This window comes from Paramormyrops kingsleyae, chromosome 9, assembly GCF_048594095.1.
Source record: "Paramormyrops kingsleyae isolate MSU_618 chromosome 9, PKINGS_0.4, whole genome shotgun sequence".
Taxonomy (NCBI): domain Eukaryota; kingdom Metazoa; phylum Chordata; class Actinopteri; order Osteoglossiformes; family Mormyridae; genus Paramormyrops; species Paramormyrops kingsleyae.
In genome coordinates, this window is record NC_132805.1 from 37,466,926 (window position 1) to 37,590,252 (window position 123,327).

General features: G+C 44.3%; 3 protein-coding genes and 1 long non-coding RNA gene across 12 annotated transcripts; 3 read left to right on the plus strand and 1 right to left on the minus strand.

The window, feature by feature from the left end:
* The first annotated feature begins 5,775 nt into the window (after nt 1–5,775).
* Nucleotides 5,776–76,702, plus strand: itga9 (integrin, alpha 9). 3 transcript variants are annotated; one of them, XM_023825727.2, is made up of 28 exons: nt 5,776–6,235; nt 11,151–11,278; nt 16,335–16,438; nt 18,801–18,924; nt 19,477–19,544; nt 20,983–21,112; nt 21,769–21,854; nt 24,953–25,015; nt 25,497–25,634; nt 26,143–26,248; nt 26,920–27,014; nt 27,606–27,696; nt 28,276–28,321; nt 28,934–29,088; nt 30,610–30,770; nt 38,864–39,013; nt 42,574–42,650; nt 48,086–48,233; nt 52,916–53,002; nt 53,834–53,913; nt 54,300–54,389; nt 58,249–58,357; nt 59,354–59,461; nt 60,748–60,873; nt 61,304–61,423; nt 61,621–61,716; nt 63,364–63,483; nt 73,481–76,702. In XM_023825727.2, exons 1-28 carry the CDS (start codon nt 6,045–6,047, stop codon nt 73,577–73,579), a joined length of 3,096 nt encoding a protein of 1,031 aa, XP_023681495.2. In that variant the 5' UTR covers nt 5,776–6,044; the 3' UTR covers nt 73,580–76,702. The 3 variants fall into 3 exon arrangements, with proteins under 3 accessions (XP_023681495.2, XP_023681496.1, XP_023681497.2); XM_023825729.2 differs by having other exon boundaries at nt 5,792–5,901; XM_023825728.2 differs by lacking the exons at nt 18,801–18,924; nt 19,477–19,544.
* Nucleotides 76,703–77,726: 1,024 nt separating this feature from the next.
* On the plus strand, nt 77,727–81,091 carry fignl1 (fidgetin-like 1). Of its 3 annotated transcripts, none has more exons than XM_072717012.1 (2): nt 77,727–77,934; nt 78,867–81,091. In XM_072717012.1, the coding sequence occupies exon 2, from the start codon at nt 78,875–78,877 to the stop codon at nt 80,792–80,794; it is 1,920 nt and encodes a 639-aa protein (XP_072573113.1). In that variant the 5' UTR covers nt 77,727–77,934; nt 78,867–78,874; the 3' UTR covers nt 80,795–81,091. The 3 variants fall into 3 exon arrangements, with proteins under 3 accessions (XP_072573113.1, XP_072573114.1, XP_072573112.1); XM_072717013.1 differs by lacking the exon at nt 77,727–77,934 and adding an exon at nt 77,954–78,132; XM_072717011.1 differs by lacking the exon at nt 77,727–77,934 and adding an exon at nt 77,954–78,089.
* Nucleotides 81,092–90,786: 9,695 nt separating this feature from the next.
* On the minus strand, nt 90,787–115,756 carry ikzf1 (IKAROS family zinc finger 1 (Ikaros)). Of its 5 annotated transcripts, none has more exons than XM_023825732.2 (8): nt 115,555–115,756; nt 110,557–110,610; nt 109,617–109,736; nt 97,370–97,636; nt 95,156–95,323; nt 94,098–94,223; nt 93,289–93,420; nt 90,787–92,457 (listed from the first exon to the last, which is right to left on the minus strand). In XM_023825732.2, exons 1-8 carry the CDS (start codon nt 115,697–115,699, stop codon nt 91,751–91,753), a joined length of 1,719 nt encoding a protein of 572 aa, XP_023681500.1. In that variant the 5' UTR covers nt 115,700–115,756; the 3' UTR covers nt 90,787–91,750. The 5 variants fall into 5 exon arrangements, with proteins under 5 accessions (XP_023681500.1, XP_023681501.2, XP_023681502.1 ...); XM_023825733.2 differs by having other exon boundaries at nt 93,289–93,423; nt 115,555–115,755; XM_023825734.2 differs by lacking the exon at nt 93,289–93,420.
* On the plus strand, nt 114,336–122,213 carry LOC140592728 (uncharacterized). Its single transcript, XR_011993178.1, has 2 exons — nt 114,336–114,612; nt 120,434–122,213. It is a non-coding gene; the product is annotated as an uncharacterized lncRNA (long non-coding RNA).
* The last annotated feature ends 1,114 nt before the right edge of the window (nt 122,214–123,327 follow it).

Here is a 123,327-nt window from a genome sequence, read left to right on the forward strand (position 1 = left end):
CAGGCCAAGACTGCTGATTACGTGGTTTGTGGAAGGTTGTGGAACAGAACTTGCTCTTCACACCCATTCCCTCATAAAACTTCATGTCTCTTTGCAAAATATGCCACTCTTCTCCTGTCATGATTGTTGGATCCAAAATCTTTATTCATCTTTATTGAACAGTTTTAAATTGTCGATGGGATTTAATTGTCTTAAAATCTCTTTATATGAAGCCGTTGTTAGTATATTATGCTCCATGATTTAATTTTATCCATGCACAATGGTTAATAAAACTGAAAAGCAAACTATGCAAATACAGATTTATTGAGTGAAAGAATTGCTATTTTGTTTATTGAAATTTGATTAAACTTCTGTAAATGCTGTAATTGATGGTGCAGGCCACTATACTAGTCTAGAACATTTTAGAATCATCCTGGATATTTTAGGGTCCAAGGCTCATCCTTTGTGAAATAGAGAACAGATTTAGCTTTGCATAAATTAGCTATTGTAAGGCAGCTAGGCAGCTCTGCATCATCTTTTGATGTTTCACACAAACTCCTCCAGGCTTGGAAGCGGAGGTCTGTGCCTTTGATGAATGATTCAGTGTTCATGCCTGACTTCAGGTGTCTGCAGGTCTACCTGTAGGGGTTGGACAATGAAACACCACAATAATTTATTAGTATAGTGTAAGGCCTCCTTTTGCAGCCATTACAGCATCGGTTTATCTTAGGAAGGATAGATACAAATCCTGCACAGTGGCCAGAGGGATTTGAGCCATTGCTCTTGCAGAACATTGGCCAGGTCACTACGAGATGCTGCTGGAGGAAAACGTTTCCTGACTCGTTCCTCCAAAACACCCTAAAGTGGCTCACTAATATTTAGATCTGGTGACTGTGCAGGTTATGGGAGATGTTCAACTTCACTTTCATGTTCTTCAAACCACTCTGTCACCAGTCTTGCTTTGTGTATTGGTGCATTATCTTCCTGATACACGGCATTACCTTCAAGGTATAGTGTTTGAACCATTGGGTGAACATGGTCCTCCGGAACGGCTTGGTAGTTCTTGGCAGTAACACGCCCATCTAGAACAGGTAGTGGGCCTAAGGAATGCCATGATATTGTAGCCCAAACCACCACTGATCCACCCCCGTGCCGCACTCTGGGTACCCCACAGTACAGGTGGGGCTTCTCCACACTGCATCTCTCCTGGATGTGGGTAAGTCAGTGAAGGTGGACTCATCATGTTTCACATTGTCCACAGCCCAAGATCTGCGCTGCTGGCACCATTGAAACTGACGCTTGGCATTGGCTCGAGTGACCAAAGGTTTGGCTACGGCAGACTGACCATGAATACTGACCTCTGAAGCACCTGATGAGCAGATTTAGTGGAAACAGGAGAGTCGAGGTGCGGATTTGATTTTGCACTGAGTTTGGCGGCTGCGGTTTTATGTTTTTTGGATACAATCTGGGTTAGTGCCCAAACATGCCTTCAGACAGCTTCCTCTTGCATCCACAGTTGCTCCTGCTGGATGTGGTGCGTCCTTCATGGTGGTATGCTGACATTACCTTGGGTACCGTGGCTCTCAGTACATCACAAAGACTTCCTGTCCTGGTCATAGATGTGCCAGTCAGACACGAACCAACAATTTGTCCTCTTTTAAACTCCGCTATGTCTCCCATTATGTTGTGTGGTTTGCAATATTTTATGTACAACTGTGCTGTTGCTATCCTGCTAATTCAACCTTCATACTCTGCTCTTACTGATGGAATGTGCAATCAGTGAAGATTGGCCAGCAGGCTGCACATATATAGACGTGAAACCTCAAAGACTATTTTGGCCAGTGTTTCAATTTCAACATCTGAAAGTGCTCTATCAAAATTCACAGTGTGTCCATCACTGATAATGAAGTCAAACTAGTTCAGGAGTCCTACAGCAATACTGACTTTTGAACTCTATTAGGAATTAGACTCTAGGTTTGAGCTGAAATGTATTTGCTCCACATGCTAAGTAACACCCTGGAACTTAGGCAGCTTGACACCTGCACAAATAAAAAAAAGATAACTAAAAATAAAGAGTGCTCAGTGACTTTTTTTTTGTACCACTACACAGGACCTGCTAAGACTATCTTTTATTTCCAAAACCATGTAAAGGATTGAGCATTTCTATGTTTACTGAAGCCTTTCTGCACACCAATGTTGATTTGAGCTGTTACACTTGTGGCCTTCCTGTTAGTTTTAACAAGTCTGGCAATTTTCCTGTGACCGCGATCATTAGTAAGGTGTTTCCACCCACAGAATTGCCAGTCACTGGTTGTTTTTGCTCATCACACAACTCGCTGTAAACCTTAGACACTTTAGTATATGAAAATCCCAGGAGTGCCGCTGTTTCTGGGATGCTGGACTCACCACATCTGGCACCACCCATCATGCTACATTTAAAATCATTTAACAAGTCTTATCCATTCTAATGCTTAGCTGCCTGACAACTGTTGCAGACACGATATTTCCTGTTTGGAAGCTGAGCGGTATGATGCCTCATAGGAGAATCACACTACCTGGAGTGTGGTACGAATGGCCAGTACACAAGACAAATCAGTGTTCATCACTAATAAGAACTGCCATATGAAGGAAACGTCGATAAATGCTACACATTCTAAATATGACTTTCATAACACTAATTTAAATAAATGTCCTCAATGAACCATATTTGGGCATACAACTTCCACACAACACCCTGACTGGACACGTCCTGCAGAAATGGGAACCATGAAGACACATACCCCAATTGTTCCTTTTTGTAGCATATTTTGCACTATATTCCTCTATTGCTGTTTTGTAACTATTTTGCTGTTAAGGAACAGTTTTAAATTAAAAAACGGGAGACAACATGGAATTTCACCTAAGAATGAGGTGGAAGTTTTGCTGGATGTAATAGGAAAACTGAAACAAATAGGTAGTGTGTGGCAACTTTACCAGCGGCCTGTCAAAGAGAAGGACCCAGTATGGGGACCGATGACATGCAGTTTATGTTGTGTCACCTGCAATGAGAACAGCAGGAGAGGTGAGGAAGACGTGGTTCGATCTGAAAATCACCACCAAGAAAAGGATTGCAGCCCACAGATGTCCTGTCTATTCCAGAGGGCAGCTTAAGCACCATGTCAATGTCACCTCTGGATTGCAAAGTTGCTGCCATCAAAAGCAAAACATCCCTAACAGGAAGCACTCCAGATGGTGACACTGACAGTGAACCTCCATCACCCATGGAAGAGGCTGGGTTACCTAAAATAAGATACTTTGTGGTTGGATTTAAATGACTGTAGCAAGTACAAATGTCGCACCCCACAGTACACAAACAAGAGAATGCTGCCTAAAGTGAATTGTGGCAGACATCAGTCATTTTGTAAAGCATATTTAGTGACACCAATGCATTATTTCTTTGGGCAAGGCCCTCATATGACTTTGGAACGATTCTCTCACAATTCTGACTTGCTGCTTTCTGTTTGAAACATTAACCTTCATAAAACAAGATTCATGACAAGCTGCTGAAGCTGGGCCATCCATCCATCCATCCATCCAGCCAGGTATTCTGCCCCCTGAAACCAACAGTCCAAACACTACTGAAAACAGGGATCCAGGATGACTTGGGCCACTGACTGGATGCAGAGCTCCAGGATAGGGTAAACCAGAAGGTAGATTCAAGTGCAGAGGACTGGAAATCCCAGACCACAAATTAGGGAACCTAAAACAGGCAAATTCAGAAACTGTACCAAAAACTGGCTAATCAAAGGCCTATAGCAAGAACCCAGCCAGCAAGAACCATGACCTGCCAAACCACCCAAAACACGAAGCCAGTACCTGCTGGCATCTGGCCGGCACCCAGAAAACCAGGCTGCACCATATAGCCCCATAAAACAGACCTCCAACAAAGCCCTATGCTCCAAAAGCAATAAGCTAAAGGATTACTCACTGCTCTCCTTAATAAGGCTGAGCACTAAGTGCCACCAGCCCAGAGCATTTCAGTTAATAAATCAAGGACAGGTGTGACAGATTCCTTGTCATTAGCACATACTTTGCATGAACATAACTAGATCATTTTATTTGTCTATCAAGCTTTCTAATTAAGAGTCTGTACATATATTATTGCTGAAGAAATAGCTAAATACCGCTCTATGTGTAAAAATGTGCGTACTCATGGTCTGCGCACAAAACTGTTTGCCAGTCCACAGGTTCTTTACCCACCACTGAAGAGACATGTCAGCCACATCACCCAACAACTTCCAGGGCTTTCAACAACTCCCAATAGATTGCTGCTACCCCTGCAGACCACTGCAACTGTGAAACTGTGTTTGGCCTGAACTGATGCCTCTTCACCAGTTGGTCTCAGCATAGAAAAGCATGTTGGCCACCATAGGCTGATAAAACATTCTCCGCAGCTTTTTACACACATCAAAAGACTGGAGTCTCCTCAGAAACGAGAGTCCGCTCTGGTCTTTTTGACCAGCGTCTCTCGCTCGTCCGTCCAGTCAAATCTGCTGCACCACCTCTACTTCCTCCCCCTACATGGCGACCAGTCTCAGGGGCTCCCTGGTACGCTGGATGTCCACCACCAACACCTTTGTCCCCCTTGTCTTTCTTGGTAGGGGGACATCCCAAGTAAAGCTTTCCCTATGGTTCCTGAAAAGGCAAATCCGGCCCTCCATATCGGCATGTATAACCTAATTTTTCTTACAACTTCGTATAAAAACGTGCGATTACAGAAAATAATATTGGGAAGCGAATTCACACTTGACAGTGAAGTGATCAAAGTCATTTGTATTAAAAACGGAGCTTGGTACCTTGCAACAATGTTTCATAACCCTGCATCGGATAAATGGATGGATGGCATGGAGTACAAAGCTAGCATATCACTTTAAATGGTTTTTTCTAGGGTGGCATGGTGGTGCAGTGGTTAGCACTGTTGCCTTGCACCTCTGGGACCTGGGTTCAAGTCTCCGCTTGGGTCACGTGTGTGGAGTTTGCATGTTCTAATTCACGTTGCTAAATTGCCAATAGGTGTGCTGGTGTGAGTGTGCCCTGCGATGGGCTGGCCTCTCATCCAGGGCTGTTCCCTGCCTCGTGCCCATTGCTTCTGGGATAGGCTCCGGACCCCCCTGTGACCCAGTAGGATAAGCAGGTTGGACAATGGATGGATGGTTTTCTCTATTGTGCTAAGTTTCTGTTTATTTTGCATCTGCCAGTTTAAATGAGAAGCTGCCAACCAGGCGCACAACTCCAACGTAATAAATTGAACATTTTTCTTACGAAATCAGAATCCAAACTCAAAGGTGTTTATCATTGTTTACAACAGCATCTGCTATGCCTGCTAGAATAGCCTACATATAGGGGTCCTCCTTCAGCCTCTTAGTAGCAAGTTAGTAAATTAATATTACTTATTATCTTATCTACATGTAAAAATTGTGCCTCATTTATTCTCGGTCTTGTTCCGTTGCACATATAAATAAAAACAATGTGATTTATATAGTATCAACCCCCATTTACAACATTATATAAATGTACTGTGATTTAAAATTGGTAGGATCAGTTTTACAATATAATTTGTTTTCGTCAGTTTGACTAATTTTTCGGTCACTAGACGACATATAAGCTGTCGTGTCCCAGCTTTCAACAAAAAAGCTCAGAAAAAGGTAGAGACACCGACAGCACCGAGCTCTCGCGAAATGCTAACCGAGAGGCTCCGCTAGGGGGCAGTGTCTTTCGCACCCCGGCCGCCTGCTTTCGCGGCATGAAATGCGATGCCCGACTGTGACAGCACACGCCTTACTATCGCCGCACATACTGCCTACAGCGCTGGCCAGTGATTAGTTCAACGCTCCGAGGAGCGAGAGCTTGGACCGTTATTTTTTCGACCTCCCCACCTCTGAGGTAATTTTTCCACTGAACATTTTCCATTTTATTTGTTGCTTTGAACTGCTTACTCGGATCTTTCTTGTTAGTGGTCTATGCAACTATTTAAACAATTTGCCGCCAGCATTTCACACCTATTTTCTTATACTTGAGTATCAAGGATGCACCCCGGGAAGGTTCAGACTGTCTCCCCAAGTAAGAGAGGAGTTTTGGATGTAATTTTCGTACTTCTGTCGGTTTCTGCGGTTCACTCTTATAACATCGACACCGAGCACCCGTTAGTGTTCCGCGGACCAGAAGGGGCGTTCTTCGGGTTTTCCGTCCTACAGCACCACTACGACAATAGCCGCTGGTAAGTAATGCAAGTTTAACTTTAAATATTAATTCAAACAGTCGGGAAATGCACTTCTATAGGGATCTGAACCATACCAGTCCGGGACCTAAATATTTCAATTCTCTCGTGTTCAGTCATCTGATTTTTGTGCAATTGAATTAGTCACAACCGGGCTGCTTTAGGCCATAGTAAGGTTTTTAAAAAGGATAACGCATATATCTCCATAAGTCCACAATAAGATCAGTAGTGAATGCACGGGGATTGGGGGTTTAAGCTGTGGGTCACCCACCCCTGTGGCCCGTGGTCATCGTAAACTTTGCGTGAAATTCAGAGCCGCATCAGCGCTTTATCCTGCATCACAGATCATTTGCAACTTGCCCCGTACAAGCTCTTTTTGATTGATTTCCCCCATAAAAGTTTAATCACGATCACATTTAGGGAAAACCAGTGAAAAGTGTTAGGTGAAGAATTATCATCAGTTTAACAGTTTGGAGCGCGGATTTTTTTGCTTTTTGCACACATATTTATTCACTGAGGTTTCTTAATGGGGGAGGAGAGACGGGTTTTGGCCCAGTGCATTTAAATGAGCGCACTGCAGTTAAATAGACTATCCTTCACTTCGGTGAGCTCATAGTTTACATCACCGAGGGAAGTTCAAATGCTCCCATCAAAACTTGCCGTGCCAGGATTTCATGAAAGCGACGCGCCTAGCAGGCGGCGTAGGAATGGCTCTGCCGATCATTTCTGTCCGGCACCCCGCCTCTGAGTTTAGTTGTACGCAGGTCTTTCTGCAGATCCCTGTAACACTTTAAAATTGATCCCACACGCTGTTAGTGCCAAGAAAAAAAAAGCGCTTTCAGAGTTGGTGTTCAAACGTGCTTGGAGATGGCTTACACAGTAGGTATAGAAAAGAATCACCAGCTTTGAAATATTCCCATTTTTTTTATTTACAGCCTTTACTGAAAAAACACAAAACAATATTTTTCCCAGCTTACTGCAATCTATAACATCCAAGTGAAAGATATCACAGCTGCAGTTCCATAGAATTGTAAAAAAAAACCCCAAGAAATACTGAGATTAATAAAGGATCACCCCCTCCTAAATAATATTTGTAAACTCAATTAGGTGTAAGTAACCACCATTTCCATTGCAGACCATGGTTACTGGCTTCCACCTGTGATCAACTGTAATCAGTGTGATTAGTGAAGCATAAAAACAGCAGTTCCTGGAACTGTTTTTGCTGTAGTGCAACTGACAGCAAACAGCTGACTATGGGTGGCAGGTCACTGTCAAAAGATCTCAGGGACAGAGTTGTGTACAGACAAAAGGCAGGAGATGGATACAAAAAAACCTCAAAGGCTTTATCAATCCCAAGGAGCACAGTAAAGTCCTTAATAAAGAAGTAGCAGGTGTTTGGTACTACCGGGACCCTCCCTGGATCCGGCCGTCCCTCCAAACTGGATGGAAGAGCAAGGAGGAAACTGGTAAGAGAGGCTACCAAGAGGCCAATGGCCAATTTGAAGGAGTTACAGGATTTTATGGCAAAGAGTCATCATTGTGTGCATGTGACAACAATTTCACAAGCGCTCCACAATTGTGGCTTGTTTGGGAGGGTCGCAAGGAAAAAGCCACTTCTGAAGAAAGGCCACATTAAGGCTCGTTTGAGCTTTGCCAGAATGCACCTTGAAGATTCTGATGCCAAGTGGAAAAAGGTCTTATGGTCAGATGAGACCAAAATCGAACTATTTGGCCTGAATACCAAACAGTACACCTGGCGAAAATCAAATGCAGCTCACCATCCACAACACACCATACCTACAGTAAAGCTGGAGGTGGCAGCATCCTGTTGTGGGGGTGTTTCTCTGCCGCAGGGCCTGGGGCTCTCGTTAGGGTAGAAGGAAAAATGGAGGGGGCAAAACAGGGGCGCCGTAAGGGGGAGGAAAGCTAGGACGATTCCAAGGGCCCCTGAGTGACAGGGGCCCTAAAAAATTAGGAAAATAACTGGATTGGTTTGGACTGGGGGGCCTAATATGATATGCTTTCATGGGGCCCAAAATCTCTAGCGGCGCCCCTGGGGCAAAATACCATCAAATTCTTAAGGAAAACCTGCTACCCTCTGCCAGAAAGTTGAAGATGGGCAGAATGTTCACCTTTCAGCACGACCACGACCCGAAGCACACAGCAAAATTGCCCACACGGTGGCTGAAGGAGAAAAAAGTGATTGTCCTCGTGTGGCCCTGTCAGAGCCCAGACCTAAAGCCCATTGAGAATCTCTGGAAATATTTGAAGATAGCATTCCACCAACGCTTACCATCCAATTTGACCGAACTTGAACAGTTCTATACAGAACAGCGGGCAAATATCGCTCAATCTAGATGTGCAAAGTTGATAGAGAACTATCCCCACAGACTCAAGGCTGCCATTAAAGCAAAAGGTGGTTCAACAAAATATCGACATTGGGGGGGGATCCTTTATTAATCTCAGTACGTCTTGTTTTTGATTTTTTATAGTTTTTCTGAACTGTAGCTGTGAGATCTTGGATGTTATAGATTGGATTAAGTAAAGCTGGGAAGAAATATTTTTTGTGTGTTGTAAAGCAAAAAAATGGGAATATTTGGGGGTGATTCTTTTCTACACCCACTGTAGGTAGTAAAATGCACCGGGCAGCAGTCATGTCTGCTGTTTTAAATATCGACAGTTTAAGACATGATTTCTGAGTAAACAGGATCAAATTTGAATGTGAAGTGTCCAAGTGTTTATCATCACATGGAAAACAATGTGTTTTGTAAATATCAGAAGATAAGCAGTGTGTAATGCATTACGATCACTGTCTTAATGCTCTCAATTTAATGTGTAAACCCTGTTACATGGCTTTCCAAATCCAGGCCTTGTTTTCAGTTCTCCCAGGTAGTTAGTTTAACAATGACTGATTCTGATTGGTCAGAGGCTTCACACCTGGCTCACAGGTAAAGGAAGGCTGGAAAATCTGCAGGGCTTAGCCCTTGAAGATCGTGAGTTGAATAGCCCTCCCCTAATTGGTCAGCATGTCCTTGTATGGTAAACAGTTATTTCATGTGCAAGGGAATGAGTCGCAATTAAACTGATGGAAATTTAATTTAATTTAAAAAGGAAAATGTGTGAGATTTAAGTTATGACACATTTACATTTAGCTGGCACTTTTATCCAAAGTGACTTACAGTAGACGGAAAGGCTGCCATTTATGTCGTGCTGATACCGTGCTGAGTCTGTACTACTAAAGCCTCACCTGAGTTACTTTGTATAGCCCAGATTACTCCATATGCAGGACATAATCAAATGTTTCTCACCACTTCATACCTGGATATGGGTGGTAAGTTGGTATCTTGACTTGCCTTGATTTCAAATTTCATATTAGGACTATATAAGCATTTACCAAACATTTTGCTCTTATACAGTATTTGTGTTTTGGTTTTGGAAATGTATCCGAAATGTCATAGCTTACTTCTGTATTCAGTGATCTCAGTGGAAAGTGCGCAAAATAGACAGTATTTTGAGTAGAATGCTGATTATGTGGGCTCAGTGTACCATTATTTAAACTCAGTATACAGTAAACTCAGTGTGCCATTGTTTATGGGGGCTCAGTATACAGTATATTCAGTGTGCCATTGTTTATGGGGGTTCAGTATACAGTATACTCAGAGTACCATTGTTTATGGGGGCTCAGTATACAGTATACTCAGTGTGCCATTTTTTATGGGGGCTCAGTATACAGTATACTCAGTGTGCCATTGTTTATGGGGGCTCAGTATACAGTATACTCAATGTGCCATTGTTTATGGGGGCTCAGTATACAGTATACTCAGTGTGCCATTGTTTATGGGGGTTCAGTATACAGTATACTCAGTGTGCCATTGTTTATGGGGGCTCAGTATACAGTATACTCAATGTGCCATTGTTTATGGGGGCTCAGTATACAGTATACTCAGTGTGCCATTGTTTATGGGGGCTCAGTATACAGTAAACTCAGTGTGCCATTGTTTATGGGGGCTCAGTATACAGTATACTCAGTGTGCCATTGTTTATGGGGGTTCAGTATACAGTATACTCAATGTGCCATTGTTTATGGGGGCTCAGTATACAGTATACTTAGTGTGCCATTGTTTATGGGGGCTCAGTATACAGTAAACTCAGTGTGTCATTGTTTATGGGGGCTCAGTATACAGTATACTCAGTGTGCCATTGTTTATAGGGGCTCAGTATACAGTATACTCAGTGTGCCATTGTTTATGGGGGCTCAGTATACAGTATACTCAATGTGCCATTGTTTATGGGGGCTCAGTATACAGTATACTCAGTGTACCATTGTTTATGGGGACTCAGTATACAGTAAACTCAGTGTGCCATTGTTTATGGGGGCTCAGTATACAGTATACTCAGTGTGCCATTGTTTATGGGGGCTCAGTATACAGTATACTCAAAAGTTGATTATTTGAACTCATGGAATTGGATACTGAACTTAAGATTCTAAGATTAGAACTTAGATTCAGGGGAACAATTATAGCTATTGTATTCAGCTGCTTTTGGTACTCTTTAAGGATTAGCTGGCACTGTAGAACCATGACAAAAGGTTGAAGAGTCAGTTATGTGGTTCTCTTTCATGAGAAGTACAAGGTGGACCTTTCAATAAACTGCACTCCAACCAAATCGCTAGGGCTGCCAGAAACCAAAGGTCTGCTGTGGCACGGCTCAGTATGAAAGAGGAAGTAACAGTAATTTGCAGAAAATGCTACTGTTGGCTCTGAATTGTTAGTTAGGCACTTTTAGGTAAATAGAAAGATACGAAATAGGAAGAAGCAGCAGTAAAGAGGTCGGCTGCGGATTTCAGCAGAAGGGGAGTCGGACCGTAACATTTTTGGAGGGCGTCACTGATTCTGCATCCCGTCCACCTCTGCAGGGTGCTGGTGGGTGCCCCCAAGGCTAACTCAACCTTCAGTGGCTCTGTGCGGAGCCCGGGAGCCGTCTACAAATGCCGAATACACAGCAACCCCGACCGCCGCTGCACAGAGATGGACCTGGGCAGAGGTGAGTGAGGTGCAGGGTGGGGTTTGGGCTGAACATGTGGCAGGACCTGGCCTGCATGTGAAGAGGCCACACCGCCTTTTTATAACAAGCAACCTGTAAATCTGCATTCTGTGTATTTACTATCAACATGTTTTTAATTATACTTTAAGACATTGGGGCTGGGCGGTATAGTATATGCACAAAATTAATGTCCAAATAGTCGACTTTATATACACATTCTGGCACACAGTAAGAAAAACTTTGCTTACATGTTAAGTATTGCTATAGTTTTACTGTCCTCTGACCCAAACAGATTGAATTTATGATGGACTTTTGGCATTTGTTTTATTATTTTTTAAAACATTCGCTCTTACATAGTGACACACAATCTCACAAACATGCATTCATACACACCCATGAAAGAATATATCTGTCACGTCTAAACTGGATTGGATCTGCAATGAAACTCTGTGTATCTGTATATTTATAGACATCATTTTAGAAGTGAAAAGAGGATGCATTAGGAATGAGTGTATGTGGACTGTCAGAACTTTCTGGAACCATTGCTTGGATCTCACATATCAATGGATTGCATTTTACATTTCACGTACTGTTGCCAAGTGAAACTATCTACCAGTCATACAGTCTAATTATATAAAAAAAATAGCGCTTTACAGTTTTCTAACATTGGATTCAGATTTGCAGTAACACAATGGTACATCCTTGTGCAAAAAATCCTTGTAGTAATTTTGATATAAATGTATAATGTTTTTGCTAATATTTTCCAAGGAATGGTGCCAAAGAACAGTCATCCTCCATTCCTTGCAACATACTGCAGCCTTTTATAACGTTAGAGAATGAAGGGAAAGAGAAGCTGATGTTTATATGACTTTAGTGCACGTCCCTGCTAACTGTGTGTTATCAGCACAACAGACACTGTTAACCGTCTTTAATACAGGGCTCAGCCTTTCCTTTACTAGAGCTGCACTAGATCACTGCCCAAGCTCACTTATCCCAATAGCTGGTCTGTATTAGAGTAGATTGAAAGGACTCCATCATACCAAGAATTAAAGCGTAAGGCTATGATATGTTTATAGATTTTGTACAGTTAAGCGATGGCTTGATTGTTTAGTCTTTTTAGTTGAGGTAAAAAGCAAGAGATAATAATTTTAATGTTGTTAATGATGAAGGATTACTTTTAGTAACTTAGCTGTCTTTCAATACAGTTAAAGGTGATGGCTTGATACAGTTTGAAAGGGTTTCATTGTGTCTGCAGTTTTAGTACCGCTGAAGGTGAAGGTGGCATTATGCCTGTAATTGTGTAGTGTTATTGAGGTTAAAGTTGAGCGTTCTCGTTCTCGTTATAGTTTTTCATGCAGTTAAGGGTAACAGATTGATTCGATTTCCATTACATGAGATCTATGATCTTTAGACAAGGAAGTCTTGATACTAAAGTATAATCCCAGTGAGTCACATAAACCCCAAAGATTTGGGTAAATGTCTTATTGGACAATAAAGTGATGGAGAGGCCTGTCTTACCCAATGTCTGCTCTGGAGAGGGGATCCTGAGGTGAAGCTCCACCAAGTCACCAAAGAGGCGCCGTCGCATGTGCAGCAGCCTGTTTGTGGAATGGGTCTGGAGCATCGGTGGCTGGGGGTCTGTAGCTACTGCTGGTACCTTAGTTAGAGGAGAAGGAAAATGAAAGTCTAATGGCTAATATTGTCAGAATTCACAGTTAATATTGCTTATTTAATTTTTTAAATAGTAAATCTGTGATTAGAAGATGGATGATGCATGGATGGATGGATGGATGGATGGATGGATGGAAGGAAGTTTTATAGCTTGGAATGCATACAGAGACAAGCACGTAGCAGCTTTGTGGCTGTTCTAGGCAGGAGTCGTCTACCTGACAGTGAAAAGGGGTTTTTGTTTCAACAATAACTAAAAAGACACAATGATCCTACATAGATTCATGTAAGTGAATCTGGAACCAGCATTTTGCTTACATAATTAGATCAGGTAACTAGTAGACAGTTTTACTTGGCCACTGTAGGTGAAAGGTTAAGTGAAAGCCACTATGAATAGCATATCCATGGAAGATATTTAACACTCTATAAAAGAAATAATTATGATGTCTGTAAAACTGATAAATTAAACTAACTCAGTCTTTGTGGTGGTTTTCTCTGTACTGCTACCAAAATAATCCCAGAAGTAAGTCTTTGGTTCTGAAAGACACACAAAATGTCTGCGAGATGTCCGGACAAAAGTTCCAAAGAGTTTTTGAAGGAATCGCAGCGCACAGCAAGTTCACTTTCACTCCAAGGAGTTGCCCTCCTTTTTGAGACTCATTTCCTCCTTGACATGCCAGGCAGTACACGCTCCCTCAATGCCTGTGCCCTTATCCACCAGTAGATACCGTCCAGTGCCAGAATAAATTCCCCTCTAAAACCTTGTCATTTGTTGACTCCACAGATGGTGAGAGCATCAAGTTTCACTGATCAAAAGAAAACAGGACCTAACATAAGCATGGCCCAGTTCAGATAAACACTGAATACTTCCTGTGGCATGGGCTAGAGAACAGGCAGACCTTGATGTTTCCACAAGGGTGGTAAATGCTGGAAAGGCCATGAGGGACCTCTTTGTGAGGTATAGGGACTCCTTGTAGGGTTGTATGTATCCATGATTGTGTCTGTTAGTGCATGTGTCATTGTGTATAATCTGGTGTATATACATCCATCTACATGTATGACTGTGTATGTGTGCGACTCCTTGTAGGGTTGTATGTATCCATGATTGTGTCTGTTAGTGCATGTGTCATTGTGTATAAGCTGGTGTATATACATACATCTACATGTATGATTGTGGATGAGCATGTGTGTTTATATGTCAGTATAAAAGTCCACACTAGTTCCACGGAATGGTTCAGTTATTTATTTTACATTTGGTAATATCCTTTGACATATACAGTTTCTCCCTCTGGGTTCGTGAGCTCCGCCCCCCCACGTGCCAGTCGTCAGCTGAAGCCTGAAGAACACACGAGCTGAGTTCACAAGCACCACACGAGTGCTGACCATCTCATTCTCAATGCTTTTCCATGGGGACATACTTGGCTGTCGGCCACATCCTACATGTTTGACGACCAGCCATCTGACATATTCTCAAAAGGCAAACTAGCCATGGAGATGAGCTTGCCAAGCCTCCGGGGGGGCGGTATGATTCCCACCTCTCAGCTGAGGAAGTCCTTCCTGAGCGGAACTGATTATTTGTGTGAATGGAAGGAATTAAGCATTTTTGCTGATCCAGGATGACTTAGACCAAAATGGACCTCAGAGAATATAAAAGAACCCTTTTAGTTGGAGCCTGTTCATGGTTCTTTTGTGGAATGATCAAGAAATGTGAAAAACATGCTGATGAGAATAAGTGCACATTAAGTGTGGGCAGAACAGAGACAGTAGCCGTTAGAGGAAGTTGACTGCAGCAGTTAAAGTAATTACCATTTAGAAGAGAAAAGAGAAGATCTCAGCCCTCTGCTCTTTACACTAGTCACCCATGAATGCTCAGCAAAGTTCAGCTCCAACCGCATCATCAAATTTGCAGACGACACGACAGCGGTGGGCCTGACTGAAGAAAGTGGCAAGACTTTCTGCCAGGTGTAAGTGCAATAATCTCTCTCTTAATGTCGATAAGACAAAAGAGGTGATAATTGACTTCAGGAAAACAAACACTGTCCATCCGCCTCTCAGCACTGACAGCACTGCTGTAGAGAGCATCAAAAGCACCAGTTTCCTGGGCGTCCACATCACGGACAGCCTCACTTGGTCCCTAAATACAGCCTCCCCTGCCCAAGAGATTGCAGCAGCATCTGCACTTTTTAAAGAAACTAAGGAGTGCAAGGCTCCCCCTTCCGATCTACAGGGGAACTTTTGAAAACCTGCTGTCCAGCTGCATCATTGTCTGGTACAGGAACTGCAAGGTTTCACACTGCAACACACTGCAGTGGATAGTGAGAATGTCACTGGGGTGCCTCTACCTCCCCTGAGTCCCATTTACCACAAGCGCTGCCTTCGCAGAGGTAGCAGCACCGTGGAGGACCAATTCCACCCACTACATGGACTGCTGCTGTTTATTAGGCTGCTGTTTGTTGACTACAGGAGCACCTTCAACACCATAGTCCCCCCTAGGTTGGTCACCAAGCTCGAAGACCTGGGACTGAGCTCGTCCCATGGTATTGCAGTACAGGTCAAAGTACAGGCATGCATTGCTTAACAACGCGGATTCATTCTGAGAAATGCCTCGTTTTATTGTCGTTGTCACGGACATCATAAAGTGTACTTACACAACCCTATATGGTATAACCTACTACACACCTAGGCTACATGGTATAGCATAAATAACAATAAAAATTACAGTATAGTAAATGCATAAATCAGTAACATAGTTATGAGGGGTGGGAATAGGCAATGGCCGCCTGAATCGAAATTATTTCGATATATGATTAGTATCACAATTTTTACACGATAAAAATAAGTAAAGACACGGGATCTAAAGGTACATATTCGCCGTGTGCCTTTCGGTCACAGCATCTTCAGTTTGGAACATGGACTGAAAGAAATTAATACATTTCTTTTTTGGAATTGCATGTGCTATACTTTCAAATGATTGCCAGAGCAGTAGGTTTGTTTACACCAGCATCACCACCAACACGTGAGTAATGCGTTGCGCAACGATGTTGCGACAGCTATGACATCACTAGTCAATAAGAAATTTTCAACTCCATTACAATCATATGGGGTTGCCGCCATATATGTGGTCTATCGTCAACCAAAAATCTAGTTAAAATCTAGTCTGTAATGCAGTACTACAGTTAATTATAAAAACTGACAAGTTTTTTCACATCATTGTAGCGAAGACCATTAAAGAGAGACCTCTGGAGAAACAGTTTGGCTACAAAGTTAGGCTGCAGTTCCTGTCCAGGTGTTCAGTTCTTACCCCCTGAGATGTGAGCGCCTAAACACTTTGGAAATGAAATCCGGAATGCTATTCTGTGTAAGCTAATGCTCATTCCTTGATCCGTAGGGAACAAAAGGGAAGCCTGTGGGAAGACTTGCCAAGAGGACCGGGAGGATGAGTGGATGGGAATTAGCTTGGCCCGGCAGGACAAACCCAATGGAAGAGTGCTGGTGAGCTACAGCCCTCTACCCCGGTGAATATGTCTGTATTAATGTGGATGGGCCTCTTCCACAGCACAGCCCTCCTTGGAGTGTCACAATGTGACTGCTGGAAAGGCACCCTACCTTTGGTCTTTCCACGTAGACGCAGAATGATGGACGTGAATGTCAATACACACTAGCATTTTTTTCAGTGAGAGCGACCAGTCTGGGCAGACCCCTTGTTATTTTTCAGGGAGCTTTTCATGGTCTGTTTTAGGTGCAGCTGAGTGTTACACTAGTGGTCAAAACTGTGGAACCACCTAGCATTACACTTTAAAAATCATTACACGAATATTGGCGGTGATGTTTATAAATAAAAAATGTTGCAAAAATCATACATTGGACAAGTAAATAAGTAACTGGAGCAGTTACTTTCGAACTGTTGAATAAAGTTCTTCAGTCTCTAAAAATTGTAAGTTTTTCCACAATTTTGGTCACAAGTGTACATTCCACCTGATTTTAAACAATAAACCTTTTCGCTCCGCTTTGTTGGTCTTTACTTGTTAGCCGTTAGGTTGCTGGAGTGTGGCTGATGGCATGATTAGGGGTCTGTGCTAACTCTTCTGATTGCTGGTGGAGAGCAGACAGCTATGTTCCCATGTGGTTTACAGGAAGCGAGCTTGGAGCCCTGGAGCAGTGACTGGGTCCAGCACGTCTTCCTTAATGGCTGCAGCTCTAGCCAGAGCATTAAGTTGGTCTCATTGTTCAGTTCAGCTAATTGCACAAACCATGCTCAGTCAGATTATAATCATGAATTTCTGTCTGGCAGAAATACCAGGTTTTTAGGTTTCCTTTTTAACTTGCTAGTGATGAGCTACACAGAGGTTGGAGCAGATTCTGGATCAGCCAATATCCTTTTTGTGCTACTTTCAGGCATCTGGCACCCTGTGCTTTGGACATCCTGTGGACTCCGCCTCTTCAGTCTTAGCATTTGACGCACAGACCTGGGAAATTAAACATTCTTTTTATCCTTGGCCAGATGGGTCTGCAGGATTCCTGGAGGAAAGACGAGGAATCTGGTCCATGATGCTTATGGTCAAGCAAGAAGTTGTAACCCACGTCTCATCTATACATGACTATTCATAGTTTATCATTGGCTTCATGACAATGCTGTAGAATGACCAGTGGTGTTATGCTGTTGTTGCGAAAACATTAGCAAAATGTTCTCTATTGTCTGTTTTAATACTAATTACTTTCTGGCCAATATGTAATCTACCTTGTTCCCACAATTCCCACCTTATCTGGTTCTTGGTTGAGCTGTATGGCGATGTGTTGGATTTGTTTCTTTTTCTTGTGATTCTGTATCATTCGGCAAACATTTGTGACAGGATTGTCTCTAGTTGAGTGGATGTGAGCCAGCTGTATTTTACCTCTATGTTGTTTCCATACCACAGCTCATTCAGTCTGGGGACTCAGTCTGCTACTATAGACAAGAGCAGTTTTGCTTCAGGCAGTTTTGGAAATGGTCTCATGCAGATTCTCTTACTAAAAGAGTAGCAGACCTCATTTTTATATCAGTCATGACACGGATCTGCTAGAAGAGAATAGTATTCTGAAGGATGATTGTCCGTGTGGGGCAGCATGGTGGTGCAGTGGTTAATACTGTTGCCCTACTCCTCTGGGACCTGGGTTCGAGTTTCTGCCAGGGTTCCATGTCTGTGGAGTTTGCATGTTTTCCCTGTGTCATCATGGGGTTTCCTGTAGGTGCTCTGGTTTCCCCCACATTCCAAAAACATGCTGAAGCTGATTGGAGTTGTCCATAGATGTGAATGGTGCGTGACTGTGCCCTGTGATAGGTTGGTGCCCCATCCTGGGTTGTTCCCTGCCTTGTGCCCTGTGATGGGTTGGTGCCCCATCCTGGGTTGTTCCCTGCCTTGTGCCCTGTGATGGGTTGGTGCCCCATCCTGGGTTGTTCCCTGCCTTGTGCCCTGTGATGGGTTGGTGCCCCATCCTGGGTTGTTCCCTGCCTTGTGCCCTGTGATGGGTTGGTGCCCCATCCTGGGTTGTTCCCTGCCTTTGTGTCCATAGGCTCTGGGCCCCCTGCAACCCTGAATAGGACAAGCAGTTACAGGAAGTGGATGGATTATCTGTATGGTGTTCATATTTGTTTTATTCCTGAAGATTTTAATTTTGAGCACATTTGAGAACTTCGTTCTTTGAATGCTGTACTTCCAGTGTCCACCTGAGTACCCACTTTTTGTGTGCCTGTATTGGGGTGTTTTGTATGAATGTTTGTGAGTTTATGGGCAATGTGTGTCTTTGTGGAAGCCGTGCGGATGTGCTCTTATGAAAGACGCTTTCCCCCCCTTCTTTCCCATGTGTTTAACTACAGGCCTGTGCACACCGTTGGAAGAATGTCTTTTATGAGTCCGAGCATATCATGCCCCATGGCTATTGCTCAATTATCTCTCCCACACTTCAGGGCAACACACGTTCACTCATCCCCTGCTATGAGGGTAGGTACCTTCACTGACTTAGTAATTATCCGCTGCTATAAGGATAAGTAATTCCATTAATCTAGTACTCATCTCCTTAATACTGAAAGACTTAAGGATGCACAAATAACTTAGTTACTCAAATTATACTAACATAGTTCCTTTATGAAATATATGAACCATCATGATTGTTTAATGATGAACATGTGATCAGTATGTAACTAACACTTAGTTCCTGGTTAATTAATGCATTACATAAGAGTGTACTACTACATATTTGTGCCCCCTCAAGTAAAGTGTTACTCGAGTACCTCTTGCTAGTGGCTGAAAAGTGGTTTGCAGCTTTGCTGGTAAATTTATTTTGTAAAGTGATGAATCTGGGAAAACGTTGGTATTTATCTGGCCCCTTGTGTTGCTGTGGAATACCCCCTGGCAGCCTCGTGCTCTATGAGGGTACATTCTTTACGATGGGACCCTGTGTCACCCATCTTCCGGGTCCTTCCCAGCAGTAGTAGAGTGGCAATGGCCTTTATCCTGCGAGACAGTGTGGGATTGTTGGATTTTCCCCCTCAGACTATAAGAAGACATACGGGGAGGAGCACGGCTCTTGTCAGGCTGGGATTGCTGGTGTCTTTACAGAGGTCAGTACCCTCTCATTCTGCACAAACAAACATTCTTGAGTCTGAGATTATGGTCCTGAATGACTTAAATACAGATTCAGTTGGATACTCAGTGGCCAGGTGCACATGCTTGTTAATGCAAACAGACTGCTTCCTCCAAACAGCCAATGATGTAGCTGCAACCGAATATATACAGCACACAGTGTCAAGAGGTTCGCTTACTGCTTGGCTAAGCTTCTGTGATCTAACAGTTAAGATGTGTGATCTAACAGATTTTGAATGCGGTGTGTTGGAAACAGCCACTCTCCTGGGATCTTCACATACTACTGTGTGCAAAGTTTACTGAGAAAGCTGCAATAAACGAAAAACAACCAGTTAGTGGTAATTCTGTGGTTGAAAACACCTTGTAAATGAGAGGGGTCAGAGGAGAATGGCCAGACTTGTTAATGCTAACATGAAGCTTGCTAGTGCGAGAATAACAGTTCAGTACGACAGTGCTGCCCAATGAAGCTTCTTTGAAAACTTGCTTATGTTACCTTGGAGTGGTTATAGAAACAAAATGAGGTCCTACTTGGTGCTCGCTAGGTGGACCTACTAAAGCAGCTACTGAGTGTTTGTATATGCAAATATAGTTTATATCAAGAATATTGCAAGCTGGATAAAGATTCCCCCATGACCTTGACTTGAAAAAGAGGGTGGAATTTGGATGGATAGATGGAAAAAGATCCATTAAAACAGTATGTTTTACTGAAATAGAGATTACAACCTCAGTGTAACATGGAAACTGGGAGCCAAAGCTGTCTCACTGGCCTCATGTTGAGAGTATCCAAATGCATACTTTATGGAGCAGTGTTATAATGACAGTGCAGTGTAAATATCCTGGAGATGTAACCCTGTATGGCTGCAGCAGGATGGAAGTCTGTCTGCAAACACATTATAGACGCCTACTACTCATGCTCAGAGATCAAAGGTAACCCTAAGAGCCGCCTCTAATTCCTGTGGTATAATTGTTAGATAGTGCTGGGTGGTTTGTGGCCACCAGCTAACCAGAGCTGAACCAGAGCTGAACCAAAACCCCATGTTTTCCTTCCATCACGTCGTTGCATGAGAAGCCAGTGATTTAAGTTTCACAAAGCCGCTCCTGGCTTGGAGAACAGTTCAGACAGTCTGCTTCGTTCCCTGTAGTCTGGCATGTGCTGCACTTGTGTTCCATTGCTGAGATATTTCACTGGTTGAACGGCGTTGAAGATACCCAGAACCACACAGGGCATGGCTGCCTCTCACACATGTCAGGTTTCAATCACATCCCTGTTCTGAACATCCCAGCATGTTTTTTTATGAATGTTTGGCATTTTGAACCTTTTAGTTGGTAAAGTATAAACAGTTAATTTGAAATTGTGATTGATTCAATGAAAACAATGTTAACAAAGCTTAATAACATTTTGTGGTTGTGTTTCAGGAGTTGCTAGTGATGGGTGCTCCGGGGTCGTATTACTGGACTGGAACAGTAAAGGCACTCAACTTGACTTCAGATTCTTACTACTCTATCAGTAAAGACGCAGCCAGCTCTGAGCGATACAGCTACCTCGGTAAGACCCCCTCCGATCGGTGGGTTTTCATAAATTAATTGATAATGTAAATCGAGGGAAAGCTGCTTTTATTCCCTACCAATTTCTATGTGAAGTTCAGCCTTCTGAAAAATTCTTCTGTTACATGGAATGGAGACCCGGACAATGGGTGAAGAGACCACTGCTTCTGGCATAGGAGGGTCACAGCATGAATAAAAAGGCCACACAAAAGCCTGTAATTCATTACTGCATTGATTCCAGACCAATTTCAATTTTGCTCCAAAAAGAATTTAACTTTGTGCCAATTTTATTGAAACAGAAACAATGAATAATGAGTACAGGTTATTGACAGGCACTGGAATCCCTTTCTGATTTCACATTTTCTGTGGTTAGCTAGTCTGCTGTTGTCCTTTCCCCTCACCCTGGGCCCCACCCTCCATACTTGCTCCGTACTCCCCCCAGGGAGACTGGAACAGGCACACCCCTGGATGGAAAAACAGCTACCCCATTTCCCATTTCATTTCTTTTTCCACTGGAGTTTTTACTGCAGTCCCAGTTCCCAGACTGGCTAGGTTTGAAGGATAAGGGGTCTCTTCCTGTTGGTGATTTTGAGGGGAACCATAGCCCTAATAGGACAGAAATATACTTCTTCCTTTTCTTCTCTACCCCTCTTCTAGGATACGCTGTCACAGCTGGACACTTCTCCTCGGCTACGGCCACTGATGTCGTTGCTGGGGCCCCTAGGGATGGAAACCAGGGAAAGGTGGGTGTGGCTTTCTGCTCATGTGATGATGTCACTCTACAAACTGTGTGTTTTAAACATCCAGCCACAACTCTGTACTATATTGTCTACTGATTTCAATGTCACTGTACAAAGTGACACTTTTATGGTAGCCCATGAAGGGGCCACACGCAAATACCAACCACACTCCCATTGCATATAATGGAGAAACTGACGCTGACGCTGAACTGTAAGGTACACGCATGATCATTACTTACAGAAAACATGGAAACACGCGAGTATCTGGCGCAGATTGGGGCACACCCAGGTAAACACACTTACATAAACCGAGGACACAGCCCAAGTAGTTACAACACGGAAAACAAACAGGGCTATGTACGTGGCTCAGAGCATGCCGGACATGCTAATAGGTGCTGCTGTGCGGAGCCATTTCACCAGCGCTGCGATATTATTATACATACAAAAACCCCTTGGATGTGCAAAGCATGCAAAATGTATCTTTGCCTTCAGCCAGACAGAAACTGCTTTGAAGCTCGGCATCCTGATCAGGAATGACAATTGATTTTTCTATTATTCATTTATTGTTTTGAATTATTTGAGTAATATAATGTGATTGCACTAATTTTCTTAAAATTCACACTGCCTTTCCAAAGTGGTGGGTTGGGGGGGCAGTGACAATGACATTCCAGACTGATGGGCCATTGACAGTATGCAAGCTATTTCAGGTGTGGTGACATCTATCTCATCAATATTCGTTGTGAAGGTCAATGATAAAAATAGTGTCACTCTTTAGTATTCAAACCACATGAAATTTCTGATACCCCTTTCACACCAAGCCCTGGCTGGAACCGGTGCTGGTGTCAGTGTGTTCACACCAAGCCTTGGCTGGAACCGGTGCTGGTGTCAGTGTGTTCACACCAAGCCTTGGCTGGAACCGGTGCTGGTGTCAGTGTGTTCACACCAAGCCCTGGCTGGAACCGGTGCTGGTGTCAGTGTGTTCACACCAAGCCCTGGCTGGAAACAGTGCTGGTGTCAGTGTGTTCACACCAAGCCCTGGCTGGAACCGGTGCTGGTGTCAGTGTGTTCACACCAAGCCTTGGCTGGAACCGGTGCTGGTGTCAGTGTGTTCACACCAAGCCCTGGCTGGAACCGGTGCTGGTGTCAGTGTGTTCACACCAAGCCTTGGCTGGAACCGGTGCTGGTGTCAGTGTGTTCACACCAAGCCCTCGCTGGAACCGGTGCTGGTGTCAGTGTGTTCACACCAAGCCTTGGCTGGAACCGGTGCTGGTGTCAGTGTGTTCACACCAAGCCCTCGCTGGAACCGGTGCTGGTGTCAATGTGTGCATGTTGCTGTGGGAGGGGTACCGTTTCGGAAGTGAAGACAAAAATGTAGGACCTTGTGAGATGCGATGAACGCAAGACTTTTTAGAAAGTACTGCAAATGCTTACAATATTTTTAGCTTTATTTGTTACTGTTCCTGGGTTTAATATAGTTTTTGTGTTCCGCGATTCATCTGTCATCAGTATTGCTGCTGACAACTTATTCCTACACTTTAGCGGTAGAACACAAACTACCATTTGTGTGTTCCAGTTAAAAAGTGGGTTGTAATTGGTGATGTATTCATGGATGAATTATGAGTCGTATTTGCAGAGATGCACATATATGCATGTATGCATTCATCTTTAAAAGCGATACGTGTGGCAATCAATTGTTGTAAGCGCAAATGCGTATTTATATTACCTCGTATATGTATTTGCACTGCTATGACAAATAATTGTGATGAAATGAAGTACGAATTAGCATATTAAGGTTAAAATGCATAGTAATTTCTTGTCAAATCAGCACAAATGCACATAAAAAAGTATGGGACGCTGAAGGAACTGCTGCACTATATGTATTAATGGGCTACTTTCGTAGGGAGAGTGGAGACAAGAAAAGGACGAAACATTTTGGTAAACTTTTAATTTACAAATATACAAATAATCAAGATATGTGTAAATCTTTCATGTGGAATTTATAAATATAAGATGTGATGCTCCTGTTCATCTGTATTCCCTTCACCTGTGTTAAAACAAGGGGCCAGAAAAATTAGCTCTGGCCCGGATAAATCGGCCTCGCATAGCTGTTATTTTTGGTGTGAATGCAACATTCGAGCCGGAACTTAGGCTGGCCCGGGCACTGGCCCTGGTGTGAAAGGGCTGTGAAGGTCTCATTCACCTGTGTGTAGCTCCACAGCTCAAAAGTCTTTGCTAAAAATCTGAATAATGTGATTTTTTACTAATTCTCAGCACCTCTGAAAATAGGTTTTTGAAAAGTGTATGTTTAAAGTTGATTTTAACAAAAAATAGAATAATGACATTCTAAATGGTCTCAGATTGTGCTGAATTTGTGCTGAATAAAAGCATTTGTAGCATTTTGGGATACATGTTTTTTAGATAGGTGAAATATTTTAAAATGTCAAGGCATGTCAGACTACCTCAAAAGTGGCTGAGGTGCCTCAGACTCCAGAAGGTTAAACATCAACATCCTGATGTCAGTACAGAATGTTCACACATATTGGTACCTTCTCAAGGTGCAGTACACTCTCTAGCCAACAGTATTTGGACTTGTTCAGCATCTCATTCTGAAACCAATGGTATTAATTTGCAATTGGTCAGTGCTTTGTTTCTATAATAACCCTTACTCTTCTGGGAAGGCTTTCCATTAAGTGCTGGAACATTGCTGGTGGGATTTGGTACCAGTCAGGCTGGGTGTTGTTGATGGGTGATTAGGGTCCTATTGGTGAGTTTGTGGTGCTGTCCACTTTCCAGCTGATCGTGATCCCAGATGTTTCCACTTCACGCTCCATTCAGTTGCAGCTGACCAGGGCAGCTCTAGCAGGGCTGGTCCTGTGATGGTTCCAGGTGGAGACTCAGTGATCTCTTCTGTATGGATACCCATTTGGTTACCTATGTTAATTGTTGGAGACTATGTGCTTCATTGCTGAAGAATGTATGCTTAATTATACACCTGTGTCAACAATGGGTATGGCTTAATCAACCAATTTCTGGTTAAGTACTTTTAGCTATAAAATGTCTCATGGTTCTGGTGTTAAATCCTCTCCTTTTCATTGTTTCAGGTTTACATTTTCAAAATTGATGGGTTATCTCTGGTGAAGATTTTTCAAGCTTCAGGGAAAATGGTGGGTACTAGATGTGTTGCATTGAAATTGCGCTTAGTCCTATCTATCCATGCAGCTAAACTGGACTAACCCTGGTCACAAACCACTTATGAACCATTTAATTTTCAGACCAAAGGTCTTGTCCTTCTCTTTCTGTTGATCTTTACATTACATTTATTTATCCAGCTTGACATGCAATACCTCTTGTTCAGTGACGGGGTTGTTGTGATGGGGTTCATTTTTATGAAATTTGTAAAAAAATTGATAAATTCTAGCTATTGCTTTAAGCCTAGATTGAATTCAGTCCTGATTCTTACCAGTAGGGGTGCACCATTTAACTTATTATAACCTATAATTGTAACAATGCTACTGATACACTGTAAATATCTGCTATACGTATCTAGCAGATAACAGGTGGGTCCCTAGTTGGGCATGGAGTTGGGGGGGGCATGTCCGGAGTGTAACTGACTGAATGCTCTGTTGTGACTTGACTTGGTTGCAGATGGGCTCTTACTTTGGCTCCTCATTGTGTGCAGTTGACCTGAACCAGGACGGCCTGTCGGACCTGCTGGTGGGGGCGCCCATGCACAGTGAGGTCAGGGACGAGGGCCAGGTGGCCGTCTACCTGAACAGGGGCAACGTGAGTCCATTCTGCTGCTGTCACCTCCTCACACTGTACAGTCAGTGCCATCTCCTCATGATACCTGCTTATGCCCCAGACTCAGCCATCCATCTATCCATCCATCCATCTCAAATCCGTAATACAGTAGTCCCTCGTATTCGCAGGTCATACATTCCAAGACCTACTGCAGTTTCTGAAGTTTTAATCAAATTCTCAAGAGATGATAGAGCAATGAAAAAAATCATGTATCAAGGGATGATGGAATAATGAAAACTGCATTTTATATTTCAAAGGACGAAGGAACAATGGAAAAACATACTAATACACATTGTGTCATTTTTTGGCCCACTGTAAACCGCAGATAACTGAAATTGCTTTTACTGAAACTCCGGATACAGGGGGACTCCTGTACTTATCCAGTTTGAGGTTACAGTGAACCTGGAGGAAACATCCCAGGAAACGCCAGGCACAAGGCTGTGCTCAAGTGAAGCCTTGTCTTAACATATTCTCAACTCTGTGTTATCAGGGGTACATGGAGGAGACTGGGGTCCTAACAGGGGACAGAGCTTACAACGGCCACTTTGGAGAGTGCATCGCCCTGCTGGGTGACATCGATGATGACGGTTATCAAGGTAATGCTTTTATGCAAGCCCTTAATGTGCAAAATTATGCGTGGATCCAGTACAGCAACATTTACAACCAGCAATTAGATTTTACATTGATAAGTACCTTGCTTATCGTTTTGATGACTGATTATAGCTCAATAGGAGGTTGCACCTACCATTTGACTTAGTGTCTTCAGGTAATTGTTGCCTTGGATTTTAAGGAATCAAACACAGGAATCTCAAATGAGACTCAGCTCTTAAGATTTTGAAATGAATGGTAATTATGTCCTCAACTTAGGAGATGTGACCTGTCCAGCCCATTTCTCGGAACCATTAGCCTTGTAAGTGTGGGACTACCCATGTTTTGTATTTTTAGGCTGCCTTAGTCCAACAGCACTACTAACAGGCCCTATCTTTAGGGCTGGTGATGGTGGCGTTGGACTGTGTTTCGGGCCAGTGACGGTGGCATTGGACTGTGTTTCGGGGCGCTGGTGGTGGCGTTGGACTGTGTTTTGGGGCGCTGGTGGTGGCGTTGGACTGTGTTTTGAGGCGCTGGTGGTGGCGTTGGACTGTGTTTTGTGGCGCTGGTGGTGGCATTGGACTGTGTTTTGGGCCGGTGATGGTGGGGCTTCAGGGGTCGTGTTGGTAGTGTGGGACTGGTTTTATGAGTCTTTCCTAACTGCTCTTTTACTCACTAGACGTAGCAGTTGGAGCTCCCAAGCAGGATGACTACACTGGAGTAGTATATATTTATCATGGTGACAAGAATGGGATTATCAGCACTTACTCCATGGTAACCTATCCTCTGCCTTCCACACGACATAACCATAAATAACATCAGTTTATTCAATGAAACGTCATATGTTCTACTACTCCTGTACTCCTGTACACTGCACTCTGTGCTCTTTCACTCCTTCTCCCTGTGCTGTCCTTGGCTCCTGTTCTATGCTTTTTTCACTCCTCCTCCTTCTGCTTTTTTCTCTTCTTCTCCCTGTGCCTTTCATTCCTCTTCAGTGCATTTGTCTTTTATTGCTGCAGTCTGTGTTCTTTTACTCCTTGCTGTGCTCTTTCCCTGCTGTTCTCTCTGCTGTCTTTCACTCATGTTGTCTGTGCCGTCTTTCACTGCCATTCTCTGTGCTCGTTTACTCCTGTTTATGTCCTTTATTGCTGCTGTCTATGCCATTTCACTCTTCTCTGTGTTTTTTGTTTTACTTCTGTTCCCTGTACTTTTTTCACTGTTATTCTCTGTGCTCTTACCCTGATATTACTTGTCTTCCACTCCTGTTCTCTGTGCTGTTCATTTCTGTTTTTTACTGCTGCTGTCTGTGCTGTTTCATTCTTGGCTGTGCTGTCTTTCACTGCCATTCTCTGTGGTGTCTTCCAGAAACTGACCGGTCGCAGCATCCACCCTACCCTACGCATGTTTGGTCAGGCGATCTCTGGTGGTGTGGACATGGACCAGAACGGTTACCCAGGTGGGAGGGCCAGGCCCCCTTAAGTGGGCTTGTGGGCCAGGGTGCCTCTTTCTCATTCTAATGGCCAGATTGATCACAGCAGAATTTTAGACTCCCCATTAAACAACAGACTCCCAGTCTCCCAGTGGTCTTAGTGACCTTCTCATGGTGATCAGCCTTTAAGGATTAAAGATGTTACAGGAGACATGTGAGAAAGACCTCTTATGGACCTTTAACATGGAAACACATGGAAGGTGGTATTCTGATAAAAAATTTGGAATACCTGTATTTAGCATAAAAATCCCTTGTCTTCTTTGCCAAGACAATGCGCTCACACATAATGAGTGAGATTTAGACTGTAACAGTTAACTTTGAATAAAAGGAGCCAATGTCAGAAGACAGGAGACAACACTTCTATCTCAAGATTTCAGACATCGTGAGATGTCTGTAGAAAGCGGCTTGATACACGACTCTGGCATTTTGTTTACTACATTCCACATGACCCCAAGACTGGTGACGGAACAGTTTGAACCAGAACAGTTAGCTGTGCTGACATTGTTGAATTGTTGAGCTCATTGGCTTGTGCTTTCTGTGTTGCAGATGTGACGGTTGGAGCCTTCATGTCTGACAGTGTGGTGTTGCTGAGGTGAATGGAGACCTGTCTCTCGTCGGCTTACACACTGCATGTTGCTGCACACAATCACGCTGACAGCCTTAATACCTTCATGCGGGGGCCATAGCTATACTTTCGGCATATTGTGTCCTTTTCATCCCTGGTTCACCCTCCCCAGGTAACTTGAATACTAGTTATGGATCGTTATGGGCCTCACATATAATGAGTGAGATTTTGAGGAAAAGGAATATTCTAGTCAAACTATTCCTGTATTGTTCTCTGGGTAAATGAATCCCGGAAGTTTAAGGAAGGATTCGCCCACAGTCTCATAGTCTGCAGATCTATTCAGGGCTCATACTGAACACCCATCTGAGAGTGGAGTGTCAATTTTAGTTTGGGCATGGATTGAATATGTTCTGTCACTGTCCTGTCACAGTTTGTGTGCCCCAGTATAACCTCCTGGTCCTTGGGGCGGAGTGGTTTAATCACTGGAACCTGAAAGTCACATCATAATTTCTAATTGCTCTAGTTTTTTTATTTCAGTGCTGCAGGAGTATGTATAGAATACAGTGTGATTCCATTCTGTTAGACAATGTGAGGGAGACTGTAGTGGGTTTGGCTGCAACACACTGTCGCCTCCTGCAGGTCGAGGCCTGTTATTACTGTGGATGTGTCCATACTTCTGCCCCCGTCCATCAACATCACAGCACCGTCGTGCCATGATGGCCCTCAGCACCTGAATTGCCTCAACGTCACCCTGTGCCTGAGTTTCCAAGGGCGGCAGGTACCAGGCCAGATTGGTGAGTGTATATATAAGTGCCTGTCAGTGTTTCATGCACTTCTTTTTATGTATGCGTGTTTATTTGTGTGCATGTGGATCTGTTTCTGTTTTCTGTGTTTCTCTTTCACGTGTATACCATACTTCAGTCTGTGGCATGTGGCGGAAGGCATGTAATGAACACGTATGTGCTGTCGGGGGCCTTGCAGTAACACAGGCAGCATGAAGCAGGGCGTGTTATGTGAAAGGAAAGTGGGAATAAGGGCTCTCTGTCTGTGGCATCCTGGGTTTGGCTCTGCCTCTGGAAAGAAAGCACCTTATGCTGAGAGACCCACCCTTCCTCCAGCGGGGGGGGGGGCTGCTGAGGTCATAGCTACCTTCCACAGACAGGGTCCATCTGGTGAATGCAGCCCCATCCTGTTTTATACACTGTTGTTGAACTTATTGAGATTGTTTGGCGAATGTAAATGCTGGTTCAAGGAATGAAGTAATATGCCCCTATTGGTGGAGCAAAAGCCAGCCAGCCGCAGGTGCTCCAGCACTGTTGCTGAGATTAGGTGCATGCTATTGCAGCGTAGCACTGGACATGAACAAGGATGCTGCATCAGCACAAACACTAAAACACACATATACAGTCTAATGGAATGATTCACAAACTGTGCTACAAAGTCACAGCAACATGCTATGTTTCAGAATGATTCCAAGTGATAGATCATAGACTGTAAGGTCATATTGTGTAGCAAAATTATAAATTGTGTTACAGTACAAGTCAAAATTACAGACTAACAGAATCACAGTGATGTACTGTGTAACAGAATGACTCACAGTGATAATCACTTAGGGATACACCGTGTAACAATTCCAGTGATGCACTGTGTAACAAAGGCTTTCAGTGACAGTGTAATGTAATAATTCCCAGTCACACGCAGAATGATGAACACACATTGGTAAATTCATTGTCCAAACTTGGACAAAAGCCAAGTTCCACATGTCCCCAACAGCGAGGGCTCAACCTTTCATCTGTCAGCTGTAAATTTGCAGTGGGGGCAGGCTTAGAAAGCAGAGCCACACTTCACCTCCTGATTGAGCTCTCATCCTTTGCATGGAGCACCTAAACCTTGTCTCCCAGCTCTGTACCTCTTTTTAGAAGATGGCTTGTTTCCTGAAAAGAAGCACTCACAATATTTGGGGCTGTCCTACTCTGGGTATTAATATTTAGTTTAGTCATGTTATTTTATGAGGGGGAGGATGTCAAAAAGAAAGTGAAAATGACCTTTCACCTTTAAAATCTCCCCAGGCTTAATTTATATCTGACTTGTGGTGCCCTGGGGAACTGGGAGTCACATTCCATGAGTGCCTGACTCCCATGAAGAAGGCCTCCCTTCAGTGAGGAGACATGGGCCTGCAGTGTCCGGGCTTATGAGCCGTTGTGAGCAGGGAACGTTCCTCTTTGGAAGCCAGTTCCATTCGTTCTGCCTGAAAGCCTCTCAGGGGAGCCTACACTGCTGATGCACGGGTCTTCTCTCTGTCCCACACGATGCAGAGTTGCTGTACAATTTGACGGCCGATGTGGAGAAGCGGAGGAGAAGTCAGCCCACGAGAGTGTTGTTCGCACTTAATGGGGAGCTGATTGGAGCTGTGAGTGAGACGGTCCACCTGAGCATCAGGCGCGAGGTGTGTCAGCCTTACGTGGCCTACGTCAAGGTGGGTCCCTCCTGCCGTCCATAACGGCCCAGCCATTCTCAGCTAATGCTTCTTTCATTGTGTTCTGCTGTTCCACTGAAGTAATCCTGCGCAATGCCCGTGAAGAATCCATAAAACATTAAGAGAGTATCAGTTCTTCTTTTGATGTTCATCCCAGTAATGTTTTTGTAGTGCAAAAAAACAGTAGCTTTGACAGGGCTTTTTCAGTTACATATTTGCTAATTCACTTTTTATATGTGCTTAAACATGTAGTTCACGCACAGACATGGCGAATGGCCATCACAAAGACGGTTTCATCTCAGACGCTGCTGGTTCCTGAAGTAGAGCAGTATGCCTGGGATTAGGAGTATTAGAATCCTGCATTTTCATGTGTAGCTAACTGATCCCTACTGAGGTTCTATAACACAGTTAGTATTTGCCACTGTGTTCGAAAGAGGGAGTCTCACATAACCCAAGCGGCGCTTAGGGGACCTCAGACCGCCCATTTTGACTGGCTTTTGGCCCACAGTTAGTGGTATAGGGCTGACTGCTTTTTGCTTTGCTTGTCTGTGGGACACAGCTTTTGATACCTTCACCTCAGGCTTAAGATGAGTTTCCAGAATGCTGACACACTCATAGTTTAGTACTGTTACAGAACTCGGCTTCAGTAACATTTTTAAATGTTTTGCATTTGGGTTTTTTTTTAGTGAACAAAGTTTTGTTTAACAGGGTTATTTCCACAGATCGTTAACAAGCATTTTTGTCATGCTGTACTTGCTGTGTCTGTGTACATCCAAGGTCCTGTGCAGTGTCTGCTGTCTTTGTTCATAATCGCTTTTGTCTGTGTCATACTCCACAGACATGTTCTATGATTGTTTTTTGAGTCATCTAGCTCTCACACTGACCTTGCCTGAACATTGTCGGATTTTTTTGCTGCCTAGTTTGAGGTCCTGCTCAGCAAGCCCAGACCTGATCATTAGCCGGTCGTTCTTTAAATTAGATGTTTGTGGTGCTGCATGTCTGGGTGGAAAATTGTAGAGGGGGCATCAGGAGTGGTGTGGCCTTTCAGCTGCTTCGACAGGCTGCAGGCCCACACCGCGATGTTCTGTGATCTACCACAGGACACGGAGCTACAAGGATGCGCCGACATCGTGACCCTGGTGCTGAGGATCCCATTTCAGGCACAGTGACTAAACCAGCTACTAAATCTCAAGTGCCAGGAATATTCTAATATTCAAGATTAAAATTTCAGGATGGCTTTCAGTTATCCTGAGAACATGGGATGGGAAATTAGGTGTATCCCTAAGTGATTACGTACTGAGGTCCCATGAACTTGTAAGAAAAAAAAGTACAGAATTATTACAAGAACACTATTTTCTTATTTTTCAAACTCTGCACGAAAGTAATGGAAATTCACAATGAGTGGATTGTGTGTTTAAACCCTGGTTGGCGTGTGACTGGTGCATTATGGGAATGATTGAGAGCAGAGGCCAAAGGGCCAGATTCAGGCATTAGGGCATGGCTGCTCTCTCTCTGTCTGTATGTGTGGAGCTGAGCCTGCAGGCAGGGTAACAGGAAACAGCTGTGCTCCCAACTACCACCTCCCCACCACACACACACACACACACACACACACACACACACACACACACACACACACACACAGATGCAGAACCATGAACCATGAGTTCATTTTATCAGATATATCTCTCTAATGGCAAAGGTTAATGCACGTCTCACATTTTTAGAAACTATAACATATTCATAATAATGCAATTTATGTATAGAGCCGTAGAACTTTATTGATCATTATCCTTGGATTATGTGTCTCCAGAGGAAACCAATGAAAACTCCCCGCATATAAGTAGAAACAAAAGCCACATCCCTATCAGCATGAGCCCGCAGCGCTTTCCGTCGCGCCGCCGTGCCCCTTCTCCATTTTCACTGTCTGAGGGCCAGCGATCCCTAAACATAGCCGGAAAAATTGTTAAAGAAATGTAGCATTTGTCCTTGCAGTGGTGTGCCAGTGCTTTGGCAATTTTATCCATGTTAGGACAAATGCTTTCGCCTGTGTACATTTACACATACCAGAGCATGGGGACTGAGTATTTATACAGTATGGGTCCCCTCTTATTTCATATACATTATGAAGTGCCTGTATTCTTAACACATTTTTAATTCATAATGGAACATTTCTTGGGCAGTTATGTGCAGTGTACCGTGATCACTACGGACAGGCACTTCCTCTCCAGGGAAGTGAGAACCTCGTTTCTGATTGGCTGCCCTGGGCTACAGGTCTGGTAATTGATGACTGACAGCAAACAGGCAATTTCCTAGTATTACATCTAGTGAAGGTGATTCCAGGATAAAGTTCTCCTTTGTGTGAGAGTCTGAGCCCAGTGTGATCGTGAGGCACCCTCTGGAAGCTGATCCAGCCTGTTAACCCCCAGCAGCTGGTCTGTATCACAGGGGATTTGAAACTGAGGCCAGTCCCATGCTGGTCTTCCTGTTTACTCTTAAGGGACACTGACTTTTATTCCTATTATAAACACAGGTTGTTTTTCTTTTTTAATCTTCATTTTGTGAATGAACAGTTATCCTTGTGTTTTCTTATTGGATTTGGGAATTTAGTAATGAAACTCCCTTAAAGTAGTGAAATGCTAGTGGATGAGAAGTCAGAGAGCTGCCAGCTTGAATCTGCAAGCACAGAAATGCTATCTGCACTGATATGTACAGGGATTTATAGGGATATCAGGCCCCAGTAGTCTTTGTGAAGCACTGATGGTGGCCTTAGTAAAATGTTTCAATGCCAAGGCAACAGGGCTAAGAACATTTAACATTATGACTTCATTTATAGGAGAATAGCACATATATTTGGAGCTCCAAATGAGCTTAGACTGCTCGGCACTGTTTAAGCTATCAAAAGCTCTGCATTGTGCTGAATCGTCAGTGATACGGGATTGGGGGGCATGGCTGTACTGGATGGAGAGCCAGGTGAGCAGGCTTTTGTGCCGATGAGTTCCACCTGTTCCACTGGCGTTCTGTGCTTTGTTTCAGCCAGTGACCTGGCCTCCAGTTATAGTGCCATTTTGGGAATTCACTGTTTAAATGTGTGCTTTATCTGTCTTCTTGTGTTCGATTTCGAGTTGGTGTTCTGCTATGCGCTCATAAGGTTTTATCCCACACTGTGATGGAAAGGCTAGTATATGGCTGGCTTAACCCATGTGTTGAATAGAATATGACCACTGAGTGGTTAAAGGCCGTGGGTTTGACACTGTGGGTGGGATGTGTGTCTCTTAATTGTTCAGATTTCAGTCTGTTTTTGTAATAATTCTGCAATATTATAATATTCCTGCCATTTGTGATTTAGAAGCTGGTTCAGTCACCATGTGGAAAATGGGATCTGGAGCTCCGGGCCCTGGGTGTCAGTGTATCACACTGAGCTCCTCATCTCACGGCAGATCTCAGAACATCGCGGTGCGGCTCTGCAGCCTGTTTAAGGCACTGAAAGGCCACATCACTCGGGCCGCCTCCACCAGCTGTCCTGTGGTCTGTGGTGATGATTCTGCCCTGTGCCTTCGCGTGTGACGGTCAAATACTACTGATACTACTGATGGTCAAATACTACTAACATATATTATTAGACTAGACTGAATGCATTTAGCGAAGTATTAACACCTTCACAGAAGAGTGGAAGAGCTTACGGCAGGTTATGTATTTAGCTGAAGTTTACTATGTAATGGATTCTGCAGAGAGGTACTTTGGTATTGGCAGGCAAACAGCCTGATGTCTGGAATGTGGATTGTTAGGCGAATGAACTGAATGAACTGACTAGTCGATCAGTTCAGCAGACGTCTCCTAACTGGGCATGCTTTCTTCTTGTGGAAGTGGCCATGTATTGTGACTCTTAAGGTGATAGTTTAGCAGTCACTGCATATCCTTAAATTTAAAAGGTCACTGTAAGGGATTTGGCTGTTCACGAAAACTGGACAGTTTATTTGATCATGTCCTGGAACAAGCTCCTTGAAGTTCCTCCTTGTCTGCTGAGGGTGATGGGCAAGCTGCTGCAGGAAGTTCGTCAAAATGACAGAGGAGGCTATAAAACTCTCCTGGCAGGGCTAGACAACATCAACGAAAGCAGAGTCACTGTACAGTCCTGGCTGTACAGAAGTAAACAAAAACAAAACTGCAAATCCATTCTTATCTGATGGCTTCCTGTGCCCACGAACTGGCACCTAAACTGGTGAGGTCCATTTTAACTCCGATGAAACGGCCCTGGTGAGCTTTAAACCCATACCTCTATACTTGTGACTAAAGTATAACTGCCAGATAAGGCTGTATGGCTGTTTTAACACACATTTTCAACTATGTTCTTTTGGTTGGTGCTAAATGTATAGATAAATAGTCCTCACCTGGGTTACCTGAAATCTCTGTACAATGGCTGACTGACCAGAGTACCCAAGATGACCCTTGGATTAACTGATTGAATCCATGTGACCCTCCCTCACTTAGATGAACCTGCTTCTAAAGAGGGATGTGAGCCTCCTGTGAGCAGGACACTCCTGGTTTGTCGGAGTTTGGTGCTGGGCTGGGAGTAGAGCTTTGTCCTCAGTGTGAACTGGGGCTCTTGAGTAACACAGCGCAGCTGGATCGTGTGACGGCCTGGAACGCGACTGGGAGCGGGAATGTCTGGAATGGAGCGATCTACCTCCCCTCTGCACCCTGCGGTTCTCAAAATGTCCTTTTCTGACGCTGACCTCTCCGTCACACATGGAATTCGTCATTCTCACCGTTTCGGACACCGTTGAAAATGGAACAGATTCGGCTGTGCAGTAGTTTTGAGTCAGTCTTTCATCCCTACCCCACAATCTCAATTCTTTCTACCTGGCTGCCAGATGAATTCAGTGTTGAGTCCGTCTGCCCCTTCATCTGTTCCCTGTATATTAATTAGCATTTGTGGTCTCAGGTCGTGTTCCACCATTCTGCGCATACCTTTGTGTCCTCCACTCTGCCCTTTATGAAGTATCTGTGAAAATTTTGTAACTTGCCACCAGTGTTACTACAAAGGTACTTGATTTTTTCTGGGCAGAATTCCCCAGTAAAACAGCAGGATCCCTACTTGTCCCTACTCGTCACCAGTCACCAGCGGGATCTGTGAGCAGATTCCATTTGTTGTTGCGGTATTCCTGTGACTGCACGGGTACCATGACTGAACCGCAGTGTTTCTGCTGTGTTTGTGTAAGAGGCGGTTATTTCTCACTTCCCGCCTGGCTGCATTGCCTGCGATCCTCTGAGTGAACCCACCGTGGAACAGAATCGTCACATCTGCCGATGTGCCAGCCAGTGTTTTCCGGTATGTTCTGAGAGTGCAGCCCTCTTTTGCCTTTCCCAGTTTATGATTGGCATTAACAGATTGGTACGTTCTGAGAGGCAGGTGAAAGACCTACTCGGTGTATTGGTCACCAGTGGGCAGATACCTGGGCACTTTGGGTTTTGTTGTGGGGACGTTGCACTGGCCACCATGGGAGGCAGCAACTGGGAAATGGAGCAAGAAAAACGAGAAGAGAAAAGCAAGAAGCCTCCGGGTGCTTTGCAGTGGATATTTCTTCATTCCAGGTCTAACGTCTTACACTAAGCCAAAGATTATGTGGGGGTACAAGGGCAACCGTAGTGGGCTGGATCTAAACGTTAAACATTTGCTGAATGCAGTGGTGCTTCTAGATTTAGAACGGCAGCACTGGACAGAATTCAAAGTTGAAGTAAAATACAGCCAGTGCAGAGTGAGGTCTGCATCTTCCCATCCGTTTTCATAATTAGGTCCCAGTCTAAAAGTTTGACTTAAAATAAACACTTTTGAAAACCCAGGGGATCCTTTTCCCCAAACATGTTCCAATATTAAACCCTGTAAGTTATGAGCAAGACCTGGTGAATCATGCTGGGCTTATGTGTGCGTGTGCAGATGTGCCGCCATCGGGAAAGGAGGCCTGGGGATGTAGCTTATGCCACGCTAACAGGAAGACTATTCCATACTCTGCTTGGCTGTTCCCAGAGCAGAAAAGGGGCGATTTGTGTGCATTTGTATTGATTTGCTAAATCAGGATTCATGGATGTTGTGAGTAAGATTTGAATCCATGAAAGCTTAACAAGCCCCAGATAGCAGATGCATTATGGGTAATTGGGTTGAAAATTCCACACATTTCTATAATTCTCCTGCTCATTGTTATGATACAAATCTGCTCTGTCATAGAGCGTTTAGGGAATGTCACTGCTAGCTGATAAGCCCATTGCTGACTTGCTTCTATCCATAGGCCTCCTTATCTGGGGTCTTGCCTACTGATCCTGCTAGCTTACTTTCCCCCATGTTTAGCTTTTGTTTTGCCTGTTGGGGAGCAAACTGCTCATACTGTTGAGATGTTTGTATTTACTAGCATGGAGACCTGGAGATAAGCTGACTTCTGTGGGGAGGGGGGTTCCCTGCCAAGTTCCGGACAGCTGAGCTTGGTATCCTGGTCTCAGAAAGCTGAGCCCAGGGTGTGTCGGACCAACATGAGGCAAGAACTTGCCATCAGCACCATCTGTATCAGATTATAGACGGCCCTCTGTGTTGTGTGCCTGAGAGGGTGGTCAGTTGGCCCCCTTTGGCTGGTGACCCCCACTTCTGAAGGATTAACTTTTCACACAGAGCACAGCAGAGTGTAACTATAGTGGAGTACAGTAACAGAAGGGGATTGTATTTCCTGCTGTGTTTTTAAGTTCTGCAGGGGCAGGTTTGTTGATGGAGTGGTGAGAAGGTGAGAAATAGAAATGTCAATCATATGCTGTGTGTTTATATAGTCACCAATCAGACGGCCCAGCAGGCTCATGTGCAGTCAGTATTGTTGCCTATATTTGTGTGAGGTATGCACAGCGCAGTTGCTGATATCCTTTTTATGTGGCTCTTAAAACAGACAGCTATTCATCAGCAGCCAGTCTGGGGCATATCGGGGCTTTGGAAATGGAAAGTTTCCTAAAATACAGTAGGTGGCGGCAGCAGAGCTTAATGGAACTGTTAATGCTGTGATAATAAAATCCTGGCTCAGCTAAAGCAGGAGCACCTGAGACGATGACGTATGACCTCATATCCTGACATAGCTCTGCTCATGGGAGGCGCCGCTGCTGCGATCGCAGGATCAGCGTTGTTTTCTTACCTGTCCAGTACATGTATTTCTTTAGCTTTGACTATGGCAGTGTCTCCTGTCACTTTGTCCAGTAGCTTTCCTTTCCTTTCCTTTGCTTTCCTTTCCTTTCCTTTCCTTTCCTTTCCTTTGCTTTCCTTTGCTTTCCTTTCCTTTCCTTTGCTTTCCTTTCCTTTCCTTTCCTTTCCTAACCCCCACACAGTCCATGTTTTTGCTCCATCCCAGCTCCTGGTAGGGAGCGAGCTAAAATATGACCTGTCGGGCAAAAAGATCTGGGGGTCCCCTAGGACAAAGGAGCTTGGAGGGAATGAGGACTGTGTGGGGGGGCTGAAGACCAGGTTGCCTTTCTTATTTCTCCTCCTATCCTTGTGGATCAGTGAAAGTCCAGGTCATAACGTTGCACATACAGACAGGATGAGAGGGAAAAAAAAAGGTTATTCTATGATGATATGTCCTTGTCAGACTAACTGTACCTTCACTTCAGTCTTACACCACATTTTTTGGAAAATGACTTAAATTAATTAATGCTGTGGAGCATGGAACTTTGTTTGAGACATGCGCACCTGTGTGTACCTGGGCTGTGCTCACATACTCACATACACAGCTGGGCTGTGCTCACATACTCACATACACAGCTGGGCTGTGCTCACATACTCACATACACAGCTGGGCTGTGCTCACATACTCACATACACAGCTGGGCTGTGCTCACATACTCCATTAATGACTCAGTACTGTTCTGTGCAGATGCCTGCTAAATCAAGTTGCTTCTACCTGGTTAGGGAAACCTCACCCTGGCATGAATTGCCCTTTTGGCTGTGAGATAGGAGCAGTAGTGTTTGTGAGTTCATACCTGTGACTTTGCTCCACGTCTGCCATCGTTTTGGGGCAGCGGAGTGGTTTGTAATGCTGCAGTTCTGTGTGTCTGTGTTTCCACAGAAAGAGGTGAAGGATGTCTTTTCGCCCATCGTGTTCGAAGCAGCCTACAGCCTCGGCCAGCACTTGCTGGGGGGGTCTGAGAGAGAGCTGCCCCCACTGACCCCAGTGCTTCGCTGGAAGAAGGGCCACCGCATTGCCCAGACCAACATGGTGAGGGTCCTCCTACCTGCGCTGCAGCTTACATCGCTGCCCACAGAATGTTGAATGAATGAATGTTTACATTTATAAAGTGCTTTTCAAGACACCCAAAGCACTTTATATAACCAATGGGGAGCCACTTAAACCACCCCCACCTGGATGATGCGACAACAGCCATTCTGGGCCAGTCAGCAGTCTGCTGTTGTGTTTCACCCGGCAGAATACTGAGTGTATCTGCAGCATGTCCTCCAAGTTAAGGGCATGTCCGCTGTAATATTCTTGGAACGTTCCCATGACCGAAAGCCATCAGCCGGTTGATAACTTTATCAGTACCATTGTCTTTAGGGTGCAACAGTTGTTTCCGTACTTGGTGTCATTTTGCAGTCTTTGGTCACTAACTGGTTTCTTTAGATGTAACAGTGTGTTACTTATAGATTTAGGGAATTCTGATTTAAGAATAGTAACATCTATAGCATCAGCCTGAGCCTCCTTCTCTGGGAGCAGAAAGTGAAATGAGCAGGATGCTGTGTGTTTGCCTTCCTGGGGGCAGAGAGCAGTAAGGATCTTCCTGTGATTACTGTGAATGTCTGGTGGAGTTGTTGCAATGATCAGGGTAGCTTCTGGACACCACAAAGCCATAGGGTGTACATCACACTAGGACCTGATGGTGAGGAGGTGAGGTGTCACATGTCCGCTCTTTCAGATGTGTGATAGATGAAGGATTATGCTGATGTACTATTGCATGACTTTTTTGGAGTTTTGCGAAAGCCTCAGACAACACAAAAAAGCTTAGTGATTCATAAATGAGATCTGAGCCAGAAGCTACCGCTACCTTGAGCCCTGTGCTGTCTGATATAAGCACCACTGCTCCCTGACTAGGATAAGCTTCAAGATGATGGGAACATGGATGGATGGATGGACGTATCTGCCATGCTCACCAAAAGTAAACTCGTGGGAATAACTAATTTCTCAAAAGTCCTAGAAACAATGTAAAGCAAAGCTACAAACAAGGGCACAGGAGAGATTTTGATATTAGGGGGGGATAACTTGAGTTAATTTCAATGGTCTATTGTTTGTGGTGGCATGAATTAAATAAAATGAAATATGGGGGGGGGGGGGGGTTCCAACGCTCCTGGGTAGGAAATGAAATATTGTAAATCCCTTGTGTCTCTTAATTGGTGTGGAGTTTTGCAGATACATCAAAAGTGTGGAAGGTGAAAAAGGGCTCTGCACCTCAGAGATACGCCATCACTGGAAGTGATGCCCAATGCAGTCTGTGTGTAATTTCTTCCCTGCCAAGAATTCTGTTGCTCCCTGTCAACAAGTCTGCAAATGGAGAAATCATTGAAGATTTAGGGTACTTTGAACACTTTTCTTAAATCATAATTAAGTCTTAAACACTGCTTTACCCAGTAACTCCTCTGAACTTTTATATGTGTTAATGATGGTGTGACATTCCACATTCTGCAATTTATGTCTTCCATGCGCAAATAGTCTATCTTTTGTTTTTATAAACTCCCTAGAGAGTCACAGTGCTGACTTCATGATACACAAACCATGTAAAAATAAATTCATCCATAAATTATTATGGCACCTATTCCAAAAAGCCCAGGGCACAAGGCAGGATATGTTCCCAACAGCTTGCAATTCAGTCACAGGGCACACAGTCACACAGTAAAGGGTCATTTTGAGACACCAAGCCACCTACATCGCATATCTGTGGGCTGTGGCAGGAAACCCACACAAATATGGGGAGAACAAGTAATACCCACACACATAGCCGGGGTAAGAATCTGGCCAGCAATCTTGGAGGTGTTTGCATGTTCATTTGAATTTCTGTTGCACATTAAGAAGAACAGAAGAGTTTGACAGATTGTGACTATGAGAAGAACCTCTCTGACACAGACTCAGGTTCCCACATTCCTGTTCTGGGAGATTTATACCCTGCAGAATGGGGGGCTTCATTCCTGTGTAGAGGACCCTCAGTGATGTATCATCGCATGCCCTGGTAGGAGGGTCTTTCCAGCTATTGAGGTTCTTTATAAACCTATAAAACACGTCCAGCTGATGGCTGCACTCATGGTCCTGGAGCTCAGTATGGAAGACTGTGTGAACAGGACTTTTATGACGCTGTGCAGGGGAGCGGCGTCCTCTCCAGGGAAAAAAGGCAGTATTCTTGAAATGTGCTGCATGTGTAGCGTGAACATAGGTCAAAGTGATTGAGCACAGATCCTGTCTGATGGAGACCCCCTCCGAGGGCCGAGAGTCAGGCCTCTCCGCGCTGCGATCGGTGCTGCTCTGGGATCAGAGCCAGGGCTTAAATCCCGAAGGACGGGTGCAGGAATGTGCAGAAACCACCTGATCCTGGAACAGGAAGGATGATGGTGTCGGTTTCCCGCTCGGTTAGCGGCTGTGTTTTCTTTTCATCTGTGGAATTCTGCATGGCCTCTAGTCCCTTCTTCCCTTTGCACTCTGATTTCACCCCTGGGGGGGACGGAGGGCAGCTTGCTGGCAAAGTCTGCTCCATTTACATGGGTATTAACAATTGGTGCTAACAAACACACCGTATTGGGTTTATGCACTGTGTTCCGGTCTTTTCAATGTGTGTCTTATTAAAATCCAGCATGGTCACGCCCTACCAATAAATGCCCATAATTAAACTGTCATACAGCTGTACTTTTGAGGGCATGTTTCCGTCTTTCAGGGAAAAGCCTGCGGAGCATGTTACTGTGGAAATCCCTTGATGTGTTGTAATAGGTGCAGGCATGCTGAGAGCCTGTGCCGCATGACACAATGTGAGGAATTCCCCGTGCAAATTCATATATTACATACTGGTGAAAAGATGAAATATTCACAGCTATGGGCACAGGTGGTTTCCTGAAAATCCAGAAGCATATATTATTTGGATGAAGCAGATTTATACACATCATGTGCAATGTCACAGAGTAACACCAATGGAGTGTTTTTTTTTACACTGTGTAGCCTTAGTAACATTACAGTGCAATGCATAGGGAGTGGAAAGCCCTGCAGTCCAGTTCAAGCTGTGGATACATTGTTTATTTGTCTGTGATAATTCTGTAAGTAAAGGTGTCCTCTTCCTGTCCATGCCTCTCCCATCCCTGTACCATACCCTTACTCTCCCTGTCTATACCTCTCCCATCCCTGTACCATACCCTTACTCTCCTTGTCTATACCTCTCCCATCCCTGTACCATACCCTTACTCTCACTGTCTATACCTCTCCCATCACTGTACCATGCCCTTATTCTCCCTGTCTATACCTCTCCCATCCCTGTACCATACCCTTACTGTCCCTGTCTATACCTCTCCCATCACTGTACCATACCCTTACTGTCCCTGTCTATACTTCCTCCTTCCCTGTACCATACCCTTACTCTACCGGTCTATACCTCTCCCTTCCCTGTATCATACGCTTACTGTCCCTGTCCATAGCTCTCCCATCCCTGTATCATACCTTTACTCACTCTGTCTATACGTCTCCCATCCCTGTATCATACCCTGCATGGACCATACCTGTAAAGACAGTAATAAGACTTTTCTACCTCTTTCCAGACTTGGTTTGAGAAAAACTGCCTATCTGAGGATTGTGCTGCAGATCTCAGACTACAAGGTGAACTGCTGGTACTTGGGTAAGCCAACACTTCTTTTTGGTTTGCTTTTTTTTGATATAGAGCGAAGCAGTAGATATTTAGATGTAGAGTGGAAGGAATGGTGTGTGTGGTCTAACAAGGGAAAAGGAGAAATGGAGACCTGGAACCAACTATGCAAACCCCTGCAAAATAGATAGATACATAGAGAGAGAGAAAGTGAGAGAGATTTATTTTTGTTTACTGCACATACAGTGGAATCCGCTTATAGTGGTCATGGTTATAATGATCAACCGCTTATATGGATCAAAAAGCTTAGGACAGAATCGTTCGTGTTAGGGATGCAAATTATCGAGTAATTCATTAATCAATAGTTGTTTCATCTTATCGATCGATGATCGATTAATTGCTAAGCGGCAATTTTTCTGAGAAGCTGAATTTCCCTCTGAATAGGTTCCATCTACTGTATACGTAACATAGAATGCTATCTTCTATATGATATGAAGAAAAAATGCAAATCATATTCCTTAATCAAAGGTTTATTCTGAGCTCACTTGAGGGCAGGGAATAACATTTGGTAGCATTTCAAACATATTTTGAATAGAAAATATCAAAATATAAGAAAGACTACTTAAAACGAAAACAAATTCTCGCTGCTCATCTGCGACATTGGAAACATAAATAGCAGCACCATAAAATATACATTCCTGAATAGAAAAAACTTCCACATATTGTGCATTTGGCGTCGTTGTCGTCATTGACCAACTTGAAGTGGCTCCATACTGCACTCCGTTTTGCCCTCTTCATCCTCTGTGTACCGTTTCTCTTTTATCTGTTGTTTTATCTGTTGTTTGCTTGTGTTCCCGCGTGTGCGTCAAGTACGTCTGGCGTCAAGTGCGCCCCACGAGGACTGGCAAGGAATTATGGGTTCAAAATACAATTAATTGCAATTAATTAATTTTAATCGAGTAATTTCTTATCGACAATTAATTGATAATCGATTAATTGCTTACATCCCTAGTTCCTGTACAAATACTGTTTACATAATTTGCCTATAGTAATCAAGTAGTCTGCTTACTGTGTTCATTTTGGGTGTTCTTATACATGACAACATACAGAAAAAATGAAAACTACGTTAATTCTTTTTTTTTTTTTACCTTTACTTTGATAAGTCTGCTTTCCCTTGCGGTATCCCGTCTGCTTTTGGCGAGCTACCTGAGGCTAATGCTGCGCGCACAGAAAACATGATGGGAAAAAGAAAATCAATCTCATCGAAGCTTATGATAAACTGCCAAAAACTAGGCACCAAGATGCAACAGCGAAACTACAATGGGCGATATTTTTTGTACAATTTTGCACTGTATTGAAGCGTCGAGCAGGCCGAGGAATCGTGGCGGCGGCGAATGAAAATGACAAGAGGCAGACTGGCGAAGTTGTTGTTTATGTTACTCCTTAAAGGGACCCCACAACTAGCAACAATAGCACGAAAGGCATGAATGACAGGGAAACACGGGGAAGTTACACTAAGGATGGTAAAGTACACACACGACACGTGAGGATCAGGCAAGAACCGAGTACAATTACAGTTAGTGGCACACGTGACAACCGGATACACAGCACAAGAAGTATCTACACTAACAAATACAAACAGGGGCTATATACAAGACATACATGGGGCTATATACAAGACATACATGGGGCTATATACAAGACATATATGGGGCTATATACAAGACATACATGGGGCTATATACAAGACATACATGGGGCTATATACAAGACATATATGGGGCTATATACATGCGCTTGCGAGGCATGCGGGACATGCAGATGCCGCCGACGCTACAGTATTATAGCGTATATGAATTATACATAGTTCAGTAATTCAATTTGTACATTTCTGTAATTTTGAAAAGCGTTTGAAACAGCTGTACAGTATTTTTAAAGAGTCAAACATTACATTGTCTCAATAATACACGTGGTCAGTACTCCACTCAGGAATAATACACGTGGTCAGTTCCTGACTAGAGGGTGATACGTGACTTTAGTCAGATGTGTCCCATCTGTTTCGCACTAAATTACTGCAGTCCTCTGAACTGGATGCTTGATTTGCTGCTGCCTTTCCTGAATTCTTACGAGTGCCAAGGCTGTGTAATCCCCAAAAAAACTTGGCACTGTGGTGATTAACTGCATTTATCTGGTCTACGTCCTTCGTGTGAAAAGCATTATGGGGATGTTCTGAGATGGGCTAACAGTCCTGTGTCTCTGTACCAGGTTGTGGTCCCCACACAAATTGAAGGGAATTTGTGGAATTTTTTCTTTTTTGAAGAGAAGTGATTTATAGACCTAGGTTTGGCATTGTGCAGGTGAGGCTGACAGACTACAGGACCAATGAATAGTGTCAGTTGTCAAGAGCTGATTTTCTTGTTGTAAAAATTGTTTTAAAAATTGCAAATATTGCAATGCTTTGCATTGATAAGGCATATTTTTCTGAACTGATTTTATTTCCTATAGAAATCATTTCTATTCTATTTCTGATTTTCATGTAGAGCGCAATTTATTTTATTCAGATCACAATAGTGTGTTTCTACCCAAGCAATTATAGCCTTCATAGATAAATAGGCGAATAGAACTCATTATTGTATTCAAGGTTTACCTAGGCTGCCCATTCATTATGCATGCACTCAGTATGTTTACATGCACACTAAGAAAATCGAATTATTGTGTTAGTCTGACTAATACCAGATTTTTAAAATATATTTAGACATGTTAGTACACTTGGAGCATAGCAGAGGACGTACAAAACGAAATGTACAGCACTGTAAAACCAGGGCACTATAGTGCATCTCTACAGTGCTGGAAAGGATCCTGACATTATGCCCTACTCTGCTGGAGTAGGCTTTCTGGATATCAGTCTATCACAGGGCTCTTCAAATCTGCACCTTGATTCCAAATCCAGGCCTTGTTTTCAGTTCTCCCAGGTAGTTATTTTAATAATTACTGATTTTGATTGGCCACAGAGGCTTCACATCCGGTTCACGGGTAAAAGAAACCTGGAAAATCAGCAGGGCTTGGATGTAATCCTATCCATGTCCACTGCCTCATCGTGCAGACCTTCCTTATTATCCTTGATGTAATCCTATCCAGGTTCGCTGCCTCGATCGTACAGACCTTCCTTATTATCCTTGATGTAATCATATCCATGTCCACTGCCTCATTGTACAGACCTTCCTTATTATCCTTGATGTAATCATATCCATGTCCACTGCCTCATTGTGCAGACCTTCCTTATTATCCTTGATGTAATCATATCCAGGTCCGCTGCCTCGATCGTACAGACCTTCCTTATTATCCTTGATGTAATCATATCCAGGTCCGCTGCCTCATCGTGCAGACCTTCCTTATTATCCTTGATGTAATCCTATCCAGGTTCGCTGCCTCGATCGTACAGACCTTCCTTATTATCCTTGATGTAATCATATCCATGTCCGCTGCCTCATCGTGCAGACCTTCCTTATTATCCTTGATGTAATCATATCCAGGTCCGCTGCCTCGATTGTACAGACCTTCCTTATTATCCTTGATGTAATCATATCCAGGTCCGCTGCCTCGATTGTACAGACCTTCCTTATTATCCTTGATGTAATCATATCCAGGTCCGCTGCCTCATCGTGCAGACCTTCCTTATTATCCTTGATGTAATCATATCCAGGTCCGCTGCCTCGATCGTACAGACCTTCCTTATTATCCTTGATGTAATCCTATCCAGGTTCGCTGCCTCGATCGTGCAGACCTTCCTTATTATCCTCGATGTAATCATATCCAGGTCCGCTGCCTCATCGTGCAGACCTTCCTTATTATCCTCGATGTAATCATATCCAGGTCCGCTGCCTCGATCGTACAGACCTTCCTTATTATCCTTGATGTAATCCTATCCAGGTTCGCTGCCTCGATCGTGCAGACCTTCCTTATTATCCTTGATGTAATCCTATCCAGGTTCGCTGCCTCGATCGTGCAGACCTTCATTATTATCCTTGATGTAATCATATCCAGGTCCGCTGCCTCATCGTGCAGACCTTCATTATTATCCTTGATGTAATCCTATCCAGGTCCGCTGCCTCGATCGTACAGACCTTCCTTATTATCCTTGATGTAATCCTATCCAGGTTCGCTGCCTCGATCGTGCAGACCTTCCTTATTATCCTTGATGTAATCCTATCCAGGTTCGCTGCCTCGATCGTGCAGACCTTCCTTATTATCCTTGATGTAATCCTATCCAGGTTCGCTGCCTCGATCGTGCAGACCTTCATTATTATCCTTGATGTAATCCTATCCAGGATCCTACATGTAGAGCGCAAATTAACGTATTTTGGTATGTAACTCATTTTAATTAAGCGGCTGACAGATCTTTTAAAATGGAAGTTGCTCTCTTTATTATTAATGGCCACTCTTGGTTTAATATTAGCAGTTGCACAGACAGGGTAGCAAACAATGTACACGACACTCACAATTACATGCTAACAAAACACATGTGTTCCACAGCAAACATTACACAATTTGGACATTTACTATTTACAACATAATTACATGAAAACTCCCATTAATTTACACTATTTACAGATACACATAGTGCAGTGCAAAGCATACTGGTATCTGCCTGCTTTTATCACCAAAACAGTGATCATTACAGCTTATACAATGTCGTATTGCTGAAACAATGTCAATTCTGTTTGATGTATGTGGCTGCCTTAAATGTCGGAATGCCATCCATTATCTATACTGCTTAATCCATCTGGGTCATGGGGAAGCTGGAGCCAATCCTGCCATCTTTGGGCAAGAGGCAGGGTACACCCTGGGCAGGCCACCACAGGGCCAACACAGACAAACAGCCACACACACGGGCAATTTAGAGTAGCCAGTTGACCTAATCTGCATGTCTTTGGACTGCGGGAGGAAACCAGAGCACCCAGAGGAAACCCACACATGCACGGGGAGAACATGCAAACTCCACACAGAAAGGCACCCTGAGATCAAACCCAGGACCTTCTTGCTGTGAAGCAACAGTGCAAACCACTGCACCACCGTGCCACAGACCTGAATGCCTTCTCCTTTTTCTTCAGAAGTTTCTTCAGGTTTTTCGTGGTTTGTTGTTAATTTAGTTGGTTTTGTAATGTCCACACAGAAATTGATATGATCTGAGATACAGTGGTTGAGTGCCTCAGTGTCCTTGACGTATGTCTCACATAATTAACATAAGCTGTCTCTCAAAGCTTCCTTTGTCCACTCCCTCACAGTTTTAGTTGGGGCAGGCAGCTGCTGGGTGACTGGCTTGTATATCTATACATATTCTCAGCTACTCTGTGTATCGTATTTGGTTTCTGAATGTGTGTAAGATGGTAATTTATCTTTACAAAATATTGCATGCTCCCTGTTCTGAACATCTTTTACTGAGTCTGGCAGTCTGTCTTTCCTCACAGAGTCCACAGATGGCCCTACCTGGCCCTCGGAGGAGTCAAGAACATCTCCCTTAACCTGTCCATCTCCAATGCTGGTGATGACGCCTATGACACCAACATCTTCTTCAATTTTTCTAGGGAACTCTATTTCATCAAGATGTGGCAGAAGGTAGGAGTGAAGGAGGGCAGAGTTAGTGTTGTAATTATATTGATGACATGCCTACAGTAGAAGGACGTAGATGGTAGTGCTGTGTCATTACTTTGAAATCATTTCAGTGAGATTGCTGCTTTTAGTCTTGATCTAAGCCCCTGACCTTCGGAAAGCAGGCTGTGAGCGGCAATTACCTGGAGTCAGCTAACTGTACTTATTCAATTTGGGGTCTGAGAGGGTGGTCAATGGAGAGGAGGAGATATGAACCTTCTAAGGGGTTTTGTTTGTATGGATTTAAAGGGCCAGATAACCTCAAGGGGTAGGTAAGGTTCCGGTTTAAATTACGTCATGTTATAGACTTTTTATAGCCTGTTTATAACCCAGGAAATAGTATAGTGGTGAACTGTTTCACCGAATAACGTACAGCAGATGTTGTGTGTGAAGGAAGACAGTAATGCTAAGTGTGCACATATGAGAGATAAACAGCTATCATAGCCAAAAAACACCATAACCTTTACAAACAAACTTGCTGAGCTTTTTAGAAGAAATTTATTTTTTCTCACAGTTTCTATGGCCAGCTGTGCACATTTTTATTTTATACTCTGCCTCATGTCCGTCCTCTATCTGCTTGTCCTGTATTGGGTTATTGAGGGGGGGGGGGGGGGCTGGGAAATTGTGTTGTGCCCAAAAAAGTGGATATTTCATATCTGCAACACATGTCCAGCAAATCAGTTCAGAACCTCTTGGTCATGATGTTGCTTTAAACAGACGTGCTTCTTGAAAGCCTGGTGGAGCAGGTGGTGATGTTTACCCTCCCCCTGCATAACCTGATACGATTCTGCAAGGTTAAACTTGAGTCTGTTATTTGTGATTTATTTGCATTGGGGAAACATTTCAATGGGGATATTACACAGGGTCTTAGTCTTCAATCTGGATAATTTAGTGCCTGGACGGGAAAAATTCAGGAGAAATGGCACGTATTTCATAGAGACCACATGGAAAACAAGTGTGTGCGTGTGTGTGTGTGCGCGCGTGTGTGTGTGTGTGTAGGGGTGGATGGGGGTGTTCAGAGACCTTAGAGAAATGCAGGAACACCGTCAGTCCAATCGAGGCTTCCAGTACACCCTGAGAAGGAATCTTAATATATTTCAGTTACATAAGCTATTCTGCATTTAATACATTAGCATCACAGTATTAACCTCTTTTAAAAGGTTGGGGAATTCAGTCTGTTATTACTGGTAATTAGATTTAAATTTTGATACATCTGACAGTTCTTTGAAAATAAATATTGATGCATGTGGTTCAGTTGTCATAATAGGTATTCCTTTTTTTGTAATGAATCGAATAAACCTAAGACCATTGTTGGATGATCACTGCGACCCTGTATCTAACAATCACATTGGGACAAGACTTTCAATTTAGGGTAAGCAGTATGGGGTGATTGGGCGATCAGGCCTGAGAGACAGAAAGACAGAAAGACAGACAAATCAGTGATAGGGTTTTGTGACCTTACAAAAAACAGGTTGGATATTTGGTCACTCAGTCAAACCTTGATTCAATGGCCTTTCTCCTGTCCGAGATATATGAACATGTTGTGTGTGTATGTGGTTAGAGCTCAAGGTTCATATTCAGACCCACTGCTCCTGTAGTGAAGGTCAGCAGCTGGGGGACAGGAGATATGGCAGAGACCAGAGAGATATGAGTACAGAGAGAGCCTGCTGCAATGAAATGACAAGCAAGCAGCTTCAGCTCCTCGCAGCTAAAACACCTAGAGTTCCTCTATATGTGCATCGAGTTATTAGTACACCATGAAGTCACAGTGAAGCAGTACAGTCTCCAAGTACCAACCTCTGAATGGAACCTTGGCTTGGCTCAGTGGACTGAGGAGTTTCAGGACTAATAAAAACGTTTATAAATTCTGCTGCTACAGTGAACAAAAAACAGGAGATGTGTCAGAGGATGCAGTGAGCTGCTTCCCTTATCAAGGAGCATGAAGTAATACTATAAACAGTCCACGGTGAACGGGAGGCATGGTCTGCCTTCAGCACTATCTCACGGCAACTGTCTTAAACAGACCATTAATCCTTACTTCTCTGCTATCTCTTGCCAAGGGAATGTTAATCCAGACCCACTCCAGGTATTAATTATGTAATGAAACTGCCACACACTAGGTATTCACTGTAATCTATGGTAGTGATAATTAGCTTTGATTAGAAGCTTGGTAAACCCTAATTTCCTGTAATTATCTTTATATCTTTATATATTTAATTTGTAGTTAACAGTGATACTCAGTCATTGATTGTCATGGGCTGCAGAATCAGCCCGCAGTTTCTAAAGCATTCCCATTCTGGTTTTTAGCCATTCCCACTGCGAATTTTGTGATTACTGTTGTGCCATCACTCATTCAGCCATTCTGTCAGTGCTTTAGCATTACTGTCAGCCAAAAAAATGTAGTCTGAGCAGAGAATGGACACAGTAAGGAGTGGAATCCGTGCAGTGACTTGGAGGCCTATTACTGTGGAATAAACCAGCCTGCGTGGGATAGTGTTGCTGAGTCAGTAGCATGAAGTTAAGCGCAGCAAGTGGCCCCTTTTTCCAGATGACAAGAGCCTGAAAGACACCCCTGAAAGTAGAGCCAGTCACGGCCAAGAGTCATAGCAGGGGGTCAGGGTCTATCACAGCTAAGCACAATGCTAACAAATGTAGCCACTTCATAGACACTGTCTGGGTGTGCATCACTGATGCATCCGGGGCAGTGCGGGGCACGTGTAGAGCAGGCAGCCCAGAGATTAAAGCATTGTGTAGCAAGGATCTGCTCTCTCTCAGAGCTGTCAGCCAGGTAAACACTATGGAGGCCGTTGGCGTCTGCAGTGTGCTGTAACAGGGAAGGAGAGAATTCCTTCATGCCGTAAGGGATAAGCATTATCAAGGGCTCCATCCAGACCAGATGTCAGTGTTTCTGGAAGATAGAATCTACTACTGAAGAGGGATCTCAGCTCTCTAAATCCACAGTGCTACAGTTTCACTGTGCCCTTGTTCTTCTAAACGGACTGGAAAAGGGAAACTTCTACAGTGTCTCAGCTCACAGAGCAGTTGCAGAGCTATCAGGCTGAGCTGGCTGGCTACTCTGGCTAATGAAAACTGACCGGTAGAAATCTTTGCAAATGGAACAACTTCTCTAGTTTAAAAAATGCCACCGTAATGTGAGTGTATGGGCTGTAATCAGTGTTATCTGCATATCCCATGAGTGTGGCTTTTCTCAGTTCCAGGCCACAAATCTGTTATTCTGCTGATCCAAAGTAGCAGTAAGATGAGCTTTATAACACAATTTATTGCGCCACACTCTGAGCCGAAGAGGTCAGAGCAAGTGTGTTGTACTTGCTTAGTGGGAGTAGCATATACAGTATGTTTGCACCTAAGCAGAGACCCTGAAGTTAATGTAGGAGTCTTTATCTACTCAAACACGGCTTACTGTACGGGACATTGAGAATCCTCTTCCTGAGAGTCACACTCTGCTGGCAGTTGGGTGTGGCCACTTTTCATAGGCTGACAAATGCACAGAGACCCCCCATGAAGGAAGAGAGGAAAGCCGGTCCTTAGGGGTTTTAGCAAACTCAATTCTCAGACAACGTTAATCACAGGACACTGATGCCAGGTGCTTTGTACTCCATCAGAATATTGCACTGCCTTCACACTCCACTCCTGTTGCTGTGTGAATTTTACTGGATTGCATTGAACGGACCAGCTTGTAGATTATATGAACTGTGGTGACTGTGAGACGACATTGAGTGATGAATATCATGCTGAGAAGAGCAGGAGCCAGGGGGATCGGCGGTAACAGACGGAGCAGGAGTCAGGGGTCAGGTCCCAGCTGTTTACATAGCCCAGCTGCTAAGGGGAGCCATGTTTGGATTTTCTGACAGCTTTGCTTTCTCTTAATACTAACAGCAAGGTGTCCTGCCATGTGTGAGAGACCAAGTGTATGAATGTATATGTTACTGTGCACTGTGTGTGTGTGTTAGAGTATGTATGTGTATCTGCCTGTGTGTGTGTTTTTGGGGTGGGGTGGGGTGGGGTGGGGGGGGGGTATGTATTTATAGTGGGTATTTTTTTGGCCATGCAAGGGGAGACTGAATTTTATGAAAATTCTGAGACTGCACTCAAATAACTAAAAATGTCAAAAGTCCCATATTTTGTTTGGTTATTTACGGTTAAGGTTAGGGCTGAATAGGGGTTATGTTTGTCATTACTTGGATTTGGGGTTTTTCTATAGAAATGAAGGGACAGTCCCCACAAAGATATGAATACAAATGTGTGTGTGTGTGCGGGTATACCTTACCCTATGGGGACACAATGTCCCCACAATGTGATGAATGCCCATTTTTATCCCTTATGGGGACCAGTTTCCTGGTTCCCATAAGGTGAAACTCAATTTAATAAAAATATGTGACTGCAATGAAAAAACTAAAAATGCAAAAACTCTTCTATTTTGCTTGGTTAATTATGGTTATGGTTAGGGCTGGGTAGGGGGTTAAGGTTGTCATATGAATGAGCAGTCCCCAAAAAGATATGATTACACAACTGTGTGTGTGTGTGTGTGTGTGTGTGCATTTGTCTGTTCCCACCCGGTCTCAGAAGCCATTGTTCAACACTGTGCCCTCTAATAAATTTCTCATCATTATCTCTTTCGCCTCCTGTAGGAGGACAAGGGCATTTCCTGTGAGCTGCTGGAACTGGATTTCCTGAAGTGCAGTGTGGGATTTCCCTTCATGAGAGCACAGACCAAGGTGGGTCTCAGAATGCTGCACATGTGTAGAAACACGCGAAACCTGCCTGTGGACCCTTGCTCCACACAGATACCGGTAACACCTTACTTGAAGCTCCCATGCATAATGCACTATAGATACCTTCATAATGCATTATAATGGCCAGTATAAGAATTAATAAAGCATTACAGCATCTTCTACTGACAGTCATAAGGCATTATACCCCCCCCCCCTATTGAAATCTGGCCCTTGATTTCAAATCCAGGCCTTGTTTTCAAGTCTCCCAGGTAGTTAGCTTAATAATTTCTGGCTCTAATTGGCCAGAGGCTTCACAACTGGCTCTCGGGTAAAGGACAGCTGGAAAACCAGCAGTGCTCGGCCCTTGAGGACCGTGATTTGAATAGTCCTGCATTATAGTGTTGATTATAATACATAACCTCCAATGAAGCTCTCATCTGTAGTACACTATAGATTCTTTCATTATGCATAATAATGGTTGGTATAAGAATTAAGGATGCTTTGTACTGCATTAACTTCATAAAGCATTCATAATGCATAATAAACATGGCTATAATGTGTTATGCCTTTTTATAAATATTTATAGCTGTATTTCTAATGCTTTATGAATGCATTATAATGTGTCATGAATGTGTTCATAGATTCTTATAGACATGACATTCATAGAAAGTGTTACCCAGATACTTTCTGACCATGTGTACGTGTGTTATATATTATCATGTTTGCGCCAGTTTTCCATGTCCCAGGGTGGTGAACCCTGGTCTGCTCATCATGCTGATGTTTTTCCAGTGTGGTTCTTGTGTTTTTCTTCCCACCTCTCTGCTCTGCCTTCAGTACCATTTGGCTGTGATCTTTGACACCAGCCATCTTTCTGGAGAAAATGACACCTTAGAGTTTCAAGTTACTGCAAAGAGGTGAGTTTTATTGATATTTATCATTCTGAACATTGGTGATATGAAGCAACCCATTGGGAGTAAAATCACTATTGATTTATACCCTGAAAAAATTACTTTTAAGTGAAACATTTGATCTGATTGTAAATGTTATCATTGTTCAGTGGAATTTCTGTGAGGTCAGGCCTGAGGAACAAATATTCACTAAGCTTACATTCTGAGCACAGGGAAAGGGGGAGAGATGTTCAGTAAGCATCCTGCCTGAGCATGGGGATGTTCAGTACACTTCCAGCCTTATTCGCCAGCATTGATATTACGTGACTTGTGAATGAGGTTGACACATGGAGTGTCTGTGGTTTTATGTGCCAGATCTCTCTGGGTGATCCCAGTGATTCCCTGTTTCACAGCGCAAACCCAGAAGATGACAGCAAGCTTGCAGACAACACGTTGGAGCTGTCTATTGATCTAGTCCATGAAGTGGACACAACCATCACCGGGTGAGTAGATCTGCTGGAGAATGAGACAAGCAGCTCATCATATCCGCTGCACCCAAAGGATCCTTAGTCTTTATATTTCCCTGTCCCCAAAATTCATTTGGAAGATAACGTCATGGTAACAGCATCTCAGCAAACCTGGCGTCCTGCTAAAACTGGTCATACTGAGGAACGACGAAAAGCTTTAACTTGTAAGCAAAGTATAGTACAGGAAAAGGACAGATCTTTGGTAAGCTTGACATGGGTATTTAAACATAATCGTTCCAGTTAAATGAGAAACATATATAAACAATGTGGCAGAAATATAAATCTGTACACATGAAAGCACTTAGAAGCTAAACAGTGCTTATAATTAAATGAAAGCACCTTATATGGTAAGTTAACCACAGAAGTTTGCATCACCGTGGATGTCTGACCTTTGATGCCAAACCTGTGAGATCAGCTGATGTGAGCTACAGTAAACGACGTCTTTACCAGCCTTAAGAACAGGGCTGATGGGACTCAGGGCACCAACCAGGCACGGGTCCAGAACCAAAAGCTAACAAGCCTTCTGTTCTGTCGTCTTGTTACCTGCCAGTTTTCAGCATTTCGACTTGTCTTCCTTCTCGGCACAGAAAAACCACAGGATAGCTCTGTAAACCATTAAACTGCTCGCCGCCTGCACACTTTATGAAGCCAAAGGTGGAATCTCAAGCTCTGTGTTCACCAAGGTTCTGTGACGACCAAACACACAATATTGTCGCTCAATTTGCAGTTTTCTTTAAAATGCAAAGCTGCTGTGTGGATTACAGGATGTTCTGTCTGTGCACCTACATTAGCATATAGCATATAGTTTGATATACATACTTTTATATACAGGCCAACACACAGGGACTCAAGACATGGACAAAGTGTGTTTTCTCTGTATTTTTATTTCTGTTTGTGGAATTCGGGGGCATCTGAGTATTTATTTATTTTCAGAGGTGATGCTGCTGTTTCTGTTAGGTAGAAAATGTAAATCTATCTTCCGAACATTGCAGGGTGATGTGGGGGGTATGGGGCTTATACCAGGCAGGGTATGGAGCTTATACCAGGCAGGGTATGGAGCTTATACCAGGCAGGGTATGGAGCTTATACCAGGCAGGGTATGGAGCTTATACCAGGCAGCAAAATGGCACGAGGCTGGGGAACAGTCTGCAGAGAATGCTGGTGCACCACAAGACACACGCACACAGTACACAGTCACACCCTGCGGACAGCTTCCAGATGCCAGTTTGCCCTTCCTGCATGTCCCATGTCATTCAAGGAGAATGTGCAGATTCCACACGCAGAGCAGGGGCGCGTGAGGTAATCGTGTTCCCCACTGGGCCTTCCAAAACTATCGAATAACACACTGTAATTCATTTTAAAATCAGTCCTGTGAATTGCCTTATTTTGGTACAGTATACTGTAGTACTTAGACAGGAGACTGAGATGACAGAATGCTTCCTACTTATCTTACCACTGATTTCTGTTGATTGCTAAGCAAATGTCCATAAAGAAATGGTTTCTGATTCATATGAAGTGATCACGATGGCATTTAAATTCCTTAGGAAAAGAGATTATCTAGTAATGGGCTAGCAATCCTTATTCATTTGTATAACTATATACTAAAATACATTTTTATAACTATATAGAAACAAATGTTTCTGTATGTTTGTAAAACTATATAATACCTATATAATAATGATTTTATTAAAGATATGATAAAATGAATCCATAATATAATCCAATAATTTAATATAAACTATGCCGTTTGTGTTTGACCATGATTAAAAATCTAATAGCTGTTCAATTGCACAGCATTTATCATTTATATGGAGACAGCCAGTTTATGATACTCTGCAAGGACTGGAGTAGAATGAGCCTGGCCTCAATTCTTTGATTAAATGTTTACTGCCAACAAGCTTTGTTCCACTGAGAGCAGAAGCTTCTCTGACCTCTGATTAAATCTCATTACGCTCATCTCTGTGGAGCTTTGGTGTCTGAAGCCTAATTTATGACACTGATGAATTCTTACCGGCCAAATGGTCACAAATGGTCAAGCTTTATTTGCTTAGTCATTGACCCACTGTGCGTTATGCTAATGAGGGAAGAGTGGCAGCATTCCGGCTTTAGCCTATTAAGGACCATATAAGCCTGATTAAGGTAGGGTTGGAATGAAAACATTCTGGCAGGTGGGGCACCAGGAGCAGGACTGAGAACCACTGCTTTAGTTGAATGCAGAGTTGTGCATCACTCTCCTCTGAATGTGTGCCTGCAGCCTGCAGGGAGAGTAGAAGCATCTGACAGGCAGGAACTTCGAGGGAGGAGGCCTTGGCCCAAGCTGAGTTGGCATGACTCTTGTGTATTTAAAGGGATGCCTCTCCTGAAATTAATTAGCTATCTCGGGTTGGGAGAAAACGGGAATTATAAACAAAGTAACTGGGCATCTCTTTCTTCATGATTTTGGGTGCAGAAACACTCCCCTGAAACAGTGGACAGGACATTTGCAGCAGAAACTCAAGTCTTACATCATGCCAACATGATGTTGTGTTGTTTTGTTTGGGTTTTTTTTTACTGTCTAATTCCATGTTGCTGACTGGATGGCATGAGTGACAATTCCTGTGTACTGATATACAAACACTGTAATACTGTTTCCATGCTGTGTCCTCCCCCCATTTCAATTAGGGTGTTCCCATGCTGTGTGTCCCCCACCCCTCCCCCCAAGACCCTGTACTGGATAAGTAGTAGTAAGATGAATGGATGGATGAATGACTCTTTATGTGCAGAGTGAAATTTTCAGGTCTCAGACTGCCCCTTTAAAACTCAAGGAGCCCATGTCAGGATTCTTCAATGGCTTTTCTGATCAGAGCCTCCAGATGTTGCCTGGAAGGCCTACATGTAGAAGTCTGTGGAACAGATAAGGACCCATGAAGAAAAAAAGCAGCCCTTTTTCATTATCCCTACCAGCAACCCTGAGGGGACATTTGCAAAAGAACACAAATCACAATCAGGGGACCACAGTCACTGTTTCATATGAAATGTGTGCAGTAAGGTTCAGACTATATGGAAATTGAACCTTGGGCTTCAAAGAACCCGAAGGGAAGGTACCTGCAGGCATTTTGTGTTTCCCTTGGGAATAGATTGTGGACTGGTGACATGTTCCCAGTGGTCAAGGTCAAGGACATAATGGAGGAGGGCCATCATGAAGAGTGGTGGTGTCTGGAAGCATGTCAGACAATAGCTGTTACTGGATCAGCAGAATATCTTAATTCTGCAGAGTGACTGAGGGGGCAGTAAATTCTGTGGTTAGGTGGTGTAGGTACTGCTCAGGCAGGTCGGTCAGGTGTCTCTCTCAGCCAGCTGCTGTGAAAGGAGTGAGTTTCATGTCGTTTCCATTCTATCACACAGCTTTTTCTGAAGCTGGTTCTCCTAAATCAACAGGCTTGTAAGATAGTTCAAAGTAAAGCTTACATTTTAAAACATTGAATTGAATTGAGTTAATCTATCAGATTTGTTGCAGAGCACTACAGATTTTTTTATCCAGGCAGAGAACAGAGAAACCAAATACATAAAATATAAATAAACAAAAATGCCAATATTGGTAATGAGATTTCCTCATTTTCTCAAAGTTAGCCTGCTGTCCCAGCGCGAGTGATGTAATCCTAGTTGGAGGGATTGGGACGTTACGCTGCTGAATGGGCTCATTATCGTATGTACTAGATGACATTAGCACTAGAATGTCCTGGAGGCCTGCTGATGTTGGCCAGTCAGGTTTATGGCCTGGTCCTGAATACCACCTCTATGGTCTGAGATCAGAACACTCATGACTAATATATAAATTGTCTTTTTCTGCCTGCAGGATGGTGACACCAGCTTCATTCGTTTATGGGAACTCAGTCGACGGCACTAACTTCGTACAGCTGGATGACATGGAATGTGACTTTCAGCCTTTCAACCTCACCTTTCAGGTGTGTTGCTTTTCTTCCAATAATTGACAGCCCTCCTGTCTCTGACCTCATTTCCTGTACTTGCTTGTTTTTTGTTTTTTTTTTGGTGACATCATATCCCAACTCGTTTTTATTCAGGATTCACAGAATTCACAAATTTGTCCAGCTGAAATATTTCCCTATTTCTGTTCCTCACACTGCAAGTATTCTGTGTTTTTGTTTCTAGTTTTTTTTTTCAATAAGAGAAAATAGTTTCCAGCTGCCATATTACTGAAGTATTTTTTCTTGAGCCAAATGTGTGATGAAGCGATATGTCTGGCACAATGCGATTCCTGTGTGAAATAGACCATGTGATCTTAAGCAGATAAGACGCATGCCACCTTTCCCACCTTTATTAACGTTTCCACTTTTGCTGGCTGTGCTTACTGTCTTGGTTACTAATGTATTAAGTGTGTATGTTCAGGTGATTATTGAAAAGAGAAGAATCGTAGCACTGTGCCCAGAGCCTCCTCGGGCAATGGGCAGTTTAACAAGCCAGGCTTTCATTTACAAAATCACATACCAGATGTCCTTATCAAGCAGGGAAAAGTGGGTTTGAATCAATCAGAGACTCCTGTATGTAGTTTGTGTTCTAAAGGCAAACAGCTAAATAATTACAGTGCACTTATATAAGTGGGCATTCCAGAAACTCCCTGCTCACTCTGCTTAGCTCGCTGCTGTCATTACAGAGACCTCGACTAAGTGTAATTGCACAAACCTCTGGCCGGGTAGCTTCATTAGCTAGGTGCCACACGGTAGTTACACAGAAGTGTTTGTGCTGGTTCACTGGATGTATTTGCCTCTTTGCACAGTGTCTTAGCAAGTGGGTTTTGTGGCCTAACTCTAAATAAGATTTGGCTGACAAATGACAGGGTTTTGTGCTTTGTGCCTGGGGGGTTGGCCCTTAGCATTTTGCTCCATGTTTGAGTTGGGTGGGAGCTGAGCTTAACATGCTTGATATCACCCTCGACTTCATAGGTGATCAACAATGGACCCAGTCGTCTTCCTGGGGCTCTGGTGGACATCCGGATCCCCAACCGCCTGGCAGGCAATGGAGCTGATATGTTCCATATTCTTGACAGTCAGGTGAGTTGAGTTCTGTACCCAAAATGTTGCTGTGTGTGGTCCTTACATTCATCCAGACTCAAACCTTTTTAATCAAGTACGTAAATCTATGTGGAAAAAAAAACATTTAAACTCAACACGGTTCCAAAGATTTGGAGTCTAAATGAATATCAGAAAAAAAATCAGCATTAACGATCAGCATTAAAAAATGTAACAGTTTGAAGCCTTTTTTATATATTTACATATTATATTTTTAGGATTGCACGTTTCAGTGATACAATCCTCAGTATTAGTCCTGTCACTAATGGCTGGTGTGTCCATGAGATCTTCAGTGTTAAAGCACTTCCATTTGCATAAAGCATTTAAAAGGCACTACATGAATACCTGATGTGAGTGTTCATTTCATTAATTTTCTGTGTTGGCTTCTGGCTGAGCTTGTAGTTCTCAGTGGGTAATAACCCACGCTGTTTTAGTAAACCCACCTGAAGCCATGGCAACAGATTTACTTGCAACCCACTTTTCCACTTGTTTTCCGTACTTAAGTAAAGCAACTGAAGACGCCAATGGGAAGTGTTCTTTTGAAACCCCTGCACTGCAAGGCGGCAGACCAACCCAGTGGCTGGAATCCTGTTACTCTGCCCCAGACTGGGCAGTGTAGTGGTACCGTGTGACCACCAGATGAGGCAAAGAACAGTGTCTGCTTTTTCAGTTTATCACTTTAGTTTTCTGGTGATTACACCACATTTACTTGCATTATTACATTTGTAGAGCTGGGTCATGTGAAAAACATGATACATAACCGCACTACGGCAAAAGTACCATTTAGAGAAAACATGTTCATCTGTAGTTCAGTTATGGTTCTGCAGTAATTGTGCTCTGAGTTGCGCAGTGGGTTCGAATGCTGTGCCCTTGATTGGAGGGCTACCAGTTCAAATCCAGTGATGCGTGAGAGGTTTCACTATTGGACCGTTAACCTCCAGTTGGCCCTGGGACTGGAGCAATTGACCCTGTTTTTATACTAACAATGTTTTTCACTCTGCTTTCTCTGAATGTTTGTTGATGTTGGTGAAAGTGTCTGCTAAATAGTATGTAATGTAAGAGGAGAATCTAAACCGTTGATTTTAGCACAAGTACATCTAAATACATAAGTACATCTATCAAGTATTTTTTCCAGGAGAGAACCAACGCCTTTTTGACCTTCGTAGAGAGTCTAGAGAACTCTGAGAAGTTCACAGCCTCCAGGCTAATATGTGATATCCATGCCCCCTTCGCTCGGCCTTCCCTCACTCTGCTGCATTCTCTTATAGGTCGCAGGGCACCAAGGTAACTGCACCCCTCACCATAACCCCACGCCTTGCAGCATACCCCAGGAGCGAGATAGCATCTTCCATACAATCTTCGCCTTCTTCATCAAGTCTGGTCGGCGTGTGCTGGTGAGCTGATTAGCTGGTAACATCTGCACACCATTCAGATTTTATGGCTGCCTCCACAGAGTCAGAACAGAGCTGTGTCGTCATGGGTGACATACCTAAAGACTACCAGTAACGGGCATCAGCAGCAATAAAACTCAGCTGCAGAGCGTGCTGCTAATTGGAGCAAAAACAGATATTCTGTAACTAAAGGTCTGCCAGTAGCAATGTCAGTACATGTAAGGGTCATTAGCTACTGGCTTGGTCACTGAGACAGTGATTATGGGTATGTGAGTAGGTCACCTTGACTGTGATTAGAATTATGACAGTAACAATGACTTGTTGTGTTTGTCCGTTTTCGCATTTGTAACCATGTGACTCATTGTGATCCTGTTCATGGCCGTGGCTGCTGCAGACCTCCATGCTTACGATTCACTTTCTGGTCATATTGCAGGATTGTGACCGCCCAGGCCGTGCCTGCCTCGTGATAACCTGTGCTGTTGGCTTACTGGCCAAAGAGGAGTCTGTGAATGTGGACCTGCGAATCCTGCTTAACACAGAGATCCTGAAGAGGGTGAGTTATCCTGTGCACAGTCTTTCTTTTTTTCATTAACCTTGCAGTAGAATGTTCATACGTATCTGCAGATTCATTGTTAACTATTTTAATATTTTAACAGCATTAAAACAGCCTGTACAAATACAAATGGGTATTTAGGGTGTCTGTTCCAGTGGCTTTGCAGCAAGGGAATCAGCGTGATGTTTCCCCTGCAGGACAGCTCCTCGGTGATCCAGCTGGTGTCCAGGGCTGGTGTCCGGGTGGACAACAGGGCGGTGGAAGTGCTGGATGGCCAGCCAGAGGATGTATCTGTGAGTTGACTTTCCTCCAGTGCAGATGACCCCCAATAGCTTCAAGTAAACTATTAAAAAAACAGCTTGAAAACAGATTCTGCGACAATGCTGAGCAAGACTAAAGTTAATTCCTCTAAGCACTCCTCCAATGAATTTAGTTCCCTGCTGATTAAATTAGCTGACCTTCCATATCCTCCGTCACTGACGCGACCTCTGACCCCATCACATCCCTGTGTCGACCGTGACCTTTAACCCACATTACTTTATTTTATTCGGCTTATCAACTAATTGCTGAGTCCTCAAGTCGCTGTGTTTTTTTGGATAACTGTTACAACTGCACTGTTGGATTTAAAATCAGAAAGATAGAAGCTTTACTCATGTGATTTTCTGTTTTTAAAATAGTACTTCACAATTCGTGTAAGTGTCAAATGATGAATATACACTCATTAACATATGTACCCATGTATGAGACCAGATACACAGGGATTCTTTTTGGTTTCATTGCACAGGGTAGGCTGTTGATCTGGCACCCTGGTGCAGTTCTAGGGTTATGGCCAATGTCTGTGATATGACTCAAGCCGTAGAATTTCTGGACCTTCCCCCCACGAATAACTTTGTACAGTACAGAAAATTAAGCTAAAAATTTCACATATGCAACATAGATTCCACCACTGGTGTTTTCTACCAGCCTTTTCCTGTCGCTGTTCCACGATCTGCCTGTCCAGTTAAGTGACAGCTGTGTTTTTGGGTGCAGCTGCTTCTCTCACTGCAGCCTCGCTGCCGCCTGGCTGTATTCAGGCTGCGGTCATGCTGTGGTCACAATGCGGTCACTCACATGGCCCTCTGGGTTCCACAGGGGAGTAGATGTGTGGGAAACCTCAGCTTCTGTCAGGGTTCCCTTCGAGTCACCTTCGGCTGCCTTTCACAGCACGTTTGTATATGGAACTAACAGTGCTGGTGTGTTTTATGTAGCGTGTTACAGTTTATAGAGGTCACATTCTTCCATATCGAAGTTCAGTGGGGCCTTGGGCCATGTTTTATCCTCCACAAACAGGGTATGTTGAAGAACTTGCTTTGGAAATGTATGTCTGTTGAATTAGGCAGTCTCTGTCACCTTGAACGAAAGAGCTTGGCGTTGGAAGTTAGGAAAATGTCAGGCGCACGTGTGTGTTTTCCACAAGCTTATTCTTTTGGTCTGTTAGCCTTTACGGTAATGGTTTCATCTTTCTCTTGCATCATATTTCATTCTAATGCTGTTTTAGTTTTGTTTTGGGTAGTAATTAGATATAGCGTTAATGTCCCAGGACGAGTAACAATGATGTAGTGATCACTGAACAGTGTGTCTCGAGCACCTTTATCAGGCTGAGTGTTTGTCACTCTGAGATCTAGTTTAGCTGTGAAATAGCTGGTTTAGAGCCCTCAGTATATTACAGCAAGCTGATGTTGTTGTGGCTGAGATTGAGATTCATTTGCATGTAACCTTGTTGGCTTTTCACAACCACACGTCTTGAGTTCTGTCTTTGAAATCTTACTTTCTGTGTTCTTACGTGGTGTTTGTCTCCCAAGTGTCAGATACCCAGATCTTTCTTCACAACAGTTAAAACCAACTTAAAGTTAAAAGTTATGTTCTTAGTGGTGTCTGAAACTCAGCTTCCCATGTTCCAGGTGGTTTTTGAAGCACTGCACAACCAGGAGCCGCGGGGATATGTAGTGGGCTGGATTATCGCCATCAGTCTCTTAGTGGGAATCCTTATCTTCTTGCTACTGGCCGTGTTGCTGTGGAAGGTAAGATGGACTAACGGTCAGGGGGCTGTTCGCTTCACCACAATCACTCATGGTGTCCATATAGATCAAATCTCAGTATCACATGCCTGCATCAGCTGAAGGTACCAGCTCCCCACATCCAGTTACCGGTATGTGCCCTCAGTTCCTCAAATTCAGGTACCGGTGTGTGGCCTCAGCTCCCCACATCCAGTTACCGGTGTGTGGGCTCAGCTCCCCACATCCAGTTACCGGTGTGTGCCCTCAGCTCCCCACATCCAGTTACCGGTGTGTGCCCTCTGCTCCCCACATCCAGTTACCGGTATGTGCCCTCAGTTCCTCAAATTCAGGTACCGGTGTGTGGCCTCAGCTCCCCACATCCAGTTACCGGTGTGTGCCCTCAGCTCCCCACATCCAGTTACCGGTGTGTGCCCTCAGCTCCCCACATCCAGTTACCAGTGTTTACCCATAGCTCCCCACATTCGTTTACCGGTGTGTGGCCTCAGTTCCTCACATCCGGTTACCGGTGTGCCCTCAAATCCCTGCATCTGGTTACCAGTGTTTACCCTTAGCTCCCCACATTCGTTTACCGGTGTGTGGCCTCAGTTCCTCACATCCGGTTACCGGTGTGCCCTCAAATCCCTGCATCTGGTTACCGATGTGTGCCCTCAGTTCCTCACATCCGGTTACCGGTGTGTGCCCTCAGTTCCCCACATCCGGTTACCGGTGTGTACCCTCATCTCCCCACATCCAGTTACCGGTGTGTGGCCTCAGCTCCCCACATCCAGTGACTGGTATGTGCCCTCAGTTCCTCAAATTCAGGTACCGGTGTGTGGCCTCAGCTCCCCACATCCAGTTACCGGTGTGTGGGCTCAGCTCCCCACATCCAGTTACCGGTGTGTGCCCTCAGCTCCCCACATCCAGTTACCGGTGTGTGCCCTCTGCTCCCCACATCCAGTTACCGGTATGTGCCCTCAGTTCCTCAAATTCAGGTACCGGTGTGTGGCCTCAGCTCCCCACATCCAGTTACCGGTGTGTGCCCTCAGCTCCCCACATCCAGTTACCGGTGTGTGCCCTCAGCTCCCCACATCCAGTTATCAGTGTTTACCCATAGCTCCCCACATTCGTTTACCGGTGTGTGGCCTCAGTTCCTCACATCCGGTTACCGGTGTGCCCTCAAATCCCTGCATCTGGTTACCAGTGTTTACCCTTAGCTCCCCACATTCGTTTACCGGTGTGTGGCCTCAGTTCCTCACATCCGGTTACCGGTGTGCCCTCAAATCCCTGCATCTGGTTACCGATGTGTGCCCTCAGTTCCTCACATCCGGTTACCGGTGTGTGGCCTCAGTTCCTCACATCCGGTTACCGGTGTGTGCCCTCAGTTCCCCACATCCGGTTACCGGTGTGTACCCTCATCTCCCCACATCCAGTTACCGGTGTGTGGCCTCAGCTCCCCACATCCAGTGACTGGTGTTTGGCCTCATCTCCCCACATCCAGTTACCGGTGTGTGGCCTCAGCTCCCCACAGCCAGTTACCGGTATGTGCCCTCAGCTCCCCACAGACATTTACCGGTGTGTGCCCTCAGCTCCCCACATCCAGTTACCGGTGTGTGCCCTCAGCTCCCCACAGCCATTTACCGGTGTGTGCCCTCAGCTCTCCACAGACATTTACCGGTGTGTGCCCTCAGCTCCCCTCAGCCAGTTACCCGTGTGTGCCCTCAGCTCCCCACATCCGGTAACCGGTGCGTGCCCTCAGCTCCCCACAGCCATTTACTGGTGTGTGCCCTCAGCTCCCCACATCTGGTTTCCGGTATGTTGCTGCAGCTTCCACATCCGGTTACTGGTATGTGGCTGCAGCTTCCACATCCAGTTACCGGTGTGTGCCCTCAGCTCCTCAAATCCAGTTACCAGTGTGTGGCCTGAGCTCCCCACATCTAGTTACTGGTGTGTGGCCGCAGCTTCCACATCCAGTTACCGGTATCTGGCCGCAGCTTCCACATCCAGTTACCAGTGTGTGCCCTCAGCTCCTCAAATCCAGTTACCAGTGTGTGATCTGAACTCCCCACAGCCGGTAACCGGTGTGTGCCCTCAGCTCCCCACAGCCGGTTACCGGTGTGTGCCCTCATCTCCCCACATCCAGTTACCAGTGTTTATCCTTAGCTCCCCACATTCGTTTACCGGTGTGCGGCCTCAGCTCCTCAAATCCAGTTACCAGTGTGTGGACTGAGCTCCCCACAGCCAGTTACCGGTGTGTGCCCTCAGCTCCCCACAGCCGGTTACCGGTGTGTGCCCTCAGCTCCTCACATCCAGTTACCACTGTTTACCTTCAGCTCCCCACATCCAGTTACCAGTGTTTTCCCTCAGTTCCTCACATCCGGTTACCGGTGTGCCCTCAAATCCCCACATCCGATTACCGATGTGCGCCCTCAGTTCCTCACATCCGGTTACCGATGTGCGCCCTCAGTTCCTCACATCCGGTTACCGATGTGTGCCCTCTGCTCCCCACATCCGGTTACCCGTGTGTGCCCTCAGTTCCTTACATCCGGTTACCGGTGTGTGCCCTCCGCTCCCCACAGCCGGTTACCGGTGTGCCCTCTGCTCCCCACATCCGGTTTCCCGTGTGTGCCCTCAGTTCCTTACATCCGGTTACCGGTGTGTGCCCTCAGCTCCCCACAGCCGGTTACCGGTGTGTGCCCTCATCTCCCCACATCCAGTTACCAGTGTTTATCCTTAGCTCCCCACATTCGTTTACCGGTGTGTGGCCTCAGCTCCTCAAATCCAGTTACCAGTGTGTGGCCTGAGCTCCCCACAGCCAGTTACCGGTGTGTGCCCTCAGCTCCCCACAGCCGGTTACCGGTGTATGCCCTCAGCTCCTCACATCCAGTTACCAGTGTTTACCTTCAGCTCCCCACATCCAGTTACCAGTGTTTTCCCTCAGTTCCTCACATCCGGTTACCGGTGTGCCCTCAAATCCCCACATCCAATTACCGATGTGCGCCCTCAGTTCCTCACATCCGGTTACCGATGTGCGCCCTCAGTTCCTCACATCCGGTTACCGATGTGCGCCCTCTGCTCCCCAAATCCGGTTACCCGTGTGTGCCCTCAGTTCCTTACATCTGGTTACCGGTGTGTGCCCTCCGCTCCCCACAGCCGGTTACCGGTGTGCCCTCAAATCCCCACATCTGGTTACCGGTGTTTGGCCTAATCTCCCCACATCCGGTTACCGGTGTGTGCCCTCAGCTCCCTACATTCGTTTACCGGTGTGTGGCCTCAGCTCCTCAAATCCAGTTACCAGTGTGGCCTGAGCTCCCCACGGCCAGTTACCGGTGTGTGCCCTCAGCTCCCCACATCCAGTTACCAGTGTTTACCTTCAGCTCCCCACATCCAGTTACCAGTGTTTTCCCTCAGTTCCTCACATCCAGTTACCAGTGTTTTCCCTCAGTTCCTCACATCCGGTTACCGGTGTGCCCTCAGCTCCCCACATCCAGTTAACGGTGTTTGGCCTAATCTCCCAACATCCAGGTACTGGTGTGTGGCCTCAGCTCCCCACATCCAGTTACTGGTGTGTGCCCCCAGCTCCCCACATCCGGTTACCGGTGTGTGCCCTCAGCTCCCCACATCTGGTTACCGGTGTTTGGCCTAATCTCCCCACATCCGGTTACCGGTGTTTGGCCTAATCTCCCCACATCCGGTTACCGGTGTGTGCCCTCAGCTCCCCACATTCGTTTACCGGTGTGTGGCCTCAGCTCCTCAAATCCAGTCACCAGTGTGGCCTGAGCTCCCCACAGCCAGTTACCGGTGTGTGCCCTCAGCTCCCCACATCCAGTTACCAGTGTTTACCTTCAGCTCCCCACATCCAGTTACCAGTGTTTTCCCTCAGTTCCTCACATCCAGTTACCAGTGTTTTCCCTCAGTTCCTCACATCCGGTTACCGGTGTGCCCTCAAATCCCCACATCCGATTACCGATGTGCGCCCTCAGTTCCTCACATCCGGTTACCGATGTGTGCCCTCCGCTCCCCACAGCCATTTTCCGTTGTGTGCCCTCAGCTCCCCACATCCGGTTACCGGTGTTTGGCCTCATCTCCCCACATCCGGTTACCGGTGTGTGCCCTCAGCTCCCCACATCCGGTTACCGGTGTGTACCCTCAGCTCCCCACATCCGGTTACCGGTGTGTGCCCTCAGTTCCTTACATCCGGTTAGCGGTGTGTGCCCTCCGCTCCCCACAGCCATTTTCCGTTGTGTGCCCTCAGCTCCCCACATCCGGTTACCGGTGTTTGGCCTCATCTCCCCACATCCGGTTACCGGTGTGTGCCCTCAGCTCCCCACATCCGGTTACCGGTGTGTACCCTCAGCTCCCCACATCCGGTTACCGATGTGTGCCCTCAGCTCCCCACATCCGGTTACCAGTGTGTGCCCTCAGCTCCCCACATCCGATTACCGATGTGCGCCCTCAGTTCCTCACATCCGGTTACCGATGTGTGCCCTCCGCTCCCCACAGCCATTTTCCGTTGTGTGCCCTCAGCTCCCCACATCCGGTTACCGGTGTTTGGCCTCATCTCCCCACATCCGGTTACCGGTGTGTGCCCTCAGCTCCCCACATCCGGTTACCGGTGTGTACCCTCAGCTCCCCACATCCGGTTACCGATGTGTGCCCTCAGCTCCCCACATCCGGTTACCAGTGTGTGCCCTCAGCTCCCCACATCCGATTACCGATGTGCGCCCTCAGTTCCTCACATCCGGTTACCGATGTGTGCCCTCCGCTCCCCACAGCCATTTTCCGTTGTGTGCCCTCAGCTCCCCACATCCGGTTACCGGTGTTTGGCCTCATCTCCCCTCATCCGGTTACCAGTGTGTGCCCTCCGCTCCCCACAGCCATTTTCCGTTGTGTGCCCTCAGCTCCCCACATCCGGTTACCGGTGTTTGGCCTCATCTCCCCACATCCGGTTACCGATGTGTGCCCTCCGCTCCCCACAGCCATTTTCCGTTGTGTGCCCTCAGCTCCCCACATCCGGTTACCGGTGTTTGGCCTCATCTCCCCACATCCGGTTACCGGTGTGTACCCTCAGCTCCCCACATCCGGTTACCGGTGTGTGCCCTCAGTTCCTTACATCCGGTTACCGGTGTGTGCCCTCCGCTCCCCACAGCCATTTTCCGTTGTGTGCCCTCAGCTCCCCACATCCGGTTACCGATGTGTGCCCTCAGCTCCCCACATCCGGTTACCAGTGTGTGCCCTCAGCTCCCCACAGACATTTTCCGTTGTGTGCCCTCAGCTCCCCACATCCGGTTACCGGTGTGTGCCCTCCGCTCCCCACAGCCATTTTCCGTTGTGTGCCCTCAGCTCCCCACATCCGGTTACCGGTGTGTGCCCTCCGCTCCCCACAGCCATTTTCCGTTGTGTGCCCTCAGCTCCCCACATCCGGTTACCGGTGTGTACCCTCAGCTCCCCACATCCGGTTACCGGTGTGTGCCCTCAGCTCCCCACATCCGGTTACCGGTGTGTACCCTCAGCTCCCCACATCCGGTTACCGGTGTGTACCCTCAGCTCCCCACATCCGGTTACCGATGTGTGCCCTCAGCTCCCCACATCCGGTTACCAGTGTGTGCCCTCAGCTCCCCACATCCGATTACCGATGTGCGCCCTCAGTTCCTCACATCCGGTTACCGATGTGTGCCCTCCGCTCCCCACAGCCATTTTCCGTTGTGTGCCCTCAGCTCCCCACATCCGGTTACCGGTGTTTGGCCTCATCTCCCCACATCCGGTTACCAGTGTGTACCCTCAGCTCCCCACATCCGGTTACCGGTGTGTGCCCTCAGTTCCTTACATCCGGTTACCGGTGTTTGGCCTCATCTCCCCACATCCGGTTACCGATGTGTGCCCTCCGCTCCCCACAGCCATTTTCCGTTGTGTGCCCTCAGCTCCCCACATCCGGTTACCGGTGTTTGGCCTCATCTCCCCACATCCGGTTACCGATGTGTGCCCTCCGCTCCCCACAGCCATTTTCCGTTGTGTGCCCTCAGCTCCCCACATCCGGTTACCGGTGTTTGGCCTCATCTCCCCACATCCGGTTACCGGTGTGTACCCTCAGCTCCCCACATCCGGTTACCGGTGTGTGCCCTCAGTTCCTTACATCCGGTTACCGGTGTTTGGCCTCATCTCCCCACATCCGGTTACCGATGTGTGCCCTCCGCTCCCCACAGCCATTTTCCGTTGTGTGCCCTCAGCTCCCCACATCCGGTTACCGGTGTTTGGCCTCATCTCCCCACATCCGGTTACCGGTGTGTACCCTCAGCTCCCCACATCCGGTTACCGATGTGTGCCCTCAGCTCCCCACATCCGGTTACCAGTGTGTGCCCTCAGCTCCCCACAGACATTTTCCGTTGTGTGCCCTCAGCTCCCCACATCCGGTTACCGGTGTGTGCCCTCCGCTCCCCACAGCCATTTTCCGTTGTGTGCCCTCAGCTCCCCACATCCGGTTACCGGTGTGTGCCCTCCGCTCCCCACAGCCATTTTCCGTTGTGTGCCCTCAGCTCCCCACATCCGGTTACCGGTGTGTACCCTCAGCTCCCCACATCCGGTTACCGGTGTGTGCCCTCAGCTCCCCACATCCGGTTACCAGTGTGTGCCCTCAGCTCCCCACATCCGGTTACCGGTGTGTACCCTCAGCTCCCCACATCCGGTTACCAGTGTTTGGCCTCATCTCCCCACATCCGGTTACCGGTGTGTGCCCTCACCTCCGCACATCCGGTTACCGGTGTGTGCCCTCAGTTCCTTACATCCGGTTACCGGTGTGTGCCCTCAGCTCCCCACATCCGGTTACCGGTGTGTACCCTCAGCTCCCCACATCCGGTTACCGGTGTGTACCCTCAGCTCCCCACATCCGGTTACCGATGTGTGCCCTCAGCTCCCCACATCCGGTTACCAGTATGTGCCCTCAGCTCCCCACATCCGGTTACCGGTGTGTACCCTCAGCTCCCCACATCTGGTTACCCGTGTGTGCCCTCACCTCCCCACATCCGGTTACCGGTGTGTGCCCTCCGCTCCCCACATCCGCTTACCGGTGTTTGGCCTCACCTCCCCACATCCGGTTACCCGTGTGTGCCCTCAGCTCCCCACATCCGTTACCCGTGTGTGCCCTCACCTCCCCACATCCGGTTACCGGTGTGTGCCCTCAGATCCCCACATCCGGTTACCCGTGTGTGCCCTCACCTCCCCACATCCGGTTACCCGTGTGTGCCCTCACCTCCCCACATCCGGTTACCCGTGTGTGCCCTCCGCTCCCCACATCCGGTTACCGGTGTTTGGCCTCATCTCCCCACATCCGGTTACCGGTGTGTGCCCTCACCTCCCCACATCCGGTTACCCGTGTGTGCCCTCAGCTCCCCACATCCCTTACCCGTGTGTGCCCTCTCCTCCCCACATCCGGTTACCGGTGTGTGCCCTCAGCTCCCCACATCCGTTACCCGTGTGTGCCCTCACTTCCCCACATCCGGTTACCGGTGTGTGCCCTCAGCTCCCCACATCCGTTACCCGTGTGTGCCCTCACCTCCCCACATCCGGTTACCGGTGTGTGCCCTCAGCTCCCCACATCCGGTTACCCGTGTGTGCCCTCACCTCCCCACATCCGGTTACCGGTGTGTACCTACAGCTCCCCACATCTGATTCTAAGTGAAAATTGTGTGTTAACCTATTGGATGAGATACAACAGGCCAACCAATCACAAGTAGCAGGAAGGAGAGAACTATAAATTAGACTGATATGCAGATATTAGAGGCAAATATGAAGGAATGCAGGATTGGCACTCCAGCTACTGGAATAAACTTCACAATGTTCCATTCCATTCAGATAAGTGCGGTGCTGAGGTACCACCTGCCACAGGGCTGCACTCGGGTTCTCTCCCTGAGATGGTTCCTCGTGTGGTGGGTGCTGTAATGCGCCATATCAGCACACACTCCTTGCCTCCCTCATATGAAGGAATCACCCTCGTTGCTGAGTTTTCAGTATGAAGTGCTTTTTATTTTCCTCCCACACATATTTCTGAAGGAGCACCACATCTAAAGCTCCGGAATGTTGGTTCTTGGATGCTAGGATCCTGCCAAAACAAATCCTTTTGACACAAGGGATTCTGGGAAAGGGGCGCTTTGCATTGCCAAAGCAGCACATGTTAAGCAGAGCACTATTCAGGAAATGCCTGAGCATTGTGAAGGCCCAATCAGCAGTCAGCTTTATGGCAGGCAAGTGAGACAGAGTGACTAGGGGTGCCTTATATACTATACTACCTTATACTACCGTATATACAGTCATATGAAAAAGTTTGGGAACCGCTCTCAGCCTGCATAATACTGATAGCACCCTACTTCCACCATAAAAGAGTACAGTGGTATGTCTTTCATTTCCTATATGAGTACTGGGGTGTTTTCCAAACAAAGATTTTAGTGAAGTAGTATTTAGTTGTATGAAATTAAATCAAATCGAAATCGAAAAAATTTGGGTACCCTTGCAATTTTGCTGAATTTAATGCATGTACCTGCTCAATACTGATTACTTGCAACACCAAATTGGTTGGATTAGCTCATTAAGCTTTGAACTTCATAGACAGGTGTGTCCAATCATGAGAAAAGGATTTTAAGGTGGCCAATTGCAAGCTATGCTTTTCTTTGACTCTCCTCTGAAGAGTAGTAGCATGGGATCCTCAAAGCAACTCTCAAAAGATCTGAAAACAAAGATTGTTCAGTATCATGGTATAGGGAAGGGCTACAAAAAGTTATCTCAGAATTTTAAACTGTCAGTTTCAACTGTAAGGAAAATAATCAGGAAATGGAAGGACACAGGCAGGGCTGCTGTTAAACCTAGATCAAGCAGGCCAAGAAAAATACAGGAGCTACAGGATTGTGAGAATGGTTGCAGAAAACCCACAGATCACCTCCAAAGACCTGCAAGAACATCTTGCTGCAGATGATGTATCTGTACATCAGTACTTTGCACAAAGAACATCTGAATGGCCCTTTCTGCACTCACGCCACAAAAAGTATTGCTTGTTGCATGCAAAAGCTCATTTAGACAAGCCAGATTCATTTTGGAACAAAGTGCTTTGGACTGATGAGACAAAAATTGAGTTATTTGGTTATAACAAAAAGCGTTTTGCATGGCGGAAGATGAACACTGCATTCCAAGAAAAACACCTGCTACCTACTGTAAAATTTGGTGGAGGTTCCATCATGCTGTGGGGCTGTGTGGCTGTTCTGGGACTGGGGCCCTTGTTAAAGTCCAGGGACCGGGGCCCTTGTTAAAGTCCAGGGACGGATGAATTCAACCCAATATCAACAAATTCTTCAGGATAATATTCAAGCATCAGTCACAAAATTGAAGTTAAGCAGGGGTTGGATATTCCAACAAGACAATGACCCAAAACACAGTTCAAAATCTACAAAGACATTCATGCAGAGGGAGAAGTACAATGTTCTGGAATGGCCATCACAGTCCCTGGGATGATTTGAAGCAGGCTGTCCATGCTCATCAGCCATCACATTTAACTGAACTGGAGAGATTTTATATGGAAGAATGGTCAAACATACCTCCATCCAGAATCCAGCCACTCATCAAAGTCTATAGGAGGTGTCTAGAGGCTGTTATATTTGCAAAAGGAGGCTGAAGTATTGATGTAATATCTCTGTTGGGGTGCCCAAATTTATGCACCTGTCTAATTTTGTTATGATGCATATTGCATGTTTTTGTTAATCCAATAAACTTAATGTCACTGCTTCCACTGTTTCCATAAGGCATGACATTTACTAAAAGTAAGTCGCTACATTGAAAGCTCAGCCAATGATTAATAAAAGTCCAAAAAATTCAGGGGTTCCCAAACTTTTTCATATGACTGTACTATACTATCTGTTCTAGAATGGAATAATTCAACCATCATATCCTTAAGAGGTGTAAATATTCTAGCCATCACTGACTGAATTCACCAGCCTTGGCTCTGCAGGAGAGGACACTACTAAGATTTTCTGTATGTTTACAGATGGGTTTCTTCCGTCGGCGATATAAGGAGATCATTGAGGCAGAGAAGAACAGAAAGGACAGCGATGAGAGTTGGGACTGGGTCCAGAAGACCCAATGAGGAGCATGCCTTCACCAAAGCCATTATGTCATTGGCCCCTCGGCCTGTCCGCCAGCCAATGGGATCCAGCCCCTTCGATCTTCCATATGTGGAAGAAAAGAATCTTCTCCAGATTTTTCGGAGGCTCAAAACTTTAGGTTGGTGAAAGAGAAGAGCAGGAATTATGGATGAGATGGACTGAAGATCAAACATTTTTAAAGAGAAAGACTAACACAGATATTTCAGAAATAAGAGTGGACAAGAAAATAAAACCCTCAGGGCCTTGAATGTTTCACAAGCTTTTATTTTTATACATATATTCTTCCTGTATTGAACAGAACTGATGCTACAAACTCCTTGAATGGTTTGACATATCTGATGTTTTCTTCTAAGCACTGATGACTGTTATGCTTTAAAACTCAACCTCTGGTTGTTACGCAAGTGTCTGGCAGTGGCTGTCACCAGTGCCACTGTCAGACGGCTTTTTTTTGTAGAAATGAACACTGTGCCTGAAGTCACATGTCTTCTTCATGTGGCAGGTGAGTTGGAAATAGAGGTGTAGATCCCAGGCTGTGCAAAACAGGAACACGGTCTGCTAAAGCCTGCAGAGGCATGTCAGCCAAGAGCTGCCACACTCTTATTCCTGCAGGAGAATGCCTGGCTATGAAGCGGGCACTTCAGGGTCAGGCATGAAAGTCCTCAGATATTCAGAAACATTCCCTTATCCTAGGAATAAAGCTAAGCGTGTGGGGGGATATAGTGCAGAGGAACACACAGGGTGGTAGATGATCAACGTGCAGGCAAGTGCCTTGTCCAGTGGGCAACAGGATCTCTTCTGCCTTTTGTACATCAGTCCTCTTAAATTCACTTGCTTCCACAGATTTGCCTGATGGACAGAGTGGTAATACCTGTGTGTTTGTGTTCAACGTGGACTCCACCTTGGCAGCAGGGAGGCAAACGTGTGAGCTGACATGCATGCAGTGGCATCCCCTATGCCTGACTGCGCAACACTCATCTTCTTTCAGGGCATTTTGTGCTGGAGTCTGTTTCCCTGGAGGATCTCCCTGTAATTGGGTGGAATGTTCCTTGAATTGGACCCACAAAAAAATTGTCAGTTCAAGGCTTTCCTTACTGAAAGCACATTTTGACCATTTTTTTCTTATTGTCTTGGATCTGATTATCTGCACTCCACCACACCCCATTTTCAGAGCTGTCAGTCCAAACCCTGTTCTACTGAAGAACTCCCTGTATTATACTCTGTGCTCTGCCGGTGGTAACCCTTGTTTCTCTTGCAAGTGTGTGTGGATTATGCCTCCAGCCTGACACTGCAATAGGTTAAGCACCTGGGGATGCTGTGTGGCTCAGTGGGCTAAGTGTCTGCACCTGGGACCAGAAGGTCACTGGTTTGATCCCAGCCTTGGAAAAATAGTAACATGGCTGTGGGCCCTTAAGCGCGGCTCTTAACCTGCAACTTCCAGGGTGCCACAAGGTGGGTGCCACAAGGTAGCTGCCCCTTTGCTGTGACCTCCCCCCCAAGCTAGCTCTCACCTGTATAGAGATGGGGCAAAGTGAAAAAGAGAATTTCCCAGTGGGGATCAATAAAGCATCACTATCCATCCTAAAGTACTTGGCTGCAGTTTCATCACAAAGTTTACTTCTCATGAATTAAAAACATGCAAAGCAACCAAACTGCTTGATAGAGTTTTTAAGGAGTGAAGTGAGAAAATCGATAGACCAAAAGCAGACAGTATTACTAGTGAATGGGATGCTCAGTAATGTTTATTATCCATTTTTAACATCAGGTGATTAAAACGTAAGTGGGAATGCTGTTGCTGTAATGATTTCCCTGAAGGCATTGTTGCTCTTCTGAACCTGCAGCATCTGCCTTTTCAGCTCTGCTTTATTTTGTCTTCAGAAACCTCTGCTTTTGCTTTGTATTAGCAAAGAATGGGAGGCGAGGCGATCAGTCTGGGTATGTTCATTGCGTCTCTGCTGGATTGTTGAGTAACTCTGCACCACAGAACATGGATGAGAGCAGATGCAGACTGTTTTGAGTAGGAGTTTTCCATAAAATGCTGGATGATTTGTGCACCTCTGTTTGTAACAACTTGTAAGGAAGGAAAGCTCTGATGACATGATGATTTATGGCTGGATGAGAGACAGGATGGGAATATGTTTACTGTTGGGTGCAAAGCCCCTCAAAGTCCAGAGGGAGTGAGATGTCATGAGCTAAAAATAAATGAGGAATGTGGTACTTTATCTCCATCTGAATGGCCGTGTGCAAGTCAGTGCCGCATGGTTATGGTAAATGGTCCTTGTAAGCATGCTGGAATGCAAGCAGGAAGCTGCAACTTGTATGCTGTGACCTACAAAAAACCTTTGACTTTTAACTCCAATAATCACTGGCAGATTTTGGGCACAGGACCTGCAAACTTGTCTCAAGTCTGGTTAATACCCTGTTAGACATGGCTGGGGGGATATGACAAAGGAACCACTAAAATAATGGTTCTAAAGATACACCATATAGAACAAAACTATGAAGGAGCAGTAAACATTGTGGAATTAAAGAACTGATCTAAGAGGTCAGTTAAGAGGGTAAAAACTTGGGCACTATGTCTAAGGCCTTGAATGCACAATTTGGAACAAGGGATGAGGCATCAAACCTGCTGTCCTCCTTCGTATTTCTTGTTGACTAAGAATGATAATCCACCTTGAATGGCTGTTTGTGCTTGAGTGGGAAAGGATGACCCTCTTAATATCATCCCTTGCTAAACCAGCTCACTTCTGTGCTCTGTTAGAAGTGGTTGTATCTTGAATATATTTTATCAGTTGCTACCACTGGCTTGACAAATACACAACAGCTATAACTCTGTCTTTAACTGACTCGGCTTAGTAATTTGTATATATTGATGCAGAGAGAAGATACACTTGACATTCAACACGTGAGGTCTGAACTTTTTTGCTGTTGTTTTTAGTACTATGTTGTCACCTCTGTCACTTCCTATATCTTTCAGTCAAAAACTACTGCCACTGAAAATTGATGTAAAAGTATTTCTATATGATTGGTGTGTCCAAGCTCATGTTAAAACTGTGTATTTATGTACTGATATTGACATGTTAAAATAAAAGCTTTGCGGTTAATAAGCCTGCGATTTTTCCCTTTTTCTTTTTTAACCTTAAATTCCTGCCCATGCGCAGTGAACCAATTCATGAAGTCGAAGTACTAGCAAGATGATGTTATCCCACTTCGAGGCCCTTATGATATTCTTGTGTATTTGATGCCATCTAGTGGTCGAAATATCGACTTCCACACGGTCTTCTATCGGTTGTTAAAGGATTGGTGGTGTTTATATATTGTGGTTTGTAACATCTTTATCATTAGCTAGTAAATCAGTTTAATTAATTACAACTAGTGTTAGCTAAGTATTTGTTTGTTTGTTATGTACTAGTTTGTTATAACCGAATTATAAACCACATGTAAGTATATTAAAGTTTTAGATCATTAATATTAAAGAGTTCATAATTCATATGTGAAATGCAGTACAGTAATTTGAAATAGTATAATGTTTTAATAATCCCAAAACAAATGTTAATAAAACGCCTGGCAAACAGAAAAACGATAAAACTTTAAGGAAAAACTGTGCATTTTAATTGACAACGGCATCAAACAAGCATCTAATTAATAAATAACGAGGAAAAGCAGGGAGGTCGGACGCTGGACAGTAAGGCATAAACACGGTGGGTAATTTATACTCTGGCTAAAGACACACGAGAATCGGACAGGGTTCATGCAAGACACAGGCAATGGCACAAGCGACTATGGCCAGCACAAGTAAATTGTTTGTGTTACAATTTCCCAGCATGCTCCGGCGCCAATTCTGAATACAGATAATTCTGAATTTGATTTTTAAATTACGCATTCTAAAAAGGTCCCAGATTTTTTATTGGTATGTGTACATATTATAGTGAAATTCTTATAGAAGTGCTTCCTTCAAACTGTAGTTATATGTATGTTATGTGATATTTCATACCTTCATGTTGTAATCAATGCTTAAGCTTTAATTTGCACTGTGAATTTCTTTATAAGTGTCTTTATAAACCTCCAGACAATGTGTTTCCGATTAGCGGCCTCCGATTGTGTCCAATCCTCATTCATGTCTGTCCGATCTTTATTCCGAGCCTTTCCGATTTTCAGCCCGAGTCTTTACGATTTTGGTCCGAGTTGGTCCGATCTTTTGTTCCGAGTCAGTCCGATTTTCTGCCCGAGTTTGACCGAATACGGAACATGGCGGGAACTTTGTAGTCGCTCTTAGTTAGCATGAGTTGTTTTGGTAAATTTTAAGTTTATCTCTTCGGAAACGCGTACCGTAAAATAAGTATGTGATATTTTACAATAATTTTTAGTAGATAATTAACCCCTAATATAACCTATATACCTTGTATAACCTAATATAACCTTTATTTAGATTAAATGTTGGCCGATGTCGCTGAGCAGTAAATTTGCTTCGTTGCTAAATGTCACAGTTAGAAGGTTAGAATGACTTGTTCTTACTGTCGATAACTTGATTTTTAATGTAAGTTGTGGGTTATATATTGAGGGGATTATGTACCGTTCGTCGACAAAAATATAAACGCAGGTTTTAATTCTGCTTCAGGTTTCTTTCATCCCGGCGTATGAGTTGCATGTTAGCTAATTCAGGTTGATCAGTAGCCTGGTAGTAAATTTACTTAATATTACAGACGTGCTTCCTTGTGCACGTGGATATTTTCATTTACTTAATAATTTTATTAATGCATTAATAAAAGTTGTTGAACAGTTAACCTGCTATCTTTTCGAATACGAATGCCTGTGCTTATGGTTTTCATAAGTGGAATGTTTTTGCATTATGTCCTGTTCGTACTGTGGTTGCTCAGTTATTTTCCTGTTAACTCTGTAAAATGTTAAACAGCTTATCTTTAGCCTAGTGACGTAACCTTCTTATAATGGGACAAGATTTTTTTTTTCTTTTTCAAACTCTTACAGAGGTCTTTGTGAAATATATTTAAGAGACATAATATGATTTTTTTATAGCCTTAGTATGAAAAATAAAAATAAAAAAATGGACACTGAGTGAGACCAGTTTGCCTGCTAAGTAAAGGATGTACCCATATCCAGGAAGGAGCCCACTGACCCTTCGTGGGGCTCCCTGTTTCTGTCAGCCCCAGTGAGGCTGCGCCAGCTGCTTTAGCACTCCTGCGGTTTGCATTTCGCTCTGCCCCTCCCACCACCTGATGTCTTATTTTAACACACTGCTGCTGTCCCTCACAGGCTTAGACATGAGTGAGGCACACCTGAGCGAGTGGCAGAAGAGGACCTTTGACATTTCATCTGGCACCTGCACACCTGAACAAAAGGCAGATGCTTACCGTGCACACATCCTGGACGTGCAGTATGCATGGGCGACTTCTCTGCTGTCAGCTTCAGCTACAGCCCATCTACTCAGGAAATACACTGAGCTCTACTCCGCAGTGCTGGACTCCGATGACCCACGCACAGGCCTGAACAACTATGCCAACAGTGTACTGCACCTGGCTCGTGGACACAGAAACGACAGCATACAGTGGCAGTCGGCCTTGACACCAGAAAGTGTCCTGGCTTTGCCCTGTGTGCAGCACATTGTCCGTGGTGAAACTGGGGCTGTGAGTGCCCTCATACCACGAGAAGATGTGGATGTTGTAGTTGGTGGGGGGTTTAATGGTGAGAGTGATCAAGGCTGCTCTCTGAAGCTGGGAACCTGCAGTGCGGATGTGTTTTCAAAAACCGAGGCTACTGGGGCTTGCAGTAATGTTCTGAGAGATGGGGCAGGAAAAGAGAGTGGCCATCGAGCATTGCTTCCATCTTCTTCCTTTGGATCTTGCAGCACAGCTCAACCCACTATGAACCCGCTATTTAGCAGCAGTGCTAACATGAACTGTCAGCCTGCCCCTAGCAATCTGTCCGTTTTCTTCCCCTCAAACCCTTCGAAGCGGAAGGCCTGCAATAACTCTCAGTCTTGCCATGTGGCTTCTGAAACACGTGGTGGCTCCAGTGTTGCAGGAAAGAGAGGGGATGATGGACGAGCCAGCAGCTTCAGGACAGCCAAAGAGCAGCTGGTAGTGGAGCAGCAGAAGAAACACGGTCAGCAACCACAGCGAGTCCAGCCAGCTGGGCTATCTGGTGGGATGAAGAAGTCCCTGGGTGCCAACAGATCCCGTGGTGCCTTCTCCAAATTCGTGTCCCCTATGCCCAGGCAAGAGGATGGTGAGGGGGCAGGTGCCAGTGGGTCAGTCCAGGAGTCTCAGCCTATTGATGAACGGCTAAAGAACTTTGAACCCAAGATCATTGAGCTGATCATGAGTGAGATCATGGATCATGGCCCACCAATCTCTTGGGATGACATTGCTGGACTGGAGTTTGCAAAGGCCACAATCAAGGAGATTGTAGTGTGGCCCATGCTGCGACCCGACATCTTCACTGGGCTTCGCGGTCCCCCCAAAGGAATCCTGCTTTTTGGCCCTCCTGGTACCGGAAAGACACTGATAGGCAAATGCATTGCATGTCAGTCTGGGGCCACCTTCTTCAGTATTAGTGCCTCATCCCTGACTTCTAAGTGGGTTGGAGAAGGTGAGAAGATGGTCCGGGCCCTTTTCGCAATTGCCCGCTGCCACCAGCCAGCCGTTATCTTCATTGATGAAATTGACTCACTGCTTTCCCAACGGACAGATGGTGAGCATGACTCTTCACGACGCATCAAGACTGAGTTTTTGGTCCAGCTGGATGGGGCAGCCACCTCAGCTGATGACCGGATCCTGGTGGTCGGGGCCACCAACCGACCACAGGAGATTGATGAGGCAGCCCGGCGAAGGCTAGCTAAGCGCCTGTACATCCCCCTGCCTGAGGCCGCAGCTCGTCGCCAAATCGTAGCCAACCTGATGGCCCGTGAGAAATGCCATTTAAAGTCAGAGGAGCTGGATTGTGTTGTTTCCAGCTCCCAAGGGTTCTCCGGTGCTGATATGACCCAGCTTTGCAGAGAGGCAGCGCTGGGCCCTATTCGCAGCATCCAGGTAGATGACATTGCCAGTATCACACCTGATCAAGTGCGTCCCATTGTTCATACCGATTTCCAGGATGCCCTGAAGACTGTGCGACCCAGTGTGTCCTCCAAAGACTTGGAGCTCTACGAGGAGTGGAACAGGACCTTCGGCTGTGGCCGCTGATCCGGACATTCAGGCAGATTTCTGATGTCCTGCCTTCACCAAGCCCTCTGTTATTATAATGTATGTACACAAGTATAATTTTGGTGATGTAACATTTTAAATCATTCCAAAGACTATGTCATTTTCAAAATCTTGAATGGTACAGGAACTTTTGCAAATATAAATTGCAAAGTCTATGCAAACTATAAATGAGTTTTGCACAGTTCTCATTGTTATTAAGCTTGAAAATGCATGGAAGTATGTTCTTGAAAATGGATTTTTGTATCTAGGATTTTCAATGAAACGTAATAAAGATGAACATCTGAAACTATATTCTGTTTATGTGCTAAAGCATTGGATGTGATGAAGTGAGGACAACCTGTGTATTTCCATCCATTCATGGCCAACACAAACCACACAGCAGGGAGCAGGGTTCCTACGCCTAATCTAGGATGTGTGAATAGCAGAACTGTCCCGTGTATTTGCATAACCTATTTAGGAGTTATTCAAGGGTGGACGATGGCAGGCCCTGTGTTACGGAACACTGTATACGCTGGGTATTCCCCACAAACCAAGTGAGAGATAACATAGCTTCTTTCCCCAACATACAGCACTTTACAAATGTGTTCAAACCTGTTCTTTAATTTTACTGAATTATAGATCCTTTCTTGAAAATTGAGTTCTCTGATTTAATTCAAGCACTGCAACTCAAGGTTCATTTTATAGTGGGCTTGTTTAAAAAAAAAAAAAAAACGTATATGTGTGCTGTTTGTATAATGCTGCGTTCCATTTGAACTCATAACTGGGAAATTCCAAGTTCCTAATTTGAAATTTCAGCTGGGATGCCCCCTGAAGTCGGAACTCTGACTGATGAAATCGGAGGAACCTCTGCAACCCGACCTCAGAATCCAAGACGGCTACACCCTTTAGCAACCGAAGTTAAAGCTGTAGTTTTATACTGTTTCTTAGCACTTACGTCTTAAAATCAGTCATTAAGGTACTCTGGGCTGAATGTAAATGAACAAAAGTTCTCATTTCAACTGGGTATATGAAATCTGACAAGTTATCCAGCTAAGCAACAGACTTTGCTTTTTGAAACAGGGCCCTGGAATTGCTAAATGGCTTTCCGACTGTTGGAACGTGGTTAACTTGTCTGTGACGTCATTCCCAGTTCTGACCTCCAAGGTAAATGGAACGATGCATTACTATTCAGCCCTTGTCTTGTGAAAGCTCTAATTTTACACAGGTGACAAACAGCTGCCGTAGGACACAATTGCTTTAAATTGGGTTTCTACTAGAGAATCATTAAACTTTAACATTTTCTGAATAAATACCCCACAGTTAAAGTGATGAAATAACCATATTAAGAAGTCTGCATAACACTGGCCTGTATGGGAAGGTGGCACACGAGAAGCCACGTGAAAACATGTGGAATTTGCCAAAAAAGAATCATAGTGATCCAGTTGCAATATGAGGAAAGATTATGTGGTCAGATGAGAATGAGGGAGTTTTTTTGCCAAAATTCAAATGTGAGGTGCAAATTTAACAGTAGCAACACCTCTACTGAAGTTTTAGATTATATTTATTTAAGAGACACTTTTATGCAACATAACATACAGCTTCACCCAGTCTCTGGAGCAATTGGGGTTAAGGGCCAACAGTGAAATCGCTGCCAACTCTGGAATTTCAGCCAGCCACCAGCCAATTGCAGGCACGGCATCCAAACCTGTGGATCTTATCCAGAAAGGGCCGTTGTGTCTGCAGGTTTTTGCTGCAACTGTTATGAAATTACTAATTAGAGGACAGATTGGCTGAAGAGTCCTCACACCTGGCTTTGAACAGCTGCCCTAAAGGTTACCCCAAAGACCCACACACACCACCTGGAGCAATCCTAGTTCCATGAAAATAACTCCAGAACAGTGTGCAAAGCTGGTAAATAATTACCCCAAAATATTTAAAACTGTTATTGGGTAAGAAACAGGTTGCTCTGCAGAGTATTAACATTAAATAACTCCTATGTTAAAACTATTAATTATTTATTTATAGTTTTCTATTTAAATTATTTTGTACTGTAAAGCAATGTCAAATTAAAATAATTTTGTGTTTGAAATATCACAGAATTTCAACATAACACTTGTAATTCAATAAAAGCAGACCGTCATTCAGGGGTGTGAATACTTTTGCAAGGCACATTCTTTAGCAAATAGATGACAAAGGATGATGTTACTGTTGTTTTCACCCTGTTGCTTCTAAATGTACTGCGATTGGCCTACAATATAAATTGTTCTTGTGCTTGATTCGTTCAAGGGATACACATGTGCAGAAAGGCATGAGGATAAAACACGAGGAGAAAGTAGAATATGTTATATATGATAGTGAAAAGTACTGAGAAACGTACGAGAAAATACATCCCAAATTTTGTATATAAGTTTAGGTAGCAAAGAAAATCTGTCTAGCACTTGTAACTAGGAATTTTCTTTGATTGATTTTTGTACATTTCCATGCATGTGATGAAATGACAATGGTAATTAGCTGTTTTATGCCTGTGTAATTCTGTCGCCATCTCAGTAAAACAGATCTCTTGCTGAGTTGTATCCCTGGTTAGTTAAATATTGCCTAATTTCCGTTGTGGAGTTACACTACCAGTGCCCTCTTGTCCTGGTAGCAGAAAGGAAATTAGGCAAGATCCTCACTTTGCCTCTGGGACACGGCTGACTTTGGCTGCCTTCTTCCCTTTACCCCTGAAATAGATCATTTAGCCAAAGAAGGGAATGAACTTCACTTCTTGCTCCTTTTCACAACGAGTATTGTTGATATCAGAACAGTCACGAAAAGGCTTCTCTTTTATTTTAACAATACTTTCCAGCAACTGAGATCTACTAGCTTACTGGAGCAGTCTCTCAGTGCTTTGGAGTAAATGTCTTCATCCTGGAGGGGAAGTTGAGCAATGTGCAGCTTGTCCTGTTCTGTACAGTCCCACATACTTAAGCCATTATTCAACCACAGCGGTCATATCTGGACACTGCCACCGGGCACAGAGTTGGGAAATGTGGCCAAAGCTTTAATCTCAGTACTGTCAGAAGTCATATGTCAGTATGGAATGCTTACTGTGAAGGTAATGGCTGCTACTTCCTCAGCCAAACAAAGAACCATAACTTAAAACCTAAGTTGTAATCCTTTGTTTGCTTGGTTTATTTGTAGAAGCTATCACAGAAAAACTGAGCAAAGTAATGAATGAAGACTTCACTCATGTGGCTGGTACTCATATTGTCTAATAACTAATGTTGATGCTGATTTAACCAAATTGTGGTTTTCTCTTATGTAATTTCAAATACAACAACACAGCAGGTTAACTTGGAACATTGTTACAATTCCTGACTCTGTGCACAAACAGTAAGCACCTCTAGATGTCAGTGTAGCACTCATTACAGTCTATTGTACAAATGACTTCAGTAGTTCACACTGCAAACCACTGCTTGGGTCTCCGTTTAGAGCACAAGGAATTTGACATGTGCCACCTATCCATGGCCTATCATTGGTCCCACTCTCCTCAAGCTGGTGTTGTGTAAGTTCTAAACTCAAAGCACAAAGTAATAGGTAGTCCTGAGACCAGTGAGGAAGTCAATAAGCTGAGTCAGAACACTGTTAAAAGATTGGAACACCTCCATTGCATTCACATTATACAACAGCAGGCATGTTATGAAAAGACATTTCTGGTGAAGTCCTGGCCACATGGGATTTTTGGTTTTTACTCGAAAACGTTTAATAGGTAAATATTATGTGTTACTTAGCATTAACTACAGTAAAGATGAAAAATAGTACAACAGCACTCTGGACAGACCATGACCTGGTCTATTTGTGGCCTCATCCTTCTTGCTCTACTTCTCCAGATGAGCCTTCTTAACATCAGCCACAAGAGGGCCTCAGTTTCCAGGGAGCTAGGACAGAGATTCTCCTTCTGCCTTTGTGCCAAGCCCCTCTCCGGCCTGGAGTCTTTTTGAAGTCTGTCCTCTGTGAATCTCCGGCCAGTTCTCGTCCTTGCAGCGTTGTGGTCTTGCCGCCTGTGGTAGAGAGGGGTGTCGCTTAGAGATGGAAAGAAGTTCTCATGTAATTTTTATGAAACAACCTGGAAGACCATGAAAAAAGGATTTCATTTATTTTTCATCTTTTTGTCAAGTCGGTGATGAATATTTTAGACAGATCCGTAGTTGGGCGTCTGGCCACCATGGCGAGTCTTTGTACCCGAGGCCAACAGCGCAAGTGAAGCAGTTGTCCCTAAGGAGTGATGACAGCCAGGCGGGGCGGCCGGCATGGGACAGCTCCTCCGGCCAGCCTTCCCTTACTGCGGGGGTCACCATGAGTGGGAAGAGAGCAGAAGGGATGCTGAAGTGAAACCCGTCAACCCTCCTTACCTTACTGTGGGCACTAGGGGGGGTTGTGGTTTAATCAAACCACGGCAGCTCAAACATGAACAATGCTCTCTGGTACAGTATCTCTGCAAGTCGTGGCTATCATCTAAATAGAAACGTATGAGAGATGGAATGTTTAAGGTAGTGTGCTTTGGACATATGGGGTCTGGGATGATAGACATAGCGTGCAATTTGGATGTTTGAGTTAGTGAGTGTTTTGGACAGCAGTGGACTTTACCATAAGGCAAGGTAGGTAGGCACCTGGGACCCCCGAAAATTAGGGGCCCCTTGAAGACAGAATTCCCAGAAGTTACATCTAAGGATATAATATAATATTATTGTTTAAATTTTGTTAAATTTGACTTCTTCTGCTGGCCCCTGGAGGTTGGGCTCCCCCTTTGAGTCTGGTTCCTCCCAAGGTTCTTTCCTTGATGTAATGTTGTGAAAATGCACTATACAAATAAAATTTAAGTGAATTGAATTAAATGAGAGCAACATATATGTTATTTGCCTTTTTTAGTGACAGTTTTAAAGACAGGCAAAGTTGCACTGGAGTCTACGGGTTGTTCCCCTGCCAAGCGAACAAACTGGCACAAAGAGGAGAAAGTGGCACAAAAATTACACTACTAACATCTTCAGTGCCTGATACTGTCTTGCTAAAGTGGTGGACAACTTGTGATCAGACTTGGAGAGAACACAATTAAATGAAGAGATGCAAGAATTCAGCACTAACCTTAGCGAAAGAGAGAACGGATAAACTTTTTAAATTTGGGCAGTCGATCCTTTGGTGCGATACCACAATCCCACTCATCAGCACATTTTATTGACAGCATTCCTGCCCCCACCCTGACGTAAGTTTTACCACTGGCATTCCACACTTTGATTGGAATATTTTTGATGTTCAATTGTTTTATAATTCCCTCTCGTTTCTCTTTCAGCTCCAAAAATATCTCCAGAGGACCCCTACCCATGTCAGCCTAGGACTCCCTGAGAAGTCAGTCCACCCCTAGTTCTGGATGTTTGAGGAAGTGCGGCTGCAGGATGTTGCAGGTTCTGGATGCTTGAAGTCCTATGAACTGGGGGCTCATTTCTGTGTTGAAGCATGTTGCTGAAGGTGTGAACCAATCATTCCATAAAGTTTAAAAGACACAGCCAAGCCCTTATCAGTGTTGTGTTCTGGGGAGAGTGGATAGTACTCAGCAGTACGACCATAGTTAACATTATATAGATAGGCAGGGAAAGAGCCAATGCTACTGTGTTGGAATATATTGACTAATTTTTGCAGGAGTCGTAGCTGAGCCCACAGGGTACACTGCACTATGCACAGGTGCCACTGCGTACAGCCGTTACTACACTCAGGTGTCACTGGATACAAGCTTCAGTAGACTGGTGTTATGATATACAGGAGAACCAACACACTGGTGATGTTACAAACAGGTGTCCCAGACAGATTTACATGCAAGGTGTTCTCATACACTGATGTTTAATCATATATCGGTGTTCCTATATACAGGTGATATTTATTCATATATGTACTCTCATCTTTGTCACATCAATACGATGAAATTAAGCTTCTTTACAAGCCACAACAACCTGGAAAGGGGTTAAAGGATTCATTCCATGCGTCAGTAACAGCAGCAGTGAAAATTGGAAAAGAGCAGAGTATTTGAATAAAGATGAAGCCAAATGTGTAGTAATTACTTTAACAGTTGGGCAGAGAGATGGGTCACATGTGGGTCGCCGTGGGCTGAAAGGGCAGTCAGTGGGTGAATCCCCCGGAGCAGCTATGAGCTAAGAAGATGCTCTACTCTGCTGCAGATTCAAGAAGCGCAAAGCTGGAAGGAGATCAGCGCTGACCTTTGGCAGAGGCTATGAACGTGTGCAAGCGAGTGAGCATGTGTCAGGTACATAAAGGAGAAGTGAGACGCCCCGCTTGAGTCTATGATCCAGTTCAAGGAGCTGTTTTGTCAAGCAGATTGTCCCTCCTATGCAAATCACCCCTCCCCCACCTCCCAGTTTACTGCAGCTGTTTCCCGTTCCTGCCGACTGGCCCAGCGGCCATCTGGTGGCAATGCGGCCTCTTATGGAATCCACTGGAGCTGGTTAGTGCTCTCTGCTACAGTCATGGTCCCAGGGGTGCTGGGGCTCCCGCTTATCCTCACCCCCGCCTCCCTGAATGGTTCGGTGTGGAGTTTTGGCTCCTGAATTTCCATCTGCAGGGGATGGATGAAATGATGGACACTCTCCATGAAAAACAACTGTAACACTGAAGTAACTAAATTACTGTCACAAAGGCAGAATCACTGCAATGCATTGATCTGAATGCCTATGAGCAGTATGTATCAGATTAGGCGTTAGACTCTGCAAGTGAAGCTTCAAAAGCAGGCACACAGTAACAAGAAGAAACTGTGTGGATGGTGCCTGAGATACAGGTAAATCACAGAGACTGTGTGGATGGTGCCTGAGATACAGGTAAATCACAGAGACTGTGTGGATGGTGCCTGAGATACAGGTAAATCACAGAGACTGTGTGGATGGTGCCTGAGATACAGGTAAATCACAGAGACTGTGTGGATGGTGCCTGAGATACAGGTAAATCACAGAGACTGTGTGGATGGTGCCTGAGATACAGGTAAATCACAGAGACTGTGTGGATGGTGCCTGAGATACAGGTAAATCACAGAGACTGTGTGGATGGTGCCTGAGATACAGGTAAATCACAGAGACTGTGTGGATGGTGCCTGAGATACAGGTAAATCTTTCACAGAAACTGCCAAACGGAGAAGCATGTCAGCAATCATGAAAAAGTATAGCAAATGTGAACAAATGGCATTGGAGTAACAGTGTTTGTGAGTTGTATCTCAGAGTGCGAGAGAGAAAAAGAGACAGACATTTAACACGATAGTTTGTGAATGCAAAATCTATGGCCACAAAAATGACCACAAATGGGTAGCCAATGACAGTTTGCACTGTAATGATCAAGGAATATGAATTTGTTTTACATGCCAGTGCTGCAGACACTGATTGTTCATGATGCTGCCATATTCTAAGATGAGGGGATTTCATGAACACCTGCATGAAGTCAAATTTTGTGTGTGGCCTCAACCTTTCACAATATAAACTTTGCTGAACCTGGTGGGCTGATGTTAAATAATTTGAAACTTTCATTCTCAAATCAAGTCCAATATTCCACTGCTCACAGTCCAGACCTTAGGATGGAAGCTGTTTTACTCCTCTGTTATAACAACATTGTATTTCACTCCTGCTTACTGGAGTTTGTTATGCATGAATCCGTCTGCAGTATATGTTTTGTGCATTTTATCATTTGTGACAAAATTGTGCTGTGTCTTTGCATCTATTTCAATAGTACATAGTCTTTAAGCCAAATTCTTCCCTGACATCCAGAGGACTGGGTAGCAGATGACCTCTAAGATGAGTCAGTCATGGTTTCATTATACCATTTACAATATAATTTAGTTCCCAGGAAATTCCAGTACAGTGTCTTAAGGGTATAAATGAATCTGTAACTCATCTTTTGTTCTTAACAATTGGAAGGATCAATCTCCAGTTACATACCTGCCAACTGCTTTATGAAAATTAGCAAGCCACTGACACGTTTACCTGACTGCATAAGGGCCTGGAAAATTCACTTGTTTGAATAGATTTTCCTTCTTTAATATGTCACAATATTATATCAGGTATCAACTTAGATCTTAAACTAGTTTTCCAGGTGAAACATCATACAGCTGACAGCTGTTTTTCTTTAATATTGCATGAAATTAAGACAATTTGGTAAGAAGTTTGGAAATTTCTTAAAATAGGACAACTAACAATTACATGTGATATTATTGTTTGTAACTGATACTGTCACAGTTCCTAAAGTTTAACATGGGTTATTCTAAACAAGAATGATTTCCAGAAAGAGTTAATAAGACAAACATTAGATAATATAAAAAGGTTTTTTTTATTGATATTGAGGATATACAGTATTTCAGTATTACTGAGCATATATTTTGCGTGTTAAACAATGCGGAGATTCTGTACATTTTCTCTTGTAAAGACAGAGTTGTTTTCTCTAGTGCAGAAATAAACATGGGGCAGCTCAGAAATGTCAATTTCAATAATGGTCCTGTTTATGTGGTACTATGCCTGTTTTATGTCCCCTTTCACCCACAATGGAGGACTTGGAGCAAGTATATGGATAAAATACTAATTAATTAAAAAATACATTAAAAATAGTAAAAACACCAAACAAAATGTGCTTGCATATTAAACATAAATACTATAAAGTTATTAAGCATTAGTTATTTAAATAGACTTTGTCTTTTTGCTTTGTAGCTTAATGAACAGAGGATGCAATCTACTGTGATTGTATTTCTGTAACTGCCGTGGGTACAAACTGCATGCTTTAGCGGCATCCATGGTGACAGGAAACCTGGGAGTTCTGCCTGTCATTCAGCTCTTTTAAGACACCAGTTTTGCCACAAGTAGCGTGTCTTTAACTGCTTTGCCTGAACCATCAACATTTCTGTAGTTTTATTACAAAACAGCCACATGATGCATTTATATATGCAACAAATTAGTCACAGAGAACAACTGAATCTTCTCTGATAGAGTTTTAATACGTTAGAGCAATAATCACTTCATTAACAATTGTCATTTATTTAATAATTACAGGGTGTGAAGAAGATGTGAAAATTTCATAGATAAATGAATAACTAAAGAGTAGCAAAGCGTTTCTGTGAGTTTACGAGAAGAGGGATTATATCCAAAACACCAGCCGACCTCCATCACTGAGTCTGTTTCTTTGCCCATCCCTGGGTAATCACTGGATAGATTGTCACTTCTGGGATTTAATCACCTGTGTCTGCAATCACTGGATGCTTCTTTGTCCTCAAAACTACCTAACGGAAATATACATGTCGGTAGCTCTGCAATGATTCTGTAATTTTTCTGTGTATACTGGCCACCGCTCTGCTATGAATCTGTGTGTGTGTCTATATATATATATATATATATATATATATATATATATATATATATATATATATATATATATATATATATATATATATATATATGTATGTATATGTATTTGTATATATGTAATTATATAAATTTTATATACACACACATATACATGTGTGTGTGTGTGTGCGTGTTTGGTGACTGTGTAAAAATAAATGTAATGTTTTTTTTAAATATATGTTCTGAAAGACATTTTTGTGGCTAGTCTGCCAAACCGAAAAACAGACCTGAAAAGGGGCACAAATGTGACAGGTTGTGCTCAGTGAATGTCAGAGTTTTGCCCTGCAGCTCACTGTGAAAAACTCCTTGGTGTTGTATCAGTATAGCTGGGGACGTGGTCAGTATACCTAGGGATGTGGTTACCTCAAATGCTGCCTCTGCGTATATCCCACATCTATAGACACCGTATCAGTATAGCTGGGGACATGTTTACCTCAAATGCCGCCTCTGCATATATCCCACATCTACTCCCATTTGGCATTTTTATTCTGATACACAATAACAACGTCTAATATTTCATGATGGAGTTCCTCAACTTGCAGAAAGTTTGAAACATGCAGAAAATCCAAAACAAGATGAAGGGAGAAGTCAGGCTTTAATATTGGGAAATAATTGTCCGAGAAAACCACGCTACTCTAAACCAAAATGAAATCCAAACATTTTTTAGAATAAAAGAAACAATCCAAAAACACAAATAAAAAAATCAGTATTAAAAAATGAGACTCTTTTTAAACAGTGGTATTAAAACAAGCCTAAATGTACATATTTGCACGTAAATATGTGCCACCACCTCAGGTGTATGTTCTGCAGATATATAATTTACACCATATGTACATGCAGTTAACAGGTCATTTGATGGCCAAGTCTGCAAGGCCAAGGGACTATGGAAGACTATGGCACAAGTCAAAGAAGCATTTTCAAAGATTTGTTCACAATACACATGACACATTCAGGCCAAGACTGCCTTCAACTGGAGGAATATAAGAGCTGTACTTCTATTTTTATAATATAAAAAAGAAATACATTTAAATGAGCCAAAAAACCACAATGTTAAGGTGCAATTCATAAAAGTATATAAAAATATTTATTTATGAGTTTAACATGACCACGTTTACCTTCTTACCTATGAACCACATGCTTTTTTTGAGACTTAACTTTGCAATTATTCTAACCGCACATATGCTTTGTAGGAAATATTTGTGTTTAACAACCAATTCTTTTGCCATGAATCTATTAATTGTGATGTTTGCATTCATCTATAAGGTTTCAAATAACCTAGATTCATTTATATGTCAATAATACTGCCATTCAGTGGTCAGACTGAGTTCCTGTATGAATGATCAGTATTCCCGTAATCTTACACTTATACTGTAAATGAAATCAATGAAAATAATGGGCTCAAACTGTTCTGGTGGGCATGAGTGTGTGTACTCGTGCCTTGCTGTGTGTATGTATATGCACCTGTGTGTGTCCTCATGCCTCAGTCTGCACAGTGTACCTTTGCGCTTGCCTCTGTATGTGTGTGTACATTTGTACCTGCTCAGTAGCGGTGCTCTCCTCGGGTCATGTGAGAGGAGAACTCGTAGCGGTCCTGGCTGCGATAGCCGCACAGGTTGCACTCAAAAGGGTCACGGAAGCCGTGGCAGCCCATGTGGATGGTGTACATGACGTGGTCCAGGAAGAGCACCCTGCAGTGCTCACAGCGGTAAACCCGCACCGGCTCCCCCTCGTTACTTAGCACCCTCAGCCCGTCGGCCGGCGACTCTAGACCTGCTGCACGCAGCACCTCCAAGTGACGCTGCTCCTCCTTGACCAGGCTGCCATTGCGGGCAGCTGGAGCAATGTGGTTGGTCAAGTAGATGAGGCTGGTGCCCCCTGCTGGCCGCTCCTCATTGTTACTCTCAGTGTCGGTGGAGTCATGGCCGCTGTGGCTGGGAGAGGCGTCCCGCTCGCTGGACGCAGACTTGGCCTTGGACAGCAGAAGCAGGTTCTCAGCGGCGCTGTCCTTTGCTGACAATCCATTGGTACCCGATGCCTCAGGTGGGGGTTTGTGCAGGGGGTAAATTGGGCTGACCACCACCTCGGAGGAAGCGGGGGACGGCTGCACCAGGGGACGCAGGGACTCGGCCCCCAGGTAGCTGATGGCGCTGTTGATGGCCTGGTCGATGACATGCGGCTGCATCATTTCACTGTCTTTGAATCCTGCCGATCCACCATCGTAAGACAGGTCAGAAAGGCGCTTCTCACCTGTGGGTGTGAAGAGGAAAGGGCGGGGGTTTGTGCTGGGGTCACCGGCTGCTCTTAGGCTTCACATATACACTTACTTCATGTAAGCCTCCTGTCCTGATAGGCTAAGCGAGACTTTTGTTCTAATAAAAGTTTCTCTCCTTTATGCTGTAGACCATGGCTGTAGACCACCCTGAGACCTGCCTGGGGAGTTTGTAGCTGGTGTGTTAGGCCACACTGAGAGGTAATTTAGTGAGGAGAAAGGGAGACACGTCAGGTTGTGTCATGACATCTCCCCAACTGGCCTCAGCCACACAAAGCCACGCACACACACACAAGCACAACTGATGGACAGCTTGGCGTTGGCTAGAGTGGCTCCTCCGAAGTTCTCTCTGATTCTGAATGTGGAGGAGGGCCTCTTTAGTAACTGCCCATTATTTTATGGGACATGTAAGAAAAGGGTTTTATCCCACAAAAACAGGCACTATGACTTACAGCAGTAGATTTCAAGCTCAAGACAATTCATAGATAAACACAATTATACTTACAATTTGTAATACTACAGCTATTAGAGTTTATCCTCAATTCTGATCATAAGTTGGTGTTATAATTAAAACAATGCTGACTTGTAGCCACTGAGTGCATCTACTGCTTCCCTGATGTGCTGTAGAGGACTGACAGAAGAGCAACAGGGATCCCAGTTAACATGGCATGTAAGGCAACCAGATGGCCAGTGCAGGCACAAGCTTAGTGCCCATTCCCTACTGGTATGAGCAGGCTGCACCAGGGGGTTGAAGCTACAGCACTCCTACTTGCTATGGACACACAAAAGAAGCAGACTTTGGCCCTTACCCACAAACTTCTGTGGCATAGAACTTTTACGTTTCGCTACATTATTAGCTAGTCTGTCTAGCACCAAGGCTCTCTCTGTCCCCACACGGCTTAAGTCTTCACTCAGCTCATTCTGGTTGCTGTCTTCCTTCACTACTGGAAAGTAAGACAGAAAAGTCAGATTTAGGTTCCAGACAGTAAAATCTGTCTCATCAAATCCACAAAAATGTTTAGTGTTTTCCGTGGCATAGTGTCTCTGGGTGTGCTATCAGCGTAACGTTCAACTTACAGATGATAGAAATGTTAACGGTGCTGATGCATGAGCCTACATGAGGACCCCCAGGCTCCTGTCCTGCCCACTCCGCATCCCTCCAACATCTACAGCCACAAAGATCTACTCTGACTAGACCTACAGATACCTGAGGGAATATGCTTCTAACGACTCGTGTTATTCCGTCTTTATAAATACTATTTGGCAAAAAGATTTTTTTAAAACCGCATGTGCTGCTGCAGCTCCCTAATCAGTACCAAAACCCAATGAGTCATTCAAAAACAAATTTCTTTCAGACAAATTACAACATCTTAGAATTTAACCCAACCTTATGGCCTGTTCTGCACGTGCTAAAATATTCTAAATTCTACCCTTACCAACAACAAAACATAACACTAGCTAACAATCAATGAGAAAGATGAATCCTGATTTTGGTAGCTAGAATTTTGCCTGTCTTTGGTTGATATGATAACTGGGTGTTCTGTTCTCATTGCTGGTAGCAGCCACACCCACTCCTCAGACTTTTGAATCTGATTGGTCAACATGCTCAGACACAAACCTGAGTAGATGCTGTTCTGAAGTCCCATGCACTGCAGGTAGTTATGACAGCGCTCCTTGTGTTCCTCCAATGAGCTGCGTTGTTTGTAGCTCCGCCCACAATACGCACACTTGTGTGGCTTTCCAACTGAAAGAAAGGCAAAGCCGTCTCAGCACAGAATGGTTTTTTACTAATCCATATATGTATCTTCTTAGCGCTTATCAAGTACGTATTTATACTGGGGAACTGGGACCTATTTCAGGCAACAAAGTGCACAAGGGAGTGAGCCATGGGCCGTAACCTGTATGTACTAGTGCACACAGTTATACACTATGGGCAATTTAGAGATGCCAGTCAACGTAATTGCATGTCTTTGAATCATGGGTGGAAATCAGAGTAGCTGGAGGAAACCCATGCATCACAGGGAGCATAAAGCAGAAACAGGATGTGAAAAGCCAGCCCTGGAGATGGGAGGCCTCAGTACCATCCAGTGAAAGGCCAGCCTTGGAGATGGGAGGCCTCAGTACCATCCAGTGAAAGGCCAGCCTTGGAGATGGGAGGCCTCAGTACCATCCAGTGAAAGGCCAGCCTTGGAGATGGGAGGCCTCAGTACCATCCAGTGAAAGGCCAGCCTTGGAGATGGGAGGCCTCAGTACCATCCAGTGAAAGGCCAGCCTTGGAGATGGGAGGCCTCAGTGCCATCCAGTGCACCACCATGCCTCTCTGAACTTGCTGATGTTGTGACTAAATTCAAAGTTAAATCTTAGTTGGAAATCTCTTCCATCCTTCAGTATGAGGCCCATGTTGGTAGTGTGTTCATGGTTACACCGAACCACAATCAAGTGGCCACCAAAAGTGTATTTTTTAGGACCCACATCCTCACATGATCAAGTGGTCTCAGTCCATCCAACCATCCAAATATCCAAAGTATGCATGTGAGAAATATGAAAGATCTTCACAGTGACTAACAGTGTTTAGTACCCAGCTTTTATTTACTCACTGGCACAGTGTCATAGTGATGTCATAATGATGTCATAAGGTTAGGTGTGGCATGTCTCGGGGCAGAGGCCAACACCTACCTGAGTGTGTGCGCAGGTGCCCCGTGAGGGCGTCTCTACGGCGACAGGCATAGTTGCACAGATGGCATTTAAAGGGCTTCTCTCCAGAGTGCAGTTTGATGTGCCTCAGCAGGTTGCCCTTCTGGGTGAAGGAGGCTCCGCATTGGTTGCACTGGAAAGGCCTCTCACCTGTGGAGACAGAATAAAGTCTATTAGACGAGGAACAGCTATTATCAACATAATCTGCTGATTCAGGACCTGCGCACCCTCAGTCATCATGTGCCTCATAATAATACAGCTTTAAGTCACACCTGCCCCCCCGAAAGACGATTATTTCTTGCTTGCTGTTTAATGTATCTGTCCTTCTAATGAAAAGCACACATTATGTGCCTGATGGAGGCGAAGCAGAGGCCTCTAACTTCTCTTTATAAATATGTTATGTGTTGTCATCTACGTCTCTGGTATGGACATAAATAGCTGCTGTGCCTTTTATGGCCTCAAGGAGGCAGTGCTGCACGCTTTGAGAGCTGGTGGAAAGTAAGCTTCACTTTGTGAGGAGGGCAAACAAAGCCAACAAGAGACTGTGTAGGGTGGGGGGGTTGGGGGGTGAGTCTCCGCTTCCTGTGTCCCACAGGCCGCTGTCACCGCCATCAAACAAGAGGCTTTCAGACTCAACCTGCCAGCCTTGCAACGCACCAGTGCCTGGGTCAATTTGATGTGAGAATCTCATTTTTCCCTCCTCTTCGTCTCTAAAATAAGAGCGCCGCATCACAATGCAAATTCAGACTCATTTAAATAGCTCAGGCAACACTTTGTGTTGAAAGGCACTCTTCCTGATCAGCAGTTCTGGAATAAACCAATCTCTAGCCTTCTCATGTTGTGCCGCACTGGAGAAGGGTTAATGTGGCTTTTTGTTAAAGGGTCTATAACATAGGCCTCACCAGTCAAGCAGCAAAGATATATATTAAATAAATATATAAAGAATCTCATTAAAAATGGATTTCCGGCACACAGTTTCAAGAAAGAATATTTTATATGTAAATGAGAGCCTCTTCATTATATCTCTTATTATCGTTCTTGAGCTTTTACGTTTTCCTTGACTTTCTCCCCCCCCCCCATTTTTGGTTTTATTAGTTATCAAGATCAGCCATTCAGAACCGCTGTGAAAAATGTGCTCCACCAGTAGCTGGAATCCACGGTGAATGAGGGTCCATATATTCTGCATTAAGATCATCCTTTCTAGGTGCACTCATTACTATGCTTATGATACTCTGGCTCATCTTTTGCAGAAGTGCACACAAGTTTTTATTCTTTTTATTCACAGTGATTGAGATCTTTGCTTTAACATATATAACAAGTAACACAACTGAGATGCATGGTTTAGTTCATTTAAAGTGAGATAAAATAATCTTTTCCTACTTACTATACATCTCATCACAGTGTCCGGAGTAATTCTTCTGTTTAGTCAACCATAAGGTTCAGAATCAGAACTCTGATTGAACTGTGACCCTGGGATACTGCAATATTACGAGCTTAGAAGTTTTCAAATGTAAAACCAATAACTACTGCTTCCAATTTTACAGAGAAAAGGATAACCCTTTACACAATTCCTTCAGAATTACCCAATCTCTCTCTCTCTCTCTCTCTCTCTCTCTATATATATATATATATATATATATATATATATATATATATATATATATATATATATATATATATATATATACACACACACATACACACACATACACACACACACCAACATACAAAACTGATGTGAAAGTGACATCCACACATTACTCCATATACCTTACATAGTCTGTTCTCCATACTACATCTAACATAATCCAAAAAACTACACTAATATATTAACTATTTGCGTTCCACATTACCTTACCACGTTATGATACACACTACAAAATGCATTCTAGACTACATCCTACACACTACATAATTTGCACACTACTTTGTTCACACTCCCCCTACATGCTTCTCGTGCTACTTCCTACACACTACTTCCTACACACTTTGTGTATAACACAGTACATCCTACCACTGGATACTTCACACGCTACTTCCAAAACATTATCCCACATGCCTTCTGCACTACACCCTCCATGCTTCCTTGTGCAGCTTTCCACGCTACATCCTGCACCCTGCCATCTACACCCTATGCTGGTCTGTCAGTAAACACGGGTGTGTTGTGGAAGAGCAGAGGATGTGGTGTTGGCTTACCAGTGTGGCTTCGCTTGTGCACCATCAGCACATTGGGGCCAATGCAAACTATCCCACAGATATCACACTTGAGCTTCCCGTTGGGGAGGCGGATGCCTCCAGCCGCGGAGTAGGCCTTGATGTCGGGGCCCACATGGGTGCCGCTGTGCTGGGGCCCCGGGGCATGGAGCGCCATGCGTAAGTCGTCTGCGCTCTCGTCCTCCCCACTCGCCTCGCACACGTGCCCGCTCTCCTCGTCACTCTGAGCCTCTACTTTTACGTTAGCGGCTGGAAGAGAGGGCAGGGCCGCTTTTAGTACAGGCACGTATCCCAGTAAGCCCGCCTTCGGTGACTATACCTCGCTGGGGCATGCCGGCACAGGGCCTGAGGCTGCCACTGGAGGGCCACCTTCGCTTTAGTTTACACATAGGAAACAAACTGATTTTACAGAGTGTTTATTCATAGTTTCCTACCGTATTCTGAAAGAAGCTGAAGGCATAACTAAGGGATAGTTTTTAGTTGGACAGCCTTTAGTAAGTGAGGCTGGTTATTTCATCTTTGCTTTATCTATGGCTTACAGGAAGCAAGCACAGGCATTCAGTTTTGCCACTCCTCTAGCGTGGAATAGTTTCAATGTCTAATTAATTCAGACATCAATTCACACCCCTCACACCAATCTCATAATGTGTCTGGGTTTAGTATAAGATGTATCTACTTCATTCTACAGGATGTGTCCTACAGGACTTACTTGGAAGTCAAGTATAGTATGTAGCCAGTGGTCAATAATGTGTCAGATATTAACAGTCACTTTAATTATATGATATCAGAATTATGATTCTGTTTAAAAACAGATATATATTTTGCATTTCTGAGAATAATTCAAGTATTTCTTGTAAAAATATTAATTCTAATTAATATTTCAGAATCAGTTCACATAAATGTTCAGGTATTTTTTATTACCTGTGAGAAGATTTGCTTTGTCATGGAAAAATATAAAATTTCCAATGAAAACAAATATATATCAAGGATTATATTATGGAGTAATTACCAAGGAAACTGGCCCAGGAAGGTATAGTCACTACGAAAGCAATTGCAGTATTTAAGGCTGTAGTATTGGCTCAGTCAATAAAATAACAGTATGTAAGGTTGTAGTAATGGCTTGGTCATTAAAACGACAGTTTGTAAGGTTGTAGTATTGGCTCCGTCAAAATAACAGTATCTAATGCTGTAGTAATGGCTTGGTCATTAAAACGACAGTATGTAAGGCTGTAGTATTGGCTCCGTAAATAAAATAACAGTATCTAATGCTGTAGTAATGGCTTGGTCATTAAAACGACAGTATGTAAGGCTGTAGTATTGGCTCCGTCAAAATAACAGTATCTAATGCTGTAGTAATGGCTTGGTCATTAAAACGACAGTATGTAAGGCTGTAGTATTGGCTCCGTAAATAAAATAACAGTATCTAATGCTGTAGTAATGGCTTGGTCATTAAAACGACAGTATGTAAGGCTGTAGTATTGGCTCCGTAAATAAAATAACAGTATCTAATGCTGTAGTAATGGCTTGGTCATTAAAACGACAGTATGTAAGGCTGTAGTATTGGCTCCGTCAAAATAACAGTATCTAATGCTGTAGTAATGGCTTGGTCATTAAAACGACAGTGTGTAAGGCTGTAGTATTGGCTCCGGTAATAAAATAACAGCATGTAAGACTGTAGCAATGGTTTAGTTTTCAAAATAACACTATGTATGGCTACAGTAATAGCTCAGTCTTTATAGTGACACTGTATCTGAGACTGTAGTGCTTCCTCTTTTTTTGAGATTAATTATGAATCAAGTAACTGAAATTACTAATTGTTATTTTTATTGTAATTTAAAAATACATTTTATCTCTTTGGAAAAATGCATTATTGTAATATTGCAAAATATATTACATTCTTACCTCCTCAATTTATTGCCACCAGCCCCCACTGGTTAATGGCTCAGTCATTATAATAACAGTATAAAGCTGTAGTAATGGTTTAATAATTAAAATGACAGCATGTAAGACTGTAGTAATGGTTTAATAATTAAAATGACAGCATGTAAGACTGTAGTAATGGCTCAGTCATGAAAATGACAGTCTTTAAAAGTATTGCATGCAAGATTGTAGAAACGACTCAGTCATGAAAATGACAGCATATAAGATTGCAATAATGGCTCAGTCTTTAAAGTTACAGCATATAAAACTGTAGTAATGGCTCAGTCAGTAAATTGACAGCAAGTATGCTTTTTAAATTGCAGTAAGACTATAGTAATTGATTTGCCACACTGACAGGAGCAGTTCACAGATTCTAAACTAGTGCTCTACAGCACTGAGGCAGGTGCAACTAAATGTGGGAGGGTCAACAGACAGGTGCACGTGGCGGGGGGGCGGGGGGTGGGGGGGGCTTCCGTTCCTGAGTGGAGCGATGGGGAGTGAAGTGGGGCAGAGAATGAGGAGATGCTATGAGATGACACTGCCAGAGCTCAGCACATACACACACACACACACACACATACATGAACACACTCACACACACACTCTCTCTCACACACACACACACTCTCTCTCACACACACTTAAACACACGCACACACACACAGGAACACAGGCATGCTGAAGAACCCCCCCAACCCGAAAGACACATGATATCCTTCTCCCAGGTACACACGCCAGACCTAAGCTCAGCCTCACAGCCTTGTTCCCCAGGCAGCGCGTGCTCCACATCATCATAAGAAAGATACGGTTTCCTTCTGTTGATGCTGTCTGCGCCTGGAGAGCCGCTTGCAGCCACGTGACACCTCAGAAAGCGAATGACAGGCAGATAAACAGGAAGCAGAGCAGCAGGAAGAGGACCGCAGACCGGCCTGTGGGGAGGGAGCCACGAGAAGCTGAGTGCACAAGCCGGCAACGGAAGAGCCAAGCTGCTGTCTTTCACAGAACCGGAACCGGTGCCTTTCCAAATTCTCAGCGCCGCTTTAGGAAATAAGAAGGCAATTGAAGGTGAACAAGACTCTAGTCATGACCGGGTAATCTCTGTTAACATCAAGATATCTTTGCGTATTTCAACCACAACTACACTTACACCATAGATATCCCTCTTCCACCTTCACATCGATGTCACACCCTTAAAGCCATTCCACACTATACCCTCTCATCCATCCTACATTTTCACATCTTCTATATCACCGGCAGAAAACACCTTACAGCTTCACATCCAAAGTGGAAGGTTAAATTTAATATGATTCCAAGGGCCCCTGAGTGGCAGGTGCCATAAAACTTTTGGGACTGGATTGGTCTGGTCTGGAATGGGAGCTCAATATGATACGCATTCATGGGGCCCAAAATCTATAGCGGGGCCCTGCTTACACCTGGGCATCTTTCACCTTACACATATGAAACAAAGATATCCTCCATCTAACACCTTGACATCAATCTTACACCTAAAGAACATCTTATTCCTTTATGTATTCCATCTTACACCTTCAAATCCATGTCATACCTTTGCATCCTCAATCCTATGGCTTAACGTCCATCTAACATCTTTGCAGCCATAAAATTTCTATCACATCTACAGTGAAAAGGAAGTTTTCCTTATGACTGCCCATTTTTCCCCCAGAATGTGCATTTTGTATGCTTGTGCCCTCAATCCCAAGCTGACAAGTAGTTGACTCGTGTGCTGTGGTTTGCATGTCAAAGTAGAACCGATGTTTCCCCATCCGCGCGCCACTGTTTGTGCGAAGTGAAGAGGAAGGAGTGTGAATAATGAAATACAGGAATCCAGGGAAAAAGGGGAAGCTTCAGACATAAGGGCAGCCCAACTGAAATGCTGAGAACTATGGAGAAGTGACAGAAAGGGAAGCGGAGACAGGGAATTATACAACACCAACTGAAAGGACCTTTTCACTTTAGCGGCCCCTAAAAGGAGGCTCTCCAGAAACTTACTGTTGATGCAGCTGGGGGAGCGGGCCAGCATTTTGGATAGGAGAGTTTGTCAAATGTTGGGGAAAAAAAAATATATATATATATATTTACACATACCCGACACAATCAAATTCATTGGTACAAAATGTATACTATATAATGCAGTGGGATGCTGACCCAGCAGCAGGGATGAGCAGCCCATGAGAGAGACATGATGAGTACCGATCCGATGGCTTGGACACGCTGCCAATGAGAGAGACCCACAGGAGCGTTCCAAGGAAGAGGGAACCAGTACTGCTGAGCTTCAGCAGGGTAGGAATATAGGGAAGTTGTGACTAAACTGAGGAACGCTCCCTCATGGGAAGAAGAGCTTTTGCTTGATGTGGCCCCTGGTCACACATCCTGCTTTACCAGTTACAGGAATCACATATCTAGATCTTCTCAGAAAGCCACAATATTATATTTCCATTTGTGGAAAATGAATTTAGATCACTTTGCATTTACTGTATTTGATCTGAAGTTTGTAGGACTTGACAAAACTTCAGATTGCTGGAGGTAGCTGAATTTGCTTTGGAAAATTCTGGAACTACATAAGCATAAGCAGATTCTGCTGAGGTCAGAAATGTAATGGTGCTGTAAATGATGGATGGATGAGACAGAAAGACGGTGAAATGTTGACAACCGGCTTGGCTGTTGACAGAAATAAAGTGAGCCAGTCTGGAAGTAAAAAAGGCAGGTTGAAGGTTCCTGTTTGTGCACTCTGGCTCTCACATGCTAAAAATAAGTCTGCAAGATGAGCTGTGTAGCAGAGCGCGAGCAAAACCGCGCAGACGCGACACTTATCGATGTGGTTCTGAGAGCGCCAGTCTCGATAAGGAAAGCTCAGATTAGCAAAGAGCATCTGAAAGGGAGTGTGCCGTTCCACACTTTTTTTTCTTTCTTTCTTTTTTTTTGCGAAGCACACTCCGTTTTCGGGAACTCGGCATGTACGTGCCTCCGAGGTGGCATCAACTCTTTGCGAGGCCCCGCTGCGGTCCTAGCGTCTGAGAAACGCTCCTCATGAGCCTCCTCGCTCCACGGCCCTAATCAGCCCGTGGGATGGCAAACACAGGTTGCGGTGCTTCCCTGCCGATTTACTGCCGCTGATTGGTGCAGTCTTGGATATGTTACTGCCGCTGATTGGTGCAGTCTTGGATATGTTACTGCCGCTGATTGGTGTAGTCTTGGATATGTTACTGCCGCTGATTGGTGCAGTCTTGGATATGTACTCCAAGCATTATGGGAACATTTAACAAATGCTTGAACATAGAAGCTTCCAGCAGACATTCCTTACCAGGATACTGGTGTGACTATAAAGATTTGGGACCTAAGCGAGTTTTCAGACAGCAGCCGAAACTTCACGTCCCACATGTGGCTCCTGCCTCAGTGCTGCAAAGAGCAGCTCACTGATGGACTCTGAGAGCCTGAGCAATGACTTCAGCTCTCTGAACATGTCTGGGGTTATCACAGTATCTATGCAGCGCCTAGATAAAACAGTCACTTCCTCCTACACTGGTGATTAGATCTGCAGGCTCTGCAGCTCACACACACACACACACACACACACACACAATAGCATGCACTCACTTAAACAAACTACGCACACACAAATCCACAGAGCACCTCATGTTCCCCTACACTATCTACCACTATCCGTAGCTTAACTTAGCTTAGCTTAACATCTTCAACTATAACATCAACTTAGACCACACAGAAACAAGGGCATGAGTAACATACCCCTTCTATTAACAGCCTACAATGTGCTTTCTCATCTATTTGTTTATTTCTGGTTTTGTAGCTAAAGTTGGTTTAGAAACACAATTAAATTCAGTCAGACAGGCTTGATAAGGGCCAACTAAATGATATCACCCGGAGAGTCACTTGGTAACTGACTGACTTTATACAGACACAGACAGAATTCTTAAGCATTTTTCTTTGACCTTGCTTGCACTCTGGGGATGAAAATTTCATGGTATCAGCTATTAAACAGTACCGGAATTTACTGGAAGCTCAGCGTGCACGGTGCAGATTTTCTGTCTATGCAACACTCAGCCCTGAGAGGCGCTGCCCTTTTTCTGTCTAGCTGCGTGGCTTCAACAGCTCTGCCATTCCTGACGTTTTCGCTTTGACTCGGCACAGCTGTGGAGCACGTGGGCCCAACGGCCTGCGGCACGAGCCAAGCGCGACAGTCAAACGGAAAGTTTGGTGGTTAGCCTGAAGGCGAGGCTCCCGCCCGGTGGAGGACCTGCTCAGTCTTTGGGGGGGATGCACAGGAGGACAGATGCCTGTCAGGCTGCAAAACCGCTGCTGATGTTCCATAAAAAAAAGAGTCAAAAGCCCAGGAGCAGCACCTGAATTCTTTAGCGATTTCAGGTCCCTGTGGCGCCGCAGTGTAATGTCGGGGCGCAGGTGGCTCTCTTGATGCTACTTAGGAGGGGATGTGGGTCCTTCTCGCTGTGAGGAATCACACCCACATAATGAGGCAGACCAAAACAAGATGGGAGAGGAAGCTGAAATAGGATGTGCAAGAGTTTCCTAAGTGTCCGTCAGCGAATTTCGCCACCCGGGAGATAAGAGTGCGAGGAAGGCCATGCAGAACACAGTGACAACACAACGCACATCCAACCTGCACAATGATGGGGAGCCCTGCACACACGCACTCTCCATGTGCACTTGTGAGAAGAAGATACGTCCAACTTACGTAATTCAGTTTCACAGAGAACCATCTATTTAAATAATAATGTTACCCATGGGATGCTATACACTAGAGCAGTGTTTTCCAATACAGTCGTTGGGAACCTCAGACGGTCCACATTTTTGCTCCCTCCCAGCTAATGATCAATCTAAAACACCGACTACCTGATGTGGCTATGCTGGGAGTTGGGAGGGAGCAAAAATGTGACCTGGGGTCATCAAAACCTGGACTGGGAAGCACTGAACTAGAGATATCGAAGACTTGGGAAGAGTGGGGTAAGTACTGGAAGCACGAAAACATGGTACTGACCGCCAGTCAGTCCCATCCTGACTGCTGCTTGTGGCCTTCTGTTGGTGTGTCAATATATTAAAATCTGTGGGTAGGTGCAACTTTTCCATTATAGCAGTGATGTCTGCCCTGACTGCAGCTGTTCCATAACAACTTTTCAAGTATTATATTTATGAAAATCCTTGACAAAGTACAAAGTCATTATGGGATTTAATTAGCACTCTTTGAGTCCTTGTTGTTACCTCTCTTGTTCATTTTTACTCTTCTGAGCACTGAACAAGGACAAAATGTCTCTCTCTCTCTCTCTATTTCTCTCCCTCTCTCACCTTTCTGAAGACTGATCTTAAGGAAGTGGTAATCCACTACAGGTCCACATAGTGTGCATCAAACCAGAGGCTTACTGGTCATTCAGGAACACGTCATGCCTCTCTCTCCTATTCTTGAAGGTGAATATCTATATAGTACAGCTTCAATTTTGCATCGCATTTGCTTTACATTATTTTTTCCATGTTACTTATAAAATGTAGTTATTTTAGTGTTAGATCACACCTGCCTTGGTATTGAAGTGTGTTTTAGCCTTTTAGCAAAATGTATGTGTGTGTGTGTGTGTATGTATGTATGTATGTGTGTGTGTGTATATATATATTAGTGCTGTCAAACGATAATTTTTTTTAATCAGATTAATCACAGGGTTGCTGTGGATTCATTTCGAATAATGACGATTAAATATCATTAATTTTTAATCTATATTAATCACATTTAATTTTGCATGAGCAAACAGACTCAAGAAAAAATTAAATATATATGCACTTAACATGTTTATTGAACATCTTGAACATGAGTCGGATGCATTCCATCTGCCACAGAAGTGCAATACCATGGACCCATATCAAAAACCAAGATTTTTTGCTTAGCCGGACAACTTGTCGGATTTAAGGTACCTCAGTTTAAATGGTCTTCATATTCGTTCGCTTACAATTAGCACGAACTACTGTAAATCCGACAAATAATCCAACTAATCATGAAGTCCAATTCTAGCCCGGTTAATTGCCATTGTTAGCAATATCAGTTGATAAAACATTACGTGCGGTGCTTTACATATAAAACTCCGTAGCAACACATCCACAGATAAGTTGGACGGTATAGCGTGTGCGACCGATTTAATGAGCCACAAATGAGAAGTAGTGCTTAAACAGTATAAAACTACAACTTTCCCTTCTGTTGATAAAGGGCGCAGCCATCTTGGATTCTGAACTCTGGATCCTCTGTGCTGCTCCGAGATATTTCTCGGATCTCTGAGAAACGGGAGCGCATGTCGTCACTTCCGGCTTCAAAACTCCGGAATCCGACTCGAAATATGAGTTCCGAGGGCAAATGGAACGCACTAAAACTGCCCGAAATGGGTTGAATTGGGTTGAATTGGTGATAGGATATATATATATGATATATATAACACACAGTTTTCCAACAAGGACACATGCAGAAATTCAAGAGAAGCAGTCATAGAGACAAATGAAATGCAAGACACTGTTTTCCAAACTGAGGAACAACACCTTTTCTTGTGCCACCCCCCCCAAACCATGTAATGAAGACTGTTACTGGGACAAGAACTGCAATCCTGCTCCAGTGCATGCCTTCACACAAACACTGAACATAAGGCGTAAGTGGCGAAGAGAGTCCAAGTTGCTCTCTTTCCATTTGTTCTCTGGGGCAAACAGTTCATCACTCAGGTGCATGTAGAGAATGACACAAAGTACAATGATAACCTGCCCTAGTTCCATCACACTGCCATGCTCTTAAGATCCATCTTCTGAGTGTGCATTTAACCTCAGCACTGCTGAAAACACCACTGTAATTTAAACAGGCCATTACAACACTCTCTTCCTCTTTGTAAGAAGTTATTAGTTAGAAAGATGTTTTGTGAGATGTTAAGGTGAATGGGTAATACGAATGTAAATACCAGGATAATTCAGATTCCTTTCAGCTGTCAATAATAAATTAGAGGAGCTGGCCTCCACTGGGCCTTTGGCAAAAAAACAAAGGAAGAGGATACACTGAATAGGCCTATGGGTTTTTTATATTTTATATTTATATAATATATCTTTAAAATGCCTAAAGAGTCAGAAAAATCACTAAAAAACAGCAAAATTCTTACATGTTATAGTTTGACTACTTGATTATATATACTGATAATAAAAACATCCAAAAAGGAAAACTCAACATTAGAAAATATGACATTGACTAGTTTGGTTAGTTTTTATTAACTGATTATCACCTGGTCAAGCAGAGGAGTTAAATGGACACAGTTTGTCAACAGCTGAGATGGCGACCAGTGTGAAATTCAGATGAAGTGAACTTGTTTGTATGAGAACATAAAAGCCACCTCCAGAGCCCCTGAATTTACAGAATGCCCGCGACCTCCAGAGCCCCTGAATTTACAGAATGCCCGCGACCTCCAGAGCCCCTGAATTTACAGAATGCCCGTGACCTCCAGAGCCCCTGAATTTACAGAATGCTCGCTTGCTGCATTTCGTCAGCATCCAGATGCTTCTCATTTCCCAGTTCATCGTCACCTGAGAAACACCAGCATCAGTCTAATGTGCCAAATGCATGGCTGTTTTACTGCTTTTGCACTTCTGCAAGAAACTGATAAAATGCATTCCTACCACTTAGTAAGGCTGCTTGTTTCCCAGCCTGTTTTTGTGCAGAAAACAACCGGCTTGCTTCACCCCCACAGAAGCTTCCTTTCATTTTTATTGAAAAGAGTATTTTATTGAAAAGAGTATTTTCTATAACATAAGAAATCATTCTTCTATGATGCACATATTATTATGATATACGACTTAACAGGCATTTGCTGATAGTTGTGTGTTGGCGACAGACCAGGTCCTGGCTCGCGTGCCCTGTGAGAAACAGCAGGCTGGAGAGTTCTGCTTGTGGATAACACTGGAGTTCCCTGAGTAGTGTGGAGCTCTCCTCAGCGACAGGCAGCTGGCCCCGGGCAGGAAGCCCGACAAACACCGTGCTCATAATCACGCGGCAAACTGTGCCCTCGCCGCTGGCTCCTCCCCCTCCCAGATCTTGTAGTCAGTGTTTGTCTCTCTCCACATTCTGCTTACTATACTTCTGTGGCAATGAGTGTGATTGAAATGTCCATTACAACATGGGGAATAAATATGACCTGAAAAAAAGACTCTACTGATGCACATCTGATAGTATAATTTTGACATATTTAACTCTGTGAGGTGGGTGTACAATTTATTAGAGTAAAGATTATTAAATTATAGGAGGTAGAGAACCACCTATACCAATAACGTCTCACTCAATCACAAAACAACAATTAGATCAACTATTTATGATTATCAAATCTGGACAATGTTAGTTTATCACACAATTGAAATCTATGTAACTATACAACTGATGTGTAACAGCAGACTGCTGTTGGGTTATTTTGACTGTGAAATTCAGATCAGTTGTCCTTTGGTTTGCATACATGCCTACTTGTGCTGTTTTTCTAAAATCACATTTTGGTTATGAACTGTTGCCTGTGGCAAAGAAATGAAAAAAGCCCCCACACCTCTTGTGACTTTAGGAGTTAAATTGAGCTACTTTTAATGCTATACTCTACTGATCCATTCATGCATTTACCCATCTTCTGCTGTCTATCAGGCTCAGGGCTGTAGGTGCTTAAGATTCTTTACAGCATCGATTTTTTTTGACAAGGAAGTAACCAGAAAGGACCAACAACTGGGCAGATGTCCCTACAAGACACAAACCCATGTTCCTCTTTTAATTCCTAACATGAATATTTCCACCCTCCAGAGAGCAGCTCACTACTGGCCTGATGAAAGTCACCACAGACTCACAGCCAGCTACAGGCTACAGACCCTGTGTGCATTGCAAGCACTCACTGATGATTTCTCCACTGTGCAATATGCGCAAAGAAATAACATTATTAGCATCTAGTACAATGTGAATTGACCTTTTCTATTTTAAATTGTATTATTTGCATTTAATATTTTTAAAGTTAGAATTAAAATGACATTTATATACTTATCATAAATTTGTATTTTTCAATTTTTTTCATGTAAATTTTGATCATTTAAAACATTTAGTATAGATCCAAATAAATAAGCAAGAAAATATATATTGCTTATTCATTCTGAAGTAAATGATTTACATAAATATTGTAAGGGCCAATGACTGGTGTTCGGGGGTCTAGGTATGGGTGTAATTTTAGTTAAAAGTCAGAAGTTGAATGTTGTTGTGTATAACATCTTAAAGTAATTAAATGTTGCCAATAACAAGAACTGAATACAAAATATTTCAGTAACAATACTTACTGATAAGTTTATCAGGATTAAAAGAAGAGCGATCACGTAGGCAATTGGTGACAACTAGGATAAGTTGTATGATAACAAGAAAGGGGTCCGAAAAGGCCCCAAAAGTGAGTCAATACAGTTTGGGAAGAGTGTCCCAAAATACCTAAAAATGCAGACAACACTTTTGTGTCCCAAAATCCCCCAAGACATGGTGAACGTGCCTTGGAAAAAGTATCCCCAAAGTCCCTAAAACAGCGAACACCTTGAAAAGAGTGCCACAAAAGGCCAGGAAACAGCAGGAACATCTTAAAAAGAGTGCCCCCCCCAACACAGTGAACACCTTGAAAAGAGTGCCCCAAAAGGCCAGGAAACAGCGGGAACATCTTAGGAAGAGTGCTCCCCCAACACAGTGAACACCTTGAAAAGAGTGCCCCAAAAGGCCAGGAAACAGCGGGAACATCTTAGGAAGAGTGCTCCCCCAACACAGTGAACACCTTGAAAAGAGTGCCCCAAAAGGCCAGGAAACAGCGGGAACATCTTAGGAAGAGTGTTCCCCCAACACAGTGAACACCTTGAAAAGAGTGCCCCAAAAGGCCAGGAAACAGCGGGAACATCTTAGGAAGAGTGCTCCCCCAACACAGTGAACACCTTGAAAAGAGTGCCCCAAAAGGCCAGGAAACAGCAGGAACATCTTAGGACGAGTGCCCCCCCAACACAGTGAACACCTTGGAAGCTGCATATTGTAGCATGTGGCAAAAGCAAAGAAGGCCGGCAGCCCTGGCCTGTTATGCAGGCAACATGGCGGAAACATGCTGCTGTGACCTGCTGCGGGAGCATGTGAGGGGGGAGAGCTGCCTGATTATGACACAGGTCACATGTTCATGGATAAATAGGTGGGGTCACATGGGGGGGTGCTTGGGTGATCTGGGTTTTGACCATGGAGAGGCATGGTGCTGGTGGTGCAGATGGGATCACTTACCCAGTGTCTTCTCGCCCTTGATAGCCTGCTGCTGTCCTGTGCTGGCCGACAGGTCTTCGGGGACAGGCATCGGCTCATCCGCCTCGTCCATCACCTCATTTGCAGGGGGACTGTCCCTCCCTGGGGATGAGAGCCCCCGTTAATCTCCTGCTGATCTCGCACAGTTAAGCGCAGGTGCGGGCGTTTTAAAAAGCCACGCTGGTTGTGAGTGAAGATGGGAAAGTGGGTGTTGATGGCTGAGATGACGGACGGAAAGAGGATTCGCGTCACTGGGCCTTTCCTTCGCCCTGGATGCAGCTGAACCACATGATATGGCTGTGAAAAGTTTAGTTAAACTGAGGACGGCTTCACTGCGCGTGTCATTTTCTGGACCCCCTGCGGCCCGCATGTGGTTTGTCAGTCTGCACATGCTCTCTGAGTCTTCGGCCTCCACCACCTTCCTTCTATTTGCCTTCTCAGATGTGTTACGCTCTACTTCCCCCAGGGCTGACATTAGGTTCACCGGCCAAACACACACACACACATACACACACACACACACACACACACACACACACAAACCCGCTCGCACATGTATGGGGACCGCTCATTCATTTCAATGGGAAAAATGCTAAAGCTAACTATGACAACCTTAACCCCTACCCTGCCCTAACCATAACCATAAGTAACCAAACAAAATATCAGAGGTTTGGCATTTTTGCAGTCACAGATTTTTACAAAATTGAACTTATCCAAATGGCGACCTGAAAAATATTCCCAAAAGTAATGAAGTTTCACGTTTTACTACACTTTGGGGACATTTTTGTCCCCAAACGTGATTTAGGCAAACCCCCCCCGACCAACACACACACACACACACACGTGCGCACTCTCACGCCTCACTGTTTACACTCCCTTTGCCAGAAAATGTGCTGTGGTGGACGTGGTGTGTATATCTCACCTGAAATCTGGGACATCTCGTGGGCTTCTTCCGTCTCCATTCGGTGAAGGTACTCTGTGGGGGGGGGGGGGGAGAGAGTGGGAAGCATGTGTTGGTATGTGATCAGGCGTAGTGAGGACAGCCCTGCCGGAGAAAGGCCCCCCGCTCTCTCCACCACCAACCCATCAGAGGTGGACCCTGGTGTCCCACCAAACATGTCTTACATGCAAACTCCAGACATTTTCATTATGGGACTGATAGAGCTGGGGCCTGACTAAGGGGGGGTCGAGATGGGGGGGCTTTACAGACCACATTTGTTATTTATTGTTAATTTCCCACAGCATAATGATCCAAAAATGCAAACTGACTGGTGCAAAATTAAGCAGAAAATTAACTGGCCTCCAGGTCATCGTGGCCGGTATTGTCAACCCCCCCCCCCCCACCCCGGGTCTCTCCCAGCTACTCTGTACTCATGTCGCTGCTAATTTATTGGTCACGCATGGATGCGCTGCATGGTCCGGCCACTGCTGCAGCGAGCAGGCGTGGAGACAAAAGCAAGAAAATTTGAGTGACGGGGGGTGGGGGTGGTATAGGCGGGAGGGGATGAAGAAGTTTCTGTAAAGAGAGGCAATGTAGTGCAGGCCGCGGCCTGGCCTGAGCCGCCGCATTAATAATGCAGCGTGGCCCACAGCAGATGGGCCTCACGGCAGCTCCAAGATGTCCTGCGAGGGGCCGGGCCACACAGGGAGAAGTGAAGCTCCTTGAAATAGCGCGACCAGGCCCAGGGGAGAAGGGGAACCCAGGCCTTCCTGTTTCACTGACAGATGGCTCCACGGATCTGGAACGAACTGCGGGAAGCAGCATGCCGTGGAGGGCGAGATCACCGCAGCCGCCAGGGGGGTGGGGGGCAGCGGGGCTTTGTCCCTGTGCCGTTTAACAGCTGGCCTGGGCGAAGGGGACGCCCACTGAGCCTGGGCACACATTCCTCAGCGCAGAGAGGGAAAGGGACAGCCTCGCATGCCTCCAGGCGGCGCTCTTACGTACCCTTCGGTCCAATTAAAAACTGAATCTCTTTACAGGTGCAGGCATTCAGCACCTTTATACAGAAACCTGGAATGAAGCTTTCGCTGGAGGTTCCTTTACCATATTTGGGCTAAAGGCAGCATCCCCATCAAACCAAAATTGCCCAGTAATGGTACATGGCGCTTCATGAACGAGCGTCTCCCCCTGACCTCAGCTCCCTGTGATACTGCCTCCGTGTCTGGTACATGCCGCTTCATGAACGAGCGTCTCCCCCTGACCTCGGCTCGCTGTGATACTGCCTCCGTGTCTGGTACATGCCGCTTCATGAACGAGCGTCTCCCCCTGTCCTCGGCTCGCTGTGATACTGCCTCCGTGTCTGGTACATGCCGCTTCATGAACGAGCGTCTCCCCCTGACCTCGGCTCCCTGTGATACTGCCTCCGTGTCTGGTACATGCCGCTTCATGAACGAGCGTCTCCCCCTGACCTCGGCTCGCTGTGATACTGCCTCCGTGTCTGGTACATGCCGCTTCATGAACGAGCGTCTCCCCCTGACCTCGGCTCCCTGTGATACTGCCTCCGTGTCTGGTACATGTGGATTAATGAACGAGCGTCTCCCCCTGACCTCGGCTCCCTGTGATACTGCCTCCGTGTCTGGTACATGCCGCTTCATGCACGAGCGTCTCCCCCTGACCTCGGCTCCCTGTGATACTGCCTCCGTGTCTGGTACATGCCGCTTCATGAACGAGCGTCTCCCCCTGACCTCGGCTCCCTGTGATACTGCCTCCGTGTCTGGTACATGCCGCTTCATGAACGAGCGTCTCCCCCTGACCTCGGCTCCCTGTGATACTGCCTCCGTGTCTGGTACATGTGGATTAATGAACGAGCATCTCCCCCTGACCTCGGCTCTCAGCTCCCTGTGATACTGCCTCCATCTCTGCTGCTTTCCCTGCTCCACCACACCCTCCTCTGGGCCTCCTCCATTACCATACCATTGATGTCATTTCCCTCAGTTCCTGTGCTCGGCTTTCAGTTATTTCTTATAGAGTAATAAGTGGAGAGGAAGTAGTGAGTATTAAGGTCTGAGAACTGGGAGCACTGGGAGCACTGGACATGCTAGGAGCACCATGCTGCTGACGATCAGATCCAGCATCCTGGCAGGTCAGGCAGCTGGCCTGCAGGTGCCCCTGGTGGCCATACTTCAGGCCCCGGGGAATTCCAACCTGGCAGGAAGAGCCATTGCGGCAGGGACCTTAACACGCAGCACACAGCGCCACAAGCTCAAAGGCAGGAAGAGGGCTGCGGGTTAAGCGGCACAGTCTCCAGTCCCACCTCTCGGGTGGGGCGTGGGGGGGGGGGGGGGGGAGGTCAGGAGGGCTGTATGTGCTGAGCAGAGTGTGAAGAAAACAGGGTCAGGCGAGGGGGGGTGGGGGGGTAGAAAGTGGCAGCAGGGCCGTTAAACAGACAAAATGCAACCGCACGAGCAGTCGTGAAATTCATGCTAAAAGTCGAAGGAGTTTCTGGAATGGCGGCTCGTCTGAGAATCAGTCCAGGCCACAGACAGGCTGTAACTGCAGGGGTTTAACAGAATCTGCAGTGGACGTATTTCCACAGGCATGAGTTTTCGGCTTTCATCCTGTCCAGTAACAACCTTGAAGGGCTCCTTTCGTTACAGTGACTGCCCAGTAATATGTAGAGAAAGCATAAGCCGTGTCCCAATAATATTGGCTAAATTCTACAGACTTGATTGTCAGTTTTCTGGGTTTGGTGTTACGCTGTAAGTCGCACATACACTCTTCAGTTCCTTTTATAGTTTTCTATCCGTTCATTTCAGAACATGCGAGGAAACCAAGTTTCGAGGGTGTAGTGGAAAAATCGGGCAATTAAAATGGGGGTTTCCTGAAGCGGCCCCATTTGCATCTGATACACCTGATTGCCCCACTGAAGCGCGGAAACATTGGCCAGCTCCACGCCGCCTGCCGCACACGCGGGGCTGCGCTTCTGCGCGCCGTCTCCTGCTTACCTTCCAATCGCTGATATCTGCTCCAGTACACGAACAACAAAGTACCCTGACGGGCGTCCGCATTTTTGTCATCGGCCAATTTTACAGTTTATTTTTGGGCACTAAACTATCCAAAGAGGTAAAATATAAATATTTTCGAATATTGCTAGAATAATTTTATGTGAATTAAATAAGAGCAATTATGTCTAATACGTCCATTTCACTTGTAATGAATTTTCGATAAACCCATTCAAATGGAAAACGCAAAACCTAATTTATAAAGGATACATTTCATTATTAATAAATAACTATTAAAGAAGTGGAGAATAATTCAAATTTGTTAAATAGGAAGGAACTTTGACAGACATGATATTTACTTTTCTAAAAGATTTGAAAAGAGAACTAGGTATCTATCTAATCGCATATTCGAGTTTATTTGAAATTGGGTAATCAATAAATTTAGTTTTTTTTTATCACAAATGTTCGTTATTTTTATTTTAAAACTAGAGAACACAGCTTCCGTATGATACTTTCACAACAAATTTCATGATGAAATCCGTCCTGAAATGGACTCAATTTTGTGTCGCTCTCACCGTTTCATTTTAAAAATGTGTAAAATAGAACACATTTAAAACACTTAATGGGGCTTTGCCATAAGAAAAATCGAATCGTGAAAATATTTTATCCCCACAACTAAAAGGACAAACCAGCTACTACTTGTAGAGTGTTAGACGACCAAATTTCAAAGGTAAGTCTTCTATAAAATGGTTCGTTTTTTTAGTTGACCCTAAAAGTGAGAAACAACTTGCAACAAAATGCCCTGCCCACTAATTGTAGCGATAGAATTAATGAGTCAAGCGGGATAAATTCCAGTGCTAATACGAATTACCCGCTACAGTAGCATCCTTTTGATAAAAATCCTCATGATTGTAAATTTAATACAAGTATGCTTACTTGAAAAATTGAGCAGAAAAATAGAAACATATAAACAGTCACGGGAGGATCACAAGAGGGAGAGTGCTCTGGAATCGCTTTTTCCAGACACAATAAAAAGGTAAAATGACATTTAATAATCTAATTCAGATAATTACAATGCAGTTCGATGAACTGATCGTCATTAAAAAGTAGATTTATTAAGTTATATTTTATTGCATTCGGCTCATTATAAAGGCCTAGGTGAATAAAAAGTTTTATTGCATATTTAGTAGGTACAAAAGATCAAATTTGTGCAGTATAAAAACTGCGCAACAAACCATATTTCAGAACATTACATATATCTATATTGTGTAAGAGTTGGGGGTTAACGTGTTTGTTTCCTTTGGAGTAAAAGCTGTCTACCTTTATATATATTCAGCAATAAGTGCTCGTTTCTCTAACGTTGCCGCGCATTTGAAACTCTGCAAAACTTTTTTTTTGACTTAGAAATGCCTCCGAAATAACTGGCATAAGCCGGACGGGCTCGTATCAACAGGTGTCCCCTCTTCGAAAGCGAAAGGAACGAACTTATTTTTTCTTTGACGCCAAGCGGATTTTTCCACGTAATTAATATTTCTTGACAGTATGAAATATTATTCATTCATATTTAGGTTGTTTGAAAAAGTACGTAAACGATTCCTGGACAATTATTTTAAAACGGCACCTTCGGAATATGATGAAAGAATTCCTTTACTTTTCTGGATAAGATAACGATTTCCCCAATCTTTTTAAATAACCACACAGGCAAAATATTCCCGACATTCTTTAACGACACACTTTCGTTTATGTTTTAGAAGAAAAATCGAATATCATGTGAGCTTGCCGCTGCTGCCAGTATCACGCTTATCTGGCTGGATTTGAGTCCCGCTAGCGCACCTGCTCAGAACTTCAGGAGATGCATTTTCCGCTTTCTGGTGGTTTCTTTCAAACATTTACTGTTCCCTTCCGAGTTAATACAAACTATGTGAAAGACTAGTCTCCCTGCCGTCGCCCAGAAAAATCATCATGAATGGTACTCTACCTGCTATTCCTTGAGTTTGCAATACGAAGCTCTTCCAGCTGTCCCCCGCTCCATGTGCTGAAGGTCGCAGCGCCGCAGCAGCGCTATGGAACGGCAGCCGCGGTCCCTCCCCTCTCCACTCCACTTCCTCGTTCCAGCCTAACATTTCTAACTTTCTGTGCTCACACGAGTCATTTTGCAAGCTTTTATCCAGAGGCCGCTTTAGCTCGGAGAATCGAGGCAGCGGCGCTTGGCACGGGCTTTGTGTCATGCCAATAAGAGATGACACCCAGTAGACCATCACTGGCAGCCATGCATGAGAGGGGATGGAGCTGACGGAGACTGGAGCATCTTCTATTTATTTATTTATTTATTTATTTATCGGCCAAATCAGATGGGGGAACTCCTCAAAGCTAGAGACTGGAGTGCTTCTCAGAAGCCCCTCTGTTTGGACAAGTCAGATTCTCTAACGTCTTTTTCGACTTCCAGAGCCGCATTTCATTGTTCATTCTCCAGCTCGCCGTATTTCCTTGGGGTCTGCCTGGGGTTTCTGTATCTGAATCGTATGGGTGCTGGTTGACATTTCTCTGTGGATGCCTTTTCACTTCAAACATATTGTATGAAATGACGTGAATAGCTCATTTCTGATTTTATACAGCACTTGGCTGGTCATTTTGCATTATAAAAGGGACCCTAACATACTTACACTCATTGACATGCATATTAAAAATAAGCATTTATGAAACCATCACCTTGCATTCTGATTAAATATTAAAATCCAATTTATATGAGCACAAATAGAAAATTTGTTAATCATTACCAAATGAAAATTTTTTAAGTATTTAATCTTTGTAAAATAAATTTCCATTAAACCTTTTTTAAAAATATTTTGAATTAATTGTTTTAATTGACTTTAATATCCAGTACTGCTTATCCTGGTAAAGGTAATAGGATAACGTTAATATGTACATATAATACAACGATTAGGACTGAGGGTAATATTAAGATGAATTTAATTAATCCCCAGGGAAAATTCTGGTGCATACAGCAAAGAGAATGCAGGGCACAGACCAAAATATAGTGCCAGTCAGACAAAATGCAAAGACAGTCCAAATAGTGCAAAAGAGTACATTGCACTAGACAGACAGTATATAGTTTTCTTATTTTGCACATTTAAACTGCTTTACAGGAACACATTCTGCAGGAATAACCCTACCAGCAGAAGGTTGTTGGTCTTCATTTAGATCCCGTGTCTTCTAATTTAGCCTGGTGTAGCTTAATGGTTAATGGATGACAAGATGTAATGACCAATGCTTGTGATCTCATGAAGTACTTGCTGCATATTGATAATCGCTCAGGGAATATCAGGCTGCATGTTACTGAGGTATGTTAGTGCATCTATGAATGGAACATACTTGAGCTAGAAAATGATCTGGGAAATGATTTGTGATAGCATTGCTTTACCATGGTGTGGCAGCTGTCCTTGATGGAGGACTCATTGTGTGCTGAGATGCTGATGTGTGCATAGAGGCTTAGGAAAGATGAAAAATGCTTAGTCAAATTCAGACACGCCAACCAGACTCCCTGCCCGCTCCCCACCTTGGGCTATTATGACTGGCTTCCCAAGCGACCCAGACAAGTCATAGTGACCTTTTCTGCAGCCCTTGCTATGTGGAGTCGCTATGTTGAGGCAGGTTTACACACCCTCGCACAACGCTGCTGCAAAACAATGAACAAATCTATTTAACAGAGGCGATTTGCAGTGCGGGATGTGTTCATATCACAATCTGATGACCATAATTAGAAGTGGAAGTAAAAGGGCTGAAATGTGGCGCACAGGTGAGTGCCAGAGGAAGGGGGGCCTTTCTGAAAGTGACAGCTGTGGTCTGATAGGGATGGCTGGCTTTGGGGAAATGGTTTAGTCCTGGCCAGCACCAAGCCTGTTTTAGAATATTTGTCCCAGTTTGGGTTTTAATCTTTTTTATCTCCAGTTTAGCCCCAATCAGTCTAGATGTAATATGAATGGACTTGTACTCTTGTTTGTTTGTTTGTTTAGTATATATGAATATAATATGAATTCGCTGACTGAGAGGTCATCCCAAAAACCTGCACCCACACTGGCTCTCCATGAATCAGGTTCCCACCCCTGTCCTAACTGGCACAAAAAACTACAATTGCAGTGTAACTAAGTAGTAGCATAGTATAGCTAGTTAAATTGATAACTAGATAATATTACTCTAGCTGGGGCAGTCTGTTAAGACAAACAGGCTGGTTCCTACAGTTCAGTCCTTCAGTTGAAGTCTTTTGAGCTCTTCTGACAGCAAGCATGGTTTCATCAAGGGAGAAGCTTCAGACAGAGTTTTTCAAGGTCTGTTATGTTACTGAGCTCTCCAGCAACATGGTAGCTGACTGACACTCGTGTGAATAGGAGGGCCTGGCATCAGTAGACCTCTGCTTTGTCGCAGTACAGAATGGTGATTATGACATTTATAGAAATGCCCATTTCAACTAGATATCCTTACTAGGCAATGCAGAACAAATTAATGTTTATATAACTAAGTCCTTTAAAACAATCTAATAGTCTTTCAGCTGGTAAATGTAACCCATTTAATATTCCTACAGTTAGTTTATAATTAGCGACAATACTCAATACACAATACTCATAATACTCAGACAGGTAGCTAAAGGATAATAGATGCATTATGTGATGCAGTAAGACTGATACACCCTGTACCCTCAGAAGGGGAAAGTCAGTGTAGTCTGTCCTTAAAAAGCATGAGGTTTTAATCAGGTATTAGCAGCATGTGAACTGCCGCAGGTTCTCCTGTAAAGATAGTTATTGGGTATTTATTAATACCAAGAACGCAAAAATTGTACTTGTGGTGTTGGCAAGAGCATTCTTGCTAACTCAAGAATGAACTTGGGGTGCAATGAATGATGCGATTGTTCTCATTGATGAGGATGCCACCGATGCATCTGTGATGTTTGGGCCCGGGCAAGAACGACATCCTTGATATTTACCTTCCTTTGAACTTCTGTTCTTGAGTATTGGAACTGTACTTCGGCAATGGAAGGTGACGTAAAACGAGAACACAAGTATGGTCAAATACGCATATTGATAAACACCCATTGTGTACTGATCGTGGTAGTTCTTACTCTTACAGCTGGAACCAATTCTAGAATCAGCATTATAGTTAAGTATCTCCATCCTAACAACAGAGGTAGGAACACAGTCCTGGAAATGAGGTCAATAGTAAGGTAGTAAAGTTTCATTCTTTAAATGCACAGGTGTCAATGTAAATGCACATCATAGCTGTTAAATAGATCATTTGATGTTCTACAGTTAAGAGTGCATCACATCAGTGCATAGTAGGTATCAAGATATAAGGGTGAAGATGCAGTGCTTTTAGTAATATAACAAGCACATGGTAGATAATGTATTTTTCTGTGTGTTACTTTTTCATAAGGGCCAGAGCCTTAAGGGAGGTTGGTGGCCTGTTTTAGCTGCAACTCGGCCTGGAAAAGGGGAGTTTTAGCTGGGTGGTTCTCTGTGTCAGGACTGTGCTGGGCTGTCCTCTCCTCTCACTTCTGTATCAGACTATCCTCTCCTCTCACTGCTGCACTGGACTGTCCTCTGCTATCCTTACTTCACCATCCTGTCCTCTCCAGTCCCAGCTACACCACCCTGTCCTCATCAGTCTAAGCTACACCATCCTGTCCTCATCAGTCTAAGCTACACCAACCTGTCCTCTCAGGTCTAAGCTACACCAGCCTGTCCTCTCCTGTCCCCTCTACACCAGCCTGTCCTCTCCTGTCCCCTCTACACCATCCTGTCCTCTCCAGTCCCCGCTACATCAGTCTGTGCTGTTCTGTTACTGCTGCATTTTGTCAATTGTTGCCTCAGCTTTGTGTTGGTTCAAGACACTAAACATCTTAGCTTCAGCTTATAAGTCGTAAGAGAAATACTCATGACTCACATCATCAGCAAGTAGCCATATTTTCTACTTATATTTTGTGATGCATACAGTACATCATAGAAGAGTTGTAAATCGGCAATGAGCCAATGAGATTTATAGCAGTTTTGGGTTGTGAATAATTGTTTGGCTGATTATATTCCATCGAGTGTCCTTCTGATGTTCCACATTTGTTGAATGTGAATTACCAAGATTTTTGAATGGGTTCTCTGTCCCAAACAAGGCCAAAGGGCATCTGTAATTCACACTGCTTTAGGTTAATTAAATAATCAACATCCATATCACTTGCTACAGCAGGTAAAGCAGCAGCTAAGTAACTGGGTTAATGACTAATTGCAGGTCCCAGGTTGGTGTTTTAGATTAATAAAGGTTTTAGATTAATAAATGCTTAACAGGGATTTAGTAAACAGCAGTTATTGGAAAATTGCAATGCAGAAATTTTAATGTCTGCAAAATGTGTTATTATGGTAACTGCTGGTTAATGAATGTGAATTTAGGGAGATGCACTATACGTGGCCTGGGGCAAAGATAAAGAAACTGGCTGCTGTAAGTGAACATTTCCAGTCCAGATTTAAAGGAACATTTTCAGTTCAGATTTAAATACTGAGATTGCATCTGATAAGTGCATTCAAAGTGCTTTGTGTTCAAAGTCTGTCCTATTAAGAGTTTTTTGTCCTTTCTTGTAGCAAACACTCTGTGAGCTAAACCCTAGCTTGCAGTTACAATTGAGTAGAAGAGGCTGCAGTTTGGTTGACGCCAGCTGAAATCGGGATAGTCATATAGAAATGATGACACTGACTTATGTTTCTGTAGACTCAGACGTTCCTCTTTGGAGAACTGATGTTGAGATCTGTGTGATTAGGGTTTGGGTGTCTGTGAGTTTAACAAATGAAGGATAGGAATGAAAATGAATGTTTTGGCTTTAGGAATGAATGCGACAATGGCTAGGAAACGTACGGGAGTCAGGTCTGCGAGGGAACGAGGACGTAGATTTGATTTCAACATAGGGTAGGGACCTAATCAGCCCCAAGCCCCCACACAGCATCTTCCTACAATATTGGTAAGTTAATGTCCCAACCATCCATACCCAAATCTACACCCTTTTAAGGAAAGATCATGTGGTCTGCTCTGTGTGGTCTACTTTTACGTCATCAGCAAAATGACTGAAGGTAAATGAAAGCCTCATCACCTGGCATTGGCCTCCCCAAGGATAGCCGCACCCTTCCCCCTTCATAGCCAGGTTTTGCTTGTGTGGTAAGGGTGGGTGTCTTCAAGCAGCAACTCAAAAACTGAAATTGACTGCATGTGGTTTCCAAGGCAGGTGGAGCTGCTTTCTGAGAGCAAGTGAAATTCCAAAGTTAAGCAGCAAATAACAGTCTGATTCTGAATTCCCCATTGTGTGTGCAGTCATTTGAAACAGTGGTGTGAGAAACTCAGTCAGTAGGGATAACATGCAATCAAATTAAAATTTATTTATAGAGTACATTCCAAAAAACAGGGGTTGACCAAAGTACTGCGCCATTCAAACAAATCTAACTAGGATTAAAAGAATAGAAAAAAAACTCCACAAGAAACACTAAGGTAACCAGTGTTACGTTGGGTGAAACCATGTGTGAATGACAGAACGTAATATTAAAATGCATCCTGCAAGCTCTTCTCCATCATTCCATATAACTCACTGTGCTTTCCAATTTGGGAAGAATCCATCCATCCATCCATCCATCAATATGCCTGTACAATTGTGGTATCGATTCGGATCAATCCATCATCTCACTCCACTTTTACATGGCAAAACTCAATATAGATGAGTGGATACAATATTTCTTCATTTATCTTTCAGTGTTTGTGCAAGTCTTGCTGAACGAGTGCTGCAAAGTTGTTGCTCAGATAGTGCTCTATCAGAAATATATAGCAAAATGGATGCGCTGATACAATTTTTTTCCCACAAATTCATCCAAATACATCATTTGTGAATTAATATTTATAGAAATAGTCAATAAATAATGAGTTCTTCATCATCATTCTCCAAATGAATAGCTTCATTTCTTTCCCATGTTCTATCATTATTTCACTAAATGAAGTTTCCGCTAGAATGAATGTTGCCCGTCATTGCAGGTAAAAAGAGAAGTGAAAATCTCACAGCCTTTTCCCAGTGTTCCTTCTTTTCGGGCCTCTGTGGGGATGGTCTGGGCTGCTGACTCATCAGAGGTGAGAGTCAGCTCTTATCAGCAAGCCCAGCCTTCTGCTCTGCAGGGGCCCAGACGCTCACGGCCAGCGGACGGTGCGGAGAGCCTGGGTTCTACTGGCCCTGCTCCCGGGGAATTCAGGGGAACGGGAGTGAGTCAGCAGAGTGAGGCCTCTCCAATCACTTTTAGCAGGTTTCACAGCCTTTCCTTGTGTTTCAGATACCAGCGTATCCCAGTGACACAGCAGTAAATACCTGCCACACCTTCTCCCCAAGAGGGACAGTAGGACACAGCCTTGCTTCATGTCATTTTCCATGTCAGGATCAGAACGAGTAACTTACAAGGTTTAGGAGGATTTCAGAAGTATGATCATATATTCATGTAGTTTTAAATGCTTTTCCTATCATTTTTGCCTGTTATCCTTTTAATACCTGGAAAGTTGTAATTTCTAAAAGTGCTACTAAGGATTATAGTATGACGTGTATTATAAGAGAATAAAGTAAGTGTATGTGTACCATAATATCAATTTGCATTTTTTTTTCCCCAAAATTTCGACAACTTATAAATGTCACTTTTAGTCAACAACAAGATAAGAGTCAGGTTACTCTGTCCTGTCACTAGTCATATGAGGGCTTAGACACAGATGTAGGCCTGGGTGCTTGCACACTTACGACATGGTGACCAGCAGAGGAATTTCCACACATACAGCTCTGCTGTAGGGCATTCTGGGATGTCAAACACAGCCTTAACATGTTGTTGAAATGCCTGCAGCCTTGTGCACTGAAATGAATGAAACACTGATGCACAACATAAAAAGAATAAGAAAGATGAGACCCTTAATTTACGTAGTGTCACACAACACCCAGACAGTGGGGGACAGGGCTGGTGGTGGCTTATAGCAAAGCTCTTTGTAGCAGATAGCATTAGATAGCAGTAATTCCAGCCATCATACAATCCTCGATTGTCAAACATAAAGCCAATGTTAGTGAAAGGGCTTATGATACCTGTATTTTTACATTATCAAGTGCATAAAATACAAATTTTAAACATAAATTCTAAATCAATCTTAATTACATGAAATTATATATTTAAATGGTGCCCTCCTTCCATCCATCTTATAACCCAGAACAGGGTTGTGGGGACCTGCAGTCTAACTCAAACTATTTCTCCAGGGGTGGGATGTGAACAACCAATCTAGGAGGTGTGAGGTGACCATCATGTGTCTCCTTTGCAGATAAATAATATCCCTGCATAATATCATAAATATTACATAGATGACCCAGATACAGTTGTAGAAAATCTAAGCTTCAAGGATAATGATTTGAAACTATGAAGTAGTTGTTATTGGTTTTTTAATCAGAAAAGGCTGATTTCAGTTCAGATACTTGAAATTGCTTTGTTGTTGCTTCATAATTACCTTTGATTCATCCCCAGCACACAAAACACCAGTTAGATACTGCCGTGCTTCCTCCAAGCCAAAGAGAGCTGCTCTGCCACTGATTCGTATGCTAATGCTGCCATTAAAACTCTTTCCTTTTGATTAAACACTAAATATTTACTCCAGCCTTGCCGAGATGATAAAATGGTTGTCCAAAGCAATATTCTGCATGGTGAAGTACAAAATAACTGCTATT

Bases quoted from the DNA above. Each gene is read 5' to 3' on its own strand.
- itga9 (XM_023825727.2), top strand. From the start codon at position 6,045: ATGCACCCCGGGAAGGTTCAGACTGTCTCCCCAAGTAAGAGAGGAGTT. The intron at 16,439-18,800 runs GTGAGCTACAGC...GTTTAACTACAG, and splicing joins AACCCAATGGAAGAGTGCTG to GCCTGTGCACACCGTTGGAA. The intron at 58,358-59,353 runs GTGTGTTGCTTT...TCGACTTCATAG, and splicing joins CTTTCAACCTCACCTTTCAG to GTGATCAACAATGGACCCAG.
- ikzf1 (XM_023825733.2), bottom strand. From the start codon at position 115,699: ATGTTAGGCTGGAACGAGGAAGTGGAGTGGAGAGGGGAGGGACCGCGG. The intron at 110,611-115,554 runs GTAGAGTACCAT...CCCCCCCCACAG, and splicing joins GCAAACTCAAGGAATAGCAG to AGTACCTTCACCGAATGGAG. The intron at 97,637-109,616 runs GTAAGTGATCCC...CCTCTCTTCCAG, and splicing joins CAAGGGCGAGAAGACACTGG to CCGCTAACGTAAAAGTAGAG.